Source organism: Marmota monax, unplaced genomic scaffold (genome assembly GCF_021218885.2).
Source record: "Marmota monax isolate L192 unplaced genomic scaffold, Marmota_monax_Labrador192_F-V1.1 WCK01_AAM20220418_F8-fsc00449, whole genome shotgun sequence".
Classification (NCBI taxonomy): domain Eukaryota; kingdom Metazoa; phylum Chordata; class Mammalia; order Rodentia; family Sciuridae; genus Marmota; species Marmota monax.
In genome coordinates this window covers 271,122-415,300 of record NW_026695239.1, presented here as the reverse complement: position 1 = coordinate 415,300, position 144,179 = coordinate 271,122, and the positions used below count along the sequence as shown (strand labels likewise).

Sequence of the window (144,179 nt, the reverse complement as noted above, 5' to 3'; positions counted from 1 at the left end):
GCATGTTTAAAAAAATCTATGGAGAACCATTTTTATGAACAACATCTGTTTTATTCAGTTTTGTCACTACTGTGAACAAGAGACCCAACATGAACAGTAAAGGAGGAAAGGGCTCCTTTTAGGGCTCATAGCTTCAGAGGTCTCAGTCCATTAGACTCCCAGGTAAGCTGCACCTCTTGCCCCTGGACTATGGTGAGGGGAAGGGGTTTTGGTAACCCCCTGCCAACTGTGATCCATCTACAAGGTCCTTCTATGTGGATTACTGGGACAACCCCCTTCTGTGGCATTCCCTGTGATTTCATTTGTAATTGTAGATGGGGAGAAGCTCTACAGATTTAGTTTCTTCTAAGTCTAAGTGTGGTCTTCTAAGTCATGGCTATTCTTCCCAACACCATTTTCTGCCAACAATTTAAGTTGAATTGTTCAATGTCCTTGATTATCTTTGCTACTTCTAAGATTTTTAAACTCTGTTTGCTTTTTTTTTTTTGTAAGTGTTGTTCTGGAAGCAAGTTTGCCTCTGCTTTTCTGCACATTTTCTGCCTCTGTTCCTTCCCCTGGCCCATAGTCAGCTCTGGGTAAAGGCATTATTTCCTTATTTTTTGATCTAATAATCTAATTCCAGTTGCCCAAGTATTAAGTTGTTCAATGTTGAGTTTTCAAGTATTTGCTCTGCCACCCACCTCTCTGGTCAGTTGTTCTTTCCCTGCTTTGATTCCAGGCTGCAGAGGAGTGGATGGTTGCTGCCCTGGTCTGCTCTGCCTTCTTGTTTCTCTTAAATAATTTAACTTCACCAATGTTAATGTCATTTTCATTTTTTCTCTCTTGTGTTTGTGGATTTTCTGTTGGGAGTAAAGTTTCTTTTCGTGTGTTTTAAAAATTTTTTACTCATGAGTATGTTTTTAGAGGCAGTTTTCCTCCTAAGTAATCTCAGTCTAGTTGGGCTATGGGAGTAATACTTTGAAGTGGTTTTGCATTTGCCTTTTTACAAATTTGCAGAGGTATTTCAGATATAGACAAATTTTTGAATTAAATTGTTTGTTTGGAGTCTTTTTCCTATTATAGATCACATAATATTTTCACTCTATCCAAACCTATGCATAGAGCTTTTGATCATGAATAGTTTCAAACAGCAGTTGAATGAATGTATAATTAACTTTCCATACTCCACATCTATATCTGAGAATTGTTAACATTTTGACCATTTACACAAATAGTATTTGTTGCACCATCTGAGAGTATGTTTTATATATGGCAACTTTCCCCCAAGTATTTCAGTACACATCATTTAAAATTTTCATTCCTCTCTAGAATTTAAAATCCTCTTTATGAGCTATTTGAAAATACTCAGTTCATTGCTGTGAACTGTTGTTTTTCCACTGTACTAAATGTCCCCTGTACCTGTTAACTACCTGCTTTTCAAACCTCTTTTTCAGCCACTGGTAATGAGTATATTATTTACTTCAATGAGATCAACTTTTTAGCTACCAAGTGAGGGAGAGTATACAGTATTTGTCTTTCTGCACCTGACTTATTTTACTGAATATTTACCAGTTTCATTCTCATTGCTACACATGACAAAAATCTCATTTTTCATACTAGAGAATAATATTCAATTATCTATATATGCTACATTTTCTTTATTCATTTAGCTGTTGATGTACAACTTATCTGATTTTATATTTTGGCTATTGTGAGTAGTGCAGCAATAAATAAAGAGTGAATGTATCTATTTTATGGCAATTGCAGTTTTCAAAATATGCACCCAAAATGAGATATTTGAGTCATATGGTGAGTTTATTTTTAATTTTTTGAGGAAATTTTTTTAGTTTTGCCATAATGGTTATACTAATATATATTCCCACCAGCAGTGTATATGACTTACATTTCCTGTGCATTTTCATCAGGATTTGTTAGTTTTTGCTCTCACTGATAATAGCTATTTGGACTGGAATGAGATTATTTCTCATTGTGTGTGTGTTTTTTTTAAAAATAAATAGTACTTTATTATTAACTAAGCTTCTTCTACCAGGAAAAAGAAAATAAAGCATACAAAACAACTCCCATGAAATGTACCTTAAAAATGCTCTGATATTTGAAAGTAATTGAGTATATTCTAAATCCTACTTGCAGGCTGCAGTACTGTTACCTACAATGGAAGCTCAAATAAATAATACCTATATAATGTTATCATTGTACATAAACCTGAGTTTGCAATGGTGGAGTAATTTTGTCATTTTCAACATTTTCAGAGTCAATGACTGCTAACATTTGACTTTGAAGCTTAATTTCAAGTGGATATTTCTCCACAATGTATTGAACTTCTTTGTAATTCCATGTGTCCAATGTATTAAGTATTTCTCAAGTTTTGTGGCTTCATTCAGGATTCTTTCCTGTTTTTCATTCAATTGAGACAGGAGGTCTAAGATCTCATACATCTGCTTCACACCTAAGCAAGCATCAGGAGACTAACTCTTGGGTTCTTGCCTCCTGGGAGTGGTGTGGCTAGACATGTAGCAATCAAAATCCTCCTGACTTGGATTCAAAGACTGGGCATTGAATATGTCAATGAAAGCCCCAGCACAGTTCAGGTTGATAAAATACTATCTGTCCTCCCCCTCATCAGCCTGCTGATGTTGCAGAAGCAGGCGATGTACTGGATGTAGGACTACAGGTGGGTTGGGATTGCCCTTCAGCACAATGTAGATGAACTTGGGCAAGAAGCAGAAGAAGGCTCAAGTCATTCGCAGAAGCAGGCTTATTGTTGGTGATCTTGATGGCATTGGTATTCTATGCTTGCTACACCTCAGTGATGCAAACCAGCTTATCTTGGGCACAGGCTTTGTGTCCATATCAGTGATATCTTATCCTCTTCTGAATGGTGCAGTCTTTCTTATCATCAGTGGCTTCTGAACAGAACACATATTTAGAGAGGGAGTCATGATGTACTTTTCAATCTGATCCATTATCTTCTCAACTGTTTCTGGAGGCACTTTTCCATGAGTCAGCATTCTTTCTGCTACACTCTGGTAAAACTCCTGCTCCTTAATGCCCAAATAGCTTTTGTAATGTATCCTTCCCAAAACATGTTGGTCTACTTGTAGATCTCTTGTTTAGTTTTGTGGAAGGTCTTGAGAAACTCTATGAGCTCCTTAGACACTGTTTCAATGTTGGTTTGCTGGTTTATGGAAGGACTGGGAGCTTTTGTTTCCTGAATATTTGACCTTTTTGATCCAACTCTGGAACAAGCACTAAAGAATTTCTTCACTGTTGTTACCTTGTTGATCTTTCCACTGGTTTTCTTTTCTTCAAATATGCAAAATGTGTTGAAGGGCGCCCCCTGGCTGCTCTGACTGCTGCTGGCCAAGGCCTCTTCCTTCTCCTGCTGAAGTCCTTCAGCCAGCTCCCAGTCCTTCTGAATCTGCTTCTCTTGGGCTCTGTCAAACTCCTCTCTCCAGCACTGGGAGCAGAAGCCCTTCAGGGCAGATTTGCCATAATAGCCACAACCCTTCTTGCACAGGAGCTCAGATTTGTCCACATGAGTCCACGTGAATTCCTATGCTCTGAGACTTAAGGCTCATCTTCTTCCTGCTGGGCATCCCCTGAAGTCAGCACTCCAGCCACCAAGGCTGCTCCAGGAGGTGCCTCATTGTGGTTTTGATTTGCGTTTTGCTGATGGTTAGTGATAACAAAATTTTTTCCTATACATGTAAATTATTTGTATTCTTTTAGTTATATAATTTGTATTTTTATTGTTGTTTTTCTAGAATTCCTTATATATTCTGGTAGTAATTCCTGTCATAAAATTAATTGGGAAATATTTTGTCCTCTTCTGTAGGTTGTATCTTTACTCCGTTGTTTCCTATGCTTTTTCTTTGACCTAATTTTATGTTGTCATTTGCTGTCTGTGCTTTTTGGGGTGTTATCCAAACAATCTTTCCTTCTATGTATGTATTGAATTTTTTTCATGTGTTCTTCCAGTAGTTCTATACATTTAGGTCTTAAACTTAGGTCTTTAACACATTTTGAATTTAGTTTCATTCATGGTGAGAGATGGTGGTCAAATGAAACCCTCTATTTTTAGGATTTCAAAAATGAAGGTGGATAAACTTATCTCCACTTCAAACAAAAAATCATAATGTGGCAATAACATGTCTTTTGTGTTCAGTTTTACAAATTGTTTTTCCACAGTGTCAGCATCTCTTATAATGTACTTTCCTTTTCATTTTTTCTTAGAATATTTTCTTTTCCCAGAGAGTATAAGTTGTGTAAACACATTCTGGTGTGCTAAATTAAACATGTGCTAACTAGCATACCACTGGGAAACTATTCACAGCATTGAAAAAGTAAGCAAAATTTGAAGTACATGACTCTTTATTTACAAAAATCTCATGAAGCAACATGTAGCAAAAAAGTCACCATGAAAGGTACAACATCAGCTTCTTAGGAACTTCGATGCCTCCTTCACATTAGGTCACATACCATACATGACAGTGATCCCACAATAAAAATACAAGTACTGATTCTAAGAGGCATTCTCATACAAGTTCCTTAAGCAAAATAGGTTTCTAAAGTAATGTCTCTCCCTAGAATAAGTCACATTGCACATAGATTACATTGTATCAGAAACAACCCCAAAGCTCAGTGGCTTATAACATTTATTTCCCACACACAGTACATGTGGACTTAGGATCTATTTAAAATTGACTATAACTTGACTTGGATCCTTTCTGAATGTTTTCTCATTCTGGAACCCAGGTGGGAGGCATGGTGAGGAGGATGTCCACATATGCAGTGTCCCACAATACAGTACCAGGGTACAAGAGGATTGAGAAGGTATCCACAATCATTGAGTGGCTCCTTAAGCTGAACTGAGCAGTAGCATACTCAATTTGGATCAAGTGCATATTATATTCACTCTGATATATTGACCAAGAGATGTCACCTGGATAAACCTGTGAATGGGCAGAAAAAGACACTCCACCCATAGGAAGACACGTCAATAGCATCAAAGTTAATCCTTTCTCAGAGAAGGATATAAACACTTGGGAATGGTGATGCAATCTATGCCCCAAACCTTTGAATTATAGAGCCAATGGATCTCTTAGACAGTGATCTTCAAAATGGAGAACAGGTGCCCTGGTTGTTAAAAAAGAGGAAACACTAGGGCAAAAAGATAAAACACTAACACTTTTATTTATATTTCCTTATGATTTTAAGAAAAAATAAGCTTCACTGACATTTTATGGATTAAGTATTGGGTGCCTGTCATGTATGGTATAGACACATCAATGTTTATAGCAGCACAATTCACAATAGCTAAACTGTGGAGTCAACCTAGATGTCCTTCAGTGGATGAATGGATAAAAAAATGTGGCGTTTATACACAATGGAATTTTACTCAGCAGTAAAAGAGAATAAAATCATGGCATTTGCAGATAAATGGATGGCATTGGAGAAGATAATGCTAAGTGAAGTTAGCCAATCCCCCCCAAAACAAATGCCGAATGTTTTCTCTGATATAAAGAGGCTGACTCAGAGTGAGGTAGGGAGGGGGAGCATGGGAGGAATAGAGGAACTCTAGATACGGTAGAGGGGTGGGAGGGAAAGGGAAGGGGCAGGAGGTTAGCAAGGATGGTGGAATGTGATGGACATCATTATCCAAAGTACATGTATGAAGACATGAATTGGTGTGAACATAGTTTATATACAAACAGAGGTATGAAAAATTGTTCTATATGTGTAATAAGAATTGCGATGCTTTCTGCTATCATGTATTTAAAAAATAAAACCAATAAAACATATCCCCCCACCCCCCCAAAAAAAAAAGAGTTAAAAAAAAGCTGCCTGAGCAGTCGGACATGATGATATGAATGCAACAGGACCAAGTAGCAACAACCAACAACAGGTTGGTTGGCTAATACATTACACTTGCATGTGGACACCCTCACGTTTCAGTTTTGCTGGTGAATTTATAGAATGAATTTCTTAGGAAAGACTTCTCTAATTGCTTGGTTCCTCTTTTTCTTTTCTTCATATTTGAGTTCCCACTTTTGTTAAATTTTTTATCTATTTTGACTCTGTTTGAATGCTATAATTTTCTTTCTGGTTGTCCTGAAGATTGGATCCTTGTGGCCCAGTGTTTCACATGATTCACTTTTAGGGCTATGTGCCTATTTATTACTTGGTCTCTCATCTAGTTAAGTGTTAGAATAATTTGCTCTCAGGATGGAATCTCACTTGTAGTATGTTTTAAGGAAAATATCGCATGGGATTTTTGAAGAAAGCAGAAGGTTTCCTCTCAAGATGGCTTTGGGAACAAATTATGCCGAAGTGAGTTTGCAAAATGAACTGATGTCCTCCAGCACCAACTCAAATTCTCCTGCAGGTAAAAATCATTTTCCAGTGGACAAAGGGAATTGTGAGTTGAAGGATGAAGAGAGAGTTAATAAGCAGAGCAGAGGTAATGTTAGTTGCTGTTTCTCTGAAGTGATCATATCTGGGAAACCCAGGAATCTGTGATAATTGTGCTGCCTGTAGATAGGAATAAAGGTGTTGTAGATTTGCAAAGCAGGATAAAATAGATCCATAATACTTTCTTTACTATTATCATTTATAGATAATCAGACTTTAAATTTTATTGTGTATCCTTCCATATATAAATATATAAAAATATGTGTGCCTATATTTCCACAACTTGAAAGAATATAATAGTGAGTTTTTCCCTCCTCAAGATTGATAATATGCCTAATTTGAAGAAAATTGTTTCTCTTTATTTGGTGTTTTTATCTTAATGATCTTAATGGAATGTGTCCCCACTGACCCTCTCCCCTTTGTTGGTGGCCAATTTCAGGGTTTTGTGTATCCTAGTCAAAATTGCTGTAGCTTGAAGCTGTATTCTCAGTCCATAAAATGGTTTCTAAGCGTGGAACAGTGACTAAAAGACTGACTTTATCTTAAAAATATGAAATTTGGTCAGAAAGTTTTATCTTCTATAGCATACTTATAAGTTGAATACAGTCTGAAATATTATTTAAATATGTAATGAAATATTAAGAACCATGTTAAAATATTAATAAAAATTATGGTGAAAAATGTTCTTCTACAATATAAAAGAACATAATGAATCAGAAATCAGTAAATATATGGGCTGGGGATGTGGCTCAAGCGGTAGCGTGCTCGCCTGGCATGCGTGCGGCCCTGGTTCGATCCTCAGCACCACATACAAACAAAGATGTTGTGTCCGCCGAAAACTAAAATAAATACATGTTTAAAAAAAAAAAAGAAATAAGTAAATATGTATGTTAATGAATTGGAAAAATGTTGTACACACTTCAAAAATTGCTGAAGGGACATGTGATAAACTTTGAAAACTCTGGGACTCTTGGAGGTCAACTAACTGTATTTTTCCATTGTGGGATGGACATGAACTTTTGGGGACCAGGGGCAGAATGTTAAGGTTTGAATATGAGATGTGCCCTGAAAAGCTGATATGGCAATTCAGGAATGTTCAGAGATAAAATAGTTATGAGAATCATAACTTAATCAGTGCAATAATTAATATATTTGATGGATTAATAATTAGAATGGATTACTGGTTGGTAATCAGGTGTGGTGTGGCTGAAGAAATTAGGTCATTTGGTCATGCCCTTAGATCATATGTTTTCATTTCCATGTTTTTAATGGATGAATTATACACAATAGTGGGATTCACTGTTACATATTCATACATGTACATGATATGACAATATAATTTCATCAACATCATTCCTCAGTGGATTACATTTTCCCCCTGGCTCCTTATTTGCTCTTTCTTCTTCCTGGGTATCTTGAGCTGAACAGTATTTCTCCACCAAACCCTTCTTCTATGATGTTCTACCTCACCTCAGGCCTAGAGCAGTGGAAAAGACTGACCACAGACTGTCACCTCTAAAATCATAAACTCAAAATAAACATTTTCTACTCTAAGATATTCCTATCACAGTGACAAAAAGCTAACTCATAGAGGAGAATTTGGAAATAAGGGTAGAAATTCTTTCTAATGAATTAATTTGATTTATCCTTCAGATCTCAGGGAAAACACCATTCCTCACCAGAGTCATTTTGGTTTTTCCAAGCTTCTTCTTGCCTTGTTACTGATACTTTTCCTGCTGAAGGAAATCTTATTGTCTGTCTCTTTTATCAGTAAGTATGCCAACTGAGTCAGTTAGCAATGCCTGCCTTTCATGAACAGAAACTATCCATTAGAACCTGACAGTTCATAATGATGCAGACATTTGAAAAATAAATATTCTCTGAGGTGGGGCATAGAGTTACTGAGTTTTCACTGGGAATTTTTCTTTTTCACCAATGATGAAATTCATGTTTATTGAGAAAATTTAAAGAGTAGATATGTGTGTATGTTTTGATGTTAGAGTGAAATCAATGGGTCATCAGTTCTATAACAGATTCTGTGTGAGGACACATCTATATTTCCTTAATAGCTTTTATAAGACAAGTCTTATTTGACTTCACAGACATATTTTTGGGTGTTCAGGTGTACATGAAGGAAATGGAAGGAAATATTAAAGCATTCCCAGTGAATTTCCCTCTAATAATTTCTGTCTGGCCCATTGTGAGATCTCAGGAAAAATCAGTTTAACAAAACGGTGGATTTATGCATATGTTATATTTCAGAGTTTATCAAGTTTTCAGAAGTAGTAAAACAGAATTTATTAGGGTAGATATTTTATTTATTAATTTGGTCACTTGATAAGTAACAATGGCCATACATATTGTTTGCTGGGTACTTTGTTAGAGAATCTAGAAATAGCCACAGTCAGTGGTCTCAAGATATTAAGAGAACAGTCAAAATAATCAGTGCTGTGCTGGGGTTGTGGCTCAGTGGTAGAGCACTCATTTTGCATATGTGATGCCCTAGGTTTGATTTACAGCACCATATAAAAATAAATAAATAAATAAAGGTATTGTGTCCATCTACAACCAAAAAAAATATTAAAAAATAACCAGTGCTTACAAGATGAGATGCGAAGGGTTGTTCAGGTAAGAAGTGAGCACAGGAGGCTTAGATAGGTTTCCTGAAGGAGGAGACACCTACATCTGTTAGTACCAAAATGACATAGGCATATTATATTAACATGGAAGATTTGCGAGTAATATAAACGTGCATGACTGTGTGTGTGGGGGAACATATAGTGTGATGTGAAAAACTATGAAATGAAGTTGTAGGTTGCCCACATAAACAGAATTCAGATCATGAAAAATATTACATACTATCAAAAATTTTTTGATTTTTTTCTCTAAAGGTTATTTTATAAAATATCCTTTGTTACTTAATAAACAAGTCTAAAACAGTGCATTGAAACAGAAATTTATTTAGCTCATGCATCTGTGGCTTGGTAATTTAGACTGGTCTCAGATGGGAGTTTCTTTCTTCTTAGCTGAACTCACTCATGCATATGATGTTAGAGACTGATAACAGCCAAGTCGGCTTGTGAAGAAGAGCATGTCAACTGGAATGAAAGGGGCAATTTTACCACATTTTTGTCATTATTCATCAGGCCAGCCTGGGCTTGTTTACATGGCCACTTGCAGACTTTGAAGATGGTGAATGGAAACCAAGCACATTAAAGTTTCAATTTGGAACTAGCCTCATTGCTTTTGTACATTCTATTGGCCAAATGGAGTCTTAAAGGCAGCTCATATTCTTTTGGTGAAGAAACAGACCTTATTTCTTGATTGGAGAAGTTACAAAGTCACATTGCAAAGGGGTGTACATACAAGAAGGGTGGAACATTGAGGCCAGTTTTGCAGTGCGTCAGTCATGTGGAGCCATTGCTGAATTTTGGGCAGGGATTTGACATAAGCAAATTTGACTTAAGGAGGCATGCTTTTACTGAGGTTTGGAAATGGATTTAGGAGGAGAAAGGTGAAGGTAAGGAGAGACGTTATTTTGTAGAAAATGGACAGAAGTAGACAGCATTGTGTTAAGTGAGATAAACCAGACTGAGAAAGTCATTGGTTGTATGTCTTCTCTCATATATGATAATTTGGGAGCAAGAAGAGTAAAAGGGATGAGGTCTCATGAAAATTGAGGGAAAAGTTGTAGAGTAGAGGCAGGGGACCAAGGTGGCAGAAGAGGGAAGGGATTGGAGAGGTACTGGGGAATGAAATTGACCAAATAATGTTATGTGCATTTATGACTATGTAACAGTGCATCCTATAATTATGTATAATTATAATGCACCAAAGAGATGCTAATTCATCATCCCATTGGAAAACATTGAGAGCCTCATTTAAGGATAGTGTTAGTGAAGAAAGATAAGACAGGTAAGCTTTGAGGGTAAAGAAGATATAATCAAGGAGGCCAAGGCTTGATGAATATTGGTGATTAAAGGACCCAGAGAAGTTAAGTGTGAATATAATATTCTGACCTAGTAAACTCAGCAGTGAAGAAAGTTGTGCAAAGGCGTAGGCAGTGTAGGATGAATAGCGGATTTGTTTTGAGAGATGATTATTTACATTTTGAGCATAATGTCTTAACCCACATTGTACATATCCAGTGGCAGGCATATTTGCCTGGATTTTAGGACAGAGGTCTGGAATTTTGGAAGTCATTTATATAATGACAGCAAGTCCCAGCATGGCAATATATGCTATCACTCCAGAAGGGATTTTAAACTAGAAATAGGAATTAGGATAGAACTCTTGGAAATACTACATTTTTAACATGGTGAATGGAGGAAGAGAGCTGATGGAAGAGGATAAGAAGCAGCAGTAAGAAAGGTGAGGCAGGAACAGGAGAGAACACTGTACCATGAGCTAAGGAGGAAGACCTGGGTGAATGATTGCAAGAAGGCCATTAGAAAATGACTAATAAATAGTCCTAGAAAATTACTGTTAATTCATTTCAAGGAGGGTTTTAATGAAATTATGTTAGCCAAAGCCCAAATGAAATGGGTCAAGGAACAAATAGGAGGTTAAAGGGAAAGAGGAAATTTAATTTCTAGCAGTAGTGTTTATTAACAGGGCCTTGCATATTATAGGCAAGTGCTGTGATACTAAGATACCACTGCAGCCCAGAAAATTCAGTTTCCAGAGGTGGGGGTGAGTTGGTTCTAAATTGGGAGAGACACACAAAAGAGATGAAGAACAATGTCCTCTTGGTCACTCTTTGGGTTTTGAAAAAAAATTTTTCTGTTCTTTCAGATCACCCAGAATTGGTTAAAATTAGCAAATTCTTCTTTCTCCCCAAATCCCAGGTTGTGTACTTCCTTAAATAAATTCCACTTCGATCCCACAAAATTTAGCATTGGTTTGCATCTTGGGTTATCCCTGGAACGAGACTATGGATAATATCCTTCAGATCCCATTATGATGGAACTTTTATGTCTTCTTTCAACTCCTCATCTTTTAGTTATTCCTGGAGACAACTAATATTTCCAAAGCAGTAGGATTAGGATTCCATTGACTGAGGGGTCATGGGGAAACTTTTTCTGTCAGGCTCTGTCCAATTGGGTAATTGGACATGTGTAGATTGTCCATAGAATGCAAGATAGCAACGTAAAGAGCAATGACCTAGTGCTACCAGAAAAATGATTGGTTTATGTTCTATTTTCCAGCTTTCTTTCAAAAAAATTCTCAGCTGCTTGAAGACAAAAATTATAAAAGATTTATAAAAGAAAGTATTCACACAAACCTGGAGTGTGTAAGAATCAATTCAACCATGGAAGGTAAAACTTCATGTGCCTAGAATTAAGTTGCTGACTGTAGTATGTAAGATTCCCAAATCAGTATTTATGATTTCCAGGTAGAACACACACTAAGAAGTGAAGAATCCCGGTCATTCTAAGCTACAAGTGTGCAATTTCATTGAATCTAACATTCTTTTAAAAAACTTTTTTTTTAGTTGTAGAAGGACACAGTATCTTTATTTATTTCTATGTGGTGCTGAGGATCAAACCCAGTGCCTCCCACGTGTGAAGCAGGCCTTATACCACTGAGCTATAGCCCCAGCCCAGAATCTCACATTTTTATATGGATATTTAAAGTTGTCCATGTGAAGCTTGATTTGGAAAAAGGATGTATTGTTATTGTATTTCTTCAGACTTTCTTCTTTCTAAGGTTTCTGTGCAAGGCTACTGTTTTTCTCAAATGTCAGTCAATTTTATAAAAATGAAGATGAATATATCATTGTGAATGAGATTTTTTTTTACATTTAAATAGGGTGTTTAAAAACATTTTTAAATTTACAGAAAAATTGAGCAGATAATATTAAAAGATTCTATTTTAACCCTACATTGCACACGCAGTGCCTATCATTATTAATCTATTCCTAAGTAAGGATATTTGTTACAACAAATCAAGCAGTATTCATGATTTTATCCTTTGGTACTAGGAATTGAATTCAGAGTTTCAGACATGCTAGGCACATCTCTGTCACTGAGCCACTTCCTTAGGCACATCTCTAACACTGAGCCTCTTTCTTAGTTTAACATTCTTGATTTTTCAAATTTTTAACTCTTATTTTTTTTCTATACTAGAATCCTGTGTAGTGCCCCCCCCCATTCCATTTATTTGTCATATTTATTTAGGTTCCTCTTTGCTATGATATCGTTTTAGATCTTTCTTTTTAGATGACTCTGACATTTAGGGGAACACCATTCTGTATATTATTGGTTGTCTCTGTGTTAAAATTTGAAGTTTTTCTAATGATTATAGGAGAATTATTTGTTTTGGGGAGGAAGGTCACAGATATAAAATGCTATTCATCACATTAGTTCCAGGTATATATTATCAAAGTGAATGTTGACTATTGATGCTGAATTTGATCACCTGAAGTGGTGTTTATCAGGTTTCTCATTGTGAAGCTACTTTTCCCTCTCCTATTCCCACACTGTACAGTTCATAAGGAGGTTGCTACATGCAGCTAATGTTTTATGATGGAGGAGTCATGCTCCTATTTGTTAGGGTGGTGTATTATGTTAGTGCTCTCCAGAGGAACAGAAGCAATATGAACATGGATATTTATTTTAAGAACTTGACTCATGGAAATGTGGGGGCTTAATAAATCCAAAATTTGATCTGGGTAACTTTCCTGCTGAAGACTCAGGAAGGAGTGGCAGATGGAGGCCAAAGAATGTCTGCTAAGCTTTTAAAAGGTTATTATATTTATCAGTGATAAAATTTCCATTTTTTACATCTTTTGTTTTGTTATTGAGTCTATTTTTTCTTTTTTTATTAAATTATTTATTCATCCTAATTTGTTATACATGATGGCAGGATGCAATTCATTTTATATTACACATATAGAGCACAATTTTTCAAGTCACTGATTGCACACAAAGTATTTTCACACACTTTGTGTCCTCATACATGTACTTAGGGTGATGATGTCTAACTGATTCCACCATCATTCCTACCCCACTTGGCCCCTTCCTTCCCCTCCTTCCTCTTTGCCCAATCTAAAGTCCTCCATTCCTCTCATGCTGTCCCCCTCCCCCAATCACCATTATGAGTCAGCATTCCTTTGTTTCTTTTTGGGGGATGGTGATTTGTGTTGGGTACCAGAGATTGAATCTTGGGCTGTCAAACCCCTGAGCCACATTCCAGCCCTTTTTATTTTTTATTTTGACACAGGGATTTTCTAAGTTACATAGGTCTTTTCCTTTGTGTCAAGATTGTATCTTTTTGTTGAAGCATTTTTATCATGGTTGCTTTAAAATCTTTATCAGATAATTGTAACATTTTTTGTTGTCTATTTTTTTTTTTGCAGCTAATGATTATCATTTTTTTTTTTTACTAAAATTGAGAACTTCATGGTCCTTGGTATGATTAATTAATTTGTGTTGAAACTTGGATATTTTCATTTTGAGGTTTTGGAGGCTAGGTTTTATTTAAATATTATATTTTAGCTGTTCTTTTTCCTGATACCAGTCCAGCAGGTGAAAGGGGCCCTGACACATTATTACCTGGTTGAGGCAACTTGGCTCCTTGGCACCTGAGAAAAGGGGTCTCCTTGTTATATCTGGGTGAATATAGGAGCTGCTGCTTTCATGCTGTTTCCCTTGGTCTGTAAATTGAATAATACACACACTTTAAAAATACACATTCATATTCTTGCCTATAAAGGAAAAGTCTGGAGCTGTTGCCCAAAGAATTGGAAATCATTAGTTCCAGTTGCTACTTTTTTTCTACTGATGCAAAATCTTGGAAGGAGAGTCGGGAGAACTGCTCTAGAATGGCAGCCCATCTGGTGGTGATCAACAGCAAGGAAGAGCAGGTACTTTCTAAGAGACAATGGAGTCATGAGCCTGTCTGACTTTTGTACTCGTCTTTGCTAAGAAGGGATATTGATGCTGTGGCAGAAGACTTTCTGTCGCGACCCCTTGCCCGCAAGGAAGACGCAACTCGAGAATCTTCTTTCAACAGTTTATTCAGGTCCCTGGATATTTCTTCTTCTTCCTCTCGGGTGCCCCTCCCAGCCTTAATAAAGCATCCCAAGCCCCAATGCAAAGCTGCCGCGTGGAACTTTCTCACAGGGTGGTGAAAAATCATGTGCCAACTTTCCCAGATAAGAAATTGTTTGTCACAGACCACAGCGGAGCCAGCGCCATCTTGTAATGGCGACCATAATCTGCAGAAACGGCAGAAGCGGCTCACCACAACTTTCCATAAGACAGATAGGAGAGGCTCCCTCAGCCTTCCCATTCCACACCTTGTACCTTCTTCAGTGTAAATAACTCCCCCAAGGAAATTGTGGCATTCAACATTAAGACCTGGGGGTTTAGTGAAAGGATGAAAATGTTTCTGCCTATAACAGCAGTTGGTTATTTCAATATATAACTGTTTTCTCAATTATCAACTGCTAAACAGAAAGGAGAATTAACTTGAATGGGCAAAGTTAAATCATAAGTTTTCACAATCATCAATCAGGAATTAAATTTTAAGAAATTGTGAAATGCTGGGTGTTGTGGTACATTCTTGTAATCCCAGGGGATTGGGAGGCTGAGGCAGGAGGGTGTCAAGTTCAAAGTAATCATCCACAATATAGCAATTTAGCAACTGTCCCTAATTGAAATATAAGAAAGAGTGAGGATGTTGCTCAGTGGTTAAGCAATCCTGGGTTCAATTTCGGGTACCAAAAAAACAAAAACAAAAACAAACCATGATATAATGAAAGAAAAAATGATTAAATTTGTAAGAATTTTCTCATGCACAACTTTGAAGAATGTTCTCTCAGTGAAGAAAAGAGGCAATTTGAATTTGAGATGAGAATTCATTATGATTGTAGATAAGAATTGGTTCCATATTTAATAAAATTAAGGCTCACAGATGATGTCTTTGATCCTTTTGTGCTCAAAGATCTGCAGTTCTGAGGGCCCTATCTTGTTATTCCTGAATCATCTCCTTTTGTTTTCGTTTCTGTATGACCATAAAGAGTTCAGTTGAAAAATCACACTGTACCTTTAAATATGTATAAGTTAGTAAGATTTTTTAAAAAAGGAAAAGAAGATGGAAATGTTAACTAGGCCAATTAGATTATTATGTACTGTGTATATGTACCAAATTATCATGTTATCTGATAGATTTTACAATTAAAATAAGAAAGAAGAAATAAATCACCAAAATTCTTTGAAAAATATTTTTATTGGTGAATTATATTTACACATGAGAGTGGACTTCATTCTGTTTTATTAATTCCAGTTTCAGCATGATTAGCAAATTAAAACAAACAAACAAAAAACCTCAGCTCAAGCTGAGTATCTAAAGCTTATGACTTTTTCTTTTCCTTTAGAATTTCATCACTCAGGATATGGATAAAAATAGTGCTTATTTTGAGGGGCTATCAGATCCAGAGGGTCAAGGACACTGGCAATGGGTTGATCAGACCCCATACAACCAAAGTGCCACGTGAGTACAGAAATAGATAAAGGTCCTGGATCATGCAAGATGTTTAGAGTGTTTCAGCATCAGTTCTGAAACTAAAACAGCTCATTCTTGTCCTGTTGCACACACAGTTAATCAATTTTATTACCTCATGAAAGTATCTCAGAACCCTAGGAGGCACACATCATTTTTCCTATTATAGAACTGAGGATTGAGTTTGGAGAGTATAGATAGTTCAGCTAAGGTCACCCAATAATAGTCTTTAGAAACAAATGGATTCGACTTTGCTTTTAAAAACTGTATTGATTCTCTGTAATAAAAATTCATGTTTTTAAAGATCATTATGGATTATCATGATTTAATATTTCTCATAAAGCAAAAATTCTAAATTTGTATATGGTTACAATATTTCTTATTTATGTAATCTTTAAAGGCATTTAAATATATTAGTATACTCCCACCTTTGATCCTTATATCTTCTTTGTGAAATATATAGTGCCGTTACTCTGGTCCAGTTTTTAGATGGGCAAACTGAGAATCTAAGAAATTAAATTATTTTACCTAAAAAACAGGAATAAGTAGACGATCTAGAGATTTAACTATTTCTTCAGACTTCAAAATCATCCCATTAAAAAGGGAAAAAAAGCCTATATTGATACATGGGACCATGGTGACTTCCCTTCATCATATAAGAAAGCCCCATGGATTGACAGTCTCCTGGCAACAGGGCTTATGTTTAGAGGAGAGCCCATGGGTAACTTTTGGTCAAATGTTTAGTGCAATAAGGTATGAGAAAATATGAGTGATGAGGGCACAATTTTTAAAATAAATGCCAGAGGTGTTTGTGGAGGAGAGATTGCATGAGAACTGGGAAGGGTTGGTGTGGGCATATCTGACCCTGGCTTCCACAAAGTCCCCCCACCCCAGACTCTGACCCCACTAACCCTTTAAAAGCAGTCTTGGAAGAATAATTTCATTCTTTTTCTCTGTTTCAGATTCTGGCATCCAGGTGAGCCAAGTCATAGTAAAGAGCATTGTGTTATAGTAAATCATCGTCTTCCTTCATTTCGATGGGGCTGGAATGATAAACATTGTAAAGATGGTCAAGAATCAGTTTGTGAAATGATGAGATCTATTTATGAATCAACACTTTTCATGAACATGTGTTTGGATTAGAATTCATTATTCTAGAGCTAGTGCATAAGTTCTTTATAAAAGACATTCCATAGACTTTTAGGTATGTGGTCAACTATTCCACTTTTGAGGAAATGTTAGTGTTGCATGTGGAATTTATCAGTTTACTTCCTTCAGAGCTCCTAATAGAATAATTGTGGAAGACTTTTACTTTGTGCACAATGAGTTTACTCCATATTATTTCTTTACCCTAATGATGGCACACAATTTTCAAAAGATACATTTTACTCCAAATGCCTTTGACTGCCTCAGTAAGGAGAGTAATTGACCAGGAGGAAATAATTTATCCTGTGTCTAGCCAGTGCTGGAACTCTTCTCTTCACTCTACCTTTTGTTGTATGAGTGTGTTTCAGTGTCTTTTACTTATGTGTCTCTAGAGCATCTTTACATCAATGTGTGTGAACAGGTTTTATATGAGGTTTGTGTTTAAAGAGTGCTAATCACTGCAAATGATTATAAGAAGTAATACAGTAGTTATGGTTTTAAGCCACTAAGGTTTTGGGTAGACTGTTCATTACTGAGGAGAATCCTTTTATTTTCACGTGAGTATCATTTTGTAGAAATGGTAATGTTGATGCTGGCTGATTTCTCTGAGAGTGGAGATCTGATGACAACTGACAACCCTCTAGAGCCCTTTGAATGTAAATTTTATTCAGATGATTTAAATTCTGAAATATGGATTATGTTACAGTTTAGATTTGAGGTGTCTCCCAAAAGCTCAAGTGTGACAGTGAAAGAAAGTTTAGAGCTGAAATGGTTGGGCTATGAGAGCCTTCACCCAATCAGTGCATTAATCCCCTGATAAGGACTGAACCAAATGGTAACTGTTGGGTGTGGCTGAAAGAGGGGAGTCATTGAGGGTGTGCCTTTGAAGTGGGTATTTTGTTGTGGTGAGAGGAGACCTTTTTTTTTTTTTTCCCTCTCTTTCTGCTTCCCAGTGGGCATGTGCTGAGCCACTTTATTCCTCTACACCTTTCTCCTCTGATGGTCTATTTCACTGCAGGCCCAGAGCAATGGGAGCTGGCCACCTATGGACTGACCTTTGAAAACTTGAACCCCAGATGAATTTTTCCTATTCTAAATTTTTTTTTGTCAGGTATTTTTGGTCACAGTAGCAAAAAAGCTGACTAAAACAGATTAGTAGTCCTGTGAAGAGTCTTGTTCACAACTGACAGTCATTCTGTAACCACAAGGGGAACTAGCCTTCAAAGGATAGAAACACCATGGATGTCAGAGTAGAGCCTTGGGAAGGACCTGGTTATTTAATTTCTTTCTGAGTCACAGAACTGACTTCCTTGTGCAGGAAAGTCTCTACTCAGGTTTGTGATGATGTCTTCTCTGCACCAGGTCATGCATTCCCTGCTAAATAAACTACAGCCTGCTCTGGCAGCCAGCAGGGCTTTGGGAGCAATTCCCCATTTGCAAACAAATTTGGCTCTGTGTCATCACTGTTCTTGGTGTTATTTTCTGCCTGGATTCTCACCAAGAGGTGGATCCATTTAGTTGGGTCACACAGTCATTGTTCAAGGAAGTGGAAGAATTGTGATATGCTGTGTGTAGAGGGGGTGTTGTCACAGCCCACCATCCCTAAGCTCTGGGTTCTTGTTGCTTAGGGGGAAGGTGCAGAATGCAAATGCAGGGCAGGTGGCAACTACTGATCCTGAGCTTCACTGAAGGGCTTCAGGCTGGTCTTGTGCAGCAACCTCAGGGGTATGCATTCATTTCTCCTGCTCACCTTCTGAACCCAGGCCCAGGGTTTACTGCTGCTGCAGTTGCTGCAGGAACTTGGCCACCTGCAAGATGGTTTCTGTTGCAAGGAGAGTACCCTGCAGCAGCATTCCCATACCTCTTCCTGGAGATTAGTCTCTTTCTGAAAGAACAGGGCCAGAACTGAGCTTTGGGACTCTGGTTCTACATTGGGCTGCTATTGCCCACAGAACTCTCCACTGGAGAGAACCCTCTCAGGGAGGTCAGATCATTGGCAGGACTGGTCATATTCAAAGGGCAGAGGTCCTAGAACCTTCAAACCTACCAACTGTGTCTGTAGGATCTTCATTATACCTCCATGTGTCTTGGTTTGTCTGGGTTTCTTTTTTTAAATCAGTTATTGAATACTTCCAAGTATTTTATCCTTTAATTCTAAATTTTCTTCAAAAATTTCTATTGTAATCAACACCTTAATTAGGCCTATTAATATGATTCACTGTGATATTTTCTTAAACTCATACAGCCTGCACTGATCATATCCATGCCTCCTCTTCCACCCCCTCCACCCCAGCAGACTACCCAGTTGCTAGTAATCACAATTTTACATCCAGGCTAACCTTTTCACATAGATTTTCTTAATAGGAGAGAAAATAAGATACTTTTTTCCTATGTCTGGTTTATTTTGCTTGCCATGATTTCCTCCAGTTCCTTTTTTTTCTTTTTCTTTTTTTTTCTGCTGCAAATAACAGGACATCTTTCTTTTTAATGAGTGAATAATATTCCCTTGTGTATATATACCATATTTTCTTCATTCCATCTGTTGGTTAATGGGTACCCAGACTGATTCCATGTCATAGTTATGAATAGTGCATGCAGTTAGTGTAACTGGCACTTTCATATACTGACTTCATTTCCTTTGGATATATACCCAGGAGTAATGTATATTGATCATATGATAGTTCTATGTTTAGTTTTTTGAGGAATCTCCATATTGTTTTTCATAGTGGCCATATCAATTTATATTTATACCATCAGTATATAAGAGTTCCTTTTTCACTATGGCCTCACCAGCATTGTTAATTTTTGTTGTTTTGATAATAGTCTTTCTAAATGGGGTGTGATTGTATCTCCTTTCAGTTATGGTTTGCATTTGCCTGATGGCTAATGACATTGAGCATTTTAAAATACACTTATTGGTCATTTGTATTTTTCTTTTAAGAAGGTGTATTCAGATCATATACCCATTTTTATTTGGATTACTTGCTTTTTGTTGTTAAGCGTCCTTTTATCTTCTTCTATAGTTCAGATAACAAGCATCTGTAAGATTTAATAGTTGGCAAAGATCTTCTTCTTTTGTGTAGGTCATCTCTTCACTCTGTTGTTTTTTTCCTTTGCTGTATAGAAGCTTTTTAGATTGATATAATTCAACTGTCAGTGTTGCTTTATATTTCCATGCTTTTGGAAAATATCCAGCTTTTGGTCCTACCTAGAAAATCGTTGCCTGTACCAATGTCTTGGAGAACAGCATTAGGGAGGGGTAAGGAAGTCAAGAGCTCTTTAACTTGCTTGTTCTAAACAGAGCTGAGGAGAATGTTTCCTCTTCCTTCACAGTCAGTTGACCTGATCATCGAGTTTGTTTCTTCATCTCTAAGGGGAACTGGAAAAAAATGGCAATAACTACTTCTTCCATCTCCCCTTATGAATTATTTTATCTCAAAACAACCATGGGAGAAACTTTCTGGGTTTCTGTCCTGTTTCTCAAAGTCTGTTTCATCATGTGCCACAGCTATGACTATCCCATTACTAAAAGTATCCTACTGAGTTCAACTCCATTATTTCTGGAGGTCCAGTTATGTTTAATTAAATCATTGGCTATTGGTGATGGCACTTGGTTTTCAATCCTTTTCCCTCCCAGGGTGGGACTGAATGTTTCAACTGTTTACTCACATGATTGGTTCCTCTAGCAAGCAGCTCCCATTCTGGAACTATCTTGAGGTGTCGCGACCCCTTGCCCGCAAGGAAGACGCAACTCAGGAATCTTCTTTCAGCAGTTTATTCAGGCCCTTGATATTTCTTCTTTTTTCTCTTGGATGCCCCTCCCAGCCTTAATAAAGCATCTCAAGCCCCAATGCGAAGCTGCCACGTGGAGCTTTCTCATAGGGTGGTGAAAAACCATGCGCCAACTCTCCCAAATAAGGAGTTGTTTGTCACAGACCACAGCGGAGCCAGCGCCATCTTGTAATGGCGACCATAGTCTGCAGAAACGGCAGAAGCGGCTCACCACAGTCCCCCCTTTCTGTTTTCTTAAAACAATACAGGCGAGAGTAGAGGTCCTATCCCACTGTGCAGAAGTGGCTGCATAGTATGGCTCAGTCCTAAGGAGGGTCCTTCCCCAGATCTGAGGCCATATCAGCCGACGCCTTTTTTCGTGGGGCGGGGAGTGGACGCGTCTAACCCGCATGCAATAGGACATGCTCTCCTTGAGGTCCACGTCAAGGATCACTCAAGTGCAGTGCCTTGCCTCGCATCCTGTATCGTGACGATGGTGGACGAAGGGGGATAGCTGAGGCTGAACTGTGGCTGTTTATAACGACAAACAAGTTGACAGCACCCTGAAAGAAAGGCATGGACTTTAAGACGATAGAAAAGCACTAGTGTGGAAACCCATCTGCGTGCAATGGCAGTAAGACCGGCAGAGTGCAAGGGCTTTCCAACACTAAGAGAATAACAAGGAAAGTCATGTCGATCCCAGTGCAATGTTATAATAACTTGGGGTGTAACGACCATGTCAAAGGTTTACTGTTTGAGATGCGCAAGCCAGACTTGAGGTGAGTTGCCATTTTCTAAAGCTGCAAGAGCTTGTATGATCATAGCCTTATCATGAGCACTGCGGGCCTTAAGGCGACAGAGAAACCACAAACAGAGGAACATACCGAAGCAACACATTGCACCAAAAATGCCTACCCCCAACCACTCTTTGAAGAAGGAAAAAGCAGAAGATATCCAATCGGTGAATTGACCCAAAGTCACGGGATCGACACGGGTACTGTTCAAGACAGCTATCTGGGTTAGTTGAGACTGGATCATGTCTTCCGCTGCCATGGACCAATTTCCGGCCAAATATTCGCCAATGATGCGTGAGGCATTCCTGGAATCATTAAATCTGACAGAGGTTATGCATAAATGTGCACGTTGGTCAACACAACCCAAAAGCACCAAGTCAGCCAATTCTTCTACCTGAGCTTGGAGTAAATCTATTCTTTGGTTGGCAGCTAAAATCCCTGACAAAATATGTTGATTAATTGTATTTTGGGATTCAAGTATGGTGGAAGTTTGTTGAACAACTTGATTAATGGTGGCAGCAGTTTGTACTTGATTGGCCATGGCCACTCCGGCCGTAACCGCCGCAGCAGCAGACACTGCCACATCTGTCACTATAGCTGCCGTAATTCCAAAATCCCTGCGGACTCTAAGTAGCTCAACGATGGGGAATTTATCTGGGTCCGCAGTGACTGGGATTGGGACAAAAGTTGGAATTTTCATAACCACTGCTACAGTCCAAGAACCATTCCAACACTCAGATAAGAGACAGGTAACATTAGAACAATCCAGCATCCCCGACGAGGTGTCATTAGCCAAAAGGAGCAAGAACGGGGATTGGACACAGACCATTGCAGGGGGCAATATGGCATTATATAGCAGAGAGTTGAATGAAACAGATGTAAGTCTATTACCTCGTTCACTCTCCCTAACAGTGCCAGAAACATTAGCCAGCCAGCTTTTGGCTCCCAGCAATTGAGCCAATGCAGAAATATCAGCTGAAGCCCCCTTCTCATTGGAAATCAGCCATTGAAACCAGGACCAACCTACTCCTGTAGAGGAGTTGGCACTGTTGTTAAAGTTATAAACATGCCTCTTAAGAGAGGGGGAAAGGGAGAAACCTTTAGCAACTTGATGTTGATCCCAAGAATGATCCTGACAAGGCATAAATGTTGGGGGGAAACCAAGATTAGGGGTACAGTAAGGGGAGGCCTTGAAATGAGTGGCATTGTAAGTACTATTAGAAGAAGGAGGCACTGGGATTAGTACCTTGGAGATAATAGCCAAGGTAGTTATGTTTAAAGCAGAGCTATTTGCGGGGGTCCCTGAGCCTGATTGCTTCCCCGAAACTACTTGGCTCAGTACGGCACTGATAATGCTCCCTGAGACCTGACTGGACCGCAATGGGTCCTCCCAGTTAGTCAAATTTTTGGTCTTAAGGCTGATGCAATTAGCGTTTCCAAGGCTGAAACAAAAAACTCCTGTGATATTAACTTGAGATTGATTAAAAATGCTCTCCATGTCCCCTCTAGGAGAGGCACAGGGAGCAGACGTCTCACATGAGGTAGAGAAAAGAGTGGGGAGGACACTAGAATTACCATGAACCGGCATCGGCATTGGCCAAGCCCGTGCCACTGCCCACCACTGCATTGGTGTCGTCTGTGCCATCGGCACCAGCACCAGAACCAGAGCACGTAGCAGAGTGAAGATCCTCATCACGGGATTGCTGTGGTATCTCTTGTTGCTGGTCGGTTGATGTCAAGACTCTTCTTGTCAGGCATTCAGGGACCCACAACGGTTCCGTGCGATCCTGGGGAAAAACACATACAGATCCTCGCGCCCATGTCAGCACGGGGTCGGGGGCCGTTCCATTGGCCCGTAAGAACATCCTTCCACTTAACATAGCCAATCACAGAGGGCTGAGGGGACACATGTCTATCGGCCACAGAGCGACCATGAATATCCAAATTCAAAAAATTAATGGTAAAGAGAGCTAAGGACAGGCGTTCTTTAGGAGTGTGTTCAGCTCCTATTCCCCCTTTCTGTTTTTGTAAAGTTTCCTTTAAGGTGCGATGAGCACGCTCAACAATGCCTTGTCCTTGAGGATTGTAAGGCAGACCATGAGTGCAATCCGATCCCCTGGGGAGATAGACACAATGCCCCTTGGAGCCTCCACCATAACCTTTACTGCCCCTACAGTATCAGGGCTAATGACTCCGGGAAAGACATGAAGATCTTGTAAGATAGAGGATGCACGTCCAGTTAGCAAACTTACAGTGCCAGGTGGTAAAGGCCCTTTGAACTCAGTTTCCACCAATTGGACTCCCATCTTAGGTGTTAATACGAGTCTGGAGATGGAACAGAGGTCCAATCCCGCGGCACCTGTAGTGGCTCTCCGCGTCTCATGGGATGGCGTAGAGATGGCCATGTCTCAGGTTCGGGTGTGACATTCTCCACTGCCCCATATATTTGTGGGCCCTGGGGTCGGGGGCCCCTTCGGCCGTTTTTTGGCCCAGCTGAAATAGGCTGTCCATGGATGTCCCTCACTGATCTACACTCTTTTGCCCAATGCTTCCCCTTTTTACATTTTGGACACAGCCCTGGTTGACGAAGGCCATTGGAAGGGCCACCGTGAGGAGGTCCAGTAAAATTGTCTTTTTTGGGACATTCACGTCTGAAATGACCGGGTTGGCCACAATGGAAGCATGTTCCGGCACCAGGACTGCCCCCTTTTGCAATCTGAAGGACAGCAGCTGCAAGACCTGCATTAGTTAAAGGTCCTCCAATCTCTCTACACACTTTCATCCATGCTTCTATGCCCTTATTTTTATAAGGAGTGATTGCCGCTTTACATTCCTTGGTGCATTGCTCAAAGACCAATTGCTTGATAAGGGGCATGGCTCTATCAGGATCCCCAAAAATCTTTCCAGCGGCATCCACCATCCGTGCTATAAAATCTGAAAAAGGTTCTGTAGGGCCTTGTAGAATCTTGGTCAAATTACCAGACACCTCTCCTCTATTTGGAAGCGACTTCCATGCCCGAATGCAAATGTTGTTAATTTGATCATATGCCTCAAGAGGAAATCCTGTCTGTTGATTTGCAAATCTACCCTGCCCCAAAAGCATATCCTTGTCCCAATGGGGGTGTCCCACCGCATGGTTTTGGGCGGCCTGCTCTATTGCGCCCTCTAGCACAAATGCTCTCCAGTCCAAATATTTACCCAGGGAAGCCCGAACAAGGCTAGCCCAATCAGAGGGAGTCATGCAGTATCTAGACAGACTCTCCACCTGAGTTAGCGTGAAGGCGGCATCCACCCCATAAGTGCGCACAGACTCCGCCAGGGTCTTCACAATTTTAAAATCTAAGGGTTCATGGAATCTTCCCCTATTGTCATCCTGAAAAACTGGATAAGCAAGACCCATCTCAGCGTTAACAGCCCTCCATGTTTGGGCATGGAAAGCTCTCCCCGAAACACCCCCACCATACGGCGGTGGATCCGGGGGATCGCTTTTCTTGAGCCCCTGTTTATTTCTGTTCCCTTCTCCTACAGCTAAACTCTCTAGCTGACGAGACAGCCTCCCGAGCTCTTCCTCCTCATCCTCCTCTTCCTCTGACCCACTTTCACATGGGGATGTGCGCAGCATACTGAGATCTGGATACAATCGTCTCCTCCCCTGTTTCACGCTCCGCACACTCCCATCCTTCTGAGATACCTCACTTCTTGCCAGAGACAATCGTCTCCTCCCCTGTTTCACGCTCCGCACACTCCCATCCTCCTGAGGCACCTCACTTCCTGCCGTCTCCAATTTCTCCTCATGTAATTACTCTAGAACTTCCTGTCCTTTAGTAAGTGCTTCCTGACATCTGCCATCTGTAAGGCAACTACGGATCATTTTCCAAAGGGGTATCACCCCACCCTCTAATATGCCCTGCTCAGAAGCAAAGTCAAGATCTTTGCCTAATTTATCCCAACTAGGCACAGTAAGGCTGCCCGAAAATGCAAACCACGGTGCAGCGATATCTATCTTCTGTAAAAATCTCTGTAAAGTACTATGTTTCACTTCCAGGCCCTTGGAACGTAACAGGCCATCTAGGGCCAGGAGAAGCGGACTTGAAGATGCGGCACCCATGACACAACAACAAAAGAAGCACAAAAAACAAAAGCGAAATGACACAACAAAAGAAACACAGAAAACAAAAGCGAAAGTAGAAGCGAAAGTACACAGTGCAGCTGCAATAAAATGTAATGCTCTCTCTTTCTTTACAGAGGAGCTGCCCCGCTTTGGTTGCGGATCCCACTTACCTGGGACTAACCGGTGCACCACCCCTGACTGCTGAAAGTTGTGGTTCCCGGGTTTCGGCACCACTTGTCACGACCCCTTGCCCGCAAGGAAGACGCAACTCAGGAATCTTCTTTCAGCAGTTTATTCAGGCCCTTGATATTTCTTCTTCTCTCTCTCGGATGCCCCTCCCAGCCTTAATAAAGCATCTCAAGCCCCAATGCGAAGCTGCCACGTGGAGCTTTTTCATAGGGTGGTGAAAAACCATGCGCCAACTCTCCCAAATAAGGAGTTGTTTGTCACAGACCACAGCGGAGCCAGCGCCATCTTGTAATGGCGACCATAGTCTGCAGAAATGGCAGAAGCGGCTCACCACATTGAGGAGCATCAAGAGTCACATAATTGGCATAAGGTCAGACATGGCTGAAAGGGGCATGTTATAAATAAAAAACTGTCTACTATTATCTTTATTGTTCCAAACCTATTTTGGGTATTTGGGGAGGAAAACCCAAATGTTATAAAAAAGATGCTTTTATTACCCTAAAGACTGAGAAAGTTTTAATGTGTTAGAAACTCTGTGCCAAGACCTGAGTATGAAAACAAATGTATATTTCTTTTTAAAACCCAATATTGTGAGTTCAATGTCCATATGTCCATAATAGATTTCCATGTATTCAGACTGCTTTCTTAAGTATGTGGAGATGTTTTTGATATTAACAAAGAACAAAACTACATTATCTACATTCTAAAACCTGCAAAATATTGAGGCAGGATCTCAAAGTCTTTCCCTGAGTAGTGACATGAAGTGTGCTTTTGAATTTAAACCATTTCAGGCTTTCCTTTACCTGAGGATGGAGGATTAAAAATTTTTATTGACCTTTGCTCAATATTCATCTTGACTGATACCTGTGACAATATTGACCGTAAGGCCTGTAGTTCTGCCAAGAGGAGCAGAACTTTTATTCTCTAAGCAAAAGACAAATCTTGTGAAACAAAGAAAATGTGTGGGTAGAATTAAAACACCTTCAGTAGGTACTCTGCCTGGAACAGTGGCCTTAGGAATGTTTTGCTTGTCCACCCCTGAAACGAACTTTAAAAGACCATGTAGCCTCTTATGCAATTTTACATCAAAAATATTTCTTCATGTTATAGAAACAAAGGTTTCAACTTGTGGAACTTTGTAAATACTGACACTTAAAATGATTACATCTCTTTTAAAAATACATCTCCCAATGTCTAGAAACCATAACAAAGTTTAATCCCCATGATCAATTAAAAGAAGAATAAGTGAAAATTCTGTTATTTTGGTTACCACTAGTTCTGTGGGTGATAAAGGCTTTTCCCTTTGGAAAAATCAGTGTTTTGTTTAGTGGTTAGATGTTTTACACTCTTTTCCCCCTTGGACTAATATTTATGTCACACTTCTCTGATCCACTAAATACATACATAAGTACATGTTTAAAAATTTTCTTTCCTGTGGGGTCTTAGGCTTTAAGGTTGTAAAAATTCTTTTGGATTTGCTTGTTGTTACAAGTATGATCAGTATACATATTGAACACATCATGAATTTACTATAAATTTTGATAAAACATTACTAATAAAATGAAATTCCATTTGAAATCTTAGCAAGGTGAATGGGGATTTAAAAACTGTAATATGATGTATCCATAATCACATCATTATTAGCATGAGATAGTTTTCAACATCAATGATATTCCTAATTTTCAACTTGATGACACAAACTGATTAATTTTGGTATCTTAAGGTAGTATATAGAAATGATATGAGGTTTGTTAGAAAGTCACCCAAATTTTTGAAAATTTTAGTTCTCTATTCATGATCATATAGTAAACTATTAAGAAAATTAATAGTAGTGGTTCTTCAAATAGAATTCGATTATGCTACTGTGTTAGCTATATATTGATGTGATCAAAGTGTCTTACAAGAACAATTAAGAGGAGGAAAAGTTCATTTTGGGGTCATGGTCTCAGAGGTCTAAATTCATGGACTCCAATGCTCTGAGCCTGAGATGAGTGAGAACATTATGGCAGAAGATGGAGGACAGATCTCAGCTTGGGGAACCTGGAACAACCAAAAGCAATGTCTGCCAAGTGTCCTTGCAGTGACCATTGGAGGGGTGGCCATGGAGCAAGCACAGGGACTGCAACACATGGCCTCACACCCAGAGCTACACTCTTATCTGCCTAGTTACCAGAGCTGTGCCTACAGGGATGATTACAGGGGTAAGCTGCCTGCAGTTCACAAGCTTAGAATGAGGGAAGTGGCCTGCCACTCAGACAGTACTCCATGTACTTGTCCCCACACTTGCTGTCTTGTCTTTCTCCTCTCTTGCACTTTGCCTTGTGTGATGAGATGACATAGCACAAAGGCCCTCATCAGATGTCAACACCATATTCTTGGATTCCCATCCTCCAGTACCATGAGGCAAATAACTGCTCTTCATAAATTCCCAGTATGTGGTATTCCCTTATAGCAGCCAAACCTGTAGTAAGACATTAGGGCAGAGGTGACTTCCCAGATTGTGTTTTTTCTTGTCATGGCGGAGATTCTGAGAAAAGTGTTTTTGATAGAAGTGTATTGTAACTCTCAGACATTTTGTTTTTGGGAAAATGTGGATGATCACTTTTCTAGGTAAATTCCCTCAGTTGTATTTGACATCTCCCTTCACTGTCGGAATGTGAGCCTGTAATGTGTCTCACTTGCACTATTCTATGTAGTCTGCTTTCCCATAGTTCTCTTCTTTTCAATTCAACTTATGTGTTACCAGCACAATAATGTTTCTGAAAGAAAGCTCTGTCCATGTTTCTTTCTTCCTTACTCTTCCCCATATTATTCTTTGCTTGCACATTGAAGTCCAATGTATTGTCTGTCCTCAATTTACCGGCTTTTCTTTCAGTTGCAATTTGTTCCAGTAAACTGGTGTGCCAGTCATTCTTCAAACACCAGAAATGTTGAATGCTGGCTAAAATTCCCTCCCCCTAAAACGTCTTCCTTTCTCACCTGCCTGTCAAAATCCTTCCTATTGTATAAGGCTAGCTCAAATACTACTCCAAGAAACATCCACCTATCCTTCCCATCTGAAAGGTACCCTCTATCATTTTGTTTAGAACAATGTTGAAATCCTCCTACTAATCTTGTTAGCTGTTGAACACAATAATCACATTTTTAATTTTCTTGCATTACTTCACATATATCTTTCTTGTTGGCAGATGTTCACAAAGTACTTGTTGAATTAGTGATATCTGTGCAGAGGGATTATAAGTCATCAATATTTGTATTCATTCTTTTACTCATTTTCTTAAATGTTGCTCCTAGTGATACTACTTTACTATTTCTTATATGGTTTTGTCATTGTTCCAAAAATATTATTTCATTGCTCCTGAGTCGGTCAAGATGGGCAGGCCAGGTAACCCGTGATAAAGATAGATTTTACTTTGACACATGGACTGTTGGGCCTGGGAAGAAGCATTATGTATAATGTAATATAATTGTGGTAAATTTAACATTTTACAGTCTCTCTCATGTGATCTATTACTGGCTTATACTGTATCATACTTTGCTCATGATTCTTTTCATTTATAAACTTTTAACAACCACGTTTTTTAGTGTTTTTAAATTGTGCCTGAAGAAAACATATGGATTTGTGAATCTACAACTTATACCCAGTAGCTCCCCATCAATCACATATACTCTTCAGAAAGATAGATTAAATTAGTATTACATATACTCATGGGTATTTAAACATGGGGATGTATATGGTTGTGATGACTTTCACAGTGGTTTTGTGGTCTGGGATTTATTTCAAAAATTATTTTTTTATGAAAAAATATAATTTTATTCCTATTTTGAAGAACATAGGATGTGGAGGCAGCACACTTTTTTTTTAAAGAGGTGTAATATACATGTATTGTCTGCAGTAAAATAAGGGTCCACTGTGATCTCATATTTTGTCCTGTTAATCTAGTGATAGTATCATGTTACCAATTAAACAAATAGTGCTCTATAGACCAACTATTGATTTTTTTGTTGGCTGTTCAATATTTTCTCTGTTCTTGAGTATGTTTTGCCTCTGCACCTAGAGTTGGGAAGAAATGTCATTGCAGCATTCTATGTGGCTGTTGCATCTGGCTGCATGATTGCTTGGGACCATTAGAGGGCATGCTCCCTCTAGCAACAATTGTAGGAATTATTGCTTAGACTTCCTGAAGAATGAAAGTGTTTAAAAGGAAAAAAGAAATAAAGACTCTGCAGGTACTTTATCTGTGGAGTCTGAGACTGTACCTGTTTCAAAATTTTTTGCAACAAAATTTGTTCCCTAATCCCACCATATGTATAAGTATAATACACATTAAACAAAAATGTGAAAAATTTAAAAAAAATTGAAAACAAAATGAAACATAACAAAAACAAAAACAACAACAAAAAAATCTCCTACAAACAACAAAAAATGAAAACAATAACCTACTGCCTCCTCATCCTATATTTTTTTGAGTAATAGTTATTTGTTAGGCACTAGCTAAATGCTTTGTATGAATATTCTCATTTAATCTTCACAGAAACCTCCAAGGGAGGTAATATGGTTTATGTGTCTTACAGTTGAGGAACACAGACATAGGGAGAGTAAATAAAGCTTCCTACTGTACCTATAGTGCCACTATGTTAGTATAAAGGATAATAACTAACTAACTGATTGTGGCCCACCTCTGTGCCTTCATTCCCAAAAGAGAGACTCTCCATGTTCATCCTAATATTCCAGACATTCTGATGCAATCATGTGCTGCATTATTTCAGTGCCTTTGCACCCTCTGGTCTTTTATGCCTCAAATAACTATATGACTTCAGTACTCCTCATATTCTGTGGCGGTGTTGCAGAAAATCTCCTTTCTGTGCTCCAAAATTTTCGCATAGGTCCTACTTCTTCTAATATAGAAGTTTTCTTGATAAGCTCAAGTGGAAACAGTCTCTTCCTTCTCTGTCTTTTTTTTTTTGTCACAACTGCATTGACCATAATGTGATATTGAGCCTCTGCCACTGTACTGAAATTATTTATTCACATGCTTATCTAATAGGTCTTATCCCTTTACAATAAGAATTGTATTTTTTCCCTCCTTTTGGCTCCCAATAATGTTTATTCAGGATAAAGACAAATAAAAGGGAATGAGAGATAAAATAAACATAGGAGTAACTGATATTATAACCAAGTTTTAACAGTTAAAGCTTATATTGGGAGATAATTGTGATAAGCTTCATTTATGGTATTTGAATATTTCAATATTTTGAAGGTATTTAGATATTTATATCTAATTTTAGTATTATACATGTTTAAAAAAATCTAAGGAGAACCATTTTTATGAACAATGTCTGTTTTAGTCAATTTTGACACTGATGTAACCAAGAGACCCCACAAGAACAGTGTTAAAGAAGGAAAGGTTTATTCAGGGCTCATAGTTTCAGAGGTCTCAGTCCATTAGACTTCCAGGTAAGTTGCACCTCTTGCCCCTGGACTGTGGTGAGGGGAAGGGGTTTTGGTAACCCCCTGCCAACTGTGATCCATCTACAAGGTCCTTCTATATGGATTATTGGGACAACCTACTTCTGAGGCATTTCCTGTGTTTTCATTTGTATTTGTAGATGGGGAGAAGCTCTATAGATTTAGTTTCTTCTAAGTCTAGGTGTGGTCTCCACAAAATGTCTGTCCTTCCCAGCACCATTTTCTGCCAACAATTTAAGTTGAATTATGCAATTTCATTTTTTTGATTGTCTTTGCTACTTCTAACCTTTTTAAACTCTGTTTTTTTTCTTTTTAATAACTGTTGTTCAGGAAGCAAGTGCCTGTGCTTTTCTGCCTTTGTTCTTTCTCCTGGCCCTACCGTAGTCAGCTTCTGGGTAAAGGAGTTATTTTCTTATTTTTTGATCTAATAAAATAATTCCCACTTGCCCAGATATTAAGTTGTTCACGAGTATTTGCTCTGCCATCCACCTCTCTGGTCAGTTGTTTTTTCCCTGATTTGATTCCAGGCTGCAGAGGAGTTGATGGTTGTTGTCCTGGTCTGCTCTGCCATCTTGTTTCTCTTGTTGGTCTTAAATAATTTAAGTTCACCAATGTTACTGTTGTTTTCATTTTTTTTCTCACTTGTTTTTGTGGATTTTCTTTTGGGAGTAAGGTTTCTTTTGTTATGTTTTAAAAAATTTTTATTCATGAGTACGTTTTTAGAGGCAGTTTTCCTCCTGAGTAATCTCAATCTAGTTGGGCTGTGGGAGTAGTACTTTAAAGTGCTTTTGCATTTGCCTTTTTCATATTTTCAGTGTTATCAGATGTAGACAGATTTTTAAATTAAACTGGTGGTTAGAAATCTTTTCCCTATTATAGGTCATATAAATTTTCACTCAATATCAATCTATGCAAAGAGACTGTGTTTTTACCCTCAACTTTTTATCATGAATAGTTTCAAACAGAAGTTGAATGAATGTATAATTAACTTCCATGTAACCACCATCTATATCTGAGAACTGTTAACGTTTTGACCAATTACATGAATAGTATTTTTTGCACCATCTGAGAGTATGTTTTGAATATGGAACCTTGCCTGCCGCAGTCTGGCTAGGCACAAAATCATGAGCCACTCAAGCAGGAACAAACTTTTATTATTTTTTGAAACTGCCGCCAATGTCCGGTACGCGCCCGGGAAGATTTTCGATCCACCCACGCGGCCTCCTCCTGGACCGCAGAGAGCGCCCCTCCCCCGGAACTCCCTCCTACTGTACTTCCCCAACCAATGGGAACTCTCCAGGAGTCCTGTAGCCAGCCTAGGTGAACAGCAGGAGTCCAATATCCATATGAATGCAAATCTTAACATAATCATATCATCTCAATGGCTAGCTGGCGTCAGTCACCTTTCGACCAAAAATGCCATGCATCATATACTTGGCTCTTAGCATCTCCCCGCTTCTGTTTAAGTAACAAGCAATCTGGCTAAGGACCATGCCTGTTAGGTTTGTCCAATTCAACATATGGTTCTTACCCGTCATCGGAAAACTGACTTTTAGGCGTCAGCCTCCTATCTTAGGTTGATACCACTGCAATTGGATCATACCCGTCACTGACTACCGGTCCAGCATATAGCCATACTTGTGGATAGGCCTATGTACCAGTGGGGGGGTGAGGTTCTTTGCCTCACCTCTGTTGGCCCCCAAATTTTTCCTTGGTGCCGGTGGGGGGGTGACGTTCTTTACCTCACCTCTGTTGGCCCCCAAAATTAGACCATCACTAGTAGAAGGGAGGAGGATACAGAAATGTCATGACACCAAGTCAATTAACGGCTCCTAGGAAAAATTGCATCACTGGTGACACATCAGCAAAGATATGCTAGCACTACCATAATTCGCTGCATCAACAAATAGATCACAAAGCATACAAGTGATACATAGTCCAGGCAAGTTCTGTAAGCAGTTCAAAGCAGAGGAATCTATCAATATGTCCATATCCTCCCAAAATAAAGCATACAAGTGATACATAGTCCAGGCAAGTTTTGTAAGCAGTTCAAAGCAGAGGAATCTATCAATATGTCCATATCCTTCCAAAATAAATCGACTCATTGATTGAGCATTACTTGTTGAGTTATAAATCATTGATGTATCAGTTTACATGGTTTGTTGTGATAACTCTCGAAGAAGTTGTAGTTTGGTTTTATCTTTGTCTTCACCAGCACTGGGATGAAAATAGGAATTTTGACAATGATGCTAAAAAAATATGTAACATTTCAACAGGTACTAAGAAAACAATATTTAGAACAATTTACATTATCCTGGACAGAATTATTAAATATAATGAAAAGGAAAGGTGAAAGTAAACAAACAGATCTGTTAACCTTCTATTTGTTCATATATTAAAACAATTCTCAACAGCTGTTTACCCAAATTAAATTAAACTATTAAAATCACGTGAATAATAAAAAAAATTTTTGGATCCATGTGCGTGAGCGCTCCTCATATGTGATATATGGACATACGCACATACAGACATACAACACAAAACATAAGTGTGCACATGTAACATATAACACATAAGACAATAGTAAAGGCCTTGTAGCTTTACCTAGGTGAAATCTCCATTGCAATGTTCAAAAACTCCACAGTCAAAAAATAAAACTGATCAGAAAAAACATTAACCTAGGTCTGTATGAGCTCAAAAATAAAATAGAACTTTATGATGTGGGAAAAAGCAATAATAAAATAGATATTGAAAAAAGCATCCTGGTTAATCACTGTCGCAGATGTAAGAATAGCCAAGCTGGAGATCTGGATATCAGCTGTTATGGATTTGAGTCGAATCATCTTCCTTTTGGTCTGTAGAAATTGTTTTAGTTAGTCTCTCTGGAATCCAAATCGGCTGCTGTTCTTCCTGTGGAAAAACACAAACAGAGCGCCGACTCCAGACTATCACTGGCTCAGGACCTTTCCATTGTCCTGTTAGAATATCTTTCCAAAGTACCTTAGGCTTATGTACATTTTTTGGATACAAATGTCTTTCCACAGCACTAAGCCCTGATGAATCCAAATTTAAAAAGTTTAGAGTAAAAAGGGTTATTTTAAGTTTATCTTTGGGGGATATATACCCCTTTCCAATTCCCTCCTTTTGTTTTAATAAGTACATTTTAATAGTTTGATGAGCTCTTTCAACTATGCCTTGTCCTTGTGGATTGTATGGAATTCCTGTTATGTGAGTAATGCCAAATGATGAGCAAAATTGTTTAAAAGAGGTGGACGCATAACCAGGACCATTATCGGTTTTTAACTGTTTTGGAACGCCCACAGTGGCAAAATTTTGTAAGCAATGAGCTATAACATCTAAAGTTTTTTCTCTGGCATGAAGGGAGCCCATCAGAAATCCGGAAGAAGTATCAACTGTACATGTAAATATTTTAATTTTCCAAATTCTGGCAAGTGTGTGACGTCCATCTGCCAAATATGGTTAGGTATCAGTCCTCTAGGATTGACTCCAAGATTAACTTGTGGTAAAAATGTCACACAATTTTGACATTGTTTTATTATATGTTGGGCTTGTTCTTTAGTTATTTTAAAACGCTTTTGTAAAGTATTAGCATTGACATGGAACCTTTTATGAAAATTTATAGCTTCTTCTATTGTGGAGAAAATATGTATGTCATGTGTAGATTTATCTGCTAACTCATTGCCCAAACTAAGGGCTCCAGGCAATCCTGTATGTGCCCTGATATGTCCTATAAAGAATGGATCTTTTCTGTCCCAGATTAGACTTTGTATAGTGGAAAACAAAGAGAAAACAGTAGAGGAAGGGGAAATCCTACCAGCATCTTCAAGGGATACTATAGCATTAACTACATACTGACTATCAGAAAATAAATTAAATACAGAATCTTTAAACATCATAAAAGCTTGTAATACTGCATTAAGCTCTACCTTTTGAGCTGATTGTTTGGGTACTAAAAATGTAAAAGTTTGATCAGGGGTAACTACTGCTGCTGTACCATTATTTGACCCATCAGTGAATATATTTGGAGCATTCATGATAGGGTTTTTTTTGTCATCTTTGGAAAAACTTCAGGATGTTTAAACCAAAAAGACAACAAAGGATTAGACGGTAAGTGATTATCAAATGAAACATTAGATTTACACATGATTATTGCCCAAGTATTTAACTCATTAGCTAACTCATCAATTTGATCCGTAGTATATGGAGTAATAATTTTATTGGGAGAAATCCCAAACACTCCCTTGGCTGCTTTTATTCCTTTGAGTATTAATTGTCCTACAGCCTCAGGATATCTAGTAAGAATAGTGTGAGGAGAATAAGATAAATGTATCCACAATAATGGACCTTCTTGCCAGAATACTTCTGTAGGAATATTTTTTGTTGGCAGTACAATAAATAATAAAGGCAAACTTATATCAATTCTATCCAAATGCATATTTTCCATATATGTTTCAATGATTTTTAATGCCTTTCTTGCTTCAGGCGTCAACATGCAGGGTGAATTTGGATCTGATGGACCTTTTAGAATATCAAATAAAGGTCCCAACTCTCCTGTTGGTATGCCTAGATAAGGCCTTATCCAATTTATGTCTCCTAATAACTTTTGAAAGTCGTTAAGTGATTTGAGTTGATCTACTCGTATTTGAATTTTGGGTGGACGGACCATGGTTGAGGATAATAAAACCCCTAAATAATTAATTGGAAGATTTAATTGTACTTTATCTATTGCTATCTCTAGATTATAATTTTTTAATAAATTTGTAAGTGTGGCATAACATTCTAGCAATGTGTTTTTATCTTTATGTGTCAATAACACATCATCCATATAGTGAAATATTTGTAGTTCAGGATTTTGATTTCTAAGTGGCTGGATTGCTTTGTTAACATAAATTTGACACATAGTTGGACTATTAGCCATCCCTTGAGGGAGTACTTTCCATTCATATCTCTGATCAGGACCTTCATGATTTAGTGCAGGGATAGTAAATGCAAAATGTGGACTATCCTCGGGATGAATTGGAATTGAAAAAAAACAATCTTTAATATCTATAGCTAAAACATACCAGGTTTTTGGTAAAGCAGACAATTGGGGAATCCCTGATTGAGCAGGTCCCATAATAACCATCTCATTATTAATGGCTCTTAGATCTTGCAATAATCTCCATTTACCAGATTTCTTTTTAATGACAAAAATGGGAGAATTATGGGGAGATACGGAAGGTTGTATATGTCCCTCCGCTAATTGTTGTTTGACCAGGTCATGGGCTATTTGTATCTTTTCTTTAGTCAGGGGCCACTGAGGAACCCACACTGGTCTTTCTGATTTCCAAGTAATTTTGATTGTCTCAGTGGCCCTTTCTGAAAACCCAATCCATGTCTATTTGTTTCTTGATCTATTTGAATTGGTGCTGTCATACCTTGTTCTTGTTTTCTTAATCTTTCTTCTTTCCTAAAGCCTTGTCTAGCCCTAGTAGTGGGCGCATTAGGATTGATGTTATTTGTTAATGTCAAACCTAATTGATCTAGGAAATCTCGTCCCCATAAATTTACGGGAAGATGATCCAATACATAGGGCTGTATAGTTCCTTCACATCCTTCAGGATCCTTCCAATCTAATACCATTGCACTTCTATGGGGATTAGTTGCGACTCCTAGGCCTCGAAGCGTTTGAGTGGCTTGTTGTAATGGCCAATGTTTTGGCCATTCTTGATGAGATATGATGCTAAGGTCTGCACCTGTATCAAGTAGCCCATTAAAGTCATGTCCTTGAATATTTAGTTTTAGCATGGGGCGATAATCTAAATTTAAAGACAGCATAGCCCAATCTACACCTGTGGAGCCTAATCCCTTGGAACCTCTTTCTACAGTACAACTGGAAAATTTATCATGTAGGCTGGGTATTATTAATAACTGTGCTATTATATCTCCTGGTGAAATTACTGATATACCTCTTGGAGAACTAGCTATAATTTTTATTTCACCCTCATAATCGGGATCAATTACCCCAGGACTTATCATAAGTCCTTTTAGTGTTGAAGAACTGCGTCCCAATAATAAGCCTACTGTTCCTTGGGGAAGAGGTCCTTTTACTCCTGTGGGAATGATTTGAACTCCCATCTCTGGAGTTAGTACTGCTCTGGCAGAGGCGCAGATGTCCAACCCTGCGCTCCCTCTGGTTTGTCTATGAGGGATTTAATGGATAATGCATCCTGGGCACTACCTTGATGGTGCTGCTGGGTTCCTCCATTGCCCCGTATATTTGTGGTTTTGGGCCCCGGAGCATTGGGCCCTCCAGTCCGTTTTTTGGCAATGGAGCCTGATGTCTTTCTCCACGATATTGTGGGTAAACACTTGGTCCTTGTCTGTTTTTTGATAACGGAATACCCTCTATGGGGGTTTGAGAACGGCATTCATTAGCCCAATGTTTCCCTCTATGGCATCGTGGGCAAATACCCGGTATTCTATTCCTTTGATACCTAGCCTTGTTAAACCCTCCTCCTATGGGGCAACTCCTTTTAAAATGTCCTGTTTGATCACAATTATAGCATGTTTTTGGCCTGGCATCTAAAGCCTGCTGTACTGCTGCTAAGATTTGCCCTTGTTCATTAATGTCTCTACATAATTTAATATATGTGTTTAAATCTTCACGTTTCCATGGTCTGATGACCTCTCTGCAGCAACGAATTGCTTGGTCATAAGCCATTTGTTTTATAAATGGCATTGCCTGTTCTGTATCTCCAAATACTCTAGAAGCTGTCTGAATAAGCCTATCTACAAATTCAGCGTAAGGTTCATTAGCTCCTTGTATTACCTTAGATAATTGTCCTTGTAAATCTCCATGCCCCTGTAAAGTTTTCCATGCCTTAATTGCATCTACAGCAATTTGTGCATATATGCCAGGATCATATTCAATTTGTTGCCGTTGACCCTCATAAGGTCCTTTTCCTAATAACATATCTAGATTTCTTTGAGGGTAACCGGCTGCTGCATTTCGCCTAGCTGTCTCCATGCAAAATTCCTCATTGGAAACCTTCCATAACAAATATTGTCCTCCATTTAGCACAGATCGACACATGTTAGCCCAATCTGCTGGTGTCATGTCTAAGTTGGTAATGGATTCGACCATACTCACAGTGAAGGGTGCTTGTGGCCCGTAGGTTGTTACAACCTCCTTTAATTGCTTCACTGTTTTGAAATCTAAAGCATGGTGAATTCGTTGCCCTCCTGCCTGCTCAAGTACAGGGCATGCTAATCTTTGGGGTCCTGCCTCAGGATTCCATCCATCAACTATGGGAGTTGAGGGCCGCTCAGCTGTAGATGGAGGTGTTGGTTGAATTACGCCCTCTGGTGATAGAACGGGGTTAGTAGCAGCCTCCTGTTGTAATTCCCCGCCTGATGGTTGTTTTTCCTCTAAGCTTTCTTTCTTCAAATCTTCCTCTGTCTGACTAGCTTGAGAGACCTTCTCTTTCGCTTGACCTAACATGTTTTGTACCATAGTCTGGACCTCTAACAATTTACTTAACAGTCTTTCGGTTTGTTTTTTACTAGTTTCTAATCTACTATAAAGGTAATGCAACCCAATAAGATAGCATAAAACAAAACCGAAACAGAATGAAACAAAAACCGAACAAAGAATACTTGTATCAATTTTCTCTTTCTCAGGGCCGAACAACTTCAAACCTTGAGCCAACCATTTTTCCCAGTTTGCCTGAGAAAATTCTAGGGATAGGCAGCTTGAAACAAAAACAAGATAAATCAAAACGAGAACACATTGTTTTTTGAAATGGTCACCCATTTTGTTGCCTTCCCTCAGGGGCGAGCAATTTTACTCACCTCCAAGCTTCAGGCATTCCCCGTGCGGGCCGCCAGTTGCCGCAGTCTGGCTGGGCACAAAATCATGAGCCACTCAAGCAGGAACAAACTTTTATTATTTTTTGAAACTGCTGCCAATGTCCGGGAAGATTTTCTATCCACCCACGCGGCCTTCTCCCCGACCGCAGAGAGCGCCCCTCCCCCGGAACTCCCTCCTACTGTACTTCCCCAACCAATGGGAACTCTCCAGGAGTCCCGTAGCTGGCCTAGGTGAACAGCAGGAGTCCAATATCCATATGAATGCAAATCTTAACATAATCATATCATCTCAATGGCTAGCTGGCGTCAGTCACCTTTCGACCAAAAATGCCATGCATCATATACTTGGCTCTTAGCACTTGCCCCCAAATACTTCAGTACACATCTTTTAAAATTTTCACTTTCCTACAAAATTGAAAATACTCTCTACTGGCTATTTGAAAATACTCAGTTCATTGCTGTGAACTGTTGTTTTTCCAGTGTACTAAATGTCCCCTGTACCTGTTAACTACCTGCTTTCCAAACCTCTATTTCAAATAGTCACTGGTAACTAGTATATTATTTACGTCTATGAGATCAACATTTTAGCTACCAAGTGAGGGAGAATATGCAGTATTTGTCTTTTTACGCCTGACTTATTTTAGTGAATATTTCCCAGTTTCATTCATGTTGCTACATGCGACCAAATCTCATTTTTCATATTAGTGAATAATATTCAATTATGTATATATGCTACATTTTCTTTATCCATTTTTTTGTTGATGTACAACTTATTTTATATTCTGGCTGTTTTGAGTAGTGCAGCAATAAATATAAGAGTGAATGTATCTCTTTTATGACAATTGCAGTTTTTCAAATATGCACCCAAAATGAGATAGTTGGGTCATATGGTGAGTTTATTTTTAAGAAAATTTTTTTGAGGAAATTTTTTAGTTTTTCCATCATGGCTATACTAATTTATATTCCCACCAATAGTGTATAAGACTTACATTTCCTTTGCATTTTTCACCAGGATTTGTTAGTTTTTGCTTTCATTGATAATAGGTATTTGAACTGGGATGAAATGATTTCTCATTCTGTTTTTTTCTCAGTACTTTATTATTAGCTAAGCTTCCCCTACCAGGAAAAAGAAAATAAAGCCTACAAAATATATCTCAAAAAATTCTCTGACATTTATAAGCAATTGAGTATATTCTAGATCCCACTTGCAGGCTGCAGTACTCTTACCTACAATGCAGGCTCAAATAAATACTACCCATATAATGTACATCATAAACCTGATTTTGCAATGGGGAAATTTTGTCACTTTCAACATTTTCAGAGTCAATAACTGCTAATGTTTGACTTTGAAGCTTAATATCAAGTACATATTTCTCCACAATGTATTGAACTTCTTTGTAATTCCATGTGTCCAGTCTATTAATTCTTTGTCAATTTTTGTGGCTTCATTCAGGATTCTTTCCTGTTTTTCATTCAATGGTGACAGGAGGTCCAAGATCTTATACATCTGCTTCATACCTGAGCAAGCATCAGGAGACCAACTCTTGGTTTGTTGCCTCCATGGAGTGGTGTGGCTAGACATGAGCAATCAAAATCCTCCTGACTTGGATTTAAAGACTGAGCATCCAATTTCTCAATGAAATTCACAGCACAGCACAAGTTGGTGAAATAGTATCTGTCCTCCCTGTCATCCGCCAGCTGGGGTTGCAGAAGCGGGTGATATACTGTATGTAGGACTACAGGTGGGGTGGGTTTGTCCTTCAGCACAATTAGACAAGCTTGGGAAAGAAGCAGAAGAAGGCTCAAGTCATCCACAGAAGCAGGCTCATTGTTGGTGATCTTGATGGCAATGAAGATGTGCTTGCTACACCTGGTCTGGTAGGCCAGCTTATCTTGGGCACAGGCTGAGAATCCATATCAGAGATATCTGGTCCTCTTCTGAATGGTGTGGTCTTTCTTTTCATCAGTGGTTTCTGAACAGAACACATATTTAGAGAGGAGAGTCATGATGTACTTTTCCATTTGATCCATTATCTTCTCAACTGTTTCTGGAGGTAATTTTTCACGAGTCAGTATTCTTTCCGCCAGATTCTGGTAAAACTCCTGATGACACTCTGACTGCTCCTCAATGCTCAAATCCTTTTTGTAATGTATCCTTCCCAAAACATCTTGGTTGGCTTATAGATCTCGTTGGTTTTGTGGAAGATCTTGAGGATCTCTATTAGTGCCTTAGACCCTGTTTCAATGCTGATTTGACAGTTTATGGAAGGACTGGGAACTTTTGCTTCCTGAATTTCTGACCTTTTTGATCCAACTCTGGAACAAGCACTGAAGAATTTCTTCACTGTGGTTACCTTGTGGATCTTTCCACTGGTTTTCTTTTCTTCAAATTTGGAAAATGTGATGAAGGCTGCCCCCTGGCTGCTCTGAGTGCTGCTGGCCAAGGCCTCTTCCTCCTCCTGCTGAAGTCCTTCAGCCAGCTCCCAGTCCTTCTGGATCTGCTTTTACTGGGCTCTATGGTACTCCTCTCTCCAGCACTGGGAGCAGAAGCCCTGCGGGGCAGGGTTGCCATAATAGCCACAACCCTTCTTGTACAGGAGCTCCAACTGGTCTCTGTGAATTCCTAGGTGCTCAGGCTTAAGACTGCCTGGTGGCTCCTGAAGTCAGCACCACCTCCCCTGGTGCAGCTTCAGGAGGTGCCTCACTGTGGTTTTGAATTGCATTTTGCTGATGGTTAGTGACACTGAAATGTTTTCCTGTGCATGTGGGTAATTTGCATCTTTTCATTTTAAGAAATGTGTGTTCAGATTGCCCATTTTCAATTGGACAATTTGTATTTTTATTGTTGTGTTTCTGGAATCCTTATACATTCTTGTAGTAATTCCTGTCAGAAAATTAGTTGAAAAATATTTTCTCCTCTTCTGTAGGTTGTATCTTTACTCTGTTGTTTCCTGTGCTGTTTTCTTGCCATAATGTTTTTATTTGCTGTCAGTGCTTTTGGGGTATTATCCAAAAATATATCTTTTCTTCTATGGATGTATTGAATTTTTCCCCCATGTGTTTTTCCTGTAGTTTTATACTTTTAGGTGTTAATTTTAAGTCTTTAATAAATTTTGAATTAAGTTTTGTACTTGGGGAGATGTGGTGGTCAAATGAAATCCTCTATTTTTGGGATTTCAAAAATGAAGGTAGATAACTGTATTTCCACTTAAAACAAAAAATCACAATGTGGCAATAAAATTTCTTGTGTGTTCATTTTTCCAAATTTTCCCTCCCTAGTACATGTGTCTTTTATAATGTAGTTGCCTTCTCAATTGTTGTTAGAACATTTTATTTCATCAGAGAGCATGGGTTTTGTGTACATGTGCTTGTGTGCTTAATTAAATATGTGCTAATTAGCATACCATTGGGAAACTATTTACAGCACTGAAAAGTGAGCAAAATTTGCAGCACATGACTTTTATTTACAAAAAGCTCATGAAGGAACCTGTAGTCTAAAAGTCAACATGAAAGGTACAACATAACTTTTTAGGAACTTCCATGCCTCCCTCAAGAGGGGTCACATAACATACATGACAGGCACGCGATACTAAATCCATAAAATATTAGTGAACACTATATTTCTTAAAATCACAAGGAAATATAAATAGAAGTTCTAGTATTTTATCTTTCTGCCCTAGTGGTTTCTCTCTCTTTTTTTTAAACAACCAGGGACCTGTGCTCAATTTTAAAGAGATCTGTTGAGTATATAATTTAGAGGGTTTGGGCATAGATTGCATGTCCATTCCCAAGTGTTTATATCCTTCTCTGAGAAAAGATTAAGCTTTGATGCTATTGACGTGTATTCCTATGTGTGGAGTGTCTTTTTTCTGCCCTTTCACAGGTTTATCCAGGTGACATCCAAAGGCCAATAGATCAGAATGAATACAATATGCACTTGTTCCAAATTGAGGATGCTGCTGCACAGTTCAACTTACAAGGAGCCACTCATTGATTGTGAATACCTTCTCAATCCTCTTGTACCCTGGTACTGTGCTGTGGGATCACTGCTTGTGTGGACATCCTCCTTACCATGCCTCCTACCTGGGTTCCAGAATGAGAAAACATTCAAAAAGGATCCAAGTCAACTTATAGTCAGTTTAGGATCTACATCCTAAGCCCACATGTATTGTGTGAGGGAAATAAATGTTATAAAACACTCAGCTTTAGGGGTTGTTTCTGATACAATGTAACCTATTTGCAATGTGACTTATTCTAGGGAAAGAGACATAAGTTTAGAAACATATTTTCTTAAATAAGTTGGATGAGAAAGCCTTTTAGAATCAGTTATTATTATTGCGAGGAGGGTTTGTATATGCACAACTGTCTAAATGCATGTACTTTTTGAAGTCCAAAAATTAATTGCAGAGAACATAAGACTACTTTGCTCACTGTAGCACCCTTTTACTACTAAAAATTTCATTACTAAATTAAGCAGTAGATGGCAAATGGCAAATTAGGTGTTTGCTGTAGATGGGGTGAGCAGGTGGAATCAATGTAGCACAGGGCCTTAGAGCTCAAGCAGGGAAAAGTGGCAGTGAAGGGGGTTTGGCATGACAGTGGTATTGGAGCCCCTGAAAAGTGAAGAAAACCTCACCGTGGTAATGGTGGGAGTGTCTTCTGGCATGGATAATCAGAGCCTGAGCATGGTGAGGAGGCTGTCCACAAGTGTCCATGGTCCAGAGCAGAGTAGCAAAGGATAGGAGAATTGAGGAGGTGTCCCCAATAGGGGAAGGCTGGTGTGATATGTCAGCCTGTGAGAAGAGCCATCTATGTGGTCTTGTGGTCAGGTATGGGGAACATAAGCAGGATAGGGAAGTATTTATGCATGAAGTCACTTTCTGTGAGAAGTCAGAGCCCCTTTTGGGTGAGGAGTGAGTTCTTGGAGAAGTGCAGCCTGGCATAAAATCTCAGCATCTGGGAGCGGTGAGTAGACACCACTGAACAGTGTTAGTTCCAATGTTGATTGAGATTCAGTGCTTAAGTGTGATGAGGAGGGCATCCTTGCCAAAGGGTAAACCTGTGTGGATTTCAGAGACCAGGCAGGGTAAAGAGGATGTCTGTATGTAGAGAGTCCAGTGTTGGAACTCACCACATAAACAAGGTAAAGAAGGCATTAAATTTTTTTTAGTTATTTTTTAAAAAAATATTTTCTGCGTGACAGTAGAATGAAGAATGTATTTTGGCAGAACATAAATACATAAAGTATAACTTATTATATTTTGGTTCCCACTCTTTGTTCATACAAAATGTGGAGTTATACTGGTCATGTATACAAATAAAAGCCTAGGAGAGTTATGACCAATTAATTTGACTCTCTCCTATTCACCTCTCTCTTCCCTTCCCTTTGTCTCTCTTTGCTAGTCCAATCTATTTCTACTATTCCCCACTCCAACATCTCTTATTTTGGGTTAGCATCCACACATCATAGAGAACATTTGGCCTTTGTTTTTTTGGGATTGGCTTGTTTCAGTTAGCATGATATTCTCTAGTTCTATCCATTTTCTGGAAAATGCCATTATTTAATACTTCTTTTCTGTTTTCATTTTGGCCTTTGAAAAAATAAATCAGATTTGTGTGTATATGCCACATTTTATTTGCCCACTCATCCATTGAAGTTTGTCCATAGCTTGGCTATTGTGAGTTGAACTGCTATAAACATGGATGTGGCTGCATCTCTGTAGTATGCTGTCATTTGGGTATATGTTGAGGAGTGCTATAACTGGGTCAAATGGTTCCATTCCATGTTTTCTATGGAATCTCCATACTTCTTTCCAGAGTGATTGCACCAATTTGCAGTCCCCCTAGCAATGTATGAGAGTAACTTTCTCCTCACATCCTCACCAATACTTATTGTTACTTGTATCCTTTATAAATGCCATTCTGACTGGAGTGGGATGGAATCTTGGTGTATTCTTAATTGCATTTCTCTATTTGCTAGAGATATTGAATATATATATATATATATATATATATATATATATATATATATATATATTTGTATTTCTTCTTCTGTGAAATGTTTATTTTTGCCCATTTATTGACTGGTTTATTCATATTTCTGAGTTAAGTTTTTTTTTGGTACTGGAAATTGAATTTGGGGGTGATTGGCCACTGAGCCACATCTTCATCCCTATTTTGTGTATTTTTAATTTAGAGACAGGGTCTCACTGAGTTGCTTAGTGCCTTCCTTTTTGCTGAGGCTGGCTTTGAACTTGTGATCCTCCTGCCTCAGCCTCCTGAGCTGCTAGGATTATAGGTGTGTGCCACTGAGCCCAGCTGTGAGTTAAGTTTTTTGAGTTCTTTGTATATCCTTGTATATTCTGAATTTAATGCCTTATCTGATGTACTGGTGGTGAAGATTTTCTCCCAATCTGTAGGATCTCTGTACGCATTCCTTTTTTTTAAAAAAAATATATTTTTTTTAGTTGTAGATGGACAAATACCTTTATTTTATTTATGTGGTGCTGAGGATCAAACCCAGGGCCTCATACATGCAAGACAAGCACTCTACTGCTGAGCCCCAGCCCCAGCCCCTCTGTACACATTCTTGTTTGTTTAAAGAAGGAATTCTTGCTGGTAGTTGAGGACCTGGTATGGGATATCAAAGCCCAAGTAGGATAAACAAAATATCTACACAGAAGACAGACATGGTGTGGGTTTTATAAACTGAGCTGGATAAGAGAGCTCTTCCCATGTTGGCAAACCCCAGAAGGGAAATTGATCCTTACATGGTGAGGACTTCTATCCATGGGAGTAACCTTGTGTGGGCTGTGAGAGCTCAGGCAGGCCAGGATGGCTACAGATAAGCTTTAAGAATCTGATCTGATTCATCCTTAAAGAAAAGTAGAGCAGTAATACACCATCTCACTGACACATTCCTCTGTATTCCCAAGAAACCAGGCAAATTAAGATAACAATATGAATTGTTCATATTGGTCTTGGACTAGAATGTTCAGGTGAATACTATCTTGTAGGACACTGACTCTCTTTCATACGTGTTGTAAATTTGAGGGGTGTCTTAGCACAGGATCAGAACTTCAGCAAAGTGAGCAGAATGTTCATTTTGTGGGGTATAGTTGGCTGGCCCTGTGTGAGAACATCAATAAGAGCTAAGAGGGCTTTAGGCTAGGGTCAGAAGATTAGATTAAGGAGTAAGAAATGTATTAGGAAGAACAGTGTCTTAGGGAATCATGGCACAAGATGAGAGATTTGTAACATCCAGAGTATAATCAAATGATTTAACAAATAAGTAAAAAGTTACAGATAACGAACACAGATTTCTTTATGTCACTGACGTGTGGAAGAAATGTGGAAATTAAGAAAATGAAAATGAAATCTGAGGCATTGAATTAGAATTAGGGGTATTACTGTGAATTTAGTGATTTCAGTATATTTTTATATAAAATAAATATGTAAATCAGCAGAAACAAATATAGAAGTGAGAGAGAGGGAAAGATACGAGAGGAGATATAAGAGAAAAAATGTAGATATAAGAGAAAAAAAGAGTTAGGTAGGGTTATTATAAGAAGGGAAGTCATTTGGGGAGAACTGAGGCAAAGAACCCGGGCATGAGTTGGTTGAGAGCAGCTCTGTAGAATGATCCCACATGAAAGATTTAGTTTTTGGACTGTTTTCATTTTGGCCTTTGAAAAAAATAAATCAGATTTGACACTCAGTTTAAGTTCATCCTCTTCTACACGTGATTCCATTTAATTTTTCCTACTGTTTAGTATAGTCATATGTACCTTCCAGAGCATGTTGTTAAGGTGATGTGGGGGGTAAAAGGAGAGATAAGGGAAGAATAAAAGGTGGCATCCCCTTTTATTAAGGATTTCAGGAGATCTCAAGGTGGCCAGTAGCAAAATGAATGAAGGTTGATGATGGTGCTGATTGTGAACCGGAAGGAAAGCAGAGAGCACAGAGGACACCTTCAGACTTTTCATTCCCCACCATGCTAAAGGAAGGTGGCTCTGAACACAGGGAGGCTGTCATCTGAGATTTGTGTAATAATCACCTTAGAATGTGGCACAAATAAGCTGCCTGATCAGTCAAACCTGATGACATGAAGGTTGTTTGGGTAATAAGTTACGTTTGCATGTGGAAGCACAAATTTCAGTTTTCCTGGTGAGTTTACGGAATGAAGTTCTTAGGAAAGACTTCTCTAATTGCCTGATTCCTCTTTGCCTTTCCTTCCTATTTCTTTTGAGTTCCCACTTTTGTTACACTTATCTATATCTACTGTTTGAAGGCTGTGATTCTCATTCTGGTTGTCTTGAAGATGAGACCTCAGTGATTGTGTATAGGTATGTGTATTTTTATTACTTCTGCTTTCATCTAGGTAGAGTAATTTGCTCTAAGGCTGGAATCTCATTTGTAATACGTTTTAATGAAAAGATGGCATGGGATTTCTGAAAAAAGCAGAAGGTTTCTTCTCAAGATGGCTTTGGGAACAAATTATGCTGAAGTGAGTTTGAAAAATGAACTGAAGTCCTCAGGCATCAACTCAAATTCTCCTGCAGGTAAAAGATCATTTTCCAGTGGTCAATGTTAATTAATTGAGGTGAAGAATGAAGAGACAGTTGATAAGCACGGCAGAGGTAATTTTGTTGCTGTTTCTCTGAAGTATTCATGTCTGGGACACCCAGGAATGTCTGAGGATTGTGCTGCCTGTAGATAGGAATGAAGGTGTTTTAGAGCTGCAAAGTGGGGGAAAAATCCATAATACTTTCTTCACTCTTATCATTTACAGAAAATCAGATTTTGAATTTTATTGTATATCATTCCATATAGGAATATATAAAAATGTGTGTACCTATATTTCCAGAACTGAAAGAATATAATATTGAGTTTTTCCTCCTCACCACTGACAATATACATAATTTAAAATTTTTTTCTATTTATTTACTGCTTTTATCTTTTTTTTTTGCAGTGCTAGGTTTGAACCCAGGGTGTTGTGCATGCTACCAACTGACTTATATCCCCAGCCCTGTTAGTGCTTTTATCTTAATGGAAGTTACTGCAAGACCCCCACACCTTTGGTAGTGATCATTTTCAGGTTTTGTATATCCTAGGCAAATTTGCTGTAGCATGAAGCTATACCCCCTGTTGAGAAAAGGCTTTCTGACCATGAAATAGTGACTTAAAAGGTTGATTGTATAGTAAAAACATGAAAGTTGGTCATAATGATTTATCTTGTATAGCATATTATAAGTTGGACATAGTATTATTTAAATATGTAATGAAGTAATGAGCAACCATAACAAAAATATTAGTAAGAAATTATGTTGAAAAAGCATTTATGATACAGTATAAAAGAAAATAGTGAATCAGAATCAGTAAATGTGTATGTCAATGAAATGGAAAAATGTTCATATATGTTGTACACACTTCAAAAATTGCTGAAAAGACATGGGCCAAAATATTAACAATAGTTAATCTCAATGGCAGAAATATGTGCTTTTGGATATTTTATAAAGTTTTTTAAAAATAATAAACATAATTGACTTTATCTTATTTTAATTTTCATATTATTTCAAATATTCACATTAGTAGTTGTTGTGCTTTATGGGAGAAAATTAAAGAGTAGAAGAGAAAGATGTTAGCTTTTTATAACTGTGACCAAAATACCTGATAAGAACAACTTAGAGGAAAGAGCTTATTTTGGGACCAACATTTTGCAGTCCAGTCTTTGGTGAGTCAGCTCCATCACTCTGGCTCTGAGGTGAGGCAGAACATCATGGTGGAAGGGCATGGCAAAGTAGAGCTGTTCAGCTGATGGCAGCCAGAGGATCGTGGAAGTTTCCACAGAGATTTCAAAGCAAGACCTGAGGGTTCAAAGTGAAGCCGTGTTGGAATCTTTGCAGGATTCCCTCGAGAGGGCATGCATGAAGCTGTAAAGGGGAAGCTAAAGCTGGAATGGAGATCCCAGGGATAAAGATATGCCAGTAATGTGGAATGTCTGCTGAGGAAAGCTGTTGGCTGTAGATGGAGTCAGCCTAAGAAAAAGACAATGTGGATGACAACCAGCAAGATCATTTAGGTGGTGCTGCAGAAGCTCTTTGAAGATTACATCTCACCACAATATTACCAAGGTGCTGGACATGGAGTTACAGAAACTAATATCTGCCTGAGTTTGGGTTCCATCCTTTCCTTCTATATTCTTATTCCTCCTTTTTGGAATGGGAACATTTATTTATGCCATTGTATATTGGAAGTATGCAACTTGTAAGGACAGGCACTGATGATCAAAAGGAGGCAGATTAAAAGCAGCAGAATAAGGCTTTATTGAGATTCATTCCTGGGAGAAACCCTTGAGTTCAACAGAGTGGGTCTGGGAGAAATGCGCCTAGGCTCAGGATTGGAATTTTATTGGGCTCAGGGCAGGTAGGGAGGGCTTGGGACAGGAAAGGGAGGTTTTTAGAATCCCTTGTCTTCCTGGGGTTGGTCAGGGGATCTTGCCTGAGATCCATGTCCTTCCAGGATTGGTCAGGAGAGCCTGCTGATTGACAGGTGGTTATGAGGCACCATGACTGCTTGTCTGTTGGCACCTGTTTGATTGTTCTTTCATGCACTTCGGTTGCCTGGTGCTTTGTTTCCTTAGCCACCTGAAATCAACCTAACATCCCAGGCTTTTTTATGATATACGATGCCGAATTCCATCTGGCTACTTCCTCTTTGCTAGGGGTACTGGGGAGAAAGGGATGGCTTGGGTTTTGGTTTGGTAGGGAGGCAATCGTGGGCATGAAGGAGCATCTGGTTGTAGGTCACTCTGGCAATTTCACCCCTGCGCTTACAGGTAAACCTGAATAGGGAGGTAGTAATTATTCATAGAAGTCCAATTACTAATATAGGAGTGAGAATGGGAGTCAGCCACATAATGAGGGTTGAGTTTAGCCAGCCTGGTCATTTGATTGTTGCTGTTTAAGCTTTTCACCCCCAAAATGGAGGATGTTGACATTCTTTTTGACCAATCTAGTTTCATTGATGTAGTAGCAGCATTCTTCTTTCAGGAATAGACAGGTTCCTCCTTTGTCTGCTGTCAGGAGATCCAGGGCTTGATGGTTCTCTAGCGAAACTAGGGCAATCGATGTTATTTGCCTTTTCAGGGAAGTGAAAGAGGCGATGGATGCCTCTACCACTTCCCAAAGTTGTTGTTCAAGCTTCTGAGTAGTGGTTGCTGCATAACCAAGTCCTCCTGCCCCCAGTCTGGAGGCAGCAAGTGAGAAGGCCAGGGAGAGTTCAACTACTACTGGTAGAATGATGGCTCATCTTGCTCTGGAAAGGGAAGTAGTAACAAGCCATATTAATTTTTTGTTAGGGTACCATTGCACCTGAAAAAGAACCTCCAGAGGAGAAAAAGTTGGGGAAGAGATTCAAATGATCTGGTCACAGGGTACTGAACCAGAGGAAATGTAGCAGCAAGAGAAATTCCCTGATGAGTTATGAAAAAGGGGTACTTCCTGAAAGGCTGGAGAAGGGGATTCTTGGGGGTTGGTTGAGGTATTGAGAGGAAGATTAATGGGAATCACAGTTAAAGGAGTATGATACAAACCTGTGCAGAGGAAACAGTCTGAAATGTTATTAAATTTGGATAAATTGAGAAGCTGAAGGCCCTGATGTACTAGGGCCATCCATGAAAAACGGTCATCTTTAGGATGGGCAACTGCATCCATCCACCTTTCTCTTGCTCCTGGATGGTTATGTGAATTTGAGGGGACACTTGTACATAAGTTCTCCAGATTCTGATAGAGGCTGAGGGGAGCTTGGCAAAACCCCACGAATAAAATTTATGAACACCAGATGCTCATTTCATGTCCCATGGGTCCCAAATAGTTAATTTTGTGTATGCTCATTTTTCATAACAAGGCTTATCTACAAAGTGTGTCTTGCATGAATTATAAGGGCACCCACCATAGATGTTAGGCCGGCGCTTATAAGATTCCTAGTTTGGTCTGATATGAAGTACAGCATTGCTGCACGTATGTGGGACGAGGTGGCTTGGTTGAATCCAGTAATGATAAGGGTGACCACCTGATTGCAACCAGTGGAAAGGCAATTACCTTGACCCATAAACTGAGAGTGCATGGTGCCATCCTGGTGCCATGTTGCTTGGATGTAGAAGCACCATCTCTGGGTTGGGATAGAAATTTGTGAGAGAGTAATGATTAGTAAAAGAAGAAGAGGGTTGATGAGAAATCTTGAGCTTGGTGGGCCCCAGCATGGTGGAAGTCTAGGACTGGACATTTGGAACATGTGTCTTTTTAAGGCAGGAGACATGATATCAGGGGGAATGGCCCAAAAGCTTGGCTGCCATTGGCATAGTAAGTATGACTGTATGGGGTTTTGTCTAGCAAGATTCCAATGATTAAGGACACAGTTCCCAAAGTAAGACTGCATCACCTGGTTGAAGAGGGTCCAATTTAGTTTGTGGTTGCACTGGGATTGAGGCAATGGATGGTGCAGGAAGATATCAATCTGCACATTCCCTTAGGAGTTTGTGTAGAAGTGTGAGATATGGCAGGTAGAACACAAGGGGACTAAGAGTGATTGGAAAGCTTTGGTTGATTAAGAAAGGGTGCCCATAGAGTATCTCAAAGGGGCTAAAGCCTGAGGGGGCTCTAGGGGCTGCCTGAATTTGGGTGAGGGCTAATGGCAGGAAATTGGGCCAGGAAAGCCTGAGTTCAATAGCAAGTTTAGTGAGATGTTTAGTGAGATGATCCTTGAGAATGCCATTAGCCCTCTAAAACTTACCTGAGGATTGGGGATGGTAGGGGATGTGGATCCTCCAAGTGGTGTTGAGGCCTTTGGAGACTAGTTGAACAACCTGAGAAGTGAAGGCTGGACCATTGTCTGACTGAATGGAGTTAGGAAGTCTGAACCTGGGAATGATCTGCTCAGTGAGGATGGAGGTGATGGTGTCAGTTGTTTCCCTGGAGATAGGAAGTCTTCTATCCAACCTGAAGAAGTATCAAGCAAAGTAAGTAGGTAGTGAAGCTTTTAGTGCCTAGATATGTGAGTGAAGTTGAGCTGCCAGTCTTCGCCTGGCTGGTGACCCCTCATCTGATGTGTGGGGAGTTTAGGTTTGATGCCCCCTTGTGGGATACTGTAGAGCAGACAGAACAAGTGGAGTGGACCTGCTGGAGAGTAGTTCTCATTCCTAGGGAGTAAAAGAGTGGTTGTAAAAACTGGAAAAGGGATTTGGGGCCAATTTGAAGAGAGTTATGAATGTCCATCAATAAACTGTAAGCTTGCTGTTTAGGGAGGGCAATTTGATCCCCCAGGAAGATCTGGCCATCCTCCCCGAAATGGCCACCTTGGGTTATTAGGTCCTGTAATTCTTATGGGGAATAGTTAAGTTTAATTGTGGGGGATATAAATAGGGTAGGGGCTGCTGAGAATTTTTCCGTTAGTTCTCGTGCTATGGAGTCTGCTTCGTTGTTGCCTATAGCTATAGGATCAGAGGAAATTTGATGTCCTCTGCAGTGTATGATGGCCACTTATGATGGCAGTTGCAGTGCCTCTACAAGTTTGGAAATCAGATTGGCATTGACCACTGGTGATCCCTTTGTGGTCAAGAATCCACGTTCCTTCCAAATAGCCGAATATGAATGAGCAATTAGGAAAGCATGTTTGGAGTCCGTGTATATGTTAACCTGTTTGTCTTTGGATAGAGTGAGAGCTCTGATAAGTGCAAAAAATTCAGCCTTTTGGAATGTGGTCCCTTCAGAGAGGCAGTCAGCTTCTAGAACTAAGGCAGTGGTGACATACTGCATATGCATCTTTACATTGTTTGTCACAACCCATTACAGAACTGCTGTCCACAAAAATGGTTAAGTCAGATGAGGAAATTGGGTAACCAAAGAAGTCCTCATGGGGTGATCGCAGTCCTCTAGCACCTTAGGACAGGAATGGTTAGCATTTAAAGAGGGTGGGGATGGGGGGGGAGTGTGGCAGGATTGAGGGAAGATGAAGAACAGAGGGTAATGGTGGAGTTTTCTATAAAGAGAAGGTGGAATTCTTGAATTCATGAAGGGCTCAGAGGGGAAGAGATTTTGATTTAAGAGGTCCTGTAGTCAATGGGTGGAGAATACAGTTATTGGTTGGAGCAAGGTAAGTTTTGGGACTTTCTTAGTTAGTTCTGCAGCTGCTGCCCATGCTCAAAGGCATGGTAGCCATCCATGAACCGTAGCATCAAGCTGCTTGGACAGGTATGCCACTGGCTTATAGGAAGGTCAAGTTGGTTGAGTGAGGAGGCCTGTGTTGATACCCTGTCTTTTATGTGTATGGAGGAAAGGATGGTTAGGGTTAGGAAGAGATAAAGTGGGGAAGATGTGAGAGCATCCCTGAGTTGTAAAAGGAGTTGGCTACTGGGTTAGGGGAGGTGAGGGACTCATGAGGGGGTGTCCTTAACTGTCTGGTATAAGGGCTTGACAGGACATGCAAAGTTGTGGAGCACTGCCTGAAAAAGCTAGCCAGACCCAGGAAGGAGAGAATGTAGTCTGCTGTTTTGGGTGGCTGTAGGTCACGGAGCGCTTGAATTTTGTCTGTTGTCAGGCTTCTAGAGGTTGGAGTGAGGAGTATACCTAATTGGTGACTGAAGAGGTAGTAAGCTGGGCTTTGGCTGGAGAGTTCCAATATCCCTGGGACCCTAGGAAATTGAGGAGCTGAGCAGCGTGAGTTTGGGAAGTCTTGAGGGATGAACTGCATGGGAGAAGGTCATCCACATACTGTAAGAGAGTGCTATCCTGCAAGTCACAAGTGGTTAGATCCTGTGCCAAGCCTTGCCCAAAGAGGTGGGGACTGTCCCTGAAGCCTTGGGGTAGAACTGTCCATGTCAGCTGTTGAGACCTAAAGGATACATGTGGAATCTTCCCATGAAAAGGCAAAGAGATAATAAGAGTCAAGATGACAGGCACTGTAAAGAAGGTGTCTCTAAGATCCAGGACCGTAAAATGAGAAAGGGTTGGGAACCACTGGGTTAATGGGAATAACTGCCTCATTAATTAGGTAAAGGTCCTGGTCTAAGTGATAGGCTCCTGAGGGATTGTGTACTGGCAATATGGGAGTGTTGCAGGGCGAGTCAGTAAGGATGAGGAGTCCCTGGGCAAGTAACCAGTATGATAGTTTTAATCCCCTCCCTATGGGTTTTGGAGATGGGAAACTTGGGATTCAAAGGAAATTTAGTTTGAGGTTTCAGTTGGATATGGACTGGCTTGCAGTGGGAAGCTATGACCAGCTTGGAGGTGTCCCAGATCAACGAGGTCAGGAGGCAACAGCATGGTAGGTACTGTTGGGTTATTAGAGAGAATAAGAGTTAGAGATAGAAGAAGATGGGTGGTAGTATTTTTGGGTTGTTGTTGGAGGGTGGCTTCTAATAATTGGAGAACATCTATGCCTAGGAGAGGAACTGGATAGGATGGAATGACCATAAAATAGTGTGTGAAAGGATGTTCCTCCAGGGCACAGGCCAGCTTAGCAGTTTGGTTTGGGAAGGAGGGTTTTCTACCAATCCCCATAACTGAAACCTGGGATGGAAACAGAGGCCCAGAGTGGGCAAGTAAGACAGAATGTGTAGCCCCTGTGTCCACAGGGAAAGTTATAAACTTACTGGCTATCTGGAGTGTTACCTTGGGCTCCCTGAGGGTGATGAGGGTCCTCGAGTCTGGGCTTCTTTAGACTTCTGCAAACCCCAGTAGTTAAAGAGATGGTACCTCCTGGCTGGTTATACACTCGTGTGGAGGTTTGGTTTGAGAGATGATTATTTACGTTTTGGGCACAATGTGTTAACCCAGAATGTACATGTCCTGTGGGAGGCATATTTTCCTGGATTTTAGGAGAGAGAGGTCTGGAATTTTGGAAGTCATTTACATAATGATAGCAAGTCCTACATGGGAATATATGCTATCACTCCAGAAGAGGATTTTAAACAAGAAGTAGGGATTAGGAAAGAACTCTTGGACATGCTACATTTTTTTAACGTGAATGGAGGAAGAGAGCAGAAGGAAGAAGATAAGAAGCAGCAGTAAGAAAGGTGAGGCAGGAACAGGAGAGAACAGTGTACTAAGAGCTAAGGTGGAAGACCTGGGTTAAAGATTACAAGAAGGCCATTAGAAAATGACTAATAAATGGTCCTAGAAAATTACTGATGATCCATTTCAAGGATGATTTTAATGAAATGATGGAAGCCAAACCTGAATGAAGTGGGTCAAGGAATAAATAGGGGATTATAGAAAAACAGGAAATTTAATTTCTTGCAGTAGTGTTTATTAACCCAGGGCCTTGTATTTTCTAGGCAAGTGCTGTGATACTGAGATATTACTGCATTTTAGAAAATCCAATTTCTAGAGGTGGGGATGAGTGAGTTCTAAATTGGGAGAGACACACAAAAGAGATGAAGAGCAATGTTCTCTTGATCAATATTTAAGATCACCCAGAATTGGTTAAAATTAGCAATTTCTTCCTTCCCTCAAAGTCCCAGGTTGTGTATTTCCTTAAATAACTTCCACTCCCATCCCACAAAATTTAGCCTTTGTTTGCATCTTGGGTTACCTCTGGAAGGAGACTATGGATAACATCCTTCAGATCCCATTATGATGGAACTTTCACATCTTCTTCCAACTCCTCCTCTTTCAGCTATTCCTGGGGGTACCTAATATTTCCAAAGCAGTAGAATTAGGATTCCATTGACTGAGGGGTCATGGGGAAACTTTTTCTGTCAGGCTCTGTCCAATTGGGTAATTGGACATGTGTAGATTTTGTCCATAGAATGCAAGAAAGCAATGTAAACAGCAATGATCTAATGCTACCAAAAATTGATCGGTTTTATTCTATTTTCCAGGTTTCTTTCAAAAAAATTCTCAGCTGCTTGAAGACAAAAATTATAAAAGATTTATAAAAGAAATGATTCACACAAATTTGAAGTGTGTAAGAATCAATTCAACCATGGAAGGTAAAATTTCATGTGCCTAGAATTCAGTTGCTGATTGTAGTATGTAAGAGTCCCAAATCAGTCTTTATGATTTCCAGGTAGAACACACTAAGTAGTGGAGTCTCCTGGTCATTCTAAGCTACAAGCGTAGAATCGTAGAATCTAACATTCTTTATTTATTATTTATTATTCATTTATTTATTTCTATGTGGTGCTGGATGATCAAACCCAGTGCCTCACATATATGAGGCAGGTGTTGTACCACTGAGCTATAGTCCCAGCCCAGAATCTCACATTCTTATATGGATATTTAAAGTTGTTCATGTGAAGCTGGATTTGGAAAAAGGATATATTGTTACTGTATTTCTTTAGACTGTTCTTCTTTCTGAGGTTTCTGCAAGGGTAGTGTTTTTCTCACATGTCAAAAAAATTGATAAAAATGAAGATGAATATATTATTGTGAATGTGAATTTTTTAACCTTTAAATAGGGTGTTTTAAAACATTTTTAAATTGACAAAAATTGAGCAGATAACGTTAAAAGATTGTATTTTAGGCCTACCTTGCACACACAGTGCCCATTATTATTATCCTATTCCTAAGTAAGGACATTTGTTACAACAAATGAACCAATATTCATAATTTTCTTCCCTTTGGTACTAGGAATTGAAATCAGTTTTTCACACAGGCTAGGCATATCTCTATCACTGAGCCATTTCCCTAGCCCAACATTCTTGATTTTCCCAATTTTTAACTCATTCTTTTTCTATACTATAATCCTGTGCAGTCCTCCACATTCCATTTGTTTGTCATATCTCTTTAGTTTCCTCTTTGCCTTGATATTTCTTCAGATCTTTCTTGTTAGATGACTCTGAAAATTTAGGGGAATACCATTCTGTATATTATTAGTTGTCTCTGTGTTAAAATTTGAAGTTTTTCTTCTGATTATAGGTGGATTATTTGTTTTTGGGAGGAAGGTCACAGATATAAAATGCTATTCATCACATTAGTTCCAGGTATATATTATCAAAGTGAATGTTGACTATTGATGCTGAACTTGATCACCTGAGGTGGTGTTTGTCATGTTTCTCATTGTGAAGCTACTTTTCCCTCTCCTATTCCCACACTATACAGTTCATAAGGAGGTTGCTACGTGCAGCTAATGTTTTATGATGGAGGAGTCATGCTCCCGTTTATTAGGGTGGTGTATTATGTTAGCACTCTCCAGAAGAACAAAAGAAATATGAACATGGATATTTATTTTAAGAACTTGACTCATGGAAATGTGGGGGCTTGATAAGTCCAAAATTTGATCTGGGTAACTTCCTGAAGACTCAGGAAGGAGTGGCAGATGGAGGCCGAAGAATGTCTGCTAAGCTTTTAAAATGTTATTATATTTTTCAGTGATAAAATTTCCATTTTTTACATCTTCTGTTTTTTGTTGAGTCTACTTTTTTGTTTTTTTCTTTTTTAATTAAATTATTTATTCATCATAGTTTGTTATGCATGATGGCAGAATGCAATTCGTTTCATATTACACCAAGAGAGCACAATTTTTCAAGTCACTGATTGCATATAAAGTATTGTCTCACCATTCTTGTATTTAGGGTAATGATGTCTAACTCATTCCACCATCATTCGTACCCCTCTGCCCCTTTCCTTCCCCCCCCCTCCCTTTGTCCTAACTAAAGTTCCTTCATTACTCCTATGCTCTCCCCCTCCCACTCATTGCCAGTATGAGTCAGCATTCCTTTGGTGGAATGTGGTTTGTGTTGGGTACCAGAGGTTGAACTTTGGGCTGCCAAACCCCTGAGCCACATTCCATCTCCCCCCCTTCTTTTGTTTTATTTTTTTAAAATTTGACACAGGGCTTCTCTAAGTTACTTAGGGCTTTTCCTTTGTTTCAAGATTGTTTGTATCTTCTTGTTGAAGCATTTTTTATCATTGTTGCTTTAAAATCTTTGTCAGATAATTGTAACATTTTTGTTTCTTCTTTTTTTTTTTTGCAGCTATTGATTATAATTTTTTTACTAAAATTGAGAACGTCCTGGTCCTTGGTATGATTATTTTGTTTTTGTTGAAACCTGGATATTTCTATTTTGAGATTTTGGGGTTTAGGTTTTATTTAAACATTAATATTTTAGCTGCTTTTTTTGTTTGTTTGTTTTTTTGTTTTCCTGATACCAGTTCAGCAGGTGAAGGGGTCTTGACACATTATTGCCTGCTTGAAGCAACTTGGCTCCTTGGCACCTGAGGAAAGAGGTCTCCTTGTTATATCTGAGTGAATATGGGATCTGCAGCTTTCATGCTGTTTCTCTTGGTATGTAAATTTAATAATAGAAGCATTTAAAAAGCACTTTCATATAACACACATACTTGCCCTTCTTGCCTACAAAGGAAAAGTCTGGAGCTGTTGCCCGCAGAATTGGAAGTCATTTAGTTCCAGTTGCTACTTTTTTTCTACTGATGCAAAATCTTGGAAGGAGAGACAGGAGAACTGCTCTAGAATGGAGGCTCACCTGGTGGTGATCAACAGCAAGGAAGACCAGGTACTTTCTAAGGCACAATGGAGTCATGAACCTGTCTGACTTTTGTACTTGTCTTTGCTAAGAAGGGATATTGATGCTGTGGCAGAAGACTTTCCAGAAGAAAGACAGGAAAGGCTCCCTCAACCTTCCCATTCCACACCTTGTATCTTCTTCAGTGTAACTAACCTACCACCAGGGATATTGTGGCATTCAACACTTAAGACCTGGGGGTTTAGTGAAAGGATGAAAATATTTCTGCCTAAAATAGAAGTTGGTTATTTCAATATATAACTGTTTTCTGAATGATCAACTTCTTAACAGAAAGGAGAATTAACTTCAATGGGCAAAGTTAAATCAAGAGACTCACAATCAGCAATCAGAATGAAATTTTAAGAATTTATGAAATGCTGGTTGTTGTGGTACATGCTTGTAATCCCATGGGCTTGGGAGGCTGAGGCAGGAGGATCTCACGTTCAAAGCAATCCTCCACAATGTAGCTTGCTAGGCAATTTATCAAGACCCTGTCCCTAATTGAAATATAGGGAATTGTGCTTGGGGACTGGGGTTCTGGCTCAACGGTAGAGTGCTCGATTAGCATGTGTGAGGCCCTGGGTTCAATCCTGAGAACCATATAAAAATAAAATAAAGATATCATGTCCATCTAAAACTAAAAAATAAATATTAAAAAAAAAGAAATGGTAGGGATGTGGCTCATTGGTTAAGCACTCCTGGGTTCAATTTTGGGTACCAAAAGGAAAGAAAAAATCCATGATATAATGAAAGTAAATTGATTAATTTCTTAAGAATTTTCTCATGTGCAACCTTGAAGAATATTTTCTCAGTGAAGAAAAGAGGGAAGTTGAATTTGAGATGAGAGTTCATTATGATTGTAGGTAAGAATTGCTTCCATATTTAATAAAATTAAGATAAAAATAAAATCACAGATTATATCTTTTATCCTGTTGTGCTCAAAGATCTACAGTTCTGAGGTCCCCTCTCCATCTGGTCATTCCTGAACCATCTCCTTTTGTTTTCATTTCTGTATGACCATAAAGAGTTCAGTTGAAAAATCACACTGTACCTTTAAATAAGTATAATTATTAGTTGTTAGTAAAATCTTTAAAAATATGTAAAGAAGATGGAAATGTGAACTCTACCAATTTTATCATTATACACTGTGTATATGTATCAAATTATCATGTTACCTGATAGATTTTACAATTCAAACAAGAAAGAAGAAATAAATCACCAAAATTCTTTAAAAATATTTTTATTGGTGAATTTTATTTACACATGCGAGTGGAGTTCATTCTGTTTTATTAACACCAGTATCTAGCATGATTTGGCAAATTAAAAAAAAAAAACAACCTCAGTTCAAGCTGAGTATCTAAAGTCTATGACTTCTTTTCTTTTCCTTTTCTTTTAGGATTTCCTGACTCAGAATATGGATAAAAACGCTGCTTATTTTATGGGGCTATCAGATCCAGAGGGTCAAGGACACTGGCAATGGGTTGATCAGATCCCATACAACCAAAGTGCCACATGAGTACAGAATTAGATAAAGGAATCCTGGGTCCTGGGTCATGCAGGAAGTTTAGAGTGTTCCAGCATCAGTTCTGAAATTTAAAAAGTTCACTCTTGTCCTATTGCACACATAGTTAATCAATTTTATTACCTCATTAAATTATCACAGAACCCTAGGAGGCACACATTATTTTTCCTATTATAGAACTGAGGAAATTGAGTTTGGAGAGTATAGATAGTTCAGCTAAGGTCACCCAACAATATTCTTTAGAACCAGGTGGATTCTACTTTGCTTTTAAAAACTCTATTGATTCTCTGTAATAAAAATTCATGTTTTTAAAGATCATTATGGATTATCATGATTTAATATTTCTCATAAAGCAAAAATTCTTTCTTTGATACGATTACAATATCTCATATTTATGTAATCTTTAAAGACATTTAAATACATTAGTATACTCCCACCTTTGATCCTTATATCTTCTTTGTGAAATATATAGTGCTGTTACTATGGTCCAGTTTTTAGATGGGCAAACTGAGAATCTAAAAAATTAAATTATTTGACCTAGAAAATAGGAATAAGTAGAAGATCTAGAGATTTTACGAGTTCTTCAGATTTCAAAATCATCCCATTAAAATGTGGAAAAAAGCATATATTGACACATGGGACCATGGTGACTTCTCTTCATCATACAAGAAAGGCCCATGGATTGACAGTCTCCTGGCAACAGGTCCTATGTTTAGAGTAGAGCCCATGGCCCAGTGTTTAGTGCAATAAGGTATGAGAAAATGTGAGTGATGAGGGCACCATTTTCAAAATAAATGCCAGAGGTGTGGGTGGAGGAGAAACTGCATGAGAATTGGGAAGGGTTGGTGTGGGCATATCTGACCCTGAATTCCACAAAATTCCACCACAGCTTCTGACCCCATAACTAACTTTATCCCCTTTAAAAGCAGTCTTGGAAGAATCACTTCATCCTTTTTCTCTGTTTCAGATTCTGGCATCTAGGTGAGCCAAGTCATAGTGAAGAGCATTGTGTTATAGTAAATCATCGTCTTCCATCATTGCAATGGGGCTGGAGTGATATACTTTGTAAAGATCATCAATGATCAGTTTGTGAAATGATGAAGATCTACATATGAATCAACACTTTTAATGGACATGTGTTTGGATTAGCATTCATTATTCTAGAGCTAGCTCATAAGTTCTTCTTTATGAAAGACATTCCATAGACTTTTAGGTATGTGGTCAACTATTCCACTTTTGAGGAAATGTTAGTGTTGCATATGGAATTCATCAGTTTGCTTCCTACAGAGCTCCTAATAAAATAATTGTGGGGGACTTTTACTTAATGTACAATGAATTTACTCCATATTATTTCTGTACCATAATGATGGTACAGAATTTTCAAAAGATACATTTTACTCAAAATGCCTTTGACTGTCTCAATAAAGAGAGTAATTGAAAAGGAGTGAAATATCTTATCCTGTGTGTAGCCAATGCTGGAACTCTTCTCTTCACTCTACCTTGTGTTGTATGAGTGTGTTTCTGTGTCTTTTATTTATTTTTCTCTAGAGCATCTTTACATCAATGTGTGTGAACAGGTTTTATGTGAGGTTTGTGTTTAAAGAGTGATATAGAATCAGAAACCATCCTACTAAGTGCTAATTACTGAAAAGGATTGTAAGAAGTAATACAGCAGTTATGGTTTTAAGCCACTAAGATTTTGGGTAGAATGTTCAGTACTGGGGAGAATACTTTTACTTTCAAGCATCTATCAGTTTGTAGAAATGATAATGTTGAAGCTGGCTGAATTTTCTTAAGGCGGAGATTTGCTACAACTGACAACCCTGTAGATCCCTTTGGATGTAAATTTTATTCAGATGATTTTAATAATGAAACATGGATTATGTTAAAGATTAGATATGAGGTATCTCCCAAAAGTTTATGTGTGTGACAATGAAAGAAAGTTTGGAGTTGACATGATGGGATATGAGAACCTTCACCCAATCAGTGCATTAATCCCCTGATAGGGACTAAATAAATTTTAAGTGTAGGCATGTAGGGTGTGGCTGAAAGAGGTGAGTCACTGAGAGTGTACCTTTGAGGTGGGTATTTGGTTATGGTGGGAGGATTCTGTTTTTTTTTTCTCCCTCTCTGCTTCCTGGTGGGCATGTCCTGAGCCACTGTTCTCCTCTACACCTTTCTGCTCTGATGGTCTATTTCACTTCAGGCCCAGAGCAATGGGAGCTGGCCATCTATGGACTGAGACCTTTGAAAGCATGAGCCCCAGATGAAAATTTTCTCTTCTAAAATACTTTTCTCATTTATTTTGGTCACAGTTGCAAAAAAGGTGACTAAAACAGATTAGAAGTCCTTTCTTTTCCTACATGGAAATCATCAGTAGTGCACACTTGTTGGGAATGAGTTCAGTGATTCAAGGACAGAAGAAATAATGAGGCACAGTTCAGCTGTATTAAAGCAATTGTTCAGTGTAAAGTTTTGATGAAATATTGTGTAATAAAATTTTGGATGAAATGCTTTGGAGTAGTTAAAAATGTTGTAAATGGAATTTTTAAAATGAGGAACCAGCTTTGAGGATTGTGGTTCATGTTTGCTGTCTATTCATCCCTTCTCTCCCTCGAAAATAATATCTCAATATTATTTAAAGTCACACTTTCCTTCTTGAAGCTCGTGTGACTTGGGATGCTGTGAGTCAATATGGATTAATCCAAGTCAACAACACAATCATACTAGTGATTGGTTTAGGAATAGCACGAATTGTTAGTCCTGCTAAGAAATTGCTTCTTCCTCTTCTCAGAGGAATCAGGGAGTGAATCTCCCTCTCTTAATGAACATGAAAGGTCCTGTTCACAACTGACAGTCATACTGTTACCATGAGGGGAAGTAGTCTTCAAATGATAGAAACACCATGGATGGCAGAGTCGAGCCATGGGAAGAATTTGGTTATTTAAGTTCTTTGTGAGTCACTAAATGGACTATTTTCACAGCATAGCCTACTATGAGGTTTTATTGTGAAGGCTAATAAATTTCTAATTATTTGTCAGATTGAATCCTGATGGATTAAGAAAATACATTACTTTTAGTGACTAGATTTTATTGAGGTATAGTTTACATAAGTACAAGGCACACACTTTCTGAGTATAGTTCCATGATTTTGTCAAGTGTATGCAAACCTGTAACCACCATGATTATCTACAATAAAGATTTCTAGCATTTCCCAATGCTCCCTGTCCTAACAGTATGAATGCAATGTTCTGATTACTGCTTTTCAAATTCCATATAAAGCAGATAACAAAGTTTGCTTTTTCTTTTTACTTTCCTTATCTCAATATGTTTGTAGGATTCTCCTAAGTTTTTTGTATTTTTTCATTGGTAGATTCAATTTTTTTATGGAGTTGTGTTTCATTGTAACATGTTCTCTAGCATGATCTATTTATCTGAATTGCTGTTGGGTAAGCTTTGAATTATTTTTAATATCTTATCTATTATGAATAAAGCTTCTTCTTTTACATGGCTTTCTGTGTAACTCTGCATTTTTTTTCTTAGAAATGTGCTCAGGAATGGAATGTACTCACACCAGAGTATTATAAAGAATAGTATTAGTGCCCTAAAATTTCTCTGTTTCAGTTACTATCCTTTTCTTCCTGACAACTCCTTGTATTTACTGTTATGCTTTTGTCTTTTACAGATTGTCATAATTTGGATTCTACACAGATTTTTTTCTGAAGTCCTCTTACTGTTAGTGATGTGCATTTAAGATTCCTCCATTTTATTTTATGGCCTGTTGATATTTCTTTTTATTGCAGAAAATATTCTACCACAGTTTATTCATCCATTGAAGTACATGTTTGTGGGAGTCCATCCTCGCACGTGATTTGAGTTACCTCTCTGGCTGGGCGAGAGGCGCTTAGGCACAGCTTTGTCAGAGCTTTCCCCACCCTTCTCCAGGTCCGAGGGTTTGTCCGTGCAGAGGTGTGTTTGGCCATTACCCTGAAGACCCAATCGTTGCCCCTGACCTTGGGATGCTGCCCCCCTTAATCTTCATTGGATGGGATTTTCCCTAGAATTTTTTGTTCCCCAATAAAAGTCCACTCTCTGGCATGTTCTCTCTGTCTCCCTAGCCTCTTCAGTAAATCTTGCTACCACATAGGTGGCTGGAGGCTGGAGCTAGGAGGAGTTTTCCTGGAGCTGGTTTAAAGGTAATTAGAGTCATGTCTCTAATTGAAAACTCCCTAGTGGTTTCTCACATCTGGAACCTTCTTTCATGAAGGCTGTGCGGGTCGCGGGCTAAACATGTTGATTGAAAAAATGTTTGACACTTATGAATGAAGTTTTATTTGGCCTCTTGTGGAGGGTTTTGTGTGGACATGTTTTCTGTTCATTTGTGTTAACACCTAGGAACACTCTTGTTGACTTGGGTGTTAAGACTATACTGAGAACTCTCTTCCAAAGTGGCTATCATTTTGCATTTGACCAGCCATGAATCAAAGTGTTCCTATTGTTACATTTCCTTGCCAGCATTTGGAATTGACAGGTTGTGAATCTTGTCCGTTAATATGTGTGCTGTGGTGTCTAATTTTTAAAATGTTTTCTCCCTATCAATTACAATGTAAACTCCTTGAGTGCAGGTATTTTGATTTGCTCACTGTTGAATCCTCAGACATAACAGTATCTGGCCCCAAGTATTCACTTAATAAGTACTGATTGAAATAGAAACTGAGTGTCTCTGCAGGAGTGGCAAAGAGTTGTCCAACACTGTCTGGGTAAATTTCATACAGGGTAAAATGTTTGAAAATTTATCAAGTTTGGAAATTTAAGCCAAATCCTACATTCTAGCTTTTGTCAATAATGAAGTCCATGTGTGATGTCTGTTATATGCATGCATCTATTTGGGTAGGGACAAGGGAAGAGAGGGGTATTATTTATTGGCTCCCTAAAGCCACAATCACAAGATCCATAAAGGATGAAATAAGTAGAAATTTTCTGGTTTGTTTTTTTATTGATTTAAAAAGAATCAATGACAACGGAATGCATTATAATCCTTATTACATGTATGTAGCACAATTTTTCCTCTTTGGTTGTATATAAAGGTGTTGACACCAATTCATGTCTTCATACATGTACTGTGGATGATGGTGTCTATCACATTCCACAATCAGAAATTTTTATTTTAAAATTTAAAATTTATTTTTAAATGATACATAATTAAATTGTGCATATTATGGGGTACAATGTAATGTTTTAACATATGTATGCGTAGTGTGGTGTTTAAATCACGTTAAACATATTTGTCTCCTCTAAAATTTATCAGTTCTTCATGTAAAAACAGTCAAAATGCTTTTTTAAATTAAAAAATACATATTTTTTAGTTGTAGATGGACACAATATCTTTATCTTATTTACTGTTATTTAATGTTGTACTGAGGATTGAACCCTTTGCCTCAAACATGCTAGGCAAGAGCTCTACCACTGAGCCAAAACCTCAGCCATTAAAATTTTTTTCCTAGCATATTTTTATTAATGCATTATAATTGAGGGCACAGAGTAGTGTCTGCTTTCAGGATCGGAGCTGTGCTGCAGATGTTAGCAGAGGGGCAGCCTGACAAGTGGAGATGCTGCTGACTTCCCAGCAGAAACCTGAGAACACTAGATGTATACAATCCCTATTCAGTCTCCCAGATTCATGAGGTAAAACTGTTTTTATAACAAATCCTCTAAAAATTGTTTTTCAGAAGTAGCATTACCCAATCTGTCCTAAAGGAGCATGCATTAGTGACAGATAGTGGGACTTTACTTCATTGTAATACTAAAATCTCCATGCAGGGAAAAACCAAAGCCTCATTTCCATAACATGGAAAGTATAAGGAAGCATGTTGTCAGACTTCCTTGTGCAGGAAAGTCCCCACCCACGTTTGTGATGATGTCTTTTCTGGACCAGGTCATGCATTCCCTGCCAAATAAACTGCAGCTTGCTCTGGCAGACAGCAGGGCTTTGGGAGCAATTCTCCATTTGCAAACAAATTTGGCTCCATGTCATTATTTTTGGTGTTATGTTCTGCCTGGATTCTCACCAAGAGGTGGATCCATTAATTTGGGTCACACAGTCATTGTTCAAGAACTAGAAGAATTTTGATGCTGTGTGTAGAGGGGGTGTTGTCACAGCCCACCATCCCTAAGCTCTGGGTTCTTGCTGCTTATGGGGAAGGTGCAAAATGCAAAAGCACAGCAGGTGGGAACTACAGATTCTTATTTTCTCTGAAGTGCTTCAGGCTGGCCTTGGTGCAGCAACCTTGGGGATGCATACATTTCTCCTGCTCACCTTCTGAACCCAGGCCCAGGTTTTACTGCTGCAGCTGCTGCAGGGACTTGGGCACCTTCAAGATGGTTTCTGTTGCATGGACAGTACCCTGCAGCAGCATTTGCATATTCTTCCTGGAGACCAGTCTTTTTCTCCAAGAACAGGGCCAGAACTGAGCTTTGGGGCTCTGGTTATTCATTGGGCTGTTGCCCCCACAACCCTCCGAGAACCCTATCAGGAAGTCAATCATTGTCAGGATTGGTCATATTCAAAGGGCACAGGTCCTGGAACCTTCAAACTTGGCAACTGTGTCTGCAAGATCTTCATTATGCCTCCATGTGTCTTGGTTTGTCCGTGTTTCACAATCTAATTTTTTTTTTTAAATCAGGTATTGAATACTTCCAGTGATTTTATTTTTTAATTCTAAATTTTCTTCAAATATATCAATTTTAATCAACACATTAATCGTGTTGGTTAAATCCTATTAATAGGATTCCCTGTGATATTTTCTTAAACCCATACAGCCTGCACTGATCATATCCATATCTTCTCTTCCACCTCCTCCACCCCAGCAGCTTTCCCAGTTGCTAGTAATCACAATTTTACATTCAGGCTAACCTTTTCACATACTTTTTTTTAATAGGTCAGAAAATAAGATGCTTTCTTCCTCTCTCTGATATATTTTGCTTGCCAAGATTTCCTCTAGTTCCATATTTTGCTACAAATGACAGTATATCTTTCTTTTTTTAATAATTATTTTTTAGTTATAGATGGACACAATCTCTTTTTTAATATTTATTTTTTAGTTGTACACAATACCTTTATTTTGTTTATTTATTTTTATGTGATGCTGAGGATTGAACCCAGGCCCTTGAACTTGCTAGGCAAGGTCTCTGCTGCTGATCCACAACCCCAGCCCCACAATATCTTTATTTTATTTTTATGTGGTGCTGAGGATTGAGCCCAGTGCCTCTCCCATGCTAAGAACACGCTCTACCACTGAGCCACAACCCCAGCCCGGACATCTTTCCTTTTAACGAGTGAATAATACTCCATTGTGTATATACACCATATTTTCTTCATTCCATCTGTTGGTTAATGGGTACCTAGGCTGATTCCATGTATTTATGAATAGTGCATGCAGTCAGTGTAACTGTCTCTTTTATATGCTGACTTCATTTTCTTTGGATATATACCCAGGAGTAATGTTGATTGATCATATGATAGTTCCATGTTTAGTTTTTTGAGTATCTTCACCATGTTTTTCATAGTGGCCATACCAATTTACATTTTTAACATCAGTATATAAGAGTTCCCTTTTCTCTATGGCCTCACCAACATTTGTTAATTTTTGTTGTTTTGGTAATAGTCATTCTAAATAGGGTGAGAGTTTATCTCCTTTTAGTTTTGGTTTGCATTTGCCTGATGGCTAATGACATTGAGCATTTTAAAATACATTTATTGGTCATTTGCATTTTTCTTTTGAGAAATGTGTATTTAGATCATATACCCATTTTTATTTGGATGACTTGTTTTATGTTGTTAAGTGTTCTTTTATTTTCTTCTATAGTTCAGATAATAAGCATGTGTAAGATTAATATTTGGCAAAGATTTTCTCCCTTCGTGTAGGTCATCTCTTCACTCTGTTGACTTTTCATTTGCTGTGTAGAAGTTTTTTAGTTTGATATAATCCAACTGTCAGTGTTGCTTTTTATTTCTATGCTTTTGGGAAATATCCTGCTTTTGGTCCTACCTAGAAAGTCGTTGCCTGTACCAATGTCTTGGAGAACAGCATTAGGGAGGGGTAAGGAAGTCAAGAGTTCTTTAACTTGCTTGTTCTAAACAGAGCTGAGGAGAATGTTTTCTCTTTCTTCACAGTTAGATGACCTGATCATTGAGTTTGTTTCTTCATCTCTAAGGGGAACTGGAAAAAAATGGCAATAACTACTTCTTCCATCTCCCCTTATGAATTATTTTATCTCAAAACAACCATGGGAGAAACTTTCTGGGTTTCTGTCCTGTTTCTCAAAGTCTGTTTCATCATGTGCTACAGCTATGACTATCCCATTACTAAAAGTATCCTACTGAGTTCAACTCCATTATTTATGGAGGTCCAGTTATTTTTAATTAAATCATTGTCTATTGGTGATGGCCCTTGGTTTCTAGTCATTTTCCATCCCAGGGTGGGATTGAATGTTTCAACTGTTCACTCACATGATTTGTTCCTCTAGCAAGCAACTCCTATTCTGGAACTATCTTGAGGAGGATCAAGAGTCACATAATTGGTATAAGGTCAGGCCTGGCTGAACGGGGCATGTTATGGATAAAAAACTGTCTACTGTTATCTTTATTGTTCCAAACCTATTTTGGGTTTTTTGGGGAGGAAATCCTAAATATTATAAAAAGATGCTTTTATTACCCTAATGACTGAGAAAGTTTTAATGTGTTAGAAACTCTGTGTCAAGAATTGAGGATGAAAACAAATGTATAATTCTTTTTATAACCCAATACTGTGAGTTCAACATCCATATGTCCATAATAGATTTCCATGTATTCAGACTGAATTCTTAAGTATATTGAGATGTTTTTGATATTAGAAAGAAAAAAAATCTACATAATCTACGTTCTACAACCTGCAAAATATTGAGGCAGGATCTCAAAGTCTTTCCTTGAGTAGTTACATGAAGTCTGCTTTTGAATTTAAACAATTTCAGGCTTCCCTTTACCTGAGAAGGGAGGATTAAAAAATTTATTGACCTTTGCTCAATATTTATCTTGACTGATGCCTCTGACAATATTGACCTCAAGAGCTGTAGTTCTGCCAAGAGGAGCAGAATTTTTATTTTTTAAGCAAAAGACAAATATTGTGAAACAAGGAAAATATGCGGGTAGAATTAAAACACCTTCAGTATGTACTCTACGTGTACCAGTGGCCTTAGGAATGTTTTGCTTGTCCACCCCTGAAAGGAACTTTAAAAGACATGTAGTCTCTTATGCAATTTTACATTGAAAATATTTCTTCATGTTATAGAAACAAAGGTTTCAACTTGTGGAACTTCATAAATACTGACACTTAAAATGATTACATCTCTTTTAAAAATACATCTCCCAGTGTCTAGAAATCATAACAAAGTGTTAATCCCCATGACTGATTAAAAGAAGAATAAGTGAAAATTCTGTTATTCTGGTTACCACTAGTTCTGTGCGTGATAAAGCCTTTTCCCTTTGGAAAAAAAAAGTGTTTTGTTTAGTGGTTATATGTTTTACACTGTTTTGCCCCTTGGACTAATACTTATGTCAACTTCTTTTATCCACTAAATATACATACATAAGTAGATGTTTACAAATTTTCTTTCCTGTGGAGTGTTAGGCTTTAAGGCTGTAAAAATTCTTTTGGATTGGCTTATTGTTACAAGTATACATATTGAACACATCATGAGTTTACTATAAATTTTGATAAAACATTACTAATAAAATGAAATTCTATTTGAAATCTTAGCAAGGTGAATGGGGATTTAAAAACTGCAATATGATGTATCCATAATCAAATCATTATTAGCATGAGTTGGTTTTCAACATCAGTGATATTCCTAATTTTCAACTTGATGACACAAACTGATAAATTTTGGTATCTTAAGGTAGTACATAGAAATGATATGAGGTTTGTTAGAAAGTCACCCAAATTTTTGAAAATTTTATTTCTCTATTCGTGACCATATAGTAAACTATAATGAAAATTATTTGTAATGGTTCTCCAAATGAGAATTTGATTACGTTATTGTGTTAGCTATTTATTGATGTGATCAAAGGGTGTTTCAAGAACAACTAAGAGGAGGAAAAGTTCATTTTGGGGTAATGGTCTCAGAGGTCTAAATTCATGGAATCCAGTGCTCTGAGCCTGAGATGAGTGAGAACATTATGGCAGAAGGGCATGGTGGAGGAGAGATCTCAGCTTGGGGAACCTGGGACAAGACATAATCCCCAAGGGCATGCACAAATGACCAACTTCCTCTAGCCACACTCTTATCTTACCCCCCTGCAGTCCATTCAAGTGATTAGTACATCAAATGAATTAATCAGCTGATGGGGTTACAGTTCTCTTAGCCCAGTCTTTCCACCATTGAACATTGTTACATTAGCTAACATGAGCATTCGGCATTCACTACATATGAACAATAATAGACATTCTTTGATGTTGTTGAATGTAAAGAATAAAAACTGGGATAATTTGCAAAACGTTTGCTATTTCTCATTTAGTTCTTATTTGTTTTCTCAATTTCTTTTTTAAATTTGTTTTAATTGGTTACACATGATAGTACAATGATCTTGACATATACAGTTGAATCAGATGGGATATAAGTTCTCTTTTTTCTCAGTGTACAGGTTGCAGAATTACATTGGTCTTGCAGGAACTCTAACCCAAGTCCCCCCTACCCCCACATAGAAAATTTATTGTTCAAATGCTTGGATAATTGTGAAATGTGTTTCTAATGATTGGCTGCTACTTCTTCTTCTTTTTCTTCTTCTTCTTTGGTGTTTTTTGGAACTGGGGATCAAACCCAGGGCTTTGTGAATGCAAGGCAGATGCTTTGCCACTGAGCTATATCCCAGCCCATCTAATGAATGGCTTGTATTCATGAAAGGCAGACATTGCTGACTCAGTTGGCATACTTACTGATAAAGAGACAGAGAATAAGATTTCCTTCAGAAGGAAAAGTATCAGCAACAAGGCAAGAAGAAGCTTGGAAAAACGAAAATGACTCTGGTGAAGAATGGTGTTTTCCCTGGGATCTGAAGGATAAAACAAATTAGATTCATCAGTAATGAATTCTATTTTTTATTTCCAGTTCCTTGTCTATGAGTTGGCTTTTTCTCACTGTGACCAAAATATCTCAAAAGAACAACTTAGAATAGAAAAAGGTTACTTTGGGTTCATGGCTTCAGAAGTTATTTTGGGTTCATGGTTTCAGTCCATGGTCAGCCTTCTCCATTGCTCTGGGCCTGAGGTGAGGCAGAACATCGTGGAAGAAGGGTGTAGTGGAGGAATGCTGTTCAGCTCAAGACAGCCAGGAAGCAGAAAGAGCAAACAAGGAGCCAGAGAAAAAATATAATCCACTGAGGAATGATGTTGATCAAATTATATTGTCATATCATGTACATGTATGAATATGTAACAATGAATCCCACTAGTGTATATAATTATAATGCACCCATTAAAATATGTAAATAAAAAGTGTATAATCAAAGGGCATGCCCCAGTGACCTAATTTCTTCAGTTGCACCACACTTAATTGCCAAAGAGTAATGTGTTCTAATTATTAATCCATCAATGTCAATTAATCCACTGATTAGTTTATTGTTCTCATAACTATTTTATCTCCAAATGTTCCCAAATTGCCACATAAGCTTTTCAGGGCACATCTCATATCCACAACATAACATTCTGCCCCTGGTCCCCAAAACTTCATATCTATCTAACAATGGAAAAACCATTTAGTCTATCTCCAAGAGTCCTCATAGTTTTCAAAGTTCCAGCATTTCCCAATAGACCAAGTCCAAAGTATCCTCTGAGACTCAAGACAAACTCTGGTAAAGATCCTGAAGTGATAAACTGTACTACAGAGCAATAGTAACAAAAACAGCATGGTACTGGCACCAAAATAGGCTGGTAGACCAATGGTACAGAATAGAGGACACAGAGACTAACCTACAAAATTACAACTACCTCATATTAGACAAAGGTGCCAAAAGCATGCATTGTGAAAAAGATAGAATCTTCAACAAATGGTGCTGGGAAAACTGGAAATCCATATGCAACAAAATTAAATTGAATCCCTATCTCTCACCATGCACAAAAGTTAACTCAAAATGGATCAAGGATCAAGGAATTAAACCAGAGACTCTGTGTCTAATAGAAGAAAAAGTAGGCCGTAATCTCCATTACAAGGGGCTAGGCCTCAATTTTCTTAATAAGATGCCTATAGCACAAGAATTAAAACCAAGAATGAACAAATGGGATGAATTCAAACTAAAAAGTTTTTTTCTCAGCAAAAGAAATAACATATAAATAGGGAGCCTACATCCTGGGATATATATCTCTAGGGTATATTAAGAGATCAACAAGATAAGCACCAAAGACACAAATCATCCAATGAATAAATGGGCCAAAGACCTGAACAGACACTTCTCAGAAGAGGATATACAATCAATCAACAAAATGCTCATCATCTTTAGCAATCAGAGAAATGCAAATTAAAACTACTCTAAGATACCATCTCTCTCCAGTAAGAATGGCAGCCACTATGAAGACAAACAACAAGTGCTGGCAAGGATGTGGGGGCAAAAGGTACACTCATACACTGCTGGTGGGACTGCAAATTGGTGCAGCCAATTTGGAAAGAAGTATGGAGATTCCTTGGAAAGCTGGGAATGGAACCACCATTTGACCCAGCTATTCCTCTTCTTAGGCTATACCCAAAAGACCTAAAAACAGCATACTAGAGGGACACAGCCACATCAATGTTTACAGCAGCACAATTCACAATAGCTAAAATGTGGAGCCAACCTAGATGCCCTTCAGTGGATGAATGGATAAAAATATGTGGCATTTATACACAATGGGATATTACTCAGCACTAAAATAATAAGATCATGGCATTTGCAGGAAAATGGATGGCATTAGAGCAGATTATGCTAAGTGAAGTTAGCCAATCCCCCAAAAAACAAATGCCAAATGTCTTCTCTGATATAAGGGGGGTGATTCAAAAAAGGGGTAGGGAGGGAGAGCATGGGAGGAAGATTACACTAGATAGGGAATAGGGGTGAGAGGGAAAGGGAGGGAGAAGGGGAATAGCATGAATGGTGGAAGGAGACCCTCATCATTATACAAAATACATGTATGAAGATGTGAATTTGGTGTCAACATACCTTATGTACAGAGATATGATAAATTGTGGTATAAAAGTATATTAAGAATTGTAATGCAAAAAAAGAGAGCTCATGTATAATAGCATAATTTGGTGTGAACATACTTTATATACAGAGTTATGAAAGATTGTGCTGTGAATGGATAATTATGATTGTAATGCATTCCACTATTGTCATGTATATAAGAAATAAAAATAAATTAAAAAAAGATCCTGAAGTGAGAATGGGACGTGTACTTGGACAATCCTTTGGTGCCAGCCACTTCCCTGAGAGGACAAAGGAGCTTTGGGTTAGCTGGTAAGAAGGCCTGGTGGGACCATGTGTGGGCACTGACAGGAGAAGTGAGGAGTGAGTGGGTGGAGGGATCCTGAGGGGGAAGAGAGAAGGATTGTATCAGTATAAGAGGGGGCAGAGGAATCATGACTGTAGGAGAGAATGAGAGAGAGGAGGGGGAGAGGAATGGAGGGGGAGGGTTCTGGAGCAGAGGAGGAGGAGCTGTGGTAGCTGGAGGAGGGGAGGGTGCCATTGTGAGAGGGGAGGAGGGAGAGGATTGACCTGCTAGGGTGGGGGAAGACCAGAAGGTGGGGCTGAGAGCAGTTTGGGTGGATCTGAGAATGAGGAAGGAGATGGAGAAGAACAGGAAAGGGGTTTGGGATTTTCCCTAGCAAGGAAGACTTGAGCAGTAGAACAGGTAGAGCAGAGGGTAGGATGGGAGCAAATCTCAAAAAGCCTGAATGTAAGGGACTTCCCTATCTGGTGACAGAAATTGACCAAATCAGTGAGGATTTAAAATCAAAAGTTCCTTTTGGTGGCCATTTTGACCCATTGTCTAAGTCATACTGGGGCCAGGCCACAGTGAAGTGAAAGACCAGGTGCTTATGGCACAGGTCTTGAGTGAGTCCTAATTTGACAAAATTGGAATATAGACAACCCAAAGGAGTTTTAGGGTCTAAGGAGGACTTGGTGGTTCCTGTGACCTGCTGGCACCCTTGGGGGTGGGTGGGAGCAAAAAAGGGTGTCCCAAATTCTTATTGCACACACTTGAGGGACAGATAAGGGCTAGGTGGGGGTTGAGGTGTTCCTGTAATACAAATGGATCAGAATGAATCACACAAGGACTAGGGACATCTCCACAGTTCCCAGGGCTTTCAGCAGAACAGGTGTGGGTCTATGACATGTGCGTGACTTACAGATAGACCCCCCCCCTCCCCCCCCCCCGCTTCCAGGACCGATAGGGGCTGGAAGGTCAGGAGAAATGAGGGAATTTACCCCACTCCTGTTGGCCTGGATGAAAGGAGAGAAAATAAAGAGCAGCTTAGAAATTTCTTGGTTCATTTGAAGGAGAGGGTGGATCTCAACCCCTATGGGTTGAGGAGGGCCCTCCCTATGGAGAGGGCTGAAAAACCCTCCCAGGTTTTGGCACCAGATGTGAGGTCAGGCACCAGTGATCAAAAGGAGGCAGATTAAAAGCAGCTGAACCAGGCTTTTTTGAGATTTGCTCCTGGGAGAGACCCTCCAGTCCAATAGAGCAGGTCCATGAGAATAGCGCCCAGGCTCATCCAGATTGTAATTTTATTGGGCTTAGGGCAAGAAGGGAGGGCTTGTGACAGGAAAGGGAGGTTTTTAGTGTCCCTTGTTCTCCTGGGGTTGGTCAGGAGATCTTGCTGAGATATATGTCCTTCCAGGATTGGTCAGGAGACTCCACTGATTGTCAGGTGGTTATGAGGCACTATCATTGCTTGTCTGTTGGCGCCTGATTGGTTGTTCTTTCACACACTTGGGTTCCCTGGTGCTCTGTTTCCTTAGCCACCTCAAACCAACTTAACAAAGCTTACTTTTGATTTTTACAGAGGCTCACACCACAGTTTGTCTTGAGTCTCAGAGGAGACTTTGGACTTGGTCTATTGGGAAATGCTGGAACTTTGAAAACTATGAGGACTCTTGGAGATAGACTAAATGGTTTTTCCATTGTTAGATAGATATGAAGTTTTGGGGACCAGGGGCAGAATGTTATGTTGTGGATATGAGATGTGCCCTGAAAAGCTTATGTGGCAATTTGGGAACATTTGGAGATAAAATAGTTATGAGAACCATAAACTAATCAGTGGATTAATTGACATTGATGGATTAATAATTAGAACACATTACTCTTTGGTAATTAAGTGTGGTGCAACTGAAGAAATTAGGTCACTGGGGCATGCCCTTTGATTATACACTTTTTATTTACATATTTTAATGGGTGCATTATAATTATATACACTAGTGGGATTCATTGTTACATATTTATACATGTACATGATATGACAATATAATTTGATCAACATCATTCCTCAGTGGATTATATTTTTTCTCTGGCTCCTTGCTTGCTCTTTTTGCTTCCTGGCTGTCTTGAGCTGAACAGCATTCCTCCACTACACCCTTCTTCCATGATGTTCTGCCTTACCTCATGCCCAGAGCAATGGAGAAGGCTGACCATGGACTGAAGCCATGAACCCAAAATAACTTCTGAAGCCATGAACCCAGAGTAACCTTTTTCTGCTCTAAGTTGTTCTTTCAGATATTTTGGTCACAGTGAGAAAAAGCCAACTCATATAGGAGGAACTGGAAATAAAAATAGAATTCATTACTGATGAATCTAATTTGGTTTATCCTTCAGATCCCAGGAAAACCACCATTCCACATCAGAGTAATTTTGGTTTTTCCAAGCTTCTACTTGCTTTTTTGCTGATACTTTTCCTGCTGAAGGAAATCTTATTGTCTGTCTCTTTTATCAGTAAGTATGCCAACAGAGTCAGTTAGTAATGCCTGCCTTTCATGAATAGAAGCCATTCATTAGAAACTGACATTTCACAATGATCCAGTAATTTGAAAAATAAATTTTTCTATTGTGGGGGCATGGGTTGGAGTTCCTGAGAATTCATTGGGAATTTTGCTTTTGCAAAAATCATGGAATTTATGTTCATTGAGAGAATTTGAAGAGTAGATATATGTTTATTGTTTGGTGTTACAGAATAAGATCTATGGGTCATCAGTTCTATATTAGATTCTCTGTGAGAACTCATCTATATTTCCTTAATAGCATTTATAAGGCTAGTCTTATTTGACTACACAGACAGTTACATTTTTGAATGAGCAGGTGAACATCAAGGGTTGGAAGAAATGTTTCAGGAAGTGTTCCCCAGGGAATTTCCTTCTAATAATTTTTGTCTGTCCCATTGTGAGATCTCAGGAATATGTGGATTTATTCATATGTTGTATGTCAGAGTTTATCGAGCTTTCAAAAGTCATAAAACAGCATATATTTAGGTAAATATTTGCTTTATAAATTTTGACATTTGATAAGTTACAATGGCCATAAATATTGTTTGCTAGGACCATGTTAGAGAATCCAGAAATAGCCACAGCCACTGGTCTCAAGATATTAATAGAATAGTTAAAAAACCAGGGCTTACAACATGAGGTGGGAAATATTGTGCAAGTAAGAAGTGAACACAGGAGCCTGAGTAGGTTTCTTAAGGAGGAAACATGTACCTCTGTTACTACCAAATGACATAGATATATTATATGTATGTCATTATAAAATGGAAGAATTGGGGGTAAATATAAACATGCCTGACTGGGAAAATATAGTGCGATGTGAAAAACTTTGAAATGAAGTTGTAGGTGGCAGACAGAAACAGAATTAAGATCATGAAGAAGGTCATATAGTATTATAAAAAAATTTAATTTTTCCCTAAAGGTTATATGATAATATATCCCATGCTACTTAATAAACAAGCTTAAACAGTGAATTGAAACAGCTATTTATTTAGCTCATGCATCTGTGGCTTGGCAATTTACACTGGTCTCAGTTGGGAGATTCCTTTGGTACTAGCTGAACTCACTCATGCATATGATATTGGGGACCAAATCACAGGCAACTTGGCTTCTGAAGAAGAGCATGTGAGCTGGAATTAAAGGATCAGCTTTACTACATTTCTCCTATTATTCATCAGGATAGTCTGGGTTGGTGCTACAGAATGAAATCTATGGATCATCAGTTCCATTAGATTATGTGTGAGAACACATCTGTGTTTTCTTAATAGCATTTATAAGGCTAGTCTTATTTAACTTTACAGACGCTGATATTTTTGGATGAGCCACTTGCAAACTTCCATGATAGAGGGTGAAAAGAAACAAGGCACGTTAAAGTTTGAATTTGGAACTATCCTGGTAGTTTTTGCACATTCTATTGGTCAAATGGAGTCTTAAAGCAGTTCCTATTCTATTGGTGAAGAAAGAGACCTTACTTCTTGATTGGAGAAGCTACAAAGTCTCATTGTAAAGGGGTGTAAATACAAGAAGGGTGGAACATTGAGGCCAGTTTTGCAGTATGTCAGTGATGTGGAGCCATTGATGGATTTTGGGCAGAGATTTGACTTAAGGAGGCATGCTTCTACCGAGGTGTGGAAATGGATTTAGGAGGACAAAGGTGAAGGTAAGGAGAGGTGCTATTTTCTAGAAAATGAACAGATGTAGACAGCATTGTGTTAAGTGAGATAAGCCAGACTGAGAGAGTCATTGGTTGTGTGTCTTCTGTCATATATGATAATTTGGGAGCAAAAAGAGAAAGAGGAGTCAGGTCTCATGAAAATTGAGGGAAAAGTAGTAGAGTAGAGGCAGGGGACCAGGGTGACAGAAGAGGGAAGGGATTGGGGAGGTACTAGGGAATTAAATTGACCAAATAATGTTTTGTGCATGTAAGACTATATAATAGTGAATCCTATTATTATGTATAATTATAATGCACCAAAGAGATGCTAATTCATCTTCACATTGGAAAACATTGAGAGCCTAATTTAAGAATAGTGTTAGTGAAGACAGAGAAGACAGGTAGCTTGAAGGGTAAAGAAGTTATAATCAAGGAGGCCAAGGCTTGATGAATATTGGGGACCCATAAATGTTAAGTGTGAATATAATATTCTGACCTTGTAAATTTAGTAGTGAAGAAGTTGCTCAAAGGTGTAGGCAGTATAGGATGAATAGCGGGTTTATTTTGAGAGATGATTATTTACATTTTGGGCACAATGTGTTAACCTACAATGTACATGTCCAGTGGGTGGCATATTTGCCTGGATTTTAGGAGAGAGTTCTGGAATTTTGGAAGTCATTTACATAATGATAGCAAGTCCCAGAATGGCAATATATGCTATCACTCCAGAAGAGGACTTTAAACAAGAAGTAGAAATTAGGAAAGAACTCTTGGACATGCTACATTTTTTTTTAAAAAAAGGTAAATGGAGGAAGAGAGCTGATTGAAGTAGATAAGAAGCATCAGTAAGGAAGGTGAGGCAGGAACAGAAGAGAACAATGTACCAAGAGCTAAGGAGGAAGACCTGAGTGAATGATTGCAAGAGGCCATTAGAAAATGACTAATAAATTATCCTAGAAAATTACTGATGATCCATATCAAGGACAGTTTTAATGAAATGATGGAAGTCAAAGCCCGAATGAAGTGGGCCAAGAAACAAATAGGAGGTGAGAGGGATAAAAAAGAAATTTAGTTTCTTGAAGTAGTGTTTATTATTAACCCAGGGCCTTGCATATTCTAGGCAAGTGATACTGAGATACTACTGGAGCCCCCCAAATCCATTTTCTAGAGGTGGGGGTGAGTTAGTTCTAAATTGGGAGAGACACACAAAAGAGATGAAGAACAATGTCTTCTTGGTCAATATTTGGGTTTTTGAAAAACATTTTTTCTGTTCTTTAAGATCACCCAGAATTGGGTAAAATTATCAAATTTCCTTCTCATAAAGTCCCAGGTTGTGTTCCTCCTTAAATAACTTCCACTCACACCTCATAAAATTTAGCCTTGGTTTGCATCTTGGGTTAACTCTGAAAGCAGACTATAGATAACATCCTTCAGATCCCATTATGATGGAACTTTCATGTCTTCTTTCAACTCCTCATCTTTTAGTTATTTCTGGAGATACCTAATATTTCCAAAGCAGTAGGATTAGGATTTCATTGACTGAGGGGTCATGGGGACAATTTTTCTGTCAGGCTCTGTCCAGTTGGACATGTGTAGCTTTTGTACATAGAATGCAAGAAAGCAATGTAAAGAGCAATGACCTAATGCTACCAGAAAAATGATTGGGTTTTATTCTGTTTTCTAGCTTTCTTTCAAAAAAATTCTCAGCTGCTTGAAGACAAAAATTATAAAAGACTTATAAAAGAAATGATTGACACAAATCTGGAGAGTGTAAGAATCAATTCAACCATGGAAGTTAAAACTTCATGTGCCTAGAATTCAGTTGCTGACTGTACTATGTAAGATTCCCAAATCAGTATTTATGATTTCCAGGTAACACTAAGAAGTGGAGTCTTATGGTCATTCTAATCTACAAGTGTATAATTTCATAGAATCTAACATTCTGTTTTATTTTTGTTTTTAGTTATAGATGGACACAATATATTTATTTATTTCTGTGCGGTGCAGAGGATGGTATCCAGTACCTCACACGAGCGAGGCAAGTGCTGTACCAGTGAACTACAGCCCCAGCCCAGAATCTAACATTGTAATATTGATATTTAAAGTTGTTCATGTGAAGCTCTATTTTGAAAGGAGTATATTGCTATCGTATTTCTTCAGACAGTTCTTCTTTCTGAGGTTTCTGCAAAGCTACTGTTTTTCTCCCATCAGTCAAACAATTTGATAAAAATGAAGACGACTATATTATTGTGAATGTGAATTATTTTTTACATTTAAATAGGGTGTTTTAAAAATATTTTTAAATTGACAGAAAAATTGAGCAGATAATATTAAAAGATTCTATATTAACCCTACCTTTCATACGCAGTGCCGATGATTATTAACCTTTTTATACATAAGGACATTTGTTACATCAAATGAACCAAAATTTATGAATTTTTCTTTGGTAGTAGGAACTGAATTCAGGGCTTCACACATGCTAGGCAAGTCTATCACTGAGTCACTTCCTTAGCCCAATGTTTTTGATGTTCCAAATTTTTAACTCTTGTTCTTATTTTATGCTAGAATCCCTGCAGTCCCTCACATTACATTTATTTGTCATATCTCTTCAGGTTCCTCTTTGCTATGACATTTTTTCAGATCTTTCTTGTTTGATGACTCTGACAACTTACAGGAATACCATTCTGTGTAATATTGGTTGTGTCTGTGATAAAATTTGAAGATTTTCTAATGAGTATAGGGGGATTATTTCTTTTGGGGAGGAAGGTCACAGATATAAAATGCTATTCATCACATTATTGCAAGGGTATATATTATTAACGTGAATGTTAACTATTGATGCTGAACTTGATCACCTGAGGTAGTGTTTGTCAGGTTTCTCATTGAGAAGCTACTTTTTCCTCTCCTATTCCCACACTGTACAGTTCATAAGGAGGTTGCTACGTGCAGCTAATATTTTATGATGGAGGAGTCATGCTCCAATTTATTAGGGTGGTGTATTATGTTAGTGCTCTCCAGAGGAACAGAAGCCATGTGAATATGGATTTTATTTTAAGAACTTGATTCATGGAAATGTGGGGGCTTGATAAGTCCAAAATTTGATCTGGGTAACTTTTAGGCTGAAGAATCAGGAAGGAGTGTCAGATGGAGGCCAAAGGAAGTCTGCTAGGCTTTTAAAATTTTATTATATTTTTCAGTGTTAAATTTTCCATTTTTTTACATCTTGTTTTTGTTGTCTACATTTTTTGTTTCTTTTTTTATTAAATTATTCATCCTAATTTATTATACATAATGGCAGAATGCAATTCGTTTTATGTTACACATATAGAGCACAATTTTTCAAGTCACTGATTGCACACAAAGTATTTTCACACAATTCATGTCTTCATACATGTACTTAGGGTAATGATGTCTAACTCATTCCACCATCATTCCTACCCATTTGCCCCTTCCCTTCCCCTTTCTTGCCTTTGCCCTAAAGTTCCTCCATTCCTCCCATACTTCCTCCCCACCCCACCCCGCATCTCCATTATGAGTCAGCATTCCTTTGCTTCTATTTTGGGGATGATGGTTTGTGTAGGGTACCTGAGATTGAACTTTGGGCTGCCAAACTTCTGAGCCACTTTCCAGCTCTTTTTTTTTTTTTTAAATTTTGACACAGGGATTTTCGAAGTTATTTAGGGCTTTTCAAAGTTATTTAGGGCTTTTCCTTTGTCTCAAGATCAGTTGTATCTTTTTGTTGAAGCATTTTTATGTTGGTTGCTTTAAAATTTTTGTCAGGTAATTGTAACAATTTTGTTATCTGTTATTTATTTATTTGCCACTATTGATTATCATTTTTTTACTAAAATTGAGAACTTCCTGGTCCTTGGTATGATTAATTATTTTGTGTTGAAACTTGTATATTTTTGTTTTGAGGTTTTGGAGTCTTGGTTTTATTTAAACAATATTTTTAGCTGTTTTTTTTTCTTATACCACTCTAGCAGGAGAGACTGACTGGTGGAGGCAGACGTAGCTCTTTGGCACCTGAGGAAAGGAGTCCCTTTTATATCTGTATGCATATGAAAGCTACAGCTTTCATGCTATTTCCCTAGGTCTTTAAATTTAATAATATACTTTAAAATTAAATTATTATATATTGTACCTATTTTCTCTTCTTGCCAATAAAGGAAAAGTCTGGAGCTGTTGCCCAGAGAATTGGAAGTCATTTAGTTCCAGTTGCTACTTTCTTTCTACTGATAGAAAATCTTGGAAAGAGAGTCAGGATAACTGCTCTAGAATGGAGGCTCACCTGGTGGTGATCAACAGCAAGGAAGAGCAGGTACTTTCTAAGAGACAATGGAGTCATGAGCCTGTCTGATTTTTGTATATGTCTTTGCTAAGAAGGGATATTGATGCTTTGGCAGAAGACTTTCCATAAAACAGATAGGAGAGGCTCCCTCAGCCTTCACATTCCACAACTTGTACCTTCTTTAGTGTAACTCATCTACCCCCAGGGATATTGTGGCATTCAACATATGAGACCTGGGGGTTTAGTGGAAGGATTAAAATGTTTCTGCCAACAGCAGCAGTTGGTTATTTCAATATATAACTGGTTTCTGAATGAGCAACTGCTTAACAGAAAAAAGAATTAACTTGAATAGGTAAAGTTAAATCAGGAGACTCACAATCAGCAATCAGGAATGAAATTTTAAGAATTGTGAAATGCTGGGTGTTATGTGCATGCTTGTAATCCCAGGGGCTTGGGAGGCTGAGGCAGGAGGATCTGAAGTTCAAAGCAATCCTCCACAATGTAGCAAGGCACTAAGCAATTTAGTAAGACCTGTTCCTAATTAAAATATAAGAAAGGGTAGGGATGTGGCTCAATAGTTAAGCTCAATAGTTAATTTTGGGTACCCCCCCCCAAAAAGTTCATGATGTTATGAGAGGAAAAAGATTAATTTGTAAGAATTTTCTTATGCACAACTTTGAAGAATGTTCTCTCAGTGAAAAAAAGAGGGAAAGTGTGGGTGGATCTGGGTCTCTGGGCTTGATCTCCTGTGGTAGTCTGTTGGTCGGAAGGGATGGTCCTGTGATGGAGGCTAGGCTCCACAATGGAATATTACTCAGAAACAAAAGAGAATAAAATTATGGCCTTTGCAGGTAAATGGATGGAGTTAGAGAAGATAATGCTAAGTGAAGTAAGCCAATCACAAAAAACCAAATGCCAAATGTTTTCTCTGATATAAGGAGGCTGATTCATAGAGGGGTAGGAAGGGAGAGCCTAGGAGGAACAGACGAACTAGGGCAGAAGGGTGGGAGGGGGAGTTTTATAAATCTATTTATCTGTTTAATCATCACACTGGAATGATATAGAATATAATTTACTAAAGAATATTACCTCACCCTCCTTCCAATTACTAGCAAACAGGAATTGCTATTCTGATTTTTATTACCATAGTGTTTTTCCTGTTACTGAACTTTATATAAGTCCTTTTAGTTCTTTCTAATAGTCATTAACTATCAACCTCTTTATCTGATCCAAAATTCCTCTGTGTAATACTCTTGGAATGTATCCCTAAGCTTGACATGCCTCTAGACCCCACCAATCCCAAAGCCAACAATACCATAAAGATAATATCTGTAAAAGAAAATAAAATGATGGTGGAATGTAGTTATCATTATTATCCAAAGTACAGGTATGAAGAAACAAATTGGTGTGAATATACATTGTATACAACCAGAGATATGAAAAAATGTGCTCTGTATGTGTAATAAGAATTATAATGAATTCTGCTATTATGTATAAAAATAAAAATTAATTAAAAATAAGAAAAAAGGGAAAGTGAATTTGAGATGGAATTTCATTATGATTATAGATAGAAATTGCTTCCATATTTAATAAAATTAAGGCTCACAGATGATGTCTTTGATCCTTTTGTGCTCAAAGATCTGCAGTTCTGAGGTCCCCATCTGGTTATTCCTGAACCATATCCTTTTGTTTTTATTTCTGTATGATCATAAAGAGTTCAGTTGAAAAATCACACTGTAGCTTTAAATATGTACAATTACTAGTTGTTAGTAAAATCTTTTTTTTTAAATTTTTTATTATTGGTTGTTCAAAACATTACATAGTTCTTGATATATCATATTTCACACTTTGATTCAAGTGGGTTATGAACTCCCATTTTTACCCCATATACAGATTGCAGAATCACATCAGTTACACATCCATTGATTTACATGTTGCCATACTAGTGTCTGTTGTATTCTGCTGCCTTTCCTATCCTCTACTATCCCCCCTCCCCTCCCCTCCCCTCCCCTCTTCTCTCTCTATCCCCTCTACTGTCATTCATTTCTCCTCCTTGTATTATTTTTCCCTTTCCCCTCACTTCCTCTTGTGTGTAATTTTGTATAACCCTGAGTGTCTCCTTCCATTTCCATGCAATTTCCCTTCTCTCTCCCTTTCCCTCCCACCTCTCATCCCTGTTTAATGTTAATCTTCTTCTCATGCTCTTCATCCCTACTCTGTTCTTAGTTACTCTCCTTATATCAAAGAAGACATTTGGCATTTGTTTTTTAGGGATTGGCTAGCTTCACTTAGCATAATCTGCTCTAATGCCATCCATTTCCCTGTAAATTCTATGATTTTGTCATTTTTTAATGCAGAGTAATACTCCATTGTGTATAAATGCCACATTTTTTTTATCCATTCATCTATTGAAGGGCATCTAGGTTGGTTCCACAGTCTTGCTATTGTGAATTGTGCTGCTATGAACATCGATGTAGCAGTGTCCCTGTAGCATGCTCTTTTTAGGTCTTTAGGGAATAGACCGAGAAGGGGAATAGCTGGGTCAAATGGTGGTTCCATTCCCAGCTTTCCCAGAAATCTCCATACTGCTTTCCAGATTGGCCGCACCAGTTTGCAGTCCCACCAGCAATGTACAAGAGTACCCTTTTCCCCACATCCTCGCTGCACTTGTTGTTGTTTGACTTCAGAATGGCTGCCAATCTTACTGGAGTGAGATGGTATCTTAGGGTGGTTTTGATTTGCATTTCTCTGACTGCTAGAGATGGTGAGCATTTTTTCATGTACTTGTTGATTGATTGTATGTCCTCCTCTGAGAAGTGTCTGTTCAGGTCCTTGGCCCATTTGTTGATTGGGTTATTTGTTATCTTATTGTCTAATTTTTTGAGTTCTTTGTATACTCTGGATATTAGGGCTCTATCTGAAGTGTGAGGAGTAAAGATTTGTTCCCAGGATGTAGGCTCCCTATTTACCTCTCTTATTGTTTCTTTTGCTGAGAAAAAAAACTGTTTAGTTTAAGTGAGTCCCATTTGTTGATTCTAGTTATTAATTTTGTGCTATGGGTGTCGTATTGAGGAATTTGGAGCCCGACCCCACAGTATGTAGATCGTAGCCAACTTTTTCTTCTATCAGACGGCGTGTCTCTGATTTGATATCAAGCTCCTTGATCCATTTTGAATTAACTTTTGTGCATGGCGAGAGAAAGGGATTCAGTTTCATTTTGTTGCATATGGATTTCCAGTTTTCCCAACACCATTTGTTGAAGATGCTATCCTTCCTCCATTGCATGCTTTTAGCCCCTTTATCAAACATAAGATAGTTGTAGTTTTGTGGATTGGTTTCTGTGTCCTCTATTCTGTACCATTGGTCCACCCGCCTGTTTTGGTACCAGTACCATGCTGTTTTTGTTACTATTGCTCTGTAGTATAGTTTGAAGTCTGGTATCGCTATACTGCCTGATTAACACTTCCTGCTTAGCATTGTTTTTGCTATTCTGGGTCTTTTATTTTTCCATATGAATTTCATGATTGCTTTCTCTTTTTCTACAAGAAATGCCATTGGGATTTTGATTGGCATTGCATTAAACCTATAGAGAACTTTTGGTAATATCGCCATTTTTATGATGTCAGTTCTGCCTATCCATGAACAGGGTATATTTTTCCATCTTCTAAGATCTTCTTCTATTTCTCTCTTTAGGGTTCTGTAGTTTTCATTGTATAAGTCTTTCACCTCTTTTGTTAGGTTGATTCCCAAATATTTTATTTTTTTTGAGGATATTGTGAATGGAGTGGTTGTCCTCATTTCCATTTCAGAGGATTTGTCGCTGATATACAGGAATGCCTTTGATTTATGCGTGTTGATTTTATATCCTGCCACTTTGCTGAATTCATTTATTAGCTCTAATAGTTTGTTTGTAGACCCTTTTGGGTCTGCTCGGTATAGAATCATGTCACCTGCAAATAGTGATAATTTAAGTTCTTCTTTTCCTATTTTGATGCCTTTAATTTCTTTCGTCTGTCTAATTGCTCTGGCCAGTGTTTCGAGAACTATGTTGAACAGAAGTGGTGAGAGAGGGCATCCCTGTCTTGTTCCAGATTTTAGAGGGTATGCCTTCAATTTTTCTCCATTCAGAATGATGCTAGCCTGAGGCTTAGTAAAATCTTTAAAAAGATATAAAGAAGATAGAAATGTTAACTATGCCAATTTGATCATTATGCACTGTGTATATGTATCGAACTATCATGTTATCTGATAGATTTTACAATTAAAATAAGAAAGAAGAAATAAATCACCAAAATTATTTAAAAAATATTTTTATTGGCAAATTTTATTTACATTTCATTCTGTTTTATTACTACCAGTACCTTCCATGATTTGGCAAATTAAAAAAAAACCTCAGTTCAAGCTGAGTATCTAAAGCCTATGACTTCTTTTCTTTTAGGATTTCCTCACTCAGAATATGGATAAAACTTCTGCTTATTTTGTGGGACTATCAGATTCAGGGGGTCAAGGACACTGGCAATGGGTTGATCAGACCCCTACAACCAAAGTGCCACATGAGTACAGAATTTAGATAAAGGAATCCTGGATCCTGGATCATGCAGGAAGTTTAGAGTGTTCCAGCATCAGTTCTGAAACTAGAACAGCTCACTCTTGTCCTGTTGCACACACAGTTAATCAATTTTATTACCTCATTAAATTATTACAGAACCTTAGGAGGCACACATTATTTTTTCTATTATAGAACTGAGGAAATTGAGTTTGGAGAGTATAGATAGTTCAGCTAAGGTCACCCAATAGTCTTTAGAACCAGGTGGATTCTACTTTGTTTTTAAAAACTCTATTTATTCTCTGTAATAAAATTCATGTTTTTAAAGATCATTATGGATTATTGTGATTTAATATTTCTCACAAAGAAAAAATCCTAAATTTGGATATTATTATAATATCTCACATTTATGTAATCTTTAAAGGCATTAAATACATTAGTATACTTCCACCTTTGATCCTTATATCTTCTTTGTGAAATATATAGTGCTGTTACTATGGTCCAGTTTTTAGATGGGCAAACTGAGAATCTAAGAAATTAAATTATTTGACCTAGAAAACAGGAATAAGTAGAAGATATAGAGATTTAACCATTTCTTCAGATTTCAAAATCATCCCATTAAAAGAGGAAAAAAAGCCTTTATTGATACATGGGACCATGGTGACTTCTTTTCATCATATAAGAAAGCCCCATTGATTGACAGTCCCCTGGCAATGGGACCTACGTTTAGAGGAGAGCCTATGGGTAACTTTTGGTCAAATGTTAAGTGCGATAAGGTATGAGAAAATATGAGTGATGAGGGCACAATTTTCAAGATAAATGTCAGAGGTGTTGGTGGAGGAGAAACTACATGAGAATTGGGAAGGTTTGGTTGGTCTGGGCATATCTGACCCTGACTTCCACAGAGTTCCACCCCAGCCTCTGGCCCCATAACTGACTCTAACCCCTGTAAAAGCAGTCTTGGAAGAATCACTTCATCCTTTTTTCTCTGTTTCAGATTCTGGCATCCATGTGAGCCAATTCATAGTGGAGAGCATTGTGTTATAGTAAACCATCATTTTCCGTCATTGCAATGGGGCTGGAATGATACACGTTGCAAAGATGGTCAAGTATCAGTTTGTGAAATGATGAAGATCTACTTATGAGCCACCACTTTTCATGAACATGTGTTTGGATGTCTGGCTCTATTCTAGAGCTAGCTCATAAGTTCTTCTTTATGAAAGACATTCCATAGACTTTTAGGTATGTTAGTGTTGCATATGGAATTTATCAGTTTATTTCCTACAGAGCACTTAATACAATAATTGTGAGGGACTTCCTCTACTAAGGAACATGAAAGGTCCTGTTCACAACTGACAGTCATACTGTAACCATGAGGGAAAGTAGCCTTCAAATGATAGAAATACCATGGATGGTAGAGTAGAGCCATGGGAAGGACCTGGTTATTTAAGTTCTTTGTGGGTCACTGAATCAACTATTTTCACAGCATAACCTACTGTAAGATTTTATTATGAAGACTAATAAATTTCTAATTATTGTCCAATTGAGTCCTGATGGATTTAAGAAAATATATTAGTTTTAGTGACTAGATTTTATTGAGCTATCATTTACATAAGTAAAAGGCACACACTTTCTGAGTAGTTTCATGATTTTGTCAAGTGTGTGCAAACCTGTAACCACCATGATTATCTACAATAAAGATTTCTAGCACTGCCCAATGTTCCCTGTCCTGACCAAATGAATGCAGTGTTCTGATTCCAGCTTTTCAAATTCCATATAAAACAGATAACAAAGTTTGCTTTTTCTTTTTACTTTCTTTATCTCAGTATGTTTGTGAGATTCTCCTAAGCTTTTTGTATTTTTTCATTGGTAGATTCAATTTTTTATGGAATTGTGTTTCATTGTAACATGATCTTTTTATCTCAGTAAGCTTTGAATTATTTTTATACCTTATCTATTCTGAATAAAGCTTCTTCTTTTACATGGCTTTTTGTGTAACTCTGTATTTTTTTCTTAGAAATGTGCTCAGGAATGGAATGTATTCACACCCCAGTATTATAGAGAATAGTATTAGTGCCCTAAAATTTCTCACTTTCAGTTACTATCCTTTTCTTCCTGACAACTCCTTGTATTTACTGATTTTTATGCTTTTGTCTTTTACAGATTATCATAAGTTGGATCATACACAGATTTTTCCAAAGTCCTCTTACTGTTAGTTATGAGCATTTAAGATTCCTCCATTTTATTTTATGGCATGTTGACATTTCTTTTTATTGCAGAAAATATTCTACCACAGTTTATTCATCTATTGAAGGACATATTGCTTGCTTCTAATGTTTGACACTTAGGAATGAAGTTTTTATTTGGCTTCTTTTGTGGATTTTTGTGTGAATACGTTTTCAATTCATTTGTGTTAACACCTAGGAGGACTCTTGTTAACTTGGGTGTTAAGACTTCCATAGTGGCTATCATTTTGCATTTGACCAGCCATGAATCAAAGTGTTCCTATTGTTACATTTTCTGGCCAGCATTTGCAATTGACAGTGTTGTGGATGTTGTCCATTAATATGTGTGCTGTGGTGTTTAATTTTTAAAATGTTTTTCTCCATATCAATTACAATGTAAAATCCCTTGGCACTAGAGCAGATTATGCTTAGTGAAGCTAGCCAATCCCTAAAAAACAAATACCAAATGTCTTCTTTGATATAATGAGAGCAACTAAGAACAGAGCAGGGAGGAAGAGCAGGAAGAAAAGATTAACATTAAACAGATACATGAGGTGGGATGGAAAGGGAGAGAAAAGGGAAATTGCATGGTAATGGAGGGAGACCCTCATTGTTATACAAAATTACATATAAGAGGTTGTGAGGGGAATGGGAAAATAAACAAGGAGAGATATGAATTACAGTGGATGGGGTAGAGAGAGAAGATGGGAGGGGAGGGAGGGGGGATGGTAGAGGATAGGAAAGGTAGCAGAATACAACAGTTACTAATAGGGCATTATGTAAAAATGTGGATGTGTAACCGATGTGATTCTGCAATCTGTATTTGGGGTAAAATTGGGAGTTCATAACCAACTGGAATCTAATGTATGAAATATGATATGTCAAGAGCTTTATAATGTTTTGAACAACCAATAAAAAAAATTAAAAAAAAAAAAAAAAAAAAAAAAAAAAGGAATCAACACAGGTAGCCTGAACCCCGAGCCTGTATTTTTAATCACTGTATTATTTTCCATATTTCAATTTATTTCTTTATGCTACAGCAAGGTACTCTTAAATATTGTTGGGTCAGCAGGCTTCCCTTCCCCTCCTCTTTCATGGCGGATGTGGGAGAAGACTTTCCACCTGGCTGAAGAGACTCAAAATGGCCAATCAGAAGCTGACATGGCAATGGATCCCAACCAACACGGGTTTCTGCAGCTGAAGCAATCGCCCTGTGAACTCACATCAGCACTGACCAACCCGCAACAGACACGATCCCCCTAAACTCAGTTCTGGCCAACCTGCTCTCCATAGCTTCAATATAGATGGCCTAGGCCCTCCTGCCTCCTGCTTTGCTTATTAGCATTGTTCCTGCCTTTCCTGCCCAGGACCTCCCTGGCCCTCACCCTTTGATGGTGAACCTCTCCCGGAACGCCCCCTCCCCCCCATAAACCTTCTTTTGGTGCCTCAAAAAAAAAAAAAAAAAAAAAAAAATGTAAAATCCTTGAGTGCAGTGACTTTGATTTGTTCACTGTTGAGTCCTCAGACAACATAGTAACTGGCCCCAAGTTGTCACTCAATAAGTATTGATTGAAATAGAAAATGAATGTGTCTGTAGGAGTGGCAAAAAGTTGTTCATCACTGTCTGGGTAAATTTCATACAGGGGGAAATGTTTGAAAATTTATCAAGTTTGGAAATTTAAGACAAAACCTACATTCTAGCTTTTGTCAATAATGAAGTCCATATGTGATGTCTGTTATATGCATGCATCTATTTGGGTAGGGACAAGGGAAGAGAGGGGTATTATTTATTGGCTCCCTAAAGCCACAATCACAAGTTCCATAAAAAGATGAAATAAGTAGAAATTTTCTGTTTTTTTAATTGATTTTTTAAAAAAATAAAGGACAGTGGAATGCATTATAATCCTCATTTCATGTATGTAGCACAGTTTTTCCTATCTCTGGTTGTATATAAAGTATGTTGACACCAATTCATGTCTTCATACTTGTACTTTGGATGATGATGTCTATCACAATCCACCATCAGAAATTTTCGCTTTAAAAATTTAAGTTCAATTTATGTTTAAATGATACATAAATCATTAAATTGTGCATATTATGGGGTACTATGTAATGTTTCAACATGTGTATGCATAGTGTAGTGTTTAAATCAAGTTAAACATATATATCTCCTCAAACATTTATCAGTTCTTCATGTAAAAACAGACAAAATCCTTTTTTTTAATTAAAAATTTTTTTTTAAATTTGTAGATGGACACAATACCTTTATCTTATTTACCATTATGTGGTAATGAGGATTGAACTTTGTGCCTCACACATGCTAGGCAAGAGCTCTACCATTGAGCCAAAACCTCAGCCATTAAATTTTTTTTTCTAGCATATTTTTATTGTTGCATTGTAATCGAGGGCACAGAGTAGTGTCTGCTTTCAAGACTGGAGCTCTGCTGAAGATGTTAGCAGACAGGCAGCCTCACAAGTGAAGATGCTGCTGACTTCCTAGCAGAAACCTGAGAACACTAGATGTATATAATCCCCTATTCAATATCCCAGATTCATGAGGTAAAGCTGTTTTATAACAAATCCTCTAAAAATTGTTTTTCAGAAGTAACATTACCTAATCTGTCCTAAAGGAGCATGCATTAGTGACAGATAATGGGACTTTACTTCATTGTAATGCTAAAATCTACATGCAGGGAAAAAACTGAAGGCTCATTTCCAAAACATGGAAAGTATAAAGGAGCATGTTGTCAGACTTCTTTGTGCAGGAAAGTCCCCACCTACGTTTGTGATGATGTCTTCTCTCAACCAGGTCATGCATTCCCTGCCAAATAAACTGCAGCTTGCTCTGGCAGACAGCAGGGCTTTGGGAGCAATTCCCCATTTGCAAACAAATTTGACTCCATGTCATTATTCTTGGTGTTATGTTCTGCCTGGATTCTCACCTAGAAGTGGATCCATTAGTTTGGAGGACACAGTCATTGTTCAAGGAAGTGGAAGAATTGTGATGCTGTGTGTAGAGGGGTGTTGTCATATCCCACCATCCCTAAGCTCTGGGTTCTTGCTGCTTATGGGGAAGGTGCAGAATGCAAAAGTTGGGCAGGTGGCAAGTACAGATCTTCAGCTTCACTGAAGTGCTTCAGGCTGGCCTTGGTGCAGCAACCTCGGGGATGTGCACTCATTTCTTCTGCTCACCTTCTGAACCTAGGCCCAGGGTTTAGTGATGCAGCTGCTGCAGAAACTTGGCCACCTGCAAAATGGTTTCTGTTGAAAGGACAGTACCCTGCAGCAGCATTCCCATACCTCTTCCTGGAGATTAGCCTTTTTCTCCAAGAATAGGGCCAGAACTGAGCTTTGGCGCTCTGGCTCTGCATGGGCTGTTGCTGCCCACAGATCTCTACACGGAAAGAACCCTCTCAGGGAGGTCAGGTCATTGTCAGGACTGGTCATATTCAAAGGGCACAGGTCCTGGAACCTTCAAAATTAGCAACTGTGTCTGCAAGGTCTTCATTATGCCTCCATGTGTCTTGGTTTGTCTGTTTTTTTTTTTTTTTGCTGCAAATGTGCAAATGTCAGGACATCTTTCTTTTTTTAATAATTATTTTTTAGTTATAGGTGGACACAATATCTGTATTTTATTTTTATGTGGTGCTGAGGATTGAACCCAGTGCCTCATGCATGCTAGGCAAGCGCTCTACCACTGAGCCACAACCCCAGGCTGGACATCTTTCTTTTAAATGAGTGAATAATAGTTCATTGTGTATATATACCATATTTTCTTCATTCCATCTTTTGGTTAATGGTACCTAGGCTGATACCATGTCTTAGTTATGAATAGTGCATGCAGTCAGTGTAACTGGCTCTTTTGTATGCTGACTTCATTTCCTTTGGATATATAGCCAGGAGTAATGTTGATTGATCCTATGATAGTTCCACATGTAACTTTTTGAGGAATCTCCATATTGTTTTTCATAGTGGCCATACCAATTTACATTTCAACCATCAGTATATAAGAGTTTCCTTTTCTCTATGGTCTCTCCAGCATTTGTTAATTTTTGTTGTTTTGATAATAGTCATTCTAAATGGGGTGATATTTTATCTCCTTTCAGTTTTGGTTTGCATTTCCCTGATGGCTAATGACATTGAGCATTTTAAAATACATTTATTGGTCATTTGCATTTTTCTTTTGAGAAGGTGTATTCAGATCATATACCCATTTTTATTTGGATGACTTGTTTTATGTTGTTAAGTGTTCTTTTATTTTCTTCTAGAGTTCAGATAATAAGCATCTGTGAGATTAATAGTTGTCAAAAATTTTCTCCCTTTGTGTAGGTCATCTCCTCACTCTGCTGATTTTTCCTTTGCTGTGTGGAAGCTTTTTAGTTTGATATAATCCAAGTGTCAGTGTTGCTTTTGTTTCCCATGCTTTGGGGAAATATCCATCTCTTGGTCCTACCTGGAAAATCATTGCCTGTACCCATGTCTTGGAGAACATCATTAGGGAAGGTTAATTGGGGAGGGGTAAGGAAGTCAAGAGCTCTTTAACTTGCTTGTCCTAAATGGAGCTGAGGAGAATGTTTCCTCTTCCTTCACAGTTAGATGACTTGATCATCGAGTTTATTTCTTCATCTCTAATAGGATCTGGAAATAAATGGCAACATTTTATAACCACTTCCTCCATCTCCCCTTATGATTTATTTTATCTCAAAACAACCATGGGAGAAACTTTTGGGGTTTCTATCTTGTTTCTCAAAGTCTGTTTCATCATGTGCCACAGCTATGACTATCCCATCACTACAAGTGCCCTGCTGAGTTCAAGTCCACTTTTTATGCAGGGCCAGTTATGGAGGTCTGTTTAATTAAATTATTGGCTATTGGTGATGGCACTTGGTTTCCAGTCCTTTTCCCTCCTTGGGTGTAATTGAATACTTCAATTGTTCACTCACATGATTTGTTCCTCTAGCAAGCAGCTCACATTCTGGAACTATCTTGAGGAGCATCAAGAGTCACATAATTGGTATAAGGTCAAGCATGGCTGAAAGGGGCATGTTATGAACCAAAAAAAACTGTCTACTATTATCTTTATTGTTCCAAACCTACTTTGGGAATTTGGGGAGAAAAACCCAAATATTATAAAAATGATGCTTTTATTATCCTATTACTGAGAAAGTTTTAAGGTGTTAGAAACTCTGTGCCAAGAACTGAGGATGAAAATAAGTGTATATTTCTTTTTATAACCCAATATTGTGAATTCAATGTCCATATATCCATAATAGATTTCCATGTATTCAGACTGCTGCTTCCTTAAGAATGTGCATATTTTTTGATGTTAATAAAGAAAAAAAAAGTACATAATCTACATTCTACAACCTGCAATATATTGATGCAGGTTCCCAAAGTCATTGACATGAAGTCTATTTGTGAATTTAAACCATTTCAGACTTCCTTTTACCTGAGGAGGGAGGATTAAAAATTTTTATTGACCTTTGCCCAATATTCGTCTAGACTGATACCTTTATAATAATGACCTCAAGTACTGTAGTCCTGCCAAGAGGAGCAGAATTTTTATTCTCTAAGAAAATGACAAATCTGGGCTGGGGATGTGGCTCAAGTGGTAGCGCACTGGCCTGGCATGTGTGCGGCCCGGGTTCGATCCTCAACACCACATACAAACAAAGATGTTGTGTCCGCTGAAAACTAAAAAATAAATATTAAAAAATTTCTCTCTCTATCTCTCCTCTATCTCTCTTTCTCTCTTTAAAAAAAAAAAGAAAATGACAAATCTGGCGAAACAAAGATAATGTGTGGGTAGAATTAAAGCACTTTCAGTATGTACTCTACCAGGACCACTAGTCTTAGGAATGTTTTGCTTGTCAACCTGTAAAAGGAAATTTAAAAGACATGTAGCCTCTTATGCAATTTAACATTGAAAATATTTCTTCATATTATAGAAGCAAAGGTTTCAACTTGCGGAACTTCGTAAATACTGACCTTTAAAATGATTACTTCTCTTTTTAAAATATACCTCTCAGTGTCTAGAAACCATAACAAAGTGTTAATCCCCATGATCCATTAAAAGAAGAATAAGTGGAAATTCTGTTATTCTGGTTATCACTAATTTTGTGGGGGATAAAGGCTTTTCCCTTTGGAAAAAAATGTGTCTTGTTTAGTAGTTAGATGTTTTATACTCTTTTCCCCCTTGGACTAATATTTATGTCACAATTTTTTATATAATTTTTTTATTTATATATGACAGCAGAATGTACTACAATTCTTATTACATATATAGAGCACAATTTTTCATATCTCTGGTTGTATACATAGTATATTCACACCAGTTCCTGTCTTTGTACATGTACTTTGGATAGTAATGATCATCACATTCCACCATTATTAATTACCCCTTGCTCCCTCCCTTCTTATCCAACCCTATGTCACACTTCTTTTATCCACAAAACACATACATACGTACATGTTTAAAAATTTTCTTTCCTCTGGGCTGTTAGGTTTTAAGGTTGTAAAAATTCTTTTGGATTGGCTTATTGTTAAAAGTCTGATCAGTATATAATATTGAATACATCACAAGTTTACTATAAATTTTGATAAAACATTACTAATACAATGAAATTCCATTTGAAATCTTAGCAAGGTGAATGGGGATTTTAAAAACTGTGATCTGATGTATCCATCATCAAATCATATTATTGTTAGCATAAGGTAGTTTTCAACATTAATGATATTCCTAATTTTCAACTTGATGACACAAACTAATAAATTTTCATCTCTTAAAGTAGTAGATAGAAATGAAGTGAGGTTTGTTAGAAATTTATCCAAGTTTTTGAAAAATTTAGTTCTCTATTCATGATCATATAGTAAACTATTATGAAAATTATTTGTAATGGCCTGCCAAATAAGAATTTGATTATGTTATTTTGTTAGCTATTTATTGATGTGATCAAAGTGTCTTATAAGAACAACTAAGTGGAGGAAAAGTTCATTTGGAGGTCATGGTCCCAGAGGTATAAATTCATGGACTCCAATGCTCTGAGCCTGAGATGAATAGGAACGTTGTGGCAGAAGGTCGTGGTGGAGGGGAGATGCTTAGCTTAGGGAACCTGAGACAAGACATAATCCTCAAGGGCATGCACCAATGACCAACTTCCTTTTGCCACACTCTTATCTGCCTAGTTACCTCCAGCAGTTTTTTCAAGTGATTTGTACATGAATTAATCCGCTGATGGTGTTACAGTTCTCATAGCCTGATCTTTGCACCTTTGAGCATTGTTACATCAGCTAACATGAGCATTGGGAATTCACTAGATCTGAACAATAATAGACATTCTTTGATATTGTCGAATGTAAAGAATGAAAACTGGGATAAGTTGCAAAAGATTTGTTATTTCTCATTCAGTTGTTATTTGTTTTCTCAATTTCTCAATATTTATACTACATTTTTCATTTTACATTTTCAAAGTACCGTATCAGGTTATTATTCTCAGAACAGTTTGGGAAAATAAAACAACTATGCCAATATACATTGTTTACATATGTTTTTATTTCCAACAGGTCTGAATACATATTTTTTGTTAACATTTGAGGTAGAAAGTTAGCATAGTCATGTTAAGAAGATTGTACATAATGAACAAATTGTTTCCATCCCAGGGATGTTAAGATGGTTTAACATATGCAAATTAATGAATGTAATTCTCCACAGAAATATGTTTCATGACATCACATAGTCATCTGAATAGATGCAGAGAAATCCTTCAAGAGAATTCAGGACCCATTCATGATAAAAGCACTGGAGAAAGTAGAGGTAGAAGGAACTAGATATAGAAGGAATGTTTCTATTGGTGAATTATAACTTTACATAAAAGCAGAATTTCTTTTGATATGTTCATAGGTGAATATAGCATAATTTGGTCTATTTTAACTCCCTGTTCTTCCCCTTTCTCCCCCTTCCTCACTTATCCTTGACTCTCTGCCTTTATTCTAGATCTTCCTTCTATTTTTGTGAGATCTTCCATTCTACTTTTAAAATTCCTTTTTTTTTCCTCTCCAGCTTCCTTATATCAGGCTGCCCCCCAGCCCTACACATTTACCAGCAAATCAGACAGTTTCCTTCTTTTATGGATGAATATAGGAAGAGCAGAACAGTAGTGGAAAGTGAACAGGGGAAGGGAGGAGGAGAGGGAAATGGGAAGTATTGGGGAATATATTGGAGCAAATTATGTAATGTGCATATCCACAGATGACACAATGAACCCCACTAGTATGCAAAATAAAAATTTAATGAAAGAACTAACAGGCCAGGTGTGGTGGCACACACCTGTAACCTCAGTGACTCAGGAGGCTGAACCAGGATGGTTACACATTTGAGGCCCTAAGCAAAGTTAGACCCTGTATCAAAATAAAAAAACAGCACTTGTTTGCGTGGGCTCTCTTTGTCCAGTGACGAGGTCCAAGGAACAGGGTATAGGAGAGTGTGGCTGTCAAGTGGCTAATCAATGCCCTGGAGACCACGCAGGAAGCAAGTCTGATTTTATTGTGCAATTACCATGTATATATACTCAGGCGTAGCTAAACAGATTACAGGCAGCCATCAATGCAATTTCTGCTAATTCTCCTTGCAGTGTCCAATGGAGGAGTGGCCATGGAGCAAGCACAGGGACTGCAACACATGGCCTCATGTCCCAGCCTGTGCCTACTGGGTAAGTGGCCTGCTGCTTAGACACCAAGCATGGGGGGAGTGGCCTGCCACTCAGATGCCCTTAAGGTATGCCATGTATGAAATACTCCATACACTCGTCCCCACACTTGCTGTCTTGCCTTTCCTTTTTCTTGCACTTTGCCTTCTGTGATGAGATAAGATAGCACAAAGGCCCTCATCATATGACAACACCATACCCCTGGACTTCCCATCCTCCAGTTCCATGAGCCAAATAAACTGTTCTTCCTAAATTTCCAGTCTGTGGTATTTCCTTATAGCAGCCAAACCTGAAGTAAGACATTAGGTCAGAGGTGACTTCCCAGACTGTGTTCTTTCTTGTCATGGTGGAAATTTTGAGAAGAGTGCTTTTGATATTCTAACTCTCAAACTTTTTATTTTGGGGAAAATGTGGATGATCATTTCTCTATGTAAATTCCCTCAGTTGCATTTGATGTCTCCCTTCACTGTCGGAATGTGAGCCTGTAATATGTCTCACTTGCACTACTGTATGCAGTCTGCTTTCCCATAGCTCTCTTCTTTTCAATTCAACTTATGTGTTGCCAGCACAATAAATTTTCTCTGGTCTGCTCATGTTTCTTTCTTCCTTATTCTTCCCCATATTATTCTTTGCTTGCAGATTGAAGTCCAATGTATTGTCAATCCTCAGCTTTCTGGTTTTCCTTTCAGTTGCTATATGTTCCAGTAAACTGAAGTGCCAGTCATTCTTCAAACACCACAAGCATTGAATGCTGGCTAAAATTCCCTCCACCTATATTTTCCCTTTTCACCTGCCTGTCAAAATCTTTCCTATTATATAAGGCTTGTTCAAATACTACTCCAACAAACATCTACCTTTTCTTCCCGTCTAAAATGTGTCCTCCATCATTTTGTTTAGAACAATGTTGAAATTCTCTTTCCAAGATTTTTAGCTCTTTGAACACAATAACCATGTTTTTTAATTTTCTTGCGTTACTTCCCATACATCTTTCTTGTTGGCAGATGTTCACAGAATACTTGTTGAATTAGTGATATCTGTGCAGAGGGACTATAAGTCATCAATGTTTATCTTCATTCTTTTACATTCTGGTAAAACTCCTTATCTACACTCTGGCTGCTCCTCTATGCTCAGATCCCTTTTGTAATGTATCCTTCCAAAAATATTTTAGTCTTTTTTATAGATTTCTTGTCTGTTTTTTTGGATGTTCTTGAGAAACTCTATGAACTCCTTAGACACCGTTTCAATACTGGTTTGAGGGCTTATGGAAGGACTGGGAGCTTTTGCTTCCTAAATTTCTGACCTTTTTGATCCAACTCTGGAACAAACACTGAAGAATTTCTTCACTGTGGTTACCTTGTGGAACTTTTCACTGGTTTTCTTTTCTTCAAATTTGGAAAATGCGAGGGAGGGAACCCCCTGGCTGCTCTGACTTATGCTGGCAAAGGCCTCTTCCTCCTCCTGCTGAAGTCCTTCTGGATCTGCTTCTCCTGGGCTCTGTGGTACTCCTCTCTCTAGCACTGGGAGCAGAAGCCCTGCCGGGTAGGGTTGTCATAATAGCCACAACCCTTCTTGCACTGGTCCAAATGAATTCTTAGGCACTCAGATTTAAGGCTCCTCTTCTTCCTGCTGGGCAGCCCCTGGAGTCAGCACTACAGCTGCAAAGGCTGCTCCAGGAGGTGCCTCCTGGTGATTTGATTTGCATTTTGCTTATCACTAGTGATAACAAAATTTTTTACTATACATGTGGACGATTTGTTTTTTTTTTATTTATATAATTTATCATTCTGCCCTAGTTGTTCCTCTTTTTAAAAAACCAGGGCACCAGTAATCCATTTTGAAGATCACTAAAAGATCCTTTAGCTCTATAATTTAAAGGGCTTATGCATAGATTGCATCACAATTCCCAAGTGTATATATATCCTTCTACTGAGAGCCATAGTTGAGTAGGAATGATGCATGGCATTTTTGCCAGTACAGAGTGGTTGAGAGGTGACACCAGCAAGCCATTGAGATAATAATGGGATTCCCGGAGAGTTCCCATTGGTTGGGGAAGTGCTGGAGGAGGGATTTCCGGAGGAGGGATTTCCGGTTGGTGGTTCCTGGAGGAGCTGTGTGGCATTCGGGAGAGTTCCCGGGGAACGTGTGTGGGGTGTGCTGGTGGAGTTCAGAAATAAAGTTTGTTCCTGTTTCAGTGGCTCATGATTTGTGCTCAGCCAGACTGAGGCATTTGGCGGCCCATGCAGGGAATGCCTGACTCGGAGGTAAGTGAAATTGCTCGCCCCCAAGGGAAGGCGAGAGAATGGGTGACCATTTCAAAAAACAATGTGTTCATGTTTTGTTTTTTTTTTGTTTCAAGCTGCCTATCCCTAGAACTTTCTCAGGCAAACTGGGAAAAATGGTTGGCTCAAGGTTTGAAGTTGTTTGCCCCTGAGGAAGAGATAGAAATAGACCACAAATGCACATGTCAAGAAAATAGGAAAATTGATACAATGATTTTTTGTTCCATTTTTGTTTCATTCTGTTTTGGTTTTGTTTTGTGTTATCTTGTTGTGTTGCGTTATCTCTGTAGTAGATTAGAAATTAGTAAAAAACAAACTGAAAGAGTGTTAAGTAAATTGTTAGAGGTTCAGACCACGGAGAAAGACATTTTGGATCAAGCAAAAGAGAAGGTCTCTCGAGCTAGTCAGACAGAGGAAGAAAATTTAAAGGAAAAGGGGCTATTAGGGAAAAAGCTACAACAGGAGGCTGCTACTAACACTGTTCTATCACCAGAGGGTGTAATTCAACCAACAGCTCCAACTACGGAGACAGCTGAGTGGCCCTCAACCCCCATAGTTGATAGATGGGATCCTGAGACAGGACCTCAAAGATTAGCATGACCTGTACTTGAGCAGGCAGGAGGGCAGCGAATTCACCAGGCTTTAGATTTCAAAACAGTGAAAGTTAAAGTAGGCTGTAACAACCTATGGTCCCCAAGCACCCTTCACTGTAAGCATGGTCGAATCCATTACCAACTTGGACAAGACGCCAGCAGACTGGGCTAGTATGTGTAAAGCTGTGCTAAATGGAGGGCAATATTTGTTATGGAAGGTTGCCAATGAGGAATTTTGAATGGAGATGGCTAGGCAAAATGCAGCAGCCAGTTACCCTCAAAGAAATTTAGATATGTTGTTAGGAAAAGGACCTTATGAGGGTCAACGGCAACAAATTGAATATGATCCTGCTTTATATTCACAAATTGCTGCAGATGGAGTTAGGGCATGGAAGACTTTACAAGGACATGAAGATTTACAAGGTCAATTATCTAAGGTAATACAAGGAGCTAATGAACCTTATGCTGAATTTGTGATAGGCTTATTCAAACCCTACCAGAGTTTTTGGGGATACAGAGCAAGGAATGCCATTAATTAAACAGCTAGCCTTTGAACAAGCAAACAGATGGTGTAAGGAGGCTATTAGACCATGGAAACATGGAGATTTAAACACATATATCAAATTATGTAGAGACATTAATGAACAAGGGCAAGTCCTGGCAGCTTCAGTATAACAGGTTTTAGATGCCAGGCTGAAAACATGGTACAATTGTGAACAAACAGGACATTTTAAAAGGAATTTCCCCATAGGAGGAGGGTTTAACAAAGCTAGGTATCAAAGGAGTACAATACCAGGTATTTTCCCATGATGCCGTAGAGGGGGACATTGAGCTAATGAATGCTGTTCTCAAACCACCATAGAGGGTACTCCATTATCAAAAAACAAACAAGAACCAGGTGTTTACGCACGATATCCTGGAGAAAGGCATTGGGTCCATTGCCAAAAAATGGACACAGGTGCCCAATGCTCCGGGGCCCACGGCCACAAATATACGGGGCACTGGAGGAACTCACAAATACCATGGAGGAACCCAGCAACACCATCAGGGTAGTGCCCAGGACACATTATGCATCAGATCTTTCATCAGACGAACAAGAGGGAGCGCAGGGTTGGACATCTGTGCCTCTGCCAGAGCAGTACTAACTCCAGAGACGGGAGTTCAAATCATTCCCACAGGAGTAAAAGGACCTCTTCCCCAAGGAACAGTAGGCTTATTGTTAGGACGCAGTTCATCTACTCTAAAAGGACTTATGATAAGTCCTGGGGTAATTGATCCCGATTAATGTGAAATAAAAATTATAGCTAGTTCTCCAAAGGGTATATCAGTAATTTCACCAGGAGATAGAATAGCACAGTTATTAATAATACCCAGCCTACATGAAAAATTTTCCAATTGCACTATAGAAAGAGGTTCCAGGGGATTAGGCTCCAAAGGTGTAGATTGGGCTATGCTGTCTTTAAATTTAGATTCTCGCCCAATGCTAAAACTAAATATTCAAGGACATGAATTTAATGGACTACTTGATACAGGTGCAGACCTTAGCATCATATCTCATCAAGAATGGCCAAAACATTGACCATTACCACAAGCCACTCAAGGCCTAGGAGTGGCAACTAATCCCTATAGAAGTGCAATGGTGTTATATTGGAAGGATCCTGAAGGATGTGAAGGAACTATACAGCCATATGTATTGGATCATCTTCCTATAAATTTATGGGGATGAGATGTCCTAGATCAATTAGGTTTGACATTAACAAATAACATCAATCCAAATGCACCCACAATTAGGGCTAGACAAGGTTTTAGGAAAGAAAAAAGTCTAGGAGAACAAGAACAAGGTATAGCAGCACCAATACAAATCAATCAAGAAATAGATAGACATGGATTGGGTTATCAGAAGGGGTCACTGAGACAATAAAAATTACTTGGAAATCAGAAAGACCAGTATGGGTTCCTCAGTGGCCCATGACTAAAGAAAATATACAAGCAGCCCATGACCTGGTTAAACAACAATTAGCAGAGGGACATATACATCCTATGTATCTCCCTATAATTCTCCCATTTTTGTCATTAAAAAGAAATCTGGTAAATGGAGATTATTGCAAGATTTAAGAGCCATTAATAATGAGATATTTATTATGGGACCTGCTCAATCAGGGATTCCTCAATTGTCTTCTTTGCCAAAAACCTGGTATGTTTTAGCTACAGATATTAAAGATTGTTTTTTTTCAATTCCAATTCATCCCAAGGATAGTCCACATTTTGCATTTACTATCCCTGCACTAAATCATGAAGGTCCTGATCCGAGATGTGAATGGAAAGTACTCCCTCAAGGGATGGCTAACAGCCCACCTATGTGTCAAATTTATGTTTACAAAGCAATCCAGCCACTTAGAAATCAAATTCCTGCACTACAAATATTTCACTATATGGATGATGTATTATTAGCACATAAAGATAAAAACACATTGCTAGAATGTTATGCCACACTTACAAACTTATTAAAAAATTATAATTTAGAGATAGCAATAGATAAAGTACAATTAAAATTTCCAATTAATTATTTAGGCGTTCTATTATCCTCAACCATGGTCTGTCCACCAAAAATTCAAATACAAGCAGATCAACTCAAATCACTTAACAACTTTCAAAAGTTATTAGGAGACATAAATTGGATAAGGCCTTATCTAGGCATATCAACAGGAGAGTTGGGACCGTTATTTGATATCCTAAAAGGTCCATCAGATCCAAATTCACCCCAAATGTTAATGCCTGAAGCAAGAATGGCATTAAAAATTATTGAAACATATATGGAAAATATGCATTTTGGTAGAATTGATATAAATGTGCCTTTATTATTTATTGTAATACCAACAAAAAATATTCCTACAGGAGTATTTTGGCAAGAAGGTTCATTATTGTGGATACATTTATCTTATTCTCCTAACACTATTCTTACTAGGTATCCTGAGGCTGTAGGACAATTAATACTCAAAGGAATAAAATCAGCAAAGAAAGTGTTTGAAATTTCTCCCCGTAAAATTATTACTCCATATACTATGGATATAATTGATGAGTTAGCTAATGAGTTAAATACTTGGGCAATAATCATGTGCAAATCTAATGTTTCATTTGATAACCACTTACCATCTAATCCTTTATTGCCTTTTTGGTCTTTGCATCCTGTAGTTTTTACAAAAATGACAAGAAAAACACCTATCATGAATGCTCCAAATATATTCACTGATGGGTCAAATAATAGTACAGCAGCATTAGTTACCCTTGATCAAACTTTTACGTTTTTAGTACCCAAACAATCAGCTCAAAAGGTAGAGCTTAATGCAGTATTACAAGCTTTTGTGATGTTTAAAGATTCTGTATTTATTTTCTGATAGTCAGTATATAGTTAATGCTATGGTATCCCTTGAAGATGCTGGTAGGATTTCCCCTTCCTTTACTGTTTTCTCTTTGCTTTCCACTATACAAAGTCTAATATGGGACTGAAAAGATCCATTCTTTATAGGACATATCAGGGCACATACAGGATTTCCTGGAGCCCTTAGTTTGGGCAATGATTTAGCAGATAAAACTACACATGACATACATATTTTCTCTACACTAGAAGAAGCTACAAATTTTCATAAAAAGTTCCATGTCAATGTTAATACTTTACAAAAGTGTTTTAAAATAACTAAGGAACAAGCTAGACAAATAATAAAACAATGTCAAAATTGTGTGACCTTTTTACCACAAGTTAATCTTGGAGTCAATCATAGAGGATTGATACCTAACCATATTTGGCAGATGGACATCACACACTTGCCAGAATTTGGAAAATTAAAATATTTGCATGTTACAGTTCATACTTCTTCTGGATTTTTGTTGGGCTCCCTTCATGCTGGAGAAAAAACTAAAAATATTATAGCTCATTGCTTACAAAATTTTGCCACTGTGGGCGATCCAAAACAGTTAAAAACAGATAATGTTCCTGGTTATACTTCCACCTCCTTTAAATAATTTTGCTCATCATTTGGCATTACTCACATAACAGGAATTCCATACAATCCTCAGGGACAAGGCATAGTTGAAAGAGCTCATCCAACTATTAAAATGTACTTATTAAAACAAAAAGAGGGAATTGGAAAGGGGTATATATCCCCAAAAGATAAACTTAAAATAACGCTTTTTACTCTAAACTTTTTAAATTTGGATTCATCAGGGCTTAGTGAGGCGGAAAGACATATGTATCCAAAAAATGTACATAAGCCTAAGGTACTTTGGAAAGATATTCTAACAGGACAATGGAAAGGTCCTGACCCAGTGATTGTCTGGAGTTGTAGTTCTGTTTGTGGCTTTCCACAGGGAGAACAGCAGCTGATTTGGATTCCAGAGAGACTAACCAAAGCGATTTGTACAGACCAAAAAGAAGATGATTTGATTTAAATCCATAACAGCTGATATACAGAGCTCCAGCTTGGCTATTCTTACATCTGTGACAGTGATTAACCAGGATGCTTTTTTCAATATCTATTTTATTATTGCCTTTTCTCACATCATAAAGTTCTATTTTATTTTTTGAGCTCATACAGACCTAGGTTAATGTTTTTCTGATCAGTTTTATTTTTCGACTGTGGAGTTTTTAAACATTGCAATGGAGATTTCACCTGTGTAAAGCTACTGGGCCTTTACTATTGTCTTATGTGTTGTATGTTTGTGTGCACACTTGTGTTTTGTGTGTATGTCTGTATGTGCGTATGTCCATATATATTAGGAGTGCTCATGAAAAAATGAATCCGAATATTTTTTTTATTCACGTGATTTAAATGGTTTAATTTAAATTGGGTAAACAGCTGTTGAGGATTGTTTTAATATGTGAACAAATAAGGAGGTTAACAGATCTGTTTGTTTACTTTCACCTTTCCTTTTCATTATATTTAATAATTCTGTTCAGGATAATGTTAATTGTTCAGAAAATTGTTTTCTTAGTTCCTGTTGGAATGTTACATAATTTCTTTTTAGCCATCATTGCCAGAAATCCTATCTTCATCCCAGTGCTAGTGAAGACAAAGATAAAACCAAACTACTGCTTTTTAGATAGCTATCACAGTAATCTGTATAAACTGATGCATCAATGAATAATAACTCAACAAGTGATGCTCAATCAAGGAGTCGATTTACTTTGGGAGGAAATGGACATATTGATAGATTCCTCTGCTTTGAACTGCTTGAAGAACTTGCCTGGACTCTGTATCACTTGTAAGCATTGTGAACTATCTGTTGGTGCAGCGAATTGTGGTAGTGCTGGCATATCTTTGCTGATGGTGTCACCGGTGGTACAATTTTTCCATAGGAGCCATCAATTGGCTTGGTGTCATGGCATTTCTGTATCCTCCTCCCTTCTGCTAGTGATGGTCTAAAATTTGGGGGCCAACAGAGGTGAGGCAAAGAACCTCACCCCCCCAATGGCACCAAGGCCAAATTTGGGAGCCAACAGAAGTGAGGTAAAGAATCTCACTCTCGCACTGGTGCAAAGGCCAAATTTGCAGGCCAACATAGGTGAGGCAAAGAACCTCATCCCCCCCACTGGTGCATAGGTCTATCCACAAGTATGGCTGTATGCTGGACCGGTAGTCAGTGATGCGTATGATCCAATTGCAGTGGTACCATCCTAAGACAGGAGGCTGACGCCTTGAGGTCAGCTCATCTGATGATGGGTAAGCACCATATGTAGTATTGGACAGCCTAACAGGCACGGTCCCTAAGCCATATGTTTGGTGCTTAATTAAACAGAAGGAGGGAGATGCTGAGAGCCATAGCCAAGTCGGAATCATGCATGGCATTTTTGCCAGTACAGAGTGGTTGAGAGGTGATGCCAGCAAGCCATTAAATGATAATGGTTACGTTAAGATGTGTATTCAATTGGATATTAGATCCCTGCTGTCCGCCTCAGCCTGCTACTTTGGAGCTCTCACAGGATTCCCGGAGAGTTCCCATTGGTTGAGGAAGTGCCGTAGGATGGATTTCCAGAGGAGGGATTTCCGGTTGGTTGTTCCTGGAGGAGCCGCGTGGCGTTCGGGAGAGTTCCCGGGGTGCATGTGTGGAGTGTGCTGGTGGAGTTCAGAAATAAAGTTTGTTCCTACTTCAGTGGCTCATGATTTGTGCCCAGGAAGACTCCGGCATCCTTCTATGTGAAAGCATTAAGTTTTTATGCTATTGATATGTTTTCCCACGTATTGAGTGTCTTTTTCTGCCCATTCACACATTTATCCAGGTGACATCCATTGGTCAATAGATCAGAGTGAATATAATATGCACTTGATTCAAATTGAGGATGCTACTGCACAGTTCAGATTACAAGGAGCCACTCAGTGATTGTGGATACCTTCTAAATCCTCTTGTACCCTGGTACTGTGCTGTGGGACACTGCATGTGTGGACATCCTCCTCACTATGCCTCCCACTTGGATTCCTGAATGAGGAAACATTCAGAAAGGATCCAAGTCAAGTTATAGTCAACTTGAAGTACATCCTAAGTCCACATGTTCTATGTGTATGAAAGCAATGTTACAAACCACTCAGCTTTGGGGTTGTTTCAGACACAATGTAATTTATTTGCAATATGGCTTATTCTAGGGAGAGAGACATAACTTTAGAAACCTATTTTGCTTAAGGAACTTGGATGAGACAGCCTCTTAGAATCAATTATTATTATTGGTAGGAGGGCATGTATAAGCACAACTGTCTAAAAGCATGCACTTTGTGAAGTCCAAAAATTAATTGAAGAGAACATAAAACTACTTTTTGCATTGTAGCACCCTTTCCTACTAAATTTTTCAGTCCAAATTTTCACTAGATGGCACAGAGCAAAGTACGTGTTTGCTGTAGGATATGATGATCAGGTGGAAGAAATGTAGCACAGGGCCTTCGAGCTCAAGCAGGGAAAGATGGCAATGAAGGGGTTTGTCTTGACAGTGGAATTGGAGCCCATGAAAAGTGAAGAACCTCACCATGGTGGTGGGAGTGTCTTCTGGTGTGGATAATCAATACCTGAGCATGGTGAGTAGGCTGTCCATAAGTAGCAGTAGTCCTGAGTAGAGTAGCAGAGGACAGGAGAATTGAGGAGGTGTGCCCAATAGGGGAAGGCTGGTGTGAGATGTCAGTCTGTGAGAAGAGGCCATCTATGTGGTGGTGCGGTCAGGTATGGGGAACATAAATTAAGCAGGATAGGGAAGTCATCCATGCATGAAGTCACTTTCTGTGAGAAGTCAGAGCCCCTTTTGTGTTGATAGCCATGGCCAGGTCAAGATGGTGCCTGGCATTTTGCCAGAAGGGGTGGTTACTGATGCCTCGGGTGCCCGCTATTTTTGAGTTCTCGCGGAGTTCCCGTTGAGTTCCAGTTGAGGTCTCGTGGAGTTCCTAGAGAGTTTGCGTGGGTTAGTTGAGTTCCATTTGAGCTTGCGGGGAGTTCCTGGAGGGTTGTGTGGGTGGCGTTCGTGTGAGTTTGAAAATAAAGTTAATTCCTGCTTGAATCTACAAGTGGCTCAACCTCCTGGTTATTTGTGCCCAACCAGACTGTGGCATTTGGTGACCTGCACGGGAACGCCTGAAGTTTGGGGGTAAGTGAAACTGCTCACCCCTGAGGGCAGGGTGAGAGAATGGATGACTATGTGTTCTTGTTTTGTTTTGTTATGTTTCTGTTTCAAGCTGCCTGCCCCTAGAAATAAATAGGATGCTAGAAAAGTTGTTCAGCTCTGAAGAAGAGCTAGAGATAGAACACGGATATACATTTCAAGAAAATAGGAAAATTGATACAATGCATTTTTGTTCCATATTTGTTTCCTTCTGTTTCGGTTTTGTTTTGTGTCATCTTGTTGGGTTGTGTTATCTTTGTAGCAGAAATACGGGGTCAGAAATTAGCAAAAAACAAACCAAAAGAGTGTTAAGTAAATTACTAGAGGAAGGAGGCACCCCAGTAAAACCAAGAACAGTTAGGGCATACATTGATACGATACAAAAATGTAGCCCATGGCTTTTAAAGGAGGAGTTGTTGAATATATCACAATGGGACCATCATGGTGAAGACTTAAGGAAGAGGGAAAAGAAAAACCCAGGAACTTTGCCAGTTGGCACATTGCAATTGTGGATGATGATACGATTTTGTTTGCCTAGTCCAAAGGTTTTAGTTCAGATTATGGTAGAAGACATATTAGATCAGGAAAAAGAGGAGGCCTCTTGAGATAGTCAGAAAGGAGAAGAAAGTTTAGAGGAGAAAAAGCTATCAGGGGAGAAGTTACAACAGGAAGCTGTTACTAACACACCGTTCTATCACCAGAGGGTGTAATGCAAGCAACAGCTCCACCTATGGAGACAACATATGCTGAGTGGCCCTCAAACCCCATAGTTGATAGATGGGATCCTGAGACAGGACCTCAAAGATTAGCATGCCCTGTATTTGAGGAGGCAGGAGGGCAGCAAGTTAACCATGCTTTAGATTTCAAAACAGTGAAGCAGCTAAAAGAGGCTGTAACAACCTATGGTCCTCAAACACCCTTCACTGTAAGTATGGTCGAATCCATTACCAACTTGAACATGACTCGAGCATATTGGGCTAGTATGTGCAAAGCTGTGCTAAATGGAGGACAATATCTGTTATGGGAGGTTGCCAATCAGGAATTTTGCACAGAGACAGCTAGGCAAAATGCAGCAGCCAGTTATCCTCAGAGAAATCTAGATATGTTGTTAGGAAAGGGACCTTATGAGGGTAAGCTGCAACAAATTAGATATGATACTGACATATACTCACAAATCGCTTCAGCTGCAGTTATGGCATGGAAAATTTACAGGGTCATGGAGATTCACAAGGTCAATTATCTAAGGTAATACAAGGAGCTAATGAACCATACGCTGAATTTGTAGATAGGCTTATACAAACAGCTACCAGAATCTTTGGGGATGTAGAACAAGTGATGCCATTAATAAAACAACTAGCCTACAAACAAGCAAATAGATGGTTCAGGGAAGCCACTAGACTATGGAAGCATGGAGAATTAAACACATATATTAAATTATGCAGAGACATTAATGAACAAGGGCAAGTCTTGGCAGCTTCAGTACAACAGGCTTTAGGTGCCAGGCCCAAAACATGCTACAATTGTGAGCTAACAAGACATTTTAAAAGGAGTTGCCCCATAGGAGGAAGGTTTAATAAAACTAGGTATCAAAGGGGTAGAATACGGGGTATTTGGCCATGATGCCATAGAGGGAGATATTGGGATAATGAATGCCATTCTCAAACCACTATAGAGGGTACTCTGTTATCAAAAAACGGAAAAGGACCTGGTGTTTACCTACGATATTGTGGAGAAAAACATTGGGCTCCATTGCCAAAAAATGGACAGGGGGGCCCAATGCTCTGGGGCCCATGACCACAAATATACGGGGCATTGTAGGAGCCCAGCAACACTTTTAGGGTAGTGCCCAGGACACATTATTCATTAAATCCCTCATTAGACAAACCAGAGAGAACACAGGGTTGGACATCTGTGCCTCTGCCAGAGCAGTACTAACTCCAGAGATGGGAGTTCAAATCATTCCCACAGGGGTAAAATGACCTCTTCCCCAAGGAACAGTAGGCTTATTATTGGGATGCAGTTCTTGTACTCTAAAAGGGCTTATGATAAGTCCTGGTGTAATTAATCCCGATTATGAAGGTGAAATAAAAATTATAGCCAGTTCTCCAAGGAGTATATCAGTAATTTCACCTGGAGATAGAATAGCACAGTTATAAATAATACCCAGCCTACATGATAAATTTTTCAGTTGCACTATAGAAAGAGGTTCCAGGGGATTAGGCTCCACAGGTGTAGATTGGGCTATGCTGTCTTTAAATTTAGATTCTTGCCCCATGCTAAAACTAAATATTCATGGACATGAATTTAATGGGCTACTTGATACAGGTGTAGACCTTAGCATCATTTCTCATTAAGAATGGCCAAAACATTGGCCGTTACAACAAGCCACTCAAATGCTTTGAGGCCTAGGAGTGGCAACTAATCCCCATAGAAGTGTGATGGTATTAGATTGGAAGGATCCTGAATGATGTGAAGGAACTATACAGCCATATGTATTGGATCATCTTCCTATAAATTTATGGGGACAAGATGTCCTAGATCAATTAGGACTAACATTAACAAATAACACCAATTCAAATGCACCCACAATTAGGGCTAGACAAGGTTTTAGGAAAGGAAAAGGATTAGGAGAAAAAGGACAAGGTATAGGGGCACCAATACAAATAGATCAAGAAATAGATAGACATGGATTGGGTTTTCAGAAGGGGTCAGTGAGACAATAAAAATTACTTTGAAATCAGAAAGACCAGTATGGGTTCCTCAATGGCCCCTGACTAAAGAAAAGATACAAGCAGCCCATGACCTGGTCAAACAAGAATTAGTGGAGGGACATATACAACCTTCTGTATCTCCCTATAATACTCCCACTTTTGTCATCAAAAAGAAATCTGGTAAATGGAGGTTATTGCAAGATTTAAGAGCTATTAATAACTAGATGGTTATTATGGGACTTGCTCAATCAGGGATTCCTCAATTGTATGCTTTGCCAAAAACCTGGTATGTTTTAGTTATAGATATTAAAGATGTTTTTTTTTAAAATTCCAATTCATCCTGAGGATAGTCCACGTTTTGCATTTACTATCCATGCACTGAATCATGAAGGTCCCGATCAGAGATATGAATGGAAAATACTCCCTCAAGGGATGGCTAACAGCCCACCTATGTGTCAAATTTATGTTAACAAAGCATCCAGCCTTTTAGAAATCAAAATCCTGAACTACAAATATTTCACTATATGGATGATGTATTATTAGCACATAAAGATAAAAACACATTGCTAGAATGTTATGCCACACTTACAAACTTATTAAAAAATTATAATCTAGAGATAGCAATAGATATTTAGGAGCTCTATTATCCTCAACCATGGTCCATCCACCAAAAATTCAAATACGAGTAGATCAACTCAAATCACTTAACGACTTTCAAAAGTTATTAGGAGACATAAATTGGATAAGGCCTTATCTAGGTATACCAACAGGAGAGTTGGGACCTTTATATGATATCCTAAAAGGTCCATCAGATCCAGATTCACCCCAAATGTTAATGCCTGAAGCAAGAATGGCATTTAAAATTATTGAAACTTTATGGAAAATATGCATTTTGATAGAATTGATATAAGTGTGCCTTTATTATTTATTTTTTAACAAAAAATATTCCTACAGGAGTATTTTGGCAAGAAGGTTCATTATTGTGGATACATTTATCTTATTCTCCTAACACTATTCTTACTAGGTATCCTGAGGCTGTAGGACAATTTATACTCAAGGGAATAAAAGCAGCAAAGGGAGTGTTTGGAATTTCTCCCCATAAAATTATTACTCCATATACTATGGATCAAATTGATGAGTTAGCTAATGAGTTAAATACTTGGGTAATAATCATGTGTAAATCTAATGTTTCATTTGATAACCACTTACCATCTAATCCTTTGTTGTCTTTTTGGTCTTTGCATCCTGTAGTTTTTACAAAAATGACAAGAAAAACACCTATCATGAATGCTCCAAATATATTCACTGATGAGTCAAATAATGGTACAGCAGCATTAGTTACCCCTGATCAAACTTTTACGTTTTTAGTACCCAAATAATCAGCTCAAAAGGTAGAGCTTAATGCAGTATTACAAGCTTTTGTGATGTTTAAAGATTCTGTATTTAATTTATTTTCCCTTAGTCAGTATATAGTTAATGCTATAGTATCCCTTGAAGATGCTCGTAGGATTTCCCCTTCCTCTACTGTTTTATCTTTGCTTTCCACTATACAAAGTCTAATCTGGGACTGAAAAGATCCATTCTTTATAGGACATATCAGGGCACATACAGGATTTCCTGGAGCCCTTAGTTTGGGCAATGATTTAGCAGATAAAACTACACATGACATACATATTTTCTCTACACTAGAAGAAGCTACAAATTTTCATAAAAAGTTCCATGTCAATGTTAATACTTCACAAAAGTTTTTTAAAATAACTAAGGAACAAGCTAGACAAATCATAAAACAATGTTAAAATTGTTTGACCTTTTTACCACAAGTTAATCTTGGAGTCAATCCTAGAGGACTGATACCTAATCATATTTGACAGATGGACGTCACACACTTGCCAGAATTTGGAAAATTAAAATATTTGCATGTTACAGTTGATACTTCTTCCAGATTTTTGGTGGGCTCCCTTCATGCCAGAGAAAAAAACTAGAGATATTATAGCTCATTGCTTACAAAATTTTGCCACTGTGGGTGGTTCCAAAACAGTTAAAAACAGATAATGGCCCTGGCTATACTTCTACCTCTTTTGAGCAATTTTGCTCATCATTTGGCATTACTCATATAACAGGAATCCCATACAATCCATAGGGACAAGGCATAGTTGAAAGAGCTCATCCAAGTATTAAAATGTACTTTTAAAGCAAAATGAGGGAATTTGGAAGGGGTATATAGCCCCCAAATATAAACTTAAAATAACCCTTTTTACTCTAAACTATTTAAATTTGGATTCATCAGGGCTTAGTGCTGTGGAAAGGCACATGTGTCCAAAAAATGTACATAAACCCAAGGTACTTTGGAAGGATATTCTAACAGGACAATGGAAAGGTCCTGACCCAGTGATTGTCTGGAGTCGGGGTTCTGTTTGTTTCCACAGGGAGAATAGAAGCTGATTTGGATTCCAGAGAGACTGACTAAAGCGATTTGTACAGATCAAAAAGAAAATGATTTGGCTCAAATCCATAACAGCTGATATCCAGAACTCCAGTTTGGCTATCCTTACATCTGCAACAATGGTTCTCCCACACCAGGAGGCTAATGAATAATGGACACTATTAAGGCCTATTTCAAATGTAAGAAACCTTGGGGCTTGCTTTTGGGAATACTTTTAGACCCATATGCAAGCTACAGGAAAAAGGATGGGATATCAAAAGAAGAGTCAAACCCAGGTGGTAACCAGGATGCTTTTTTCAATGTCTATTTTATTATTGCCCTTTCCCACATCATGAAGTTTTATTTTGTTTTTTTGAGCTCATACAGACCTAGGTTAATGTTTTTCTGATCAGTTTTATTTTTTGACTGTGGAGTTCTTGGCATTGCAATGGGGATTTCACCTGTAAAAAGCTACAAGGCCTTTACTATTTTGTGTTGTATGTATTGTGTTATGTGTGCAAACTTGTGTTTTGTGTTGTATGTCTGTATATGTGTATGTCCATATATCATATATGAGGAGCGCTCATGAATAAATGGATCCAAGTATTTTTTTTTATTATTCACATGATTTAAATGGTTTAATTTAAATTGGGTAAACAGCTGTTGAGGATTGTTTTAAAATCTGAACAAAAAAGGAGGTTAACAGATCTTCACCTTTCCTTTTCATTATATCTAATTGTATTCAGGATACTAAATTGTTTAGAAAATTGCTTTTTTTTAGTGCCTGCTGGAATGTTACATATTTTTTTTTAGCAATCACTGCCAGAATTCCTATCTTCATCCCAGTGCAGGTGAAGACAAAGATAAAACCAAACTACAGCTTCTGCGATAGCTGTCACAACAAACTGTATAAACTGATGCATCAATGAATAATATAACTCAACAAGTGATACTCAATCAAGGAGTCAATTTACTTTGGGAGGAAATGGACATATTAATGGATTCCTCTGCTTTGAACGGCTTGCAGAACTTGCCTGGACTATGTATCACTTGTATGCATAGTGAACTACCCGTTGGTGCAGTGAATTGTGGTAGTGTTGGGGTATCTTTGCTGATGATGTCATCGGTGGTACAATTTTTCCAAAAGGGGCCGTCAATTGGCTTGGTGTCATGGCGTTTTCTATCCTCCCCTTTCTGCTTGTAGCAGGTTGTTTATAGTGTTTGTGTAAAAACCACTATCCACAAGTATGGCTAAATGCTGGGCTGCTAGTCAATGATGGGTAAGATCCAATTGCAATGGTACCAACCTAAGACAGGAGGCTGATGCCTTGAGGTCAGCTTATCTGATGACAGGTAAGGCCCATATGTAGTATTGGACAACCTAAGACAGGCACGGTCCCTAAGCCACATACTTGTTGTTTAATTAAACAAAAGGGGGGAGATGTTGAGAGCCATGGCCAGGTCAAGATGGTGCCTGGCATTTTGTCAGAAGGGGTGGTTCCTGCTGCCTCAGGTGCCCGCTATTTTTGAGTTCTTGCAGAGTTCCCATTGAGTTCTGGTTGAGCTCTCGCGGAGTTCCTAGAGAGTTCATGTGAGTTGGTTGAGTTCATGTTGAGCTCGCACGGAGTGCCTGGAGGGTCATGTGAGTGGCATTCACGTGAGTTTGAAAATAAAATTCATTCCTGCTTGAATCTACAAGTGGCTCGACCTCCCGGTTATTTGTGCACAGCCATACTACGGCACTTTTGGGTGAGGTGTGAGTCCCTGAAGAGGTACAGCCTGGCATGAAATCTCAGCATCTGGGAGAAGCAAGTAGACACCGTTGAACACTGTTAGTTCCATTGTTGGTTGGAATTCAGTGCCTACATGGGGGTGAACAGAGATTTTTGCAGAGGATAAACCTCTGTTGGTTTCAGAGACCTGACTGGAGTGGCTGTATGTAGATAGTCCAGTTTTGGAACTCATCACATAAGGAAGGTATTGAAGGCATTCTCTGAAAAAATTTTTTGTTACTTCTTATTTTTGTCCTACATGACAGTAAAATGAAGAATGTATTTTGGTAGAATATACATACATAAAATATGACTTAATCTATTGAGGCTCCACTCTTGTGATTGTACATGATATGGAGTCACCCTAGTCATGTATACAAATACAAGCCTAGGAAAGTTATGACCAATTAATTTGACTGTCTCTTCTATTCATCTCCCCTGCCCTTCCCCTCATTTTCCTTTGTCTAGTCCAATCTTTTTCTACTATTCCCCTCTCCAATTTCTCTTGTTTTGGGTTAGCTTTTTGTTTTTTGGGATTGGCTTATTTCATTTAGCATGATAGTCTCCAGTTCCATCCATTTACTGGCAAATACCATAATTTATTTCTTCTTTATGGCTGATATTCTTTTGTGTAAACACACCACATTTTCTTTATCCATTCATCTGTTGAAGGACACCTAGTTGTTTCCATAGCTTGGCTATTGTGAGTTGAGCTGTTACAAACATGGATGTGGCTGTTTCACTGTAAATATAATTGGTTTTCAGTCCCTTGGGTATATGCTGAGGAGTGGGATAACTGGGTCGAATGGTGCTTTCATTCCAAGTTTTCTAAGGAATTTCCATACTGCTTTCCAGAGTGATTGCACCAACTTGCACTCCCATCAGCAATGTATGAGAGGATCTTTCTCCCCACATCCTCCCCAACATTTATTGTTACTTGTATTCTTTATAAATGCAATTCTGACTGGAGTGAGAGGAAATCTCAGTGTATTTTTAATTTGCATTTCCCTAATTGCTAGAGATATTGAATAGTTTTTCATGTAATTTTTGACCATTCATACTGCTTCTGTGAAGTGTGTGTTCTGTTCCTTTGTCCACTTATTGACTGGGTTATTCAATTTTCTTAGTTAAGTTTTTTGAATTCTTTGTATATTCTGAATTTAATGCCTTATCTGAGGTTCTGGTGGTGAAGGTTTTCTCCCAATCTGTAGGATCTCTGACCATGTTCTTGATTGTTTCAAGAAGGCATTCTTGCTAGCAGCAGAGGACCTGGCATGGATTATCAAAGTCCAAGCAGGACGAGGAAAGTATCTACACAGAAGATGGATGTGGTGTGGGTTTCAGAAACTGAGCTGAATAAGGGAGCTCTCCATATGGTGGCAAACCCTGGAAGGGGAGGCTCATCCTTACATGGTAAGGACTTGTATCCATGGAAGTATCTTTGTGGGCTGTGAGAGCTCGGGCAGGCCAGGGTGGCTACAGAGAAGCTTTAAGAATCTGATCTGTGTCATCCTTAAAGAAAAGAAGAACAGTAATATACCATGTCCCTGAAACAGCCATTTATTTTCCAATAAACCAGCCAACTTAAGGGAACAGTATGAATGGTCCTGGACTACAATGTCCAGGTGAATAGTATCTTGTAGGACACTGACTCTTTTTTTCATGTATGTTGCAATTTTGAGGTGTGGCTTAGCACAGGGTGTTAGACAGTCAGCAAGGTGAGGAGACTGTCCGTTTGGTGGGGTGTTGTTGCCTGGCCCCATGTGGGAACATTCAATTAGAATTAAGATGTCTCTGATTTAGGAGACAAGGGATTAGCTAGGGAGTACGGGATATATCAGGGAGAAAAGAGTGTCTTAGGGAAGGATGGCACAAAAAATGAGAAATTGGTAGCATCCAGAGTAAAATAAGTTAATAGAAATGTGAAAAGTTAAAGATAATAAAAACAAGTTTCTGTCTGTCACTGATTTGTGAAAGAAACGTGGAAATTGAGAAAATGAAAATAAAACCTGTGACACTGAATTATGCATATTACTGTGAATTTAGTGTTTTCAGTGTATTTTGATATAAAAATAAATGTAGAATGGAAACAAATATACAGTTGAGAGGGAAAGAAATGGAAGGAAGAAGATAGATAAAAAGAGAAAATAAAAGAGGTAGGGGTTATTAAAAGAAGGGAAATTATTTGGGGAGATGTGAGGCAAAGAACGTGGGCTTGAGCTGAGAGCAGCCCTGTGGAATGATCCCACATAAAAGGTTTAGTTTTTAGACTGTTTTCATTTTTGGCTTTGGGAAAAAGAAAATCAGACTTGGCACTCAATTTAAGTTCATCCTCTTCTCCATGTGATGCCATTAATTTTCTCAACTGTTAAGTATAGTCATATTTACTCTCCAGAGCAGGTTGTTCAGGTGGTGTGGTGGTAAAGGGAGAGATAAGTGTAGAATAAAAGGTGGTGTCCTCTTTTATTATGGCTTTCAGGAGTTCTGGAGGTGACCAGTAGCAAAATGAATGAATGCAGGTTCACGATGGTGCTGATTGTGAGCAGCAGGGAAAGCAGAGAGCACAGAGGACACCTTCAGAATTTTTATTCCCCACCATGCTAAAGGAAGGTGGCTCTGAACATGAGAAGGCTGTCATCTGATATTTGTGTCAATGATCACCTTAGAATGTGGCACAAAAAAGCTGCCTGATCAGTCAAACCCGATGACATGAAGGCAATACGAGCAAGTGTTGCTCAGGTTGGTTGGGTAATAGGTTACACTTGCATGTGGACACCTTCACTTTTCAGTTTTGCTGGTGAATTTATAGAATGATTTTCTTAGGAAAGACTTCTCTAATTGCTTGGTTCCTCTTTTTTTCTTCATATTTGAGTTCCCACTTTTGTTACATTTGTTTATCTATTTTGACTATATTTGAATGGTATGATTCTTTTTCTGGTTGTCCAGAAGATTGGATCCCTGTTGCCCAGTGGTTTCCCATGACTTCACTCTTAGGGATATATGTCTATTTATTACTTGGGCTCTCATCTAGTTTGGTTGTAGAATAATTTGTTCTCAGGTTGGAATCTCACGTGTAGTATGTTTTAAGGAAAATATTGCATGAGATTTTTGAAAAAAGCAGAAGGTTTCTTCCTAAGATGGCTTTGGGAACAAACTATGCAGAGGTGAGTTTACAAAATGAACTGAAGTCCTCTGGCACCAACTCAAATACTCCTGCAGGTAAAAATCATTTTCCAGTGGTCAAAGTGAATTGTGAGGTGAAGGATGAAGAGACAGTTAATAAGCAGGGCAGAGGTCATGTTAGTTTCTGTTTCTCTGAAGTGATCATGTCTGTGAAACCCAGGAATCTCTTGAGGATTGTGCTGCATGTAGATAGAAATGAAGGTGTTGTAGAGTTGCAAAGTGGGATAAAATAGATCCATAATACTTTCTTTACTATTATTATTTACAATAATAGTAATAGTTTGAATTTTCTTGTGTATCCTTCCAGATATAAATATATAAAACTGTGTGTACCTATATTTCCAGAACTGAAAGAATATAATACTGAGTTTTTATCCCTCAAGATTGACAATACATACTTTTAAGAATATTGTGTCTCTTTTTTTGGTGTTTTTATCTTAATGGAATGTGTCACCACTGGCCCTCTCCCCTTTGGTGGTGACCAATTTCAGGGTTTTGTATATCCTAGGAAAAATTGCTGTAGCATGAAGCTATACCCTTAGTCCAGAAAATGATTTCTAACAATGGAACAGTGACTAAAAAGAGTAATTTTATCTTAAAAATATAAAATTTTGTCAGAAAGTTTTATCTTCTATAGCATACTTGCAAATTGGACACAATCTGAAATATTATCTAAATATGTAATGAAATATTAAGAACCATATTAAAATATTTTTTAAAATATGGTGAAAAATGTTCATGAAACAATATAAAAGAATATAGTGAATCAGAAATCTGTAAATATGTAAGTCAAGAGATGGAAAAATGTGCATATATGTTGTAAATACTTCCAAAATTGCTGAAGGGACATGTGACAAACTTTGAAAACTATCAGGACTCTTGGAGATCAACTAAATGTATTTTCCACTGTGAGATGGACATGAATTTTTGGGGACCAGGTGAAGAATGTTATGTTTTGAATATGAGATATGCCCTGAAAAGCTTGTGGCAATTCAGGAATGTTCAAAGATAAAATAGTTATGAGATTTATAACCTAATCAGTGCATTAACTAATATATTTGACAGATTAATAATTAGAATGGATTACTGGTTGGTAATCTATTATTACCAATATTAAGAATAGTTATTTTCAATGATAAACATTTGAGTTTTGGAGTATTTTATAAAGTTTTTATAAATGAACATCATTTATTTTTTCTTATTTCAATTTTCATTTGATTTCAAATATTCATGGTATTAGTGATTGTGCTTTATTGAAGAAAATTGAAAAGTAGAAGAGGAGGATATTAGCTTTTCTGTCACTTTGACTAAAATACCTGATAAGAACAACTTAAAAGATAAATATTATTTTGGGATCAATATTTCAGAGGTTAGTCTATGGTGAGTCAGCTCTATCACTGTGGTCCTGGGGTCAGGCAGAACATCATGGTTTTAGGGCACAGAGAGGAGAGCTGATGGCAGCCAGGTGATTATGGAAGCTTCCACTGAGATTTCAAAGGAAGACCTGAGTGTTCAGGCAAAGTGAAGCTGTGTTGGAATCCCCACAGGATTCCCTTGAGAGGGCATGCATGAAGTTGTGAAGGGGAAGCTGAAGCTGGAATGGAGATCCCAGGGATTAAGATATGCCAGTAATGTGGAATGTCTGCTGAGGAAAGGTGTTGGCTGTAGATGGAGTCAGCCTAAAAAAGAGAAAACATGGACTGCAACCAGCAAGGCCATTTAGGGAGTGCTGCAGAAGCCTTTTGAAGATTACATCACACCACAATATTCCCCACATGGTGTACATGGAGTTACAGAAACTAATATCTGCTTGACTGAATTTTGGTTGTTTTGTATTCATCCCTTCCTTATATCCTTATTCCTCCTTTGGGGAATGGGAATGTTTACTTTGTGCCATTGCATATTGGGAATATGTAACTTACTTTTGACTATTACAGAGGCTCACAACAAAGAATTTGTCTTGAGTCTCAGAGGAGACTTTGGACTTGGTCTATTGGGAAATTTTGGAGCTTTGAATACTATGGGGCCTCTGGAGATCAACTAAAGGTATTTTCCATTGTGGGATGGACATAAACTTTTGGGGACCAATGGCAGAATGTTAAGGTTTGAATATGAGATGTGCCCTAAAAAGCTTATGTGACAATTCAGGAATGTTTGGAGATAAAAATAGTTATAAGAATCATAACCTGATCAGTGCATTAGTTAATATATTCGATGGATTAATAATTAGAATGGATTACTGGTTGGTAATTAGGTGTGGTATGGTTGAAGAAATTAGGTCACTAGGGCATGCCATAGATCATATATTTTCAATTCCATGTTTTTAATAGATGAATTATAATTATATAAACTAGTGGGATTCACTGTTACATATTTATACATGTACATGATATGAGAATATAATTTGATCAACATCATTCCTCAGTGGATTATATTTTTTCCCCTGGCTCCTTGTTTGCTCATTCTGCTTCCTGGCTATCTTGAGTTGAACAGTATTTCTCCACCACACCTTTCTTCTATGATGTTCTACCTTACCTCAGTCCTAAAGCAGTGGAGCAGACTGACCATGGACTGACACCTCTAAAATCATGAGCCCCAAATGAACTTTTCTACTCTAAAATATTCTTGTCAAATGTTTTGGTCACAGTGACAAAAAGTCAACTCATAGAGGAGTATTTGGAAATAAGGATAGAATTTATTTCTGATGAATTAATTTGATTTATCCTTCAGATCACAATGAAAACACCATTCCTCATCTGAGTAATTTTGTTTTTTCCAAGCTTCTTCTTGCCTTGTTGCTGATACTTTTCCTGCTGAAGGAACTCTTATTGTCTGTCTCTCTTATCAGTAAGTATGCCAACTGAGTCAGTTAGCAATGCCTGCCTTTCATGAACAGAAACTATCCATTAGAACCTAAGAGTTTAATATGATGCAGACATTTGAAAAATGAATATTCTCTGAGGTATGGGATAGATTTCTTGTGTTTTCATTGGGAATTTTACTTTTTCACAAATAATGGAATTCATGTTCATTGAGAAAATTTGAAGAGTTGATATGTGTGTATGGGTTGATGTTAGAGTGAAATTAATTCGTCATCAGTTCTATAATAGATTCTGTGTGAAGATACATCTGTATTTCCTTAATAGCTTTTATAAGGCAAGTCTTATTTGACTTCACAGACATATTTTTGGGTGATGAGGTGGACATGAAGGTGATGGAAGGAAATATTCCAGAAAGAGTTCCCAGTGAATTTCTTTCTAATAATTTTTGTCTGGCGCATTGTGAGATCCCAGGAAAAATCAATTTACCAAATAGGTGGATTTATGCATATGCCATATTTCAGAGCTCATCAAGTTTTCAAAAGTCACAAAACTCAGCATTTATTAGGGTAGATATTTGATTCATTAATTTGGTCATTTGATAAGTAACAATGGTCATACATATTGTTTACTAGGCGCTGTGTTAGAGAATCCAGAAATAGCCACAGCCACTGGTCTCAAGATATGAAGAGAATAGTCAAATACACAGTGCTGTACTGGGGTTGTGGCTCAGTGGTAGAGCGCTCACCTCACCTATGTGAAGCCCTGAGTTTGAACTTCAGCACACATAAAAATAAATAAATTAAATAAATAAAGTTATTGTGTCCATCTCCAATCAAAAAAATATTTAAAAAAATATAACCAGTGCTTACAACACGAGATGAGAAGGGTTGTGCAGGTAAGAAGTGAGCACAGGAGGCTGAGATCGTGTTCTTAAGTAGGAGATAGCTACATCTGTTAGTATCAAAATGACATACACACATTATATTATAATATGCAAGATTTGGGGGCAATATAAACATGCCTGACGAGGAACATATAGTGTGATGTGAAAAACTATGAAATAAAGTTGTAGGTGGCCGATATAAACTGAATTCAGATCATGGGAAGGAAAAAGATGGCGGCAAATAGAGTGCGTCACCCCCATGTACCGCATCACTGCACAGGTGAATAGCGAGTTTAGAACGGCCAGAAGCTATATTGTTGGGAATTTCCAGCAAAATTGGGGTGCACTGAAACCTAGAGGAAGGATTTCCAACACCCGAGGATCAGTTACTGTGGCTCAATCGTGAGTGAACTGTGCACCTGGAGATTCAGGCTGATTGATCGGCGGCCAGCCCTGCAGCTGGAGCCTGCATGCTGACATGCCAGCAATGCAGAGAAATAGTGCTACGGATTCTGTGGAGTCCTGCCAACTGTGCCCTCACAGTGTTCCAGGCTGAGTTCTGGGTTTGAGATGGGGGAAAGAAACAGTCCAGATCTGCCCTCCACACCGGACACCCCACCAAGGAAGCCAGTGGCCACCATCTTGGAGAGCTGATGTCACCATCGCCAGTTTCTGACAGATCCAACCTCTTCCACACAAGTTCAGAGATAGAACAGGTGTGGGACATTTAGCCCTTCTCCCATACAGCGGGGAAATTGCATAAAATCTCTCCCCAGCTTTCTGGGGGCGTGATTATCCGAGTGAGCATGAATAGAGGTGTGGGGAAAGGTAAAGGCACCTGACCTCCAACTCCCCCCTCCCACCAGTGGCAAAAACGAAACCTGTCTCGCCAGCTCTTGGAGGAGTGGCTATTGGAGGGAATCAAAACAATAGGGGGCCGGTTCCCAATATCCATGCTCCACATCCAGGACACTGCAGGCCCAGAATGTACCTTGAACTACGGAGTGGTATCACACTGGGGAAGGCCTGTCTAGCGGGAGAAGTGAGGATACTAGAGCCTAGGAATAAACCTAATTGAACAGGATTGGAGAGACACCAGTTGGGGGAGGAGGGAGCGGCCTCATACGGATTGTTTCCTACAGCTGGAGGGCAAAATCTTGGTCTGGAAGGCACAGCACCACCTACTGGAAGCGAAGAAAATAGAAGCCTAACAGTGCTTTTACTTTTTTTATTTTTTTTTTAATTGTAATTTTTATTTTACTTTATTTTATTATTTTTTTATCATTTCTTCTTTTTCTTTTCTATTTTTTCTCTTTCTTTCTTCTCTACCTCTCTCTTTTTTTGGTTTGCTTACTTACCTTTTCCCTATCTTTCCTCCCAAGCATGACCACTCTGATTATGTGTAATTTACTAAATGCAAATAGATGAATATTACAAGATGGTCTATAGTCCGCCTAAGCCCTTAACTACCCCCAAGTACTCCTGCCTATTCTTTTGTCAATATCCGCCTGCATTTGAGCAACCCCCCAAAGAAGCTAAGATATACTAATCTCCATACCATCAAATTGCCCGATCTTAACATAAAATCCTAAGTTCAAACCTCAATTTTCTATATGCCATCAAAATCTGTAGGCCTTTAATGAATCTAATGAATTTACCTTAAATCACAATTAAATCCAACATCTCTAAACATTGTCTCCCAACACAAAGGAGAGATCTTGGAGCTATACAAAACTAAAACAAATTTATAGGAGAAAACAGAAACACAGTAGTCAAACAGAGTTGGAAAGTAATGTGAGCACCATGAAAAAAAAACAAGGGAAAAAAGGATTACCAACAATTCAGGATAACTTATATTTACAGGAGAACCTAGAGGCATCAGAAAAATGGACAGAGAAAGAACTCAAGGCATACCTGACTCAGATGGAATGGAATCTTAAAGAAGTCATTAGACAGCAAGTCCAAACAATGAAAGAATACTTTGAAAATGAATTACATAATCAGATTCAAGTAGCAAAAAATGAACTCTACTAGGAGATAGAGATTAAAAAAAAATCAAACAGTAATCCTAGAAATGCAGGAAACCATAAACCAAATCAAAAACTCAAATGAGAATATTACAAATAGACTAGATCAAATAGAAGTCAGAACATCAGATAATGAAGACAAAGTTTATCAACTTGAAAAGACTATAGCCAACGCAGAAAGGCTGGTAAGAAACCATGAGCAAAACATCCAAGAAATATGGGATGTCATAACCAAACTTAAGAGTCATTGGGATAGAAGAAGGTATAGAGGTCCAAACCAAAGGAATGAGCAACCTATTGAATGAAATAATCTTAGAAAACTTTCCAGACTTGAAAGATGGAATGGATTGCCAAATTCTATAAGCCTACAGGACTCTAAACATAAAAAACTGTAATAGACCACCTCCAAGACACATTATTATGAAGATATCCAACATACAGAAAAAGGAGAGAATATTAAAAGCTACAAGAGAAAGGAGGCAGATTACATTCTGGGGTAAACCAATTAGGTTAACAGCTGATTATTCATCGCAGACGTTGAAAGGGAGAAGATCCTGGAACAACGTATTTCAAATGCTGAAAAATAATGGATTCCAACCAAGAATATTGTATCCAGCAAAACTAAGCTTCAGGTTTGAGAATGAAATTAAAATATTTCATGATAAACAAAAGTTAAAAGAATTCGCAGCCAGAAAACCAGCACTGCAAAGCATTTTGAGCAAAACACTACAAGAAGAGGAAACGAAAAACAGCACCCAAAACTAACAGTGGGAGGTAACTCAGTAAATGGGGGGAAATAACCAAAGAGGAAAAACAAGCCAAATTAAAATATATAAATAAATATATAAATAAACCACCCCATTCACAATATCCTCAAAAAAAAAATACTTGGGAATCAACCTAACAAAAGAGGTGAAAGATTTATACAATGAAAACTACAGAACCCAAAAGAGAGAAATAGAAGATCTTAGAAGATGGAAAAATATACCCTGTTCATGGATAGGCAGAACTAACATCATCAAAATGGCGATATTACCAAAAGTTCTCTATAGGTTCAATGCAATGCCAATCAAAATACCAATGGCATTTCTTGTAGAAATAGAGAAAGCAATCATGAAATTCATATGGAAAAATAAAAGACCCAGAATAGCAAAAACAATGATATGCAGGAAGTGTGAATCAGGCGGTATAGCGATACCAGATTTCAAACTATACTACAGAGCAATAGTAACAAAAACAGCATGGTACTGGTACCAAAACAGGCGGGTGGACCAATGGTACAGAATAGAGGACACAGAAACCAATCCACAAAACTACAACTATCTTATATTTGATAAAGGGGCTAAAAGCATGCAATGGAGGAAGGATAGCATCTTCAACAAATGGTGCTGGGAAAACTGGAAATCCATATGCAACAACATGAAAGTGAATCCCTTTCTCTCACCATGCACAAAAGTTAACTCAAAATGGATCAAGGAGCTTGATATCAAATCAGAGACTCTGCATCTGATAGAAGAAAAAGTTGGCTCCGATCTACATATTGTGGGGTCAGGCTCCAAATTCCTTAATAGGACACCCATAGCACAAGAGTTAAAAACAAAAATCAACAAATGGGACTTACTCAAACTAAAAAGTTTTTTTTTATCAACCAGAGAAACAATAAGAGAAGTAAAAAGGGGGCCTACACCCTGGGAAAAAATCTTTACTCCTCACACTTCAGATAGAGCCCTAATATCCAGAGTATACAAAGAACTCAAAAAATTAAACAATAAGAAAACAAATAACCCAATCAACAAATGGGCCAAGGACCTGAACAGACACTTCTCAGAGGAGGACATACAATCAATCAACAAGTACATGAAACAATGCTCACCATCTCTAGCAGTCAGAGAAATGCAAATCAAAACCACCCTAAGATACCATCTCACTCCAGTAAGATTGGCAGCCATTATGAAGTCAAACAACAACAAGTGCTGGTGAGGACGTGGGGGAAAGGGTGCACTTATACATTGCTGGTGGGGTTGCAAATTGGTGTGGCCAATTTGGAAGGCAGTATGGAGATTCCTGGGAAATCTGGGAATGGAACCACCATTTGACCCAGCTATTGCCCTTCTCGGACTATTCCCTGAAGACATTAAAAGAGCGTACTACAGGGATACTGCTACATGGATGTTCATAGCAGCACAATTCACAATAGCTAGACTGTGGAACCAACCTAGATGCCCTTCAATAGATGAATGGATAAAAAAATGTGGCATTTATACACAATGGAGTGTTACTCAGCACTAAAAAATGACAAAATCATAGAATTTGCAGGGAAATGGATGGCACTAGAGCAGATTATGCTAAGTGAAGCTAGCCAATCCCTAAAAAACAAATGTCTTCTTTGATATAAGGAGAACAACCAAGAACAGAGCAGGGAGGAAGAGCATGAGGAAAAGATTAAAATTAAACAGGGACAAGAGGTGGGAGGGAAAGGGATAGAGAGGGGAAATTGCATGAAAATGGAAGGAGACCCTCATTATTATACAAAATTACATATAAGAGGATGTGAGGGGAAAGGGAAAAAACAAGGGGGAGAGTTGAATTACAGTAGATGGGGTAGAGAGAGAAGATGGGAGGGGAGGGGAGGGGGGATAGTAGAGGATAGGAAAGGTAGCAGAATACAACAGTCACTAGTATGGCAATATGTAAAAATGTGGATGTGTAATTGATGTGATTTTGCAATCTGTATACGGGGTAAAAATGGGAGTTCACAACCCACTTGAATCAAATGTATGAAATATGATATGTCAAGAGCTTTGTAATATTTTGAACAAACAATAATAAAAAAATAATTCAGATCATGTTATATACTATCAAATTTTTTTGATTTTTTCCCTTAAAGTTATTTTATAAAATATCATTTGCTACTTAATAAACAAGTCTAAACCAGTGAATTGAAACAACTATTTATTTAGCTCATGCATCTGTGCCTTGGCAATTTAAATTGGTTTCAGATGGGAGTTTCTTTGGCCCTAGCTGAACTCACTCATGCATATGATGTTAGGGACTGATAAAAGGCAACTTGACTTTGAAGAAGAGCATGTCAACTGGAATGAAAGGGACAATTTTACCACATTTTCATCATATTCATCAGGCCAGCCTGGGCTTGTTTACATGGCCACTTGCAGACTTTGAAGATGGAGGGTGAATGGAAACAAAGCACATTAAAGTTTTAATTTGGAACTAGCCTGGTTGCTTTTGCACATTCTATTGGCTACATGAAGTCTTGAAGGCAGCTCATATACTATTAGTGAAAAAACATACCCTACTTCTTGATTGGAGAGGCTACAAAGTCACATTGCAAAGGGGTCTAAGTACAAGAAGGGTGGAACATTGAGGCCAGTGTGCAGTGTGTCAGTGATGTGGAGCCATTGTGGAATTTTGGGCAGGGATTTGACATAATCAAATTTGACTTAAGGAGGCATGCATTTACTGAGGTGTGGAAATGGATTTAGGAGGACAAAGGTGAAGGTAAGGAGAGGCATTATTTTCTAGAAAACAGACAGAAGTAGACAGCATTGTGTTGAGTAAGATAAACCAGACTGAGAAAGTCATTGGTTGTATGACTTCTCTCATATATGATAATTTGGGAGCAAAAAAAGAGAAAAAGGGGTCAGGTCTCATGAAAATTGAGGGAAAAGTAGTAGAGTAGAGGTAGGGTATCAGGGTTAGAGAAGAGGGAAGGAAATTGGGAGGTATTGGGAAATGAAATTGACCAAATAATGTTATGTGCGTGTATGACTATGTAACAGTGCCTCCTATTGTGACATATAAGTATAATGCACCAAAGAGATGCTAATTCATCATCCCCTCAGAAAAAATTGAGAATCTCATTTAAGGATAGTGTTAGTGAAGAAAGAGAAGACAGGTAGCTTTGAAGGGTAAAGAAGTTATAATCAAGGAGACCAAGGCTTGATGGATATTGGTGATTAAAGGACCCAGAGAGGTTAAGTGTGGATATAATATTCTGACCTTGTAATCTCAGCAGTGAAGAAGTTGTTCAAAGGTAAAGCAGTATAGGATGAATAGCGGGTTTGTTTTGAGAGATGATTATTTACATTTTGTGCAAAATGTGTTAACTCACAAGGTACATATCCAGTGGTAGGCATATTTACCTGGATTTTAGGACAGAGGTCTGGAGTTTTGGAAGTCATTTACATAATGATAGCAAGTCCTACCATGGGAATATATGCTATCACTCCAGAAGGGATTTTAAACTAGCAATAGGGATTAGGGTAGAACTCTTGGAAACACCACATTTTTTTAACATGGTGAATGTAGGAATAGGATAAGAAGCAGCAGTAAGGAAGATGAGGCAGGAACAGGAGAGACCACGGTACCAAGAGCTAAGGAGGAATACCTGGGTGAATGATTACAAGAGGCCATTAGAAAATGACTAATAAATGGTCCTAAAAAATAACTGATGATCCATTTTATGCATGGTTTAATGAAATGATGGAAGCCATAGCCAGAATGGAGTGGGTCAAGAAACAAATAGGAGGTTAAAGGGAAAGAGGGAATTTAATTTCTAGCAGTAGTGTTTATTAACTCAAGGCCTTGCATATTCTAGGCAAGTGCTGTGATACTGAGATACTACTACAGCCCAGAAAATTGAATTTCTAGCGGTGGGGGTGAGTTGGTTCTAAATTGCTAGAGATACACAAAAGAGATGAAGAACAATGTCCTCTTGATCAATCTTTGGGCTGTTGAAAATCTTTTTTTCTGTTCTTTGAGATCACACAGAATTGTTAAAATTAGCAAATTCTTCTTTCCCCCAAAGTCCCAGGTTGTGTACTTCCTTAAATAACTTCCACTCCCACCCCACAAAATTTAGCCTTGGTTTGCATCTTGGGTTACCTCTGGAAGGAGACTATGGATAACATCCTTCAGATTCCATTATGATGGAACTTTTATGTCTTCTTTCAACTTCTCATCTTTTAGTTATTCCTGGAGATACCTAATATTTCCAAAGCAGTAGGATTAGGATTCCATTGTCTGAGGAGTCATGGGGAAAGTTTTTCTATCAGGCTCTGTCCAATTAGGTAATTGGACATGTGTAGATTTTGTCTATAGAATGTAAGAAAGCAATGTAAAGAGCAATGACCTCATGCTACCAGAAAAATGATTGGTTTTTACTCCATTTTCCATGTTTCTTTCAAAAAAATTCTCAGCTTCTTGAAGACAAAAATTATAAAATATTTATAAAAGAAATGACTCACATAAATTTGAAGTGTGTAAGAATCAATTCAACCATGGAAGGTAAAACTTCTTGTACCTAGAATTCAGTTGCTGACTGTAGTATGTAAGATTCCCAAATCAATATTTATGATTTCCAGGTAGAACACACTAAGAAGTGGAGTCTCACTGTCATTGTAAGCTACAAGTGTACAATCATAAAATCTAACATTCTTTTTTTAAATTTTAGTTGGAGATGGGCACAATATCTTTATTTATTTATGTCTATGTGGTCTGGGGATCGAATACAGTGCCTCACATGTGTGAGGCAGGCACTGTACCACTGAGCTACAGCCCCAGCCCTATAAGAATTGTTTCTACCTAACATTGTTATATGGATATTGAAAGTTGTCCATGTGAAGCTTGATTTGGAAAAGAATATATTGCCATTGTATTTCTTCAGCCAGTTCTTCTTTCTGAGTTTTCTGTGCAATGTTTTTCTCACATGTCAGGCAAACAATTTGATAAAAGTGAGGAGGAATATATTATTGTGAATGTGATTTTTTACCTTTAATTAGGGAATTTTAAAAGCATTTGTAATTTGACAGAAAAATTGAGCAGATAATATTAAATGGTTCTATTTTAACCCTACCTTGCACACACAGTGCCCATTATTTTTAAGCTATTCCTAAGTAAGGATATTTGTTACAATAAATGAACTAATATTAATGATTTTTTCCCCTTTGGTACTAGGAATTGAATTTGGGGTTTCATACATGCTAGGCACATCTGTATCACTGAGCCACTTTCTTAGCTCAATGTTCTTGATTTTCCAAATTTTTAACTCTTGTTCTTTTTCTCTACAGAATCCCTGAAGTCCCTCACATTTGATTTATTTGTCATATTTCTTCAGGTTCCTCTTTGCTATGATATTTTTTCATATCTTTCTGTTAGATGACTCTGACATTTAGGGGAACACCATTCTGTATATTATTGGTTATCTGTGTTATCTGAAGTTTTTATAGTGCTTATAGGAAGATCATTTGTTTTGGGGAAGAAGGTCACAGATATAAAATGGTATTCATCACATTAGTTCCAGGGTATATATTATCAAAGTCAATGTTGACTATTGATGCTGAACTTGATCACCTGAGGTAGTGTTTGTCAGGTTTCTCATTGTAAAGCTACTTTTCCCTCTCCTATTCCCACACTATACAGTTCATAAGGAGGTTGCTACATGCAGCTAATGTTTTATGATGGAGGAGTCATGCTCCCATTTATTAGGGTGGTGCTGGGAGGCCCCCAACCCCCGCAGTTGATAGTTGGGATCCTGAGACAGGATCTCAAATATTAACATGTCCTGTATTTGAGGCAGGAAGGCAGCGAGTTTACCATGTTTTAAATTTCAAAACAGTGAAGCAGCTAAAAGAGGCTGTAACAACCTATGGTCCTCAAGCACCCTTCACTGTAAGCATGGTCGAATCCATTAACAACTTGAACATGACGCCAGCAGATTGGGCTAATATGTGTAAAGCTGTGCTAAATGGAGGACAATACCTGTTATGGAAGGTTGCCAATGAGGAATTTTGCAAGGAGATGGCTAGGCAAAATGCAGCAGCTGGTTATCCTCAGAGAAATATAGATATGTTGTTAGGAAAGGGACCTTATGAGGATCAGCAGCAACAAATTGCATATGATCCTGGTATATACGCACAAATTGCTGTAGATGCAATTAAGGCATGGAAGACTTTACAAGGACATGGAGGTTTACAAGGTCAATTATCTAAGGTAATACAAGGAGCTAATGAACCTTATGCTGAATTTGTAGATAAGCTTATTCAAACAGCTACCAGAGTTTTTGGGAATACAGAACAAGCAATGCCATTACTAAAACAACTGGCTTATGAGCAAGCGAATCGTTGGTGCAGAGATATCATTAGACCATGGAAACATGAAGATTTAAACACATATATTAAATTATGTAGAGACATTAATGAACAAGAGTAAGTCATGGCAGCTGCAGTAAAACAGGCTTTAGATGCCAGAGACATTAATGAACAAGGGCAAATTGTGGCAGCTGCAGTAAAACAGGCTTTAGATGCCAGGCCAAGAACATGCTACAATTGTGAACAAACAGGACATTTTAAAAGGAATTGCCCCATAGGAGGAGGGTTTAACAAAACTAGATATCAAAGGAGTAGAATACCAGGTATTTTCCCACGATGCCATAGAGGGAGACATTGGGCTAATGAATGCCATTCTCAAACCACCATAGAGGGTACTCCATTATCAAAAAACGAACAAGGACCAGGTGTTTATCCACGATATCATGGAGAAAGGCATCAGGCTCCATTGCCAAAAAATGGACAGGGGGGCCCAATGCTCCGGGGCCCAAAACCACAAATATACAGAGCACTGGAGGAACCCAGCAACCCTGTCAGGGTAGTGCCCAGGACACATTTTCCATCAGATCCCTCATCAGACAAACCAGAGGGAGTGGAGGGTTGGACATCTGCGCCTCTGCCAGAGCAGTACTAACTCCAGAAATGGGAGTTCAAATCATTCCCACAGGGGTAAAAGGACCTCTTCTCAAAGGAACAGTAGGCTTATTATTGGGACGCAGCTCTTCTACTCTAAAAGGACTTATGATAAGTCCTGGGGTAATTGATCCCGATTATGAAGGTGAAATAAAAATTATAGCCAGTTCTCCAAAGGGTATATCAGTAATTTCACCAGGAGATAGAATAGCACAGTTACTAATAATACCCAGCCTATATGACAAATTTTCCAGTCGTGCTGTAGAAAGAGGTTCCAAGGGATTAGGCTCCACAGGTGTAGATTGGGCTATGCTTTCTTTAAATTTAGATTCTCGCCCCATGCTAAAACTAAATATTCAAGGACATGAATTTAATGGGCTACTGGATACAGGCACAGGCCTTAGCATCATCTCTTGTCAAGAGTGGCCAAAACATTGGCCATTACAACAAGCCACTCAAATGCTTCGAGGCCTAGGAGTGGCGACTAATCCCCATAGAAGTGCAATGGTATTAGATTGTAAGGATCCTGAAGGATGTGAAGGAACTATACAGCCATATGTATTAGATCATCTTCCCGTAAATTTATGGGGACGATATGTCCTAGATCAATTATGTTTGACATTAACAGATAACATCAATCAAAATGCACCCACTATTATGGCTAGACAAGATTTTAGGAAAGGAGAAAGAGTAGAAAAACAAGAACAAGGTATAGCAGCACCAATACAAATAGATCAAGGAACAGACAGACATGGGTTGGATTTTCAGAAAGGGCCACTGAGACAATAAAAATTACTTGGAAATCAGAAAGACCAGTATGGGTTCCTCAGTGGCCCCTGACTAAAGAAAAGATACAAGCAGCGCATGACCTGGTCAAACAACAATTAGCGGAAGGACATATACAACCTTCTGTATCTCCCCATAATACTCCCATTTTTGTCATCAAAAAGAAATCTGGTAAATGGAGATTATTGCAAGATTTAAGAGCCATTAATAATGAGATGGTTATTATGGGACCTGCTCAATCAGGGATTCCTCAATTGTCTGCTTTGCCAAAAACCTGGTATGTTTTAGTTATAGATATTAAAGATTGTTTTTCTTCAATTCCAATTCATCCTGAGGATAGTCCACGTTTTGCATTTACTATCCCTGCACTGAATCATGAAGGTCCTGATCAGAGATATGAATGGAAAATACTCCCTCAAGGGATGGCTAACAGCCCAACTTTGTGTCAAATTTATGTTAACAAAGTAATCCAACCACTTAGAAATCAAAATCCTGAACTACAAATATTTCACTATATGGATGATGTATTATTAGCACACAAAGATAAAAACACATTGCTAGAATGTTATGCTACACTTACAAACTTATTAAAAATTATAATCTAGAGATAGCAATAGATAAAGTACAATTAAATTTTCCAATTAATTATTTAGGAGTTCTATTATCCTCAACCATGGTCCGTCCACCAAAAATTCAAATACGAGTAGATCAACTCAAATCACTTAATGACTTTCAAAAGTTATTAGGAGACATAAATTGGATAAGGCCTTATTTAGGTATACCAACAGGAGAGTTGGGACCTTTATTTGATATCCTAAAAGGTCCATCAGATCCAAATTCACCCCGAATGTTAACGCCTGAAGCAAGAAAGGCATTAAAAATTATTGAAACATATATGGAAAATATGCATTTGGATAGAATTGATATAAGTTTGCCTTTATTATTTATTGTACTACCAACAAAAATATTACTACAGGAATATTTTGGCAAGAAGGTCCATTATTATGGATACATTTATCTTATTTTCCTAACACTATTCTTACTAGGTATCCTGAGGCTGTAGGACAATTAATACTCAAAGGAATAAAAGCAGCAAAGGGAGTGTTTGGAATTTCTCCCAATAAAATTATTACTCCATATACTATGAATCAAATAGATGAGTTAGCTAATGAGTTAAATACTTGGGCAATAATCATGTGCAAATCTAATGTTTCATTTGATAACCACTTACCATCTAATCCTTTATTGTCTTTTTGGTCATCGCATCCTGTAATTTTTCCAAAAATGACAAGAAAAACACCTATCATGAATGCTCCAAATATATTCACTGATGGATAAAATAATGGTACAGCAGCAATAGTTACACCTGATCAAACTTTTACATTTTTAGTACCCAAACAATCAGCTCAAAATGTAGAGCTTAATGCAGTATTACAAGCTTTTGTGATGTTTAAAGATTCTGTATTTAGTTTATTTTCTGATAGTCAGTATATAGTTAACGCTATAGTATCCCTTGAAGATGCTGGTAGGATTTCCCCTTCCTCTACTGTTTTCTCTTTGTTTTCCACTATACAAAGTCTAATCTGGGACTGAAAAGATCCATTCTTTATAGGACATATCAGGGCACATACAGGATTTCCTGGAGCCCTTAGTTTGGGCAATGATTTAGCAGATAAAACTACACATGACATACATATTTTCTCTACACTAGAAGAAGCTATAAATTTTCATAAAAAGTTCCATGTCAATGCTAATACTTTACAAAAGCGTTTTAAAATAACTAAGGAACAAGCTAGACAAATAATAAAACAATGTCAAAATTGTGTGACTTTTTACCACAAGTTAATCTTGGAGTCAATCCAGAGGATTGATACCTAACCATATTTGGCAGATGGACGTCACACACTTGCCAGAATTTGGAAAATTAAAATATTTGCATGTTACAGTTCATACTTCTTCTGGATTTTTGATGGGCTCCCTTCATGCCAGAGAAAAAACTAAAGATGTTATAACTCATTGCTTACTAAAATTTGCCACTGTGGGTGGTTCCAAAACAGTTAAAAACAGATAATGCCCCTGGTTATACTTCTACCTCTTTTAAACAATTTTGCTCAACATTTGGCATTACTCATATAACAGGAACCCCATACAATCCACAGGGACAAGGCATAGTTGAAAGAGCTCATCAAACTATTAAAATGTACTTATTAAAGCAAAATGAAGGAATTGGGAAGGGGTATATATTCCCCAAAGATAAACTTAAAATAATCCTTTTTACTCTAAACTTTTTAAATTTGGATTCATTAGGACTTAGTTCTGTGGAAAGGCATATGTGTCCAAAAAATGTGCATAAGCCCAAGGTACTTTGGAAGGATATTCTAACAGGACAATGGAAAGGTCCTGACCCAGTAATTGTCTGGAGTCGGGGGTCTGTTTGTGTGTTTCCACAGGGAGAACAGCAGCCGATTTGGATTCCAGACAGATTAACCAAGGTCCTGACCCAGTGATTGTCTGGAGTCGGGGGTCTGTTTATGTGTTTCCACAGGGAGAACAGCAGCCAATTTGGATTCCAGAAAGATTAACTAAAGCGATTTCTATGGACCAAAAAGAAGATGATTTGGCTCAAATCCATAACAACTGATATCCAAAACTCCAGTTTGGCTATTCTTACATCTGCAACAGAACCAGGATGCTTTTTTCAATATCTATTTTATTATTGCCCTTTGCCATATCATGAAGTTCTATTTTGTTTTTTGAGCTCATACAGACCTAGGTTAATATTTTGCTGATCAGGTCTATTTTTTGACTATAGTTTTTAAACATTGCAATGGAGATTTCACCTGTAAAATGTTATAAGGCCTTTACTATAATGTTATGTGTTGTATGCATTATATTATGTGTGCACACTTGGGTTTTGTGTTATATGTTTGAATGTATGTATGTCCATATATCATATATGATGAGCGTTCATGATAAAATGGATCCAAATATTTTTTTTCACGTTATTTATATGGTTTAATTTAAATTGGGTAAACAACTGTTGAGAATTGTTTTAATATGTAAACAAAAAAGGAGGTTAACAGATCTGTTTGTTTACTTTCACCTTTCCTTTTCATTATATTTAATAATTCTCTTAAAGACAATGTAAATTGTTAAGAAAATTATTTTCTTTTAGTGCCTTCTGTAATGTTACATAATTTTTTCTTTAGCCATTATTGCCAGAATTCCTATCTTCATCCCAGTGCTGGTGAAGTCAAAGATAAAACCAGTGGTTTTATCTCACTGAACTGCTTGCAGAACTTGCCTGGACACATTGTGAACTCACCTGTATGCATTGTGAACTATCTGTTGGTGCAGCGACTTGTGGTAGTGTTGGGGTATTTTTGCTGATGATGTCATCGGTGGTACAATTTTTCCAAAAGGAGCCGTCAATTGGCTTGGTGTATCTTCCTCCCTTCTGCTTGTCATGATCATCCAGCTAAAATTTGGGGGCCAACAGAGGTGAGGCAAAGAACCTCACCCCCCGCTGGTACAAAGACCTCTCCACAGGTGTGGCTGTATACTGGACCGGTAGTCAGTGACGGGTAAGATCCAATTGCAATGGTACCAACCTAACGGGTAAGGACCATATGTACTATTGGACAACCTAAGGCAGGCACGGTCCCTAAGCCACATGCTTGTTGTTTAAACAGAGAGGGGGAGATGTTGAGAGCCACAGCCGAAGGGGCCCCAGCAAACTTCCAGCTGCCGGCTGATGATTGGCTCACAGCGGCCCCAGCAACATCTAGCTGATTGGCTCCTCTGCGGTGATGCTCATTGGGCTGTTTCCCTGCCCTTTCAGACCACGGAGCTGCTCATTGGGGGACTTTTTTGGCTCCGCCCACATGACCCAGCCAATCGGCCTCAAGAGCAGGAGGATTGTGGGAGGTGGAGAGAGGCTTGTGTTGGAGAGAGAGGCCTGTGGGAAGCCGGTGGTGGCAGTTGGGGCTCTGAGGGTTTTTCCTGAGAGGCTGTTTTGTTTGGCGTGTGTGGTTCTAAAAATAAAGTTAGTTTCTTTTGACAAGTGGCTCCTGATTGTGCCCAGCCAGACTGCTGGAAAAATGGCCATTTTGACACAAGTTGTTCGTCACCCCCCGGTTATTTTGCTGCAGCCGGACTGCGGCAGATGGTGGCCCGTACGGGGAGCCCCGGGACACGCAGGGGTAAGTGACGAAAAAAAGCTGCCCGTCCATAGATAGGACGGGAGCAATCTGCTCGTCCCTAGGCAGATAGGGTGAGAGGAAAAATGGCCATTTTGACACAAGTTGTTTGTCACCCCCCGGTTATTTTGCTGCAGCCGGACTGCAGCAGGTGGTGTATTATGTTAGTGCTCTCCAGAGGAACAGAAGCCATATGAATATGAATATTTATTTTAAGAACTTGACTCATGGAAATGTGGGGGCTTGATAAGTCCAAAATTTGATCTGGGTAACTTTCATGTTGAAGACTCAGGAAGGAGTGGCAGATGGAGGCCAAAGGAAGTCTGCTAAGCTTTTAAAATATTATTATATTTTTCAGTGATAAAATTTCCATTTTTTACATGTTTTTTTGTTGAGTCTACTTTATTGTTTCTTTTTTATTAAATTATTTATTCATCCTAATTTGTTATACATGATGGCAGAATGCAATTAATTTCATATTACACATGTAGAGCACAATTTTTCAAGTCACTGATTGCACACAAAGTATGTTCACACAATTCGTGTCTTCATACATGTACTTAGGGTAATGATGTCTAACTCATTCCACCATTATTCCTAATCCCTTTCTCCCTCCCCTCCCCACCATCCCTTTTGCCCTATCTAAAGTTCCTCCATTACTCACGTGCTCATTAGCTCCCCCCACCCCATTGCCATTATGAGTCAGCATTCCTTTGTTTCTTTTTTGGGATGGTGGTATACTTTGGGTACTGGAGATTGAACAGTGGGCTACCAAACCCCTGAGCCACATTCCAGCCCTTTTATTTTTTATTTTGACATGGAGATTTTCTGAGTTACTCTGGGCTTTTCCTTTGTTTCAAGATTGTGTGAATATTTTTGTTGAAGCATTTTTATCATGGTTGCTTTAAAATCTTTGCTAGATAAATTGAACATTTTTGTTATCTGAAATATTTTGGTGACTATTGGTTATCATTTTTTTTACTAAGATGAGAACTTACTGGTCCTTGGTATGATTAATTATTTTGTATTAAAACTTGGTTATTTTTATTTTGAGGTTATGGAGTCTAGGTTTTATTTAAATATTATATTTTAGCTGTTCTATTTCCTGATACCAGTCCAGCAGGTGAAAGGGGATTCACACATTATTGCCTGGTTGAGGCAACTTGGCTCCTTGGCACCTGAGGAGAGGGGTCTCATAGCAAGGAGACTCCTAATATATAACATATCTGGGTGAATACGGGAGCTGCAGCTTTCATGCTGTTTTCCTTGGTCTGTAAATTTAATAATATACACACTTTAAAAATACACTTTCATATAATGCACCTATTTGCCCTTCTTGCCTATAAAGGAGAAGTCTGGAGCTGTTGCCCAGAGAATTGGAAGTCATTTAGTTCCAGTTGCTACTTTTTTTCTACTGATAAAAAATCTTGGAAGGAGAGTCAGGAGAACTGCTCTAGAATGGAGGCTCACCTGGTGGTGATCAACAGCAAGGAAGAGCAGGTACTTTCTAAGGGACAATGGAGTCATGAGCCTGTCTGATTTTTGTATATGTTTTTGCTAAGAAGGAGTATTGATGCTGTGGCAGAAGACTTTTCATAAGACAGATAGGAGAGGCTCCCTCAGCCTTCACATTCCACACCTTGTACCTTCTTCAGTGTAACTAAGCTACCCCCATGGAAATTGTGGCATTCAACATGTAAGACCTAGGGGTTTAGTGAAAGGATGAAAATGTTTCTGTGTATAATAGCAGTTTGCTATTCCAATATATAACTGTTTTATGAATGATCAACTGCTTAACCAAAAAGAGAATTAATTTGAATAGGCAAAGTTAAATCAACAACTCACAATCAGCAATCAGGAATAAAATTTTAAGAACTATGAAGTGCTGGTTGTTGTGGTGCATGCTTGTAATCCCAGGGGCTTGGGAGGCTGAGACAGGAGGATCTCAAGTTCAAAGCAATCCTTCGCAATGTAGCAAGGAGCTAAGCAATTTAGCAATACCCTTTACCTATTGAAATATAAGAAAGGCTAGGGATATAGTTCAGTGGTTATGAACTCCTGGGTTCCATTTCAGATACCAAAAAAAAAAATTCGTGATATAATGAAAGTAAAGTGATTAAATTTGTAAGAATTTTCTGATGCACAACTTTGAAGTATGTTCTCCCAGTGAAAAAAAGAGGGAAATTGAATTTGAGATGAGAATTCATTATGATTATAGATAGGAATTGCTTCCATATTTAATAAAATTAAGGCTCACAGTTGATTTCTTTGACCCTTTTGTGCTCAAAGACCTGCAGTTCTGAGGTACCTATCTGGTTATTCCTGAACCATCTCCTTTTGTTTTCATTTCTGTATGACCATAAAGAGTTTAGTTGAAGGGCTGCGGATGTGGCTTAGCAGTAGAGCACTCGCCTAGCATGTGCAAGGCTCTGGGTTCGATCCTCAGCACCACATAAAAATAAATAAATAAAAACAAAGGTATTGTGTCCAACTACAACTAAAAAAAATTTTAAAAAAACCAATTCAGTTGAAAAATCACACTGTACCTTTAAATATGTATAATTATTAGTGGTTAGTAAAATCTTCAAAAATATAAAGAAGATGAAAATGTTAACTATGCCAATTTGATCATTATGTACTGTGTATATGTGTCAAATTATCATGTTATCTGATAGATTTCACAATTAAAATAATAAAGAATAAATAAATCACCAAAATTATTTTAAAACTATTTATATTGGCGAATTATATTTACAAATGATAGTGGACTTCATTCTGTTTTGTTAATACCAGTAAACAGCATGATTTGACAAACAAAAAACCAAAACTCAGTTCAAGCTGCATATCTAAAGCCTATGACTTTTTAAATTTTCCTTTTCCTTTAGGATTTCATCACTCAGAATATGGATAAAGGGACTGCTTATTTTGTGGGGCTATCAGATCCAGAGGGTCAGGGTGGATTCTACTTCGCTTTTAAAAACTCTATTTATTCTCTATATTTTAAAAATCAACATACTTTATATACAGATATATGAAAAATTGTGGTATATATGTGTATTAAGAATTATAATGCAAAAAAGAGTATATTTATAATGGCATAATTTGGCATGAACATACTTTATATACACTTACAAAAAATTGTGCTGTATATGGGTAATAATGAGTGTAATGCATTTAACTATTGTCATGTATTTAAAAATAAATAAAAATTCTAAAAAATCATGTTTTAAAAGATTATTGCAATTATTATGATTTAATAGTTCTCATAAAACAATAATCCCAAAGTTGTATACTATTACAATATGTCATATTCATGTAATAATCTTTAAAAGCATTTAAGTACATTAGTATACTTCCACCTTTGATCTTACATCTTCTTTGTGAAATATATGGTGCTGTTATTCTGGCTCTAATTTTAGATAGGCAAACTGAGAATCTAAGAAATTAAATTACCTGACCAAGAAAACAGGAATAAGTAGAAGATCTAGAGATTCAACTAGTTGTTCAGATTCCAAAATCATCCCATTTAAAGTGGGAAAAAAAGAACTATATCGATAAATGGGAAGATGGGACTTCTCTTCATCATATAAGAAAACTCCATGGAAATACAGTCGCCTGGTAACAGGATCTATGTTTAGAGAGGAGCCTCTGGATCACTTTTGGTAAAATATTTAGTGCAATAGGGTATGAGAAAATATGAGTGATATGGGTGCAATTTTTCAAGGGAAATACTAGATGTGTTGGTGGAGGAGAAACTGGATGAGAATCAAGAAAGGGTTGATCTGTGCATATCTGACTTTGACTTCCACACAGTTCCACCTCAGCTTCTGGCCCCTGTTTTCACACCCCCCAACCCCTGCACTTTTAACTCTTTTAAAATTTATTTATTTATTTAATATGGTGCTGAGGATCAAACCCAGTGTCTCACACATACTAGGCAAGTGCTCTACCACTGAGCCACAACCCCAGCCCTGTCTCTAAGCCCTTTAAAAGCAGTCTTGAAAGAATAAACTCATTCTTTTTCTTTGTTTCAGATTCTGGTATCTAGGTGAGCCAAGTAATAGTGAAGAGCATTGTGTTGTGGTAAATTATCGTAGACAATGGGGCTGGAATTATATTCTTTGTGAAAGTGTTGAACTATAAGTTTGTGAAATGATGAAGATCTACTTATGAATCAAACACTTTTCATGGACTTGTGTTTGGATTTGCATCCATTATTCTAGAGCTAACTCATAAGTTTTTCTTTATATGAACTTCATTTCCAAAATCACTTAGGTAAGTGGTCCACTATTCCACTTTTGAGAAAACTTTCCACATATGTTTGTTTATTAATTCATTTGCTGATTCATAAAATGAGCATTCTCCATGTATCAGAGAGTACACTGGAGACTTCTTTTGTACACACATAGAAGGCACTTGAGTTTGTTCCCTAATTTCTGTCTGATTACTAATGGTTTATTTACTAATAAAAAATATATGATGTGGTTTGTCCATTTATCTGTTGTTTCCATCCCCCTTTAGCTTTTTTTGATGCATAACTTAAAAATGAAAAATTATATATTTAAATTACAAAGTGATGATTTGATATACCCATATACTGTGAAATGACTACTACAATTGTTAGTTTACATTTCCATTACTTAATATAGTTCACATTTTTGTGTTTAGCAAGAATACTTTTCTTAAATGTTCTTTCTTAAGGAGACCAATTGATGCCTGTTTGTGAATATGTCACAATGAATCTCACTATTATATACACTTACAATTAACCAATAAAAATTTTAGAACAGTAAATTTCAGTTATGCAATATGATATTTTTAACTGTAGTCACAATGTTGTCTATAGATGTTCAGAATTTATCTTTTTTTTAAGCAAGAGAGCAGGAATTTTATTAAAAAGGAAGGTAACAGAAACACTCAGAACTCCTGGCACAGTGTGGCTGGGAGAGGCAAGAGTACCCTTTATTCTCATTTTCCTACCCCTAGTCCTACTCTTTGCAACTACTGTTCTGCTTTCTTTCTATGATATTCACTTTCTTAGATTCCACACGTTAGTGGGTTCATACAATATTTATCACCCTTTTTCCTTTCTCTCTCTCTCTCTCTCTCTCTCTCTCTCTCTCTCTCTCTCTCTCTCTCTCTCTCTCTCACCAGGGATTAAAATCAGGGGCACTGGACCACTGAGCCACATCCCCAGCCCTATTTGTATTTTATTTTGAGACAGGGACTCACTGAGTTGCTTAGTGTCTCACAGTTGCTGAGGCTGTCTTTGAACTCATGATCCTCCTGTCTCAGCCTCCTGAGCTGCTGGGATGACAGAGGGGCATGACCATGCCTGGCTACCACTTTTTAAAATTGGTTCTTTTTAGTTATACATGACTAGAATCCATTTTGTTAAATTACACAAGCAAAGAATATACCTTATTCTAATTAGGATCCCTTTCTTGTGGGTGTGTATGACAGTGGGATTCAGGTATTTTCATATGTGTAAATAAGAAAATTATGTTAAATTCATTCTGCTGTCTTTCCTATTCCCATCCTCCTTCCCTTCACTTCATTCCCCTTTGTCTAATCTACTGAAGTTCTCTTCTTTGCCTCCCCACTATATTTATAATATAAATATTATATAGTATTTACCATTCTTTACCTGACTTTTTCACTTAGATTAAGTGAAGAAAAATTAAGATTCATCCACATTGTGGCAAATTACTAACCTCATTTACAACTTTAATTAAGTTCTCTCTTCTTTATTTCTTTGTGATACTTAGTCAAATCTTGCTATTTTTGTTTATCTCTACAAGAAAACCAACTCTTTTAAAAATATTTATATTTTAGTTGTAGTTGGATAAATACCTTTATATTACTTATTTTCATGTGGTGCTGAGGATTAAACCCAGGGCCCTGCCCGTGCTAGGCGAGTGCTCCACTGCTGAGCCACAACCCCAGCCCCTTCTTTTTCTTTTTCTTTTCAATTGTTTTTTCTAGTCTCTCATTTATTTTTGTTTATTTATCATATATTTCTATTCTAAATTTTTTTCTTCCTTCTATTACCTTTGGGCTTAGTTTATTTTTTTCTCCAGTTCTTTAAGTTGTGATTTTGATAACTATTTTCTTAATACAGGTCTTTCTAGCTCTAAATGTTCTTTGGAAGTTCTTTAGAACTTCTTAATTATATATATATATATATATATATATATATATATATATATAGTATAGAATTTGAAAAAATTCTTCTTCATTGATTTTTCTAGAGAATGTTGTTTAATTTCCACTTATTTTGGATTTTTCAATCTGTTCTTGTTATTGGTTTTTGTTTTATACCACTCTGAACAGAAAAGATACTTGATATGATATTAGGCTTCTTGAATGTGCTCAGACTTATTTTTTTGCCTAACATTTGCCTGGTCCCATAGAATCTTCAATGTGTTCTTGGGAATTATTTTTTTACTGTAGTACTGGTGCATTCAATATTCTGTATTTGTCCATTAACCCATTTGGCATGCAGTATTTTTAAAGTAGGTTGCTTCTTTGATTTTCTGTCCAAATGACCTCCTATACATTGCTGGAATTAGTTAATATTGTTTAATTTTAGTTTGAAGAAATCTTATTATTTTTTTTGTAAGATAGAACCAGTGGCTATTAACTTCCTCAGGTTTTATTTGTTTGGGAAAGTCTTTGTCTTTTCATTTGTGTAGGACAGCATGTTTATAGTGTTCTTTGTTAGTAATTTACTTTTCCTTAAAAATATCCTAACTGTATTATCTCACTCTTTCCTTGTCTTCAAGATTTCTGCTGAGAAATCTCTTTACACTGTCATGTAGCTTCCCTTGTATGAGTTTTTTTTCTCTTGCTGTTTTTAAAATAATTCTGTATTTAACTTTTGATAATTTAATCATAATATATCTGGTACATACCTTCTCTGATTCAAAGTCTTTGGGGACTTAAAAAATTTTTTTAAATTCTAATTTGTTATAAAAGACAGCAGAATGCATTACAATTTATATCGCACATGCAGAGCACAATTTTTCATATCTCTGGTTATATACAGGGTATATTCACACCATTTGTGTCTTTGTACATGTACTTGTCGTAATGATATCCCTCTCATTCTACCATATTTTTACCCTTATGCCCCCTGTCTTCCCCTCCCACCCTTTTGTCCTAGCTAGAGGTCATCTAATTCTCCCATGTTTACCCTCCAAACCCCATTATAAATCAGCATCTTTATATCAGAGAAAATATTTGGTACTTGTTTTTTGGGGGATTGGCTAACTTCACTTAGCCTTATATTCTCCAACTCCATCCATTTACCTGAAAATGCCACAATTTCATTC

At 38.1% G+C, this 144,179-nt stretch overlaps 2 protein-coding genes, 1 long non-coding RNA gene and 3 pseudogenes across 5 annotated transcripts; 4 read left to right on the top strand and 2 right to left on the bottom strand.

Moving 5' to 3' along the window:
• Window positions 1–2,187: 2,187 nt before the first annotated feature.
• On the bottom strand, window positions 2,188–3,596 carry LOC124089797 (rab5 GDP/GTP exchange factor-like; annotated as a pseudogene).
• A 2,707-nt stretch (window positions 3,597–6,303) lies between these two features.
• Window positions 6,304–17,061, top strand: LOC124089796 (C-type lectin domain family 4 member A-like; annotated as a pseudogene).
• Window positions 17,062–40,494: 23,433 nt separating this feature from the next.
• Window positions 40,495–43,937, bottom strand: LOC124089795 (rab5 GDP/GTP exchange factor-like; annotated as a pseudogene).
• A 3,653-nt stretch (window positions 43,938–47,590) lies between these two features.
• On the top strand, window positions 47,591–63,829 carry LOC124089812 (uncharacterized). Of its 3 annotated transcripts, none has more exons than XR_006850871.2 (6): window positions 47,591–47,832; window positions 49,177–49,404; window positions 56,151–56,261; window positions 58,248–58,295; window positions 58,426–58,558; window positions 58,636–63,829. It is a non-coding gene; the product is annotated as an uncharacterized LOC124089812 (long non-coding RNA). The 3 variants fall into 3 exon arrangements; XR_009226332.1 differs by having other exon boundaries at window positions 58,426–58,787; window positions 61,286–63,829; XR_006850870.2 differs by having other exon boundaries at window positions 58,426–63,829.
• A 10,419-nt stretch (window positions 63,830–74,248) lies between these two features.
• LOC124089793 (C-type lectin domain family 4 member A-like) lies at window positions 74,249–90,336 on the top strand. Its single transcript, XM_046440011.1, has 6 exons — window positions 74,249–74,276; window positions 76,197–76,313; window positions 79,696–79,818; window positions 82,187–82,332; window positions 86,741–86,859; window positions 90,114–90,336. Exons 1-6 carry the CDS (start codon window positions 74,249–74,251, stop codon window positions 90,334–90,336), a joined length of 756 nt encoding a protein of 251 aa, XP_046295967.1.
• A 27,989-nt stretch (window positions 90,337–118,325) lies between these two features.
• On the top strand, window positions 118,326–140,988 carry LOC124089792 (C-type lectin domain family 4 member A-like). Its single transcript, XM_046440010.1, has 5 exons — window positions 118,326–118,407; window positions 138,194–138,345; window positions 139,731–139,794; window positions 140,265–140,268; window positions 140,880–140,988. The coding sequence occupies exons 1-5, from the start codon at window positions 118,326–118,328 to the stop codon at window positions 140,986–140,988; spliced, it is 411 nt and encodes a 136-aa protein (XP_046295966.1).
• Window positions 140,989–144,179: the final 3,191 nt, after the last annotated feature.

Excerpts from the sequence above, each read along its gene's own strand:
- LOC124089792 (XM_046440010.1), top strand. The coding sequence starts at position 118,326 with ATGGCTTTGGGAACAAACTATGCAGAGGTGAGTTTACAAAATGAACTG. Across the intron at positions 118,408-138,193 it reads CAACTCAAATACTCCTGCAG|GAGAAGTCTGGAGCTGTTGC; the intron begins GTAAAAATCATT and ends TTGCCTATAAAG. Across the intron at positions 138,346-139,730 it reads TCAACAGCAAGGAAGAGCAG|GATTTCATCACTCAGAATAT; the intron begins GTACTTTCTAAG and ends CTTTTCCTTTAG.
- LOC124089793 (XM_046440011.1), top strand. The coding sequence starts at position 74,249 with ATGGGAGCAAATCTCAAAAAGCCTGAAT. Across the intron at positions 76,314-79,695 it reads ATTGTCTGTCTCTTTTATCA|CTTTCTTTCAAAAAAATTCT; the intron begins GTAAGTATGCCA and ends TCTGTTTTCTAG. Across the intron at positions 79,819-82,186 it reads CATGGAAGTTAAAACTTCAT|TCTGGAGCTGTTGCCCAGAG; the intron begins GTGCCTAGAATT and ends ATAAAGGAAAAG.